We start from the raw sequence: 143,632 nt of genomic DNA, 5'->3' as shown, positions 1-143,632 counted from the left end.
GAAACAGTGTTTAAGGTGAATACAAAGCTGTTTCATAGTGTGAAAAAGGTAAAGAACAGAGTTTCAAAGTAAAGATTCTTCTTAGAATGCATTCCCTTTTAGTCTAAAACACAATCTCTTACCCTGAAACAGTGTTTAAGGTGAATACAAAGCTGTTTCATAGTGTGAAAAAGGTAAAGAACAGTTTCAAAGTAAAGATTCTTCTTATAATGCATTCCCTTTTAGTCTAAAACACAATCTCTTGCCCTGAAACAGTGTTTAAGGTGAATACAAAGCTGTTTCATAGTGTGAAAAAGGTAAAGAACAGAGTTTCAAAGTAAAGATTCTTCTTACAATGCATTCCCTTTTAGTCTAAACATGATCTCTTGCCCTGCAACAGTGTTTAAGGTGAATACAAAGCTGTTTCATTGTGTGGAAAAGGTAAAGAACAGAGTTTCAAAGTAAAGATTCTTCTTATAATGCATTCCCTTTTAGTCTAAACATGATCTCTTGCCCTGCAACAGTGTTTAAGGTGAATACAAAGCTGTTTCATTGTGTGAAAAAGGTAAAGAACAGAGTTTCAAAGTAAATATTCTTCTTATAATGCATTCCCTTTTAGTCTAAAACACAATCTCTTGCCCTGAAACAGTGTTTAAGGTGAATACAAAGCTGTTTCATAGTGTGAAAAAGGTAAAGAACAGAGTTTCAAAGTAAAGATTCTTCTTATAATGCATTCCCTTTTAGTTTAAACATGATCTCTTGCCCTGCAACAGTGTTCAAGGTGAATACAAAGCTGTTTCATAGTGTGAAAAAGGTAAAGAACAGAGTTTCAAAGTAAAGATTCTTCTTATAATGCATTCCCTTTTAGTCTAAACATGATCTCTTGCCCTGCAACAGTGTTTAAGGTGAATACAAAGCTGTTTCATAGTGTGAAAAAGGTAAAGAACAGAGTTTCAAAGTAAAGATTCTTCTTATAATGCATTCCCTTTTAGTCTAAAACACAATCTCTTGCCCTGAAACAGTGATTAAGGTGAATACAAAGCTGTTTCATAGTGTGAAAAAGGTAAAGAACAGAGTTTCAAAGTAAAGATTCTTCTTATAATGCATTCCCTTTTTGTCTAAACATGATCTCTTGCCCTGCAACAGTGTTTAAGGTGAATACAAAGCTGTTTCATAGTGTGAAAAAGGTAAAGAACAGAGTTTCAAAGTAAAGATTCTTCTTATAATGCATTCCCTTTTAGTCTAAACATGATCTCTTGCCCTGCAACAGTGTTTAAGGTGAATACAAAGCTGTTTCATAGTGTGAAAAAGGTAAAGAACAGAGTTTCAAAGTAAAGATTCTTCTTATAATGCATTCCCTTTTAGTCTAAAACACAATCTCTTGCCCTGAAACAGTGTTTAAGGTGAATACAAAGCTGTTTCATAGTGTGAAAAAGGTAAAGAACAGAGTTTCAAAGTAAAGATTCTTCTTATAATGCATTCCCTTTTAGTCTAAACATGATCTCTTGCCCTGCAACAGTGTTTAAGGTGAATACAAAGCTGTTTCATTGTGTGAAAAAGGTAAAGAACAGAGTTTCAAAGTAAAGATTCTTCTTATAATGCATTCCCTTTTAGTCTAAAACACAATCTCTTGCCCTGAAACAGTGTTTAAGGTGAATACAAAGCTGTTTCATAGTGTGAAAAAGGTAAAGAACAGAGTTTCAAAGTAAAGATTCTTCTTATAATGCATTCCCTTTTAGTCTAAAACACAATCTCTTGCCCTGAAACAGTGTTTAAGGTGAATACAAAGCTGTTTCATAGTGTGAAAAAGGTAAAGAACAGAGTTTCAAAGTAAAGATTCTTCTTATAATGCATTCCCTTTTAGTCTAAACATGATCTCTTGCCCTGCAACAATGTTTAAGGTGAATACAAAGCTGTTTCATTGTGTGAAAAAGGTAAAGAACAGAGTTTCAAAGTAAAGATTCTTCTTATAATGCATTCCCTTTTAGTCTAAAACACAATCTCTTGCCCTGAAACAGTGTTTAAGGTGAATACAAAGCTGTTTCATAGTGTGAAAAAGGTAAAGAACAGAGTTTCAAAGTAAAGATTCTTCTTATAATGCATTCCCTTTTAGTCTAAACATGATCTCTTGCCCTGCAACAGTGTTTAAGGTGAATACAAAGCTGTTTCATAGTGTGAAAAAGGTAAAGAACAGTTTCAAAGTAAAGATTCTTCTTATAATGCATTCCCTTTTAGTCTAAACATGATCTCTTGCCCTGCAACAGTGTTTAAGGTGAATACAAAGCTGTTTCATAGTGTGAAAAAGGTAAAGAACAGAGTTTCAAAGTAAAGATTCTTCTTATAATGCATTCCCTTTTAGTCTAAAACACAATCTCTTGCCCTGAAACAGTGTTTAAGGTGAATACAAAGCTGTTTCATAGTGTGAAAAAGGTAAAGAACAGAGTTTCAAAGTAAAGATTCTTCTTATAATGCATTCCCTTTTAGTCTAAACATGATCTCTTGCCCTGCAACAGTGTTTAAGGTGAATACAAAGCTGTTTCATTGTGTGAAAAAGGTAAAGAACAGAGTTTCAAAGTAAAGATTCTTCTTATAATGCATTCCCTTTTAGTCTAAAACACAATCTCTTGCCCTGAAACAGTGTTTAAGGTGAATACAAAGCTGTTTCATAGTGTGAAAAAGGTAAAGAACAGAGTTTCAAAGTAAAGATTCTTCTTATAATGCATTCCCTTTTAGTTTAAACATGATCTCTTGCCCTGCAACAGTGTTCAAGGTGAATACAAAGCTGTTTCATAGTGTGAAAAAGGTAAAGAACAGAGTTTCAAAGTAAAGATTCTTCTTATAATGCATTCCCTTTTAGTCTAAACATGATCTCTTGCCCTGCAACAGTGTTTAAGGTGAATACAAAGCTGTTTCATAGTGTGAAAAAGGTAAAGAACAGAGTTTCAAAGTAAAGATTCTTCTTATAATGCATTCCCTTTTAGTCTAAAACACAATCTCTTGCCCTGAAACAGTGTTTAAGGTGAATACAAAGCTGTTTCATAGTGTGAAAAAGGTAAAGAACAGAGTTTCAAAGTAAAGATTCTTCTTATAATGCATTCCCTTTTAGTCTAAAACACAATCTCTTGCCCTGAAACAGTGTTTAAGGTGAATACAAAGCTGTTTCATAGTGTGAAAAAGGTAAAGAACAGAGTTTCAAAGTAAAGATTCTTCTTATAATGCATTCCCTTTTTGTCTAAACATGATCTCTTGCCCTGCAACAGTGTTTAAGGTGAATACAAAGCTGTTTCATAGTGTTAAAAAGGTAAAGAACAGAGTTTCAAAGTAAAGATTCTTCTTATAATGCATTCCCTTTTAGTCTAAAACACAATCTCTTGCCCTGAAACAGTGTTCAAGGTGAATACAAAGCTGTTTCATAGTGTGAAAAAGGTAAAGAACAGAGTTTCAAAGTAAAGATTCTTCTTATAATGCATTCCCTTTTAGTCTAAACATGATCTCTTGCCCTGCAACAGTGTTTAAGGTGAATACAAAGCTGTTTCATAGTGTGAAAAAGGTAAAGAACAGAGTTTCAAAGTAAAGATTCTTCTTATAATGCATTCCCTTTTAGTCTAAAACACAATCTCTTGCCCTGAAACAGTGATTAAGGTGAATACAAAGCTGTTTCATAGTGTGAAAAAGGTAAAGAACAGAGTTTCAAAGTAAAGATTCTTCTTATAATGCATTCCCTTTTTGTCTAAACATGATCTCTTGCCCTGCAACAGTGTTTAAGGTGAATACAAAGCTGTTTCATAGTGTGAAAAAGGTAAAGAACAGAGTTTCAAAGTAAAGATTCTTCTTATAATGCATTCCCTTTTAGTCTAAACATGATCTCTTGCCCTGCTACAGTGTTTAAGGTGAATACAAAGCTGTTTCATAGTGTGAAAAAGGTAAAGAACAGAGTTTCAAAGTAAAGATTCTTCTTATAATGCATTCCCTTTTAGTCTAAAACACAATCTCTTGCCCTGAAACAGTGTTTAAGGTGAATACAAAGCTGTTTCATAGTGTGAAAAAGGTAAAGAACAGAGTTTCAAAGTAAAGATTCTTCTTATAATGCATTCCCTTTTAGTCTAAACATGATCTCTTGCCCTGCAACAGTGTTTAAGGTGAATACAAAGCTGTTTCATTGTGTGAAAAAGGTAAAGAACAGAGTTTCAAAGTAAAGATTCTTCTTATAATGCATTCCCTTTTAGTCTAAAACACAATCTCTTGCCCTGAAACAGTGTTTAAGGTGAATACAAAGCTGTTTCATAGTGTGAAAAAGGTAAAGAACAGAGTTTCAAAGTAAAGATTCTTCTTATAATGCATACCCTTTTAGTCTAAACATGATCTCTTGCCCTGCAACAGTGTTTAAGCTGAATACAAAGCTGTTTCATAGTGTGAAAAAGGTAAAGAACAGAGTTTCAAAGTAAAGATTCTTCTTATAATGCATTCCCTTTTAGTCTAAAACACGATCTCTTGCCCTGAAACAGTGTTTAAGGTGAATACAAAGCTGTTTCATAGTGTGAAAAAGGTAAAGAACAGTTTCAAAGTAAAGATTCTTCTTATAATGCATACCCTTTTAGTCTAAACATGATCTCTTGCCCTGCAACAGTGTTTAAGCTGAATACAAAGCTGTTTCATAGTGTGAAAAAGGTAAAGAACAGAGTTTCAAAGTAAAGATTCTTCTTATAATGCATTCCCTTTTAGTCTAAAACACGATCTCTTGCCCTGAAACAGTGTTTAAGGTGAATACAAAGCTGTTTCATAGTGTGAAAAAGGTAAAGAACAGTTTCAAAGTAAAGATTCTTCTTATAATGCATTCCCTTTTAGTCTAAAACACAATCTCTTGCCCTGAAACAGTGTTTAAGGTGAATACAAAGCTGTTTCATAGTGTGAAAAAGGTAAAGAACAGAGTTTCAAAGTAAAGATTCTTCTTCTAATGCATTCCCTTTTAGTCTAAACATGATCTCTTGCCCTGCAACAGTGTTTAAGGTGAATACAAAGCTGTTTCATAGTGTGAAAAAGGTAAAGAACAGAGTTTCAAAGTAAAGATTCTTCTTATAATGCATTCCCTTTTAGTCTAAAACACAATCTCTTGCCCTGAAACAGTGTTTAAGGTGAATACAAAGCTGTTTCATAGTGTGAAAAAGGTAAAGAACAGAGTTTCAAAGTAAAGATTCTTCTTATAATGCATTCCCTTTTAGTCTAAAACACAATCTCTTGCCCTGAAACAGTGTTTAAGGTGAATACAAAGCTGTTTCATAGTGTGAAAAAGGTAAAGAACAGAGTTTCAAAGTAAAGATTCTTCTTATAATGCATTCCCTTTTAGTCTAAACATGATCTCTTGCCCTGCAACAATGTTTAAGGTGAATACAAAGCTGTTTCATTGTGTGAAAAAGGTAAAGAACAGAGTTTCAAAGTAAAGATTCTTCTTATAATGCATTCCCTTTTAGTCTAAAACACAATCTCTTGCCCTGAAACAGTGTTTAAGGTGAATACAAAGCTGTTTCATAGTGTGAAAAAGGTAAAGAACAGAGTTTCAAAGTAAAGATTCTTCTTATAATGCATTCCCTTTTAGTCTAAACATGATCTCTTGCCCTGCAACAGTGTTTAAGGTGAATACAAAGCTGTTTCATAGTGTGAAAAAGGTAAAGAACAGTTTCAAAGTAAAGATTCTTCTTATAATGCATTCCCTTTTAGTCTAAACATGATCTCTTGCCCTGCAACAGTGTTTAAGGTGAATACAAAGCTGTTTCATAGTGTGAAAAAGGTAAAGAACAGAGTTTCAAAGTAAAGATTCTTCTTATAATGCATTCCCTTTTAGTCTAAAACACAATCTCTTGCCCTGAAACAGTGTTTAAGGTGAATACAAAGCTGTTTCATAGTGTGAAAAAGGTAAAGAACAGAGTTTCAAAGTAAAGATTCTTCTTATAATGCATTCCCTTTTAGTCTAAACATGATCTCTTGCCCTGCAACAGTGTTTAAGGTGAATACAAAGCTGTTTCATTGTGTGAAAAAGGTAAAGAACAGAGTTTCAAAGTAAAGATTCTTCTTATAATGCATTCCCTTTTAGTCTAAAACACAATCTCTTGCCCTGAAACAGTGTTTAAGGTGAATACAAAGCTGTTTCATAGTGTGAAAAAGGTAAAGAACAGAGTTTCAAAGTAAAGATTCTTCTTATAATGCATACCCTTTTAGTCTAAACATGATCTCTTGCCCTGCAACAGTGTTTAAGCTGAATACAAAGCTGTTTCATAGTGTGAAAAAGGTAAAGAACAGAGTTTCAAAGTAAAGATTCTTCTTATAATGCATTCCCTTTTAGTCTAAAACACGATCTCTTGCCCTGAAACAGTGTTTAAGGTGAATACAAAGCTGTTTCATAGTGTGAAAAAGGTAAAGAACAGTTTCAAAGTAAAGATTCTTCTTATAATGCATACCCTTTTAGTCTAAACATGATCTCTTGCCCTGCAACAGTGTTTAAGCTGAATACAAAGCTGTTTCATAGTGTGAAAAAGGTAAAGAACAGAGTTTCAAAGTAAAGATTCTTCTTATAATGCATTCCCTTTTAGTCTAAAACACGATCTCTTGCCCTGAAACAGTGTTTAAGGTGAATACAAAGCTGTTTCATAGTGTGAAAAAGGTAAAGAACAGTTTCAAAGTAAAGATTCTTCTTATAATGCATTCCCTTTTAGTCTAAAACACAATCTCTTGCCCTGAAACAGTGTTTAAGGTGAATACAAAGCTGTTTCATAGTGTGAAAAAGGTAAAGAACAGAGTTTCAAAGTAAAGATTCTTCTTCTAATGCATTCCCTTTTAGTCTAAACATGATCTCTTGCCCTGCAACAGTGTTTAAGGTGAATACAAAGCTGTTTCATAGTGTGAAAAAGGTAAAGAACAGAGTTTCAAAGTAAAGATTCTTCTTATAATGCATTCCCTTTTAGTCTAAAACACAATCTCTTGCCCTGAAACAGTGTTTAAGGTGAATACAAAGCTGTTTCATAGTGTGAAAAAGGTAAAGAACAGAGTTTCAAAGTAAAGATTCTTCTTATAATGCATTCCCTTTTAGTCTAAAACACAATCTCTTGCCCTGAAACAGTGTTTAAGGTGAATACAAAGCTGTTTCATAGTGTGAAAAAGGTAAAGAACAGAGTTTCAAAGTAAAGATTCTTCTTATAATGCATTCCCTTTTAGTCTAAACATGATCTCTTGCCCTGCAACAATGTTTAAGGTGAATACAAAGCTGTTTCATTGTGTGAAAAAGGTAAAGAACAGAGTTTCAAAGTAAAGATTCTTCTTATAATGCATTCCCTTTTAGTCTAAAACACAATCTCTTGCCCTGAAACAGTGTTTAAGGTGAATACAAAGCTGTTTCATAGTGTGAAAAAGGTAAAGAACAGAGTTTCAAAGTAAAGATTCTTCTTATAATGCATTCCCTTTTAGTCTAAACATGATCTCTTGCCCTGCAACAGTGTTTAAGGTGAATACAAAGCTGTTTCATAGTGTGAAAAAGGTAAAGAACAGAGTTTCAAAGTAAAGATTCTTCTTATAATGCATTCCCTTTTAGTCTAAACATGATCTCTTGCCCTGCAACAGTGTTTAAGGTGAATACAAAGCTGTTTCATTGTGTGAAAAAGGTAAAGAACAGAGTTTCAAAGTAAAGATTCTTCTTATAATGCATTCCCTTTTAGTCTAAAACACAATCTCTTGCCCTGAAACAGTGTTTAAGGTGAATACAAAGCTGTTTCATAGTGTGAAAAAGGTAAAGAACAGAGTTTCAAAGTAAAGATTCTTCTTATAATGCATTCCCTTTTAGTCTAAAACACAATCTCTTGCCCTGAAACAGTGTTTAAGGTGAATACAAAGCTGTTTCATAGTGTGAAAAAGGTAAAGAACAGAGTTTCAAAGTAAAGATTCTTCTTATAATGCATTCCCTTTTAGTCTAAACATGATCTCTTGCCCTGCAACAGTGTTTAAGGTGAATACAAAGCTGTTTCATAGTGTGAAAAAGGTAAAGAACAGAGTTTCAAAGTAAAGATTCTTCTTATAATGCATTCCCTTTTAGTCTAATCATGATCTCTTGCCCTGCAACAGTGTTTAAGGTGAATACAAAGCTGTTTCATTGTGTGAAAAAGGTAAAGAACAGAGTTTCAAAGTAAAGATTCTTCTTATAATGCATTCCCTTTTAGTCTAAACACAATCTCTTGCCCTGAAACAGTGTTTAAGTTGTTCAATTTGGTTAAAAACAATATTTCTTGCTCTGAAACTATGTATAAGCCAATTATAATGCGTGGAAACGTTGCCTCCTTGTGGTTAGAGGTGTAAAAACAGAGTTGCAATTACTTTCAAGGGTCACATTAGAACCATGTTAAAACAACTTGTTTCTCCCCTGTATAAACTCTTTTCACTTGAAATATGTGTTTTCTTAGGATATTGTAAGTTGTTCAGTTTGGTTAAAAACAATATTTCTTGCTCTGAAACGCTGTATAAGCCGATTACAATGCATAGAAACCCTGTTTCGTTGTGGTGAAACGTGTTCAAACAGAGTTGCAATTACTTTAATTGGTCATATTACAAACAACTTGATGTCCCCTTGTTATAAACTCTTTTCATTTGAAATATGTGTTTTCTTAACATATTGTAAGTTATTCAGTTTGGTTAAAAATAAGATGTCTAGCTCTGAAACAGTGTTTAAGGTGAATACAAAGCTGTTTCATAGTGTGAAAAAGGTAAAGAACAGAGTTTCAAAGTAAAGATTCTTCTTATAATGCATTCCCTTTTAGTCTAAACATGATCTCTTGCCCTGCAACAGTGTTTAAGGTGAATACAAAGCTGTTTCATAGTGTGAAAAAGGTAAAGAACAGAGTTTCAAAGTAAAGATTCTTCTTATAATGCATTCCCTTTTAGTCTAAACATGATCTCTTGCCCTGCAACAGTGTTTAAGGTGAATACAAAGCTGTTTCATAGTGTGAAAAAGGTAAAGAACAGAGTTTCAAAGTAAAGATTCTTCTTATAATGCATTCCCTTTTAGTCTAAAACACAATCTCTTGCCCTGAAACAGTGTTTAAGTTGTTCAATTTGGTTAAAAACAATATTTCTTGCTCTGAAACTATGTATAAGCCAATTATAATGCGTGGAAACGTTGCCTCCTTGTGGTTAGAGGTGTAAAAACAGAGTTACAATTACTTTCAAGGGTCACATTAGAACCATGTTAAAACAACTTGTTTCTCCCCTGTATAAACTCTTTTCACTTGAAATATGTGTTTTCTTAGGATATTGTAAGTTGTTCAGTTTGGTTAAAAACAATATTTCTTGCTCTGAAACGCTGTATAAGCCGATTACAATGCATAGAAACCCTGTTTCGTTGTGGTGAAACGTGTTCAAACAGAGTTGCAATTACTTTAATTGGTCATATTACAAACAACTTGATGTCCCCTTGTTATAAACTCTTTTCATTTGAAATATGTGTTTTCTTAACATATTGTAAGTTATTCAGTTTGGTTAATAACAAGATGTCTAGCTCTGAAACAGTGTTTAAGATGAATACAAAGCTGTTTCATAGTGTGAAAAAGGTAAAGAACAGAGTTTCTAAGTAAAGATTCTTCTTATAATGCATTCCCTTTTAGTCTAAAACACAATCTCTTACCCTGAAACAGTGTTTAAGGTGAATACAAAGCTGTTTCATAGTGTGAAAAAGGTAAAGAACAGAGTTTCAAAGTAAAGATTCTTCTTATAATGCATTCCCTTTTAGTCTAAACATGGTCTCTTGCCCTGCAACAGTGTTTAAGGTGAATACAAAGCTGTTTCATAATGTGAAAAAGGTAAAGAACAGAGTTTCAAAGTAAAGATTCTTCTTATAATGCATTCCCTTTTAGTCTAAAACACAATCTCTTGCCCTGAAACAGTGTTTAAGGTGAATACAAAGCTGTTTCATAGTGTGAAAAAGGTAAAGAACAGAGTTTCAAAGTAAAGATTCTTCTTATAATGCATTCCCTTTTAGTCTAAACATGATCTCTTGCCCTGCAACAGTGTTTAAGGTGAATACAAAGCTGTTTCATAGTGTGAAAAAGGTAAAGAACAGAGTTTCAAAGTAAAGATTCTTCTTATAATGCATTCCCTTTTAGTCTAAACATGATCTCTTGCCCTGCAACAGTGTTTAAGGTGAATACAAAGCTGTTTCATAGTGTAAAAAAGGTAAAGAACAGAGTTTCAAAGTAAAGATTCTTCTTATAATGCATTCCCTTTTAGTCTAAACATGATCTCTTGCCCTGCAACAGTGTTTAAGGTGAATACAAAGCTGTTTCATAGTGTGAAAAAGGTAAAGAACAGAGTTTCAAAGTAAAGATTCTTCTTATAATGCATTCCCTTTTAGTCTAAACATGATCTCTTGCCCTGCAACAGTGTTACAAAGTGAATACAAAGCTGTTTCATAGTGTGAAAAAGGTAAAGAACAGAGTTTCAAAGTAAAGATTCTTCTTATAATGCATTCCCTTTTAGTCTAAACATGATCTCTTGCCCTGCAACAGTGTTTAAGGTGAATACAAAGCTGTTTCATAGTGTGAAAAAGGTAAAGAACAGAGTTTCAAAGTAAAGATTCTTCTTATAATGCATTCCCTTTTAGTCTAAACATGATCTCTTGCCCTGCAACAGTGTTTAAGGTTAATACAAAGCTGTTTCATAGTGTGAAAAAGGTAAAGAACAGAGTTTCAAAGTAAAGATTCTTCTTATAATGCATTCCCTTTTAGTCTAAACACAATCTCTTGCCCTGAAACAGTGTTTAAGTTGTTCAATTTGGTTAAAAACAATATTTCTTGCTCTGAAACTATGTATAAGCCAATTATAATGCGTGGAAACGTTGCCTCCTTGTGGTTAGAGGTGTAAAAACAGAGTTGCAATTACTTTCAAGGGTCACATTAGAACCATGTTAAAACAACTTGTTTCTCCCCTGTATAAACTCTTTTCACTTGAAATATGTGTTTTCTTAGGATATTGTAAGTTGTTCAGTTTGGTTAAAAACAATATTTCTTGCTCTGAAACGCTGTATAAGCCGATTACAATGCATAGAAACCCTGTTTCGTTGTGGTGAAACGTGTTCAAACAGAGTTGCAATTACTTTAATTGGTCATATTACAAACAACTTGATGTCCCCTTGTTATAAACTCTTTTCATTTGAAATATGTGTTTTCTTAACATATTGTAAGTTATTCAGTTTGGTTAAAAATAAGATGTCTAGCTCTGAAACAGTGTTTAAGGTGAATACAAAGCTGTTTCATAGTGTGAAAAAGGTAAAGAACAGAGTTTCAAAGTAAAGATTCTTCTTATAATGCATTCCCTTTTACTCTAAACATGATCTCTTGCCCGGCAACAGTGTTTAAGGTGAATACAAAGCTGTTTCATAGTGTGAAATAGGTAAAGAACAGAGTTTCAAAGTAAAGATTCTTCTTATAATGCATTCCCTTTTAGTCTAAACATGATCTCTTGCCCTGCAACAGTGTTTAAGGTGAATACAAAGCTGTTTCATTGTGTGAAAAAGGTAAAGAACAGAGTTTCAAAGTAAAGATTCTTCTTATAATGCATTCCCTTTTAGTCTAAACACAATCTCTTGCCCTGAAACAGTGTTTAAGTTGTTCAATTTGGTTAAAAACAATATTTCTTGCTCTGAAACTATGTATAAGCCAATTATAATGCGTGGAAACGTTGCCTCCTTGTGGTTAGAGGTGTAAAAACAGAGTTGCAATTACTTTCAAGGGTCACATTAGAACCATGTTAAAACAACTTGTTTCTCCCCTGTATAAACTCTTTTCACTTGAAATATGTGTTTTCTTAGGATATTGTAAGTTGTTCAGTTTGGTTAAAAACAATATTTCTTGCTCTGAAACGCTGTATAAGCCGATTACAATGCATAGAAACCCTGTTTCGTTGTGGTGAAACGTGTTCAAACAGAGTTGCAATTACTTTAATTGGTCATATTACAAACAACTTGATGTCCCCTTGTTATAAACTCTTTTCATTTGAAATATGTGTTTTCTTAACATATTGTAAGTTATTCAGTTTGGTTAAAAACAAGATGTCTAGCTCTGAAACAGTGTTTAAGGTGAATACAAAGCTGTTTCATAGTGTGAAAAAGGTAAAGAACAGAGTTTCAAAGTAAAGATTCTTCTTATAATGCATTCCCTTTTAGTCTAAAACACATTCTCTTGCCCTGAAACAGTGTTTAAGGTGAATACAAAGCTGTTTCATAGTGTGAAAAAGGTAAAGAACAGAGTTTCAAAGTAAAGATTCTTCTTATAATGCATTCCCTTTTAGTCTAAACATGATCTCTTGCCCTGCAACAGTGTTTAAGGTGAATACAAAGCTGTTTCATAGTGTGAAAAAGGTAAAGAACAGAGTTTCAAAGTAAAGATTCTTCTTATAATGCATTCCCTTTTAGTCTAAACATGATCTCTTGCCCTGCAACAGTGTTTAAGGTGAATACAAAGCTGTTTCATTGTGTGAAAAAGGTAAAGAACAGAGTTTCAAAGTAAAGATTCTTCTTATAATGCATTCCCTTTTAGTCTAAACATGATCTCTTGCCCTGCAACAGTGTTTAAGGTGAATACAAAGCTGTTTCATAGTGTGAAAAAGGTAAAGAACAGAGTTTCAAAGTAAAGATTCTTCTTATAATGCATTCCCTTTTAGTCTAAACACAATCTCTTGCCCTGAAACAGTGTTTAAGTTGTTCAATTTGGTTAAAAACAATATTTCTTGCTCTGAAACTATGTATAAGCCAATTATAATGCGTGGAAACGTTGCCTCCTTGTGGTTAGAGGTGTAAAAACAGAGTTGCAATTACTTTCAAGGGTCACATTAGAACCATGTTAAAACAACTTGTTTCTCCCCTGTATAAACTCTTTTCACTTGAAATATGTGTTTTCTTAGGATATTGTAAGTTGTTCAGTTTGGTTAAAAACAATATTTCTTGCTCTGAAACGCTGTATAAGCCGATTACAATGCATAGAAACCCTGTTTCGTTGTGGTGAAACGTGTTCAAACAGAGTTGCAATTACTTTAATTGGTCATATTACAAACAACTTGATGTCCCCTTGTTATAAACTCTTTTCATTTGAAATATGTGTTTTCTTAACATATTGTAAGTTATTCAGTTTGGTTAATAACAAGATGTCTAGCTCTGAAACAGTGTTTAAGATGAATACAAAGCTGTTTCATAGTGTGAAAAAGGTAAAGAACAGAGTTTCTAAGTAAAGATTCTTCTTATAATGCATTCCCTTTTAGTCTAAAACACAATCTCTTACCCTGAAACAGTGTTTAAGGTGAATACAAAGCTGTTTCATAGTGTGAAAAAGGTAAAGAACAGAGTTTCAAAGTAAAGATTCTTCTTATAATGCATTCCCTTTTAGTCTAAACATGGTCTCTTGCCCTGCAACAGTGTTTAAGGTGAATACAAAGCTGTTTCATAATGTGAAAAAGGTAAAGAACAGAGTTTCAAAGTAAAGATTCTTCTTATAATGCATTCCCTTTTAGTCTAAACATGATCTCTTGCCCTGCAACAGTGTTTAAGGTGAATACAAAGCTGTTTCATTGTGTGAAAAAGGTAAAGAACAGAGTTTCAAAGTAAAGATTCTTCTTATAATGCATTCCCTTTTAGTCTAAAACACAATCTCTTGCCCTGAAACAGTGTTTAAGGTGAATACAAAGCTGTTTCATAGTGTGAAAAAGGTAAAGAACAGAGTTTCAAAGTAAAGATTCTTCTTATAATGCATTCCCTTTTAGTCTAAACATGATCTCTTGCCCTGCAACAGTGTTTAAGGTGAATACAAAGCTGTTTCATAGTGTGAAAAAGGTAAAGAACAGAGTTTCAAAGTAAAGATTCTTCTTATAATGCATTCCCTTTTAGTCTAAAACACAATCTCTTGCCCTGAAACAGTGATTAAGGTGAATACAAAGCTGTTTCATAGTGTGAAAAAGGTAAAGAACAGAGTTTCAAAGTAAAGATTCTTCTTATAATGCATTCCCTTTTAGTCTAAACATGATCTCTTGCCCTGCAACAGTGTTTAAGGTGAATACAAAGCTGTTTCATAGTGTAAAAAAGGTAAAGAACAGAGTTTCAAAGTAAAGATTCTTCTTATAATGCATTCCCTTTTAGTCTAAACATGATCTCTTGCCCTGCAACAGTGTTTAAGGTGAATACAAAGCTGTTTCATAGTGTGAAAAAGGTAAAGAACAGAGTTTCAAAGTAAAGATTCTTCTTATAATGCATTCCCTTTTAGTCTAAACATGATCTCTTGCCCTGCAACAGTGTTACAAAGTGAATACAAAGCTGTTTCATAGTGTGAAAAAGGTAAAGAACAGAGTTTCAAAGTAAAGATTCTTCTTATAATGCATTCCCTTTTAGTCTAAACATGATCTCTTGCCCTGCAACAGTGTTTAAGGTGAATACAAAGCTGTTTCATAGTGTGAAAAAGGTAAAGAACAGAGTTTCAAAGTAAAGATTCTTCTTATAATGCATTCCCTTTTAGTCTAAACATGATCTCTTGCCCTGCAACAGTGTTTAAGGTTAATACAAAGCTGTTTCATAGTGTGAAAAAGGTAAAGAACAGAGTTTCAAAGTAAAGATTCTTCTTATAATGCATTCCCTTTTAGTCTAAACACAATCTCTTGCCCTGAAACAGTGTTTAAGTTGTTCAATTTGGTTAAAAACAATATTTCTTGCTCTGAAACTATGTATAAGCCAATTATAATGCGTGGAAACGTTGCCTCCTTGTGGTTAGAGGTGTAAAAACAGAGTTGCAATTACTTTCAAGGGTCACATTAGAACCATGTTAAAACAACTTGTTTCTCCCCTGTATAAACTCTTTTCACTTGAAATATGTGTTTTCTTAGGATATTGTAAGTTGTTCAGTTTGGTTAAAAACAATATTTCTTGCTCTGAAACGCTGTATAAGCCGATTACAATGCATAGAAACCCTGTTTCGTTGTGGTGAAACGTGTTCAAACAGAGTTGCAATTACTTTAATTGGTCATATTACAAACAACTTGATGTCCCCTTGTTATAAACTCTTTTCATTTGAAATATGTGTTTTCTTAACATATTGTAAGTTATTCAGTTTGGTTAAAAATAAGATGTCTAGCTCTGAAACAGTGTTTAAGGTGAATACAAAGCTGTTTCATAGTGTGAAAAAGGTAAAGAACAGAGTTTCAAAGTAAAGATTCTTCTTATAATGCATTCCCTTTTACTCTAAACATGATCTCTTGCCCGGCAACAGTGTTTAAGGTGAATACAAAGCTGTTTCATAGTGTGAAATAGGTAAAGAACAGAGTTTCAAAGTAAAGATTCTTCTTATAATGCATTCCCTTTTAGTCTAAACATGATCTCTTGCCCTGCAACAGTGTTTAAGGTGAATACAAAGCTGTTTCATTGTGTGAAAAAGGTAAAGAACAGAGTTTCAAAGTAAAGATTCTTCTTATAATGCATTCCCTTTTAGTCTAAACACAATCTCTTGCCCTGAAACAGTGTTTAAGTTGTTCAATTTGGTTAAAAACAATATTTCTTGCTCTGAAACTATGTATAAGCCAATTATAATGCGTGGAAACGTTGCCTCCTTGTGGTTAGAGGTGTAAAAACAGAGTTGCAATTACTTTCAAGGGTCACATTAGAACCATGTTAAAACAACTTGTTTCTCCCCTGTATAAACTCTTTTCACTTGAAATATGTGTTTTCTTAGGATATTGTAAGTTGTTCAGTTTGGTTAAAAACAATATTTCTTGCTCTGAAACGCTGTATAAGCCGATTACAATGCATAGAAACCCTGTTTCGTTGTGGTGAAACGTGTTCAAACAGAGTTGCAATTACTTTAATTGGTCATATTACAAACAACTTGATGTCCCCTTGTTATAAACTCTTTTCATTTGAAATATGTGTTTTCTTAACATATTGTAAGTTATTCAGTTTGGTTAAAAACAAGATGTCTAGCTCTGAAACAGTGTTTAAGGTGAATACAAAGCTGTTTCATAGTGTGAAAAAGGTAAAGAACAGAGTTTCAAAGTAAAGATTCTTCTTATAATGCATTCCCTTTTAGTCTAAAACACATTCTCTTGCCCTGAAACAGTGTTTAAGGTGAATACAAAGCTGTTTCATAGTGTGAAAAAGGTAAAGAACAGAGTTTCAAAGTAAAGATTCTTCTTATAATGCATTCCCTTTTAGTCTAAACATGATCTCTTGCCCTGCAACAGTGTTTAAGGTGAATACAAAGCTGTTTCATAGTGTGAAAAAGGTAAAGAACAGAGTTTCAAAGTAAAGATTCTTCTTATAATGCATTCCCTTTTAGTCTAAACATGATCTCTTGCCCTGCAACAGTGTTTAAGGTGAATACAAAGCTGTTTCATTGTGTGAAAAAGGTAAAGAACAGAGTTTCAAAGTAAAGATTCTTCTTATAATGCATTCCCTTTTAGTCTAAACATGATCTCTTGCCCTGCAACAGTGTTTAAGGTGAATACAAAGCTGTTTCATAGTGTGAAAAAGGTAAAGAACAGAGTTTCAAAGTAAAGATTCTTCTTATAATGCATTCCCTTTTAGTCTAAACACAATCTCTTGCCCTGAAACAGTGTTTAAGTTGTTCAATTTGGTTAAAAACAATATTTCTTGCTCTGAAACTATGTATAAGCCAATTATAATGCGTGGAAACGTTGCCTCCTTGTGGTTAGAGGTGTAAAAACAGAGTTGCAATTACTTTCAAGGGTCACATTAGAACCATGTTAAAACAACTTGTTTCTCCCCTGTATAAACTCTTTTCACTTGAAATATGTGTTTTCTTAGGATATTGTAAGTTGTTCAGTTTGGTTAAAAACAATATTTCTTGCTCTGAAACGCTGTATAAGCCGATTACAATGCATAGAAACCCTGTTTCGTTGTGGTGAAACGTGTTCAAACAGAGTTGCAATTACTTTAATTGGTCATATTACAAACAACTTGATGTCCCCTTGTTATAAACTCTTTTCATTTGAAATATGTGTTTTCTTAACATATTGTAAGTTATTCAGTTTGGTTAATAACAAGATGTCTAGCTCTGAAACAGTGTTTAAGATGAATACAAAGCTGTTTCATAGTGTGAAAAAGGTAAAGAACAGAGTTTCTAAGTAAAGATTCTTCTTATAATGCATTCCCTTTTAGTCTAAAACACAATCTCTTACCCTGAAACAGTGTTTAAGGTGAATACAAAGCTGTTTCATAGTGTGAAAAAGGTAAAGAACAGAGTTTCAAAGTAAAGATTCTTCTTATAATGCATTCCCTTTTAGTCTAAACATGGTCTCTTGCCCTGCAACAGTGTTTAAGGTGAATACAAAGCTGTTTCATAATGTGAAAAAGGTAAAGAACAGAGTTTCAAAGTAAAGATTCTTCTTATAATGCATTCCCTTTTAGTCTAAACATGATCTCTTGCCCTGCAACAGTGTTTAAGGTGAATACAAAGCTGTTTCATTGTGTGAAAAAGGTAAAGAACAGAGTTTCAAAGTAAAGATTCTTCTTATAATGCATTCCCTTTTAGTCTAAAACACAATCTCTTGCCCTGAAACAGTGTTTAAGGTGAATACAAAGCTGTTTCATAGTGTGAAAAAGGTAAAGAACAGAGTTTCAAAGTAAAGATTCTTCTTATAATGCATTCCCTTTTAGTCTAAACATGATCTCTTGCCCTGCAACAGTGTTTAAGGTGAATACAAAGCTGTTTCATAGTGTGAAAAAGGTAAAGAACAGAGTTTCAAAGTAAAGATTCTTCTTATAATGCATTCCCTTTTAGTCTAAAACACAATCTCTTGCCCTGAAACAGTGATTAAGGTGAATACAAAGCTGTTTCATAGTGTGAAAAAGGTAAAGAACAGAGTTTCAAAGTAAAGATTCTTCTTATAATGCATTCCCTTTTTGTCTAAACATGATCTCTTGCCCTGCAACAGTGTTTAAGGTGAATACAAAGCTGTTTCATAGTGTGAAAAAGGTAAAGAACAGAGTTTCAAAGTAAAGATTCTTCTTATAATGCATTCCCTTTTTGTCTAAACATGATCTCTTGCCCTGCAACAGTGTTTAAGGTGAATACAAAGCTGTTTCATAGTGTGAAAAAGGTAAAGAACAGAGTTTCAAAGTAAAGATTCTTCTTATAATGCATTCCCTTTTAGTCTAAAACACAATCTCTTGCCCTGAAACAGTGTTTAAGGTGAATACAAAGCTGTTTCATAGTGTGAAAAAGGTAAAGAACAGAGTTTCAAAGTAAAGATTCTTCTTATAATGCATTCCCTTTTAGTCTAAACATGATCTCTTGCCCTGCAACAGTGTTTAAGGTGAATACAAAGCTGTTTCATAGTGTGAAAAAGGTAAAGAACAGAGTTTCAAAGTAAAGATTCTTCTTATAATGCATTCCCTTTTAGTCTAAACATGATCTCTTGCCCTGCAACAGTGTTTAAGGTGAATACAAAGCTATTTCATTGTGAAAAAGGTAAAGAACAGAGTTTCAAAGTAAAGATTCTTCTTATAATGCATTCCCTTTTAGTCTAAAACACAATCTCTTGCCCTGAAACAGTGTTTAAGGTGAATACAAAGCTGTTTCATAGTGTGAAAAAGGTAAAGAACAGAGTTTCAAAGTAAAGATTCTTCTTATAATGCATTCCCTTTTAGTCTAAACATGATCTCTTGCCCTGCAACAGTGTTTAAGGTGAATACAAAGCTGTTTCATAGTGTGAAAAAGGTAAAGAACAGAGTTTCAAAGTAAAGATTCTTCTTATAATGCATTCCCTTTTAGTCTAAAACACGATCTCTTGCCCTGAAACAGTGTTTAAGGTGAATACAAAGCTGTTTCATAGTGTGAAAAAGGTAAAGAACAGTTTCAAAGTAAAGATTCTTCTTATAATGCATTCCCTTTTAGTCTAAAACACAATCTCTTGCCCTGAAACAGTGTTTAAGGTGAATACAAAGCTGTTTCATAGTGTGAAAAAGGTAAAGAACAGAGTTTCAAAGTAAAGATTCTTCTTATAATGCATTCCCTTTTAGTCTAAACATGATCTCTTGCCCTGCAACAGTGTTCAAGGTGAATACAAAGCTGTTTCATAGTGTGAAAAAGGTAAAGAACAGAGTTTCAAAGTAAAGATTCTTCTTATAATGCATTCCCTTTTAGTCTAAACATGATCTCTTGCCCTGCAACAGTGTTTAAGGTGAATACAAAGCTGTTTCATAGTGTGAAAAAGGTAAAGAACAGAGTTTCAAAGTAAAGATTCTTCTTATAATGCATTCCCTTTTAGTCTAAAACACAATCTCTTGCCCTGAAACAGTGTTTAAGGTGAATACAAAGCTGTTTCATAGTGTGAAAAAGGTAAAGAACAGAGTTTCAAAGTAAAGATTCTTCTTATAATGCATTCCCTTTTAGTCTAAACATGATCTCTTGCCCTGCAACAGTGTTTAAGGTGAATACAAAGCTGTTTCATTGTGTGAAAAAGGTAAAGAACAGAGTTTCAAAGTAAAGATTCTTCTTATAATGCATTCCCTTTTAGTCTAAAACACAATCTCTTGCCCTGAAACAGTGTTTAAGGTGAATACAAAGCTGTTTCATAGTGTGAAAAAGGTAAAGAACAGAGTTTCAAAGTAAAGATTCTTCTTATAATGCATACCCTTTTAGTCTAAACATGATCTCTTGCCCTGCAACAGTGTTTAAGCTGAATACAAAGCTGTTTCATAGTGTGAAAAAGGTAAAGAACAGAGTTTCAAAGTAAAGATTCTTCTTATAATGCATTCCCTTTTAGTCTAAAACACGATCTCTTGCCCTGAAACAGTGTTTAAGGTGAATACAAAGCTGTTTCATAGTGTGAAAAAGGTAAAGAACAGTTTCAAAGTAAAGATTCTTCTTATAATGCATACCCTTTTAGTCTAAACATGATCTCTTGCCCTGCAACAGTGTTTAAGCTGAATACAAAGCTGTTTCATAGTGTGAAAAAGGTAAAGAACAGAGTTTCAAAGTAAAGATTCTTCTTATAATGCATTCCCTTTTAGTCTAAAACACGATCTCTTGCCCTGAAACAGTGTTTAAGGTGAATACAAAGCTGTTTCATAGTGTGAAAAAGGTAAAGAACAGTTTCAAAGTAAAGATTCTTCTTATAATGCATTCCCTTTTAGTCTAAAACACAATCTCTTGCCCTGAAACAGTGTTTAAGGTGAATACAAAGCTGTTTCATAGTGTGAAAAAGGTAAAGAACAGAGTTTCAAAGTAAAGATTCTTCTTCTAATGCATTCCCTTTTAGTCTAAACATGATCTCTTGCCCTGCAACAGTGTTTAAGGTGAATACAAAGCTGTTTCATAGTGTGAAAAAGGTAAAGAACAGAGTTTCAAAGTAAAGATTCTTCTTATAATGCATTCCCTTTTAGTCTAAAACACAATCTCTTGCCCTGAAACAGTGTTTAAGGTGAATACAAAGCTGTTTCATAGTGTGAAAAAGGTAAAGAACAGAGTTTCAAAGTAAAGATTCTTCTTATAATGCATTCCCTTTTAGTCTAAAACACAATCTCTTGCCCTGAAACAGTGTTTAAGGTGAATACAAAGCTGTTTCATAGTGTGAAAAAGGTAAAGAACAGAGTTTCAAAGTAAAGATTCTTCTTATAATGCATTCCCTTTTAGTCTAAACATGATCTCTTGCCCTGCAACAATGTTTAAGGTGAATACAAAGCTGTTTCATTGTGTGAAAAAGGTAAAGAACAGAGTTTCAAAGTAAAGATTCTTCTTATAATGCATTCCCTTTTAGTCTAAAACACAATCTCTTGCCCTGAAACAGTGTTTAAGGTGAATACAAAGCTGTTTCATAGTGTGAAAAAGGTAAAGAACAGAGTTTCAAAGTAAAGATTCTTCTTATAATGCATTCCCTTTTAGTCTAAACATGATCTCTTGCCCTGCAACAGTGTTTAAGGTGAATACAAAGCTGTTTCATAGTGTGAAAAAGGTAAAGAACAGTTTCAAAGTAAAGATTCTTCTTATAATGCATTCCCTTTTAGTCTAAAACACAATCTCTTGCCCTGAAACAGTGTTTAAGGTGAATACAAAGCTGTTTCATAGTGTGAAAAAGGTAAAGAACAGAGTTTCAAAGTAAAGATTCTTCTTATAATGCATACCCTTTTAGTCTAAACATGATCTCTTGCCCTGCAACAGTGTTTAAGCTGAATACAAAGCTGTTTCATAGTGTGAAAAAGGTAAAGAACAGAGTTTCAAAGTAAAGATTCTTCTTATAATGCATTCCCTTTTAGTCTAAAACACGATCTCTTGCCCTGAAACAGTGTTTAAGGTGAATACAAAGCTGTTTCATAGTGTGAAAAAGGTAAAGAACAGTTTCAAAGTAAAGATTCTTCTTATAATGCATACCCTTTTAGTCTAAACATGATCTCTTGCCCTGCAACAGTGTTTAAGCTGAATACAAAGCTGTTTCATAGTGTGAAAAAGGTAAAGAACAGAGTTTCAAAGTAAAGATTCTTCTTATAATGCATTCCCTTTTAGTCTAAAACACGATCTCTTGCCCTGAAACAGTGTTTAAGGTGAATACAAAGCTGTTTCATAGTGTGAAAAAGGTAAAGAACAGTTTCAAAGTAAAGATTCTTCTTATAATGCATTCCCTTTTAGTCTAAAACACAATCTCTTGCCCTGAAACAGTGTTTAAGGTGAATACAAAGCTGTTTCATAGTGTGAAAAAGGTAAAGAACAGAGTTTCAAAGTAAAGATTCTTCTTCTAATGCATTCCCTTTTAGTCTAAACATGATCTCTTGCCCTGCAACAGTGTTTAAGGTGAATACAAAGCTGTTTCATAGTGTGAAAAAGGTAAAGAACAGAGTTTCAAAGTAAAGATTCTTCTTATAATGCATTCCCTTTTAGTCTAAAACACAATCTCTTGCCCTGAAACAGTGTTTAAGGTGAATACAAAGCTGTTTCATAGTGTGAAAAAGGTAAAGAACAGAGTTTCAAAGTAAAGATTCTTCTTATAATGCATTCCCTTTTAGTCTAAACATGATCTCTTGCCCTGCAACAATGTTTAAGGTGAATACAAAGCTGTTTCATTGTGTGAAAAAGGTAAAGAACAGAGTTTCAAAGTAAAGATTCTTCTTATAATGCATTCCCTTTTAGTCTAAAACACAATCTCTTGCCCTGAAACAGTGTTTAAGGTGAATACAAAGCTGTTTCATAGTGTGAAAAAGGTAAAGAACAGAGTTTCAAAGTAAAGATTCTTCTTATAATGCATTCCCTTTTAGTCTAAACATGATCTCTTGCCCTGCAACAGTGTTTAAGGTGAATACAAAGCTGTTTCATAGTGTGAAAAAGGTAAAGAACAGAGTTTCAAAGTAAAGATTCTTCTTATAATGCATTCCCTTTTAGTCTAAAACACAATCTCTTGCCCTGAAACAGTGTTTAAGGTGAATACAAAGCTGTTTCATAGTGTGAAAAAGGTAAAGAACAGAGTTTCAAAGTAAAGATTCTTCTTATAATGCATTCCATTTTAGTCTAAACATGATCTCTTGCCCTGCAACAGTGTTTAAGGTGAATACAAAGCTGTTTCATTGTGTGAAAAAGGTAAAGAACAGAGTTTCAAAGTAAAGATTCTTCTTATAATGCATTCCCTTTTAGTCTAAAACACAATCTCTTGCCCTGAAACAGTGTTTAAGGTGAATACAAAGCTGTTTCATAGTGTGAAAAAGGTAAAGAACAGAGTTTCAAAGTAAAGATTCTTCTTATAATGCATTCCCTTTTAGTCTAAAACACGATCTCTTGCCCTGAAACAGTGTTTAAGGTGAATACAAAGCTGTTTCATAGTGTGAAAAAGGTAAAGAACAGTTTCAAAGTAAAGATTCTTCTTATAATGCATACCCTTTTAGTCTAAACATGATCTCTTGCCCTGCAACAGTGTTTAAGCTGAATACAAAGCTGTTTCATAGTGTGAAAAAGGTAAAGAACAGAGTTTCAAAGTAAAGATTCTTCTTATAATGCATTCCCTTTTAGTCTAAAACACGATCTCTTGCCCTGAAACAGTGTTTAAGGTGAATACAAAGCTGTTTCATAGTGTGAAAAAGGTAAAGAACAGAGTTTCAAAGTAAAGATTCTTCTTCTAATGCATTCCCTTTTAGTCTAAACATGATCTCTTGCCCTGCAACAGTGTTTAAGGTGAATACAAAGCTGTTTCATAGTGTGAAAAAGGTAAAGAACAGAGTTTCAAAGTAAAGATTCTTCTTATAATGCATTCCCTTTTAGTCTAAAACACAATCTCTTGCCCTGAAACAGTGTTTAAGGTGAATACAAAGCTGTTTCATAGTGTGAAAAAGGTAAAGAACAGAGTTTCAAAGTAAAGATTCTTCTTATAATGCATTCCCTTTTAGTCTAAAACACAATCTCTTGCCCTGAAACAGTGTTTAAGGTGAATACAAAGCTGTTTCATAGTGTGAAAAAGGTAAAGAACAGAGTTTCAAAGTAAAGATTCTTCTTATAATGCATTCCCTTTTAGTCTAAACATGATCTCTTGCCCTGCAACAATGTTTAAGGTGAATACAAAGCTGTTTCATTGTGTGAAAAAGGTAAAGAACAGAGTTTCAAAGTAAAGATTCTTCTTATAATGCATTCCCTTTTAGTCTAAAACACAATCTCTTGCCCTGAAACAGTGTTTAAGGTGAATACAAAGCTGTTTCATAGTGTGAAAAAGGTAAAGAACAGAGTTTCAAAGTAAAGATTCTTCTTATAATGCATTCCCTTTTAGTCTAAACATGATCTCTTGCCCTGCAACAGTGTTTAAGGTGAATACAAAGCTGTTTCATAGTGTGAAAAAGGTAAAGAACAGTTTCAAAGTAAAGATTCTTCTTATAATGCATTCCCTTTTAGTCTAAACATGATCTCTTGCCCTGCAACAGTGTTTAAGGTGAATACAAAGCTGTTTCATAGTGTGAAAAAGGTAAAGAACAGAGTTTCAAAGTAAAGATTCTTCTTATAATGCATTCCCTTTTAGTCTAAAACACAATCTCTTGCCCTGAAACAGTGTTTAAGGTGAATACAAAGCTGTTTCATAGTGTGAAAAAGGTAAAGAACAGAGTTTCAAAGTAAAGATTCTTCTTATAATGCATTCCCTTTTAGTCTAAACATGATCTCTTGCCCTGCAACTGTGTTTAAGGTGAATACAAAGCTGTTTCATAGTGTGAAAAAGGTAAAGAACAGAGTTTCAAAGTAAAGATTCTTCTTATAATGCATTCCCTTTTAGTCTAAAACACAATCTCTTGCCCTGAAACAGTGTTTAAGGTGAATACAAAGCTGTTTCATAGTGTGAAAAAGGTAAAGAACAGAGTTTCAAAGTAAAGATTCTTCTTATAATGCATACCCTTTTAGTCTAAACATGATCTCTTGCCCTGCAACAGTGTTTAAGCTGAATACAAAGCTGTTTCATAGTGTGAAAAAGGTAAATAACAGAGTTTCAAAGTAAAGATTCTTCTTATAATGCATTCCCTTTTAGTCTAAAACACGATCTCTTGCCCTGAAACAGTGTTTAAGGTGAATACAAAGCTGTTTCATAGTGTGAAAAAGGTAAAGAACAGTTTCAAAGTAAAGATTCTTCTTATAATGCATACCCTTTTAGTCTAAACATGATCTCTTGCCCTGCAACAGTGTTTAAGCTGAATACAAAGCTGTTTCATAGTGTGAAAAAGGTAAAGAACAGAGTTTCAAAGTAAAGATTCTTCTTATAATGCATTCCCTTTTAGTCTAAAACACGATCTCTTGCCCTGAAACAGTGTTTAAGGTGAATACAAAGCTGTTTCATAGTGTGAAAAAGGTAAAGATCAGTTTCAAAGTAAAGATTCTTCTTATAATGCATTCCCTTTTAGTCTAAAACACAATCTCTTGCCCTGAAACAGTGTTTAAGGTGAATACAAAGCTGTTTCATAGTGTGAAAAAGGTAAAGAACAGAGTTTCAAAGTAAAGATTCTTCTTCTAATGCATTCCCTTTTAGTCTAAACATGATCTCTTGCCCTGCAACAGTGTTTAAGGTGAATACAAAGCTGTTTCATAGTGTGAAAAAGGTAAAGAACAGAGTTTCAAAGTAAAGATTCTTCTTATAATGCATTCCCTTTTAGTCTAAAACACAATCTCTTGCCCTGAAACAGTGTTTAAGGTGAATACAAAGCTGTTTCATAGTGTGAAAAAGGTAAAGAACAGAGTTTCAAAGTAAAGATTCTTCTTATAATGCATTCCCTTTTAGTCTAAAACACAATCTCTTGCCCTGAAACAGTGTTTAAGGTGAATACAAAGCTGTTTCATAGTGTGAAAAAGGTAAAGAACAGAGTTTCAAAGTAAAGATTCTTCTTATAATGCATTCCCTTTTAGTCTAAACATGATCTCTTGCCCTGCAACAATGTTTAAGGTGAATACAAAGCTGTTTCATTGTGTGAAAAAGGTAAAGAACAGAGTTTCAAAGTAAAGATTCTTCTTATAATGCATTCCCTTTTAGTCTAAAACACAATCTCTTGCCCTGAAACAGTGTTTAAGGTGAATACAAAGCTGTTTCATAGTGTGAAAAAGGTAAAGAACAGAGTTTCAAAGTAAAGATTCTTCTTATAATGCATTCCCTTTTAGTCTAAACATGATCTCTTGCCCTGCAACAGTGTTTAAGGTGAATACAAAGCTGTTTCATAGTGTGAAAAAGGTAAAGAACAGAGTTTCAAAGTAAAGATTCTTCTTATAATGCATTCCCTTTTAGTCTAAACATGATCTCTTGCCCTGCAACAGTGTTTAAGGTGAATACAAAGCTGTTTCATTGTGTGAAAAAGGTAAAGAACAGAGTTTCAAAGTAAAGATTCTTCTTATAATGCATTCCCTTTTAGTCTAAAACACAATCTCTTGCCCTGAAACAGTGTTTAAGGTGAATACAAAGCTGTTTCATAGTGTGAAAAAGGTAAAGAACAGAGTTTCAAAGTAAAGATTCTTCTTATAATGCATTCCCTTTTAGTCTAAAACACAATCTCTTGCCCTGAAACAGTGTTTAAGGTGAATACAAAGCTGTTTCATAGTGTGAAAAAGGTAAAGAACAGAGTTTCAAAGTAAAGATTCTTCTTATAATGCATTCCCTTTTAGTCTAAACATGATCTCTTGCCCTGCAACAGTGTTTAAGGTGAATACAAAGCTGTTTCATAGTGTGAAAAAGGTAAAGAACAGAGTTTCAAAGTAAAGATTCTTCTTATAATGCATTCCCTTTTAGTCTAAACATGATCTCTTGCCCTGCAACAGTGTTACAAAGTGAATACAAAGCTGTTTCATTGTGTGAAAAAGGTAAAGAACAGAATTTCAAAGTAAAGATTCTTCTTATAATGCATTCCCTTTTAGTCTAAAACACAATCTCTTGCCCTGAAACAGTGTTTAAGGTGAATACAAAGCTGTTTCATAGTGTGAAAAAGGTAAAGAACAGAGTTTCAAAGTAAAGATTCTTCTTATAATGCATTCCCTTTTAGTCTAAACATGATCTCTTGCCCTGCAACAGTGTTTAAGGTGAATACAAAGCTGTTTCATTGTGTGAAAAAGGTAAAGAACAGAGTTTCAAAGTAAAGATTCTTCTTATAATGCATTCCCTTTTAGTCTAAACATGATCTCTTGCCCTGCAACAGTGTTTAAGGTGAATACAAAGCTGTTTCATAGTGTGAAAAAGGTAAAGAACAGAGTTTCAAAGTAAAGATTCTTCTTATAATGCATACCCTTTTAGTCTAAACATGATCTCTTGCCCTGCAACAGTGTTTAAGGTGAATACAAAGCTGTTTCATTGTGTGAAAAAGGTAAAGAACAGAGTTTCAAAGTAAAGATTCTTCTTATAATGCATTCCCTTTTAGTCTAAAACACAATCTCTTGCCCTGAAACAGTGTTTAAGGTGAATACAAAGCTGTTTCATAGTGTGAAAAAGGTAAAGAACAGAGTTTCAAAGTAAAGATTCTTCTTATAATGCATACCCTTTTAGTCTAAACATGATCTCTTGCCCTGCAACAGTGTTTAAGCTGAATACAAAGCTGTTTCATAGTGTGAAAAAGGTAAAGAACAGAGTTTCAAAGTAAAGATTCTTCTTATAATGCATTCCCTTTTAGTCTAAAACACGATCTCTTGCCCTGAAACAGTGTTTAAGGTGAATACAAAGCTGTTTCATAGTGTGAAAAAGGTAAAGAACAGTTTCAAAGTAAAGATTCTTCTTATAATGCATACCCTTTTAGTCTAAACATGATCTCTTGCCCTGCAACAGTGTTTAAGCTGAATACAAAGCTGTTTCATAGTGTGAAAAAGGTAAAGAACAGAGTTTCAAAGTAAAGATTCTTCTTATAATGCATTCCCTTTTAGTCTAAAACACGATCTCTTGCCCTGAAACAGTGTTTAAGGTGAATACAAAGCTGTTTCATAGTGTGAAAAAGGTAAAGAACAGTTTCAAAGTAAAGATTCTTCTTATAATGCATTCCCTTTTAGTCTAAAACACAATCTCTTGCCCTGAAACAGTGTTTAAGGTGAATACAAAGCTGTTTCATAGTGTGAAAAAGGTAAAGAACAGAGTTTCAAAGTAAAGATTCTTCTTCTAATGCATTCCCTTTTAGTCTAAACATGATCTCTTGCCCTGCAACAGTGTTTAAGGTGAATACAAAGCTGTTTCATAGTGTGAAAAAGGTAAAGAACAGAGTTTCAAAGTAAAGATTCTTCTTATAATGCATTCCCTTTTAGTCTAAAACACAATCTCTTGCCCTGAAACAGTGTTTAAGGTGAATACAAAGCTGTTTCATAGTGTGAAAAAGGTAAAGAACAGAGTTTCAAAGTAAAGATTCTTCTTATAATGCATTCCCTTTTAGTCTAAACATGATCTCTTGCCCTGCAACAGTGTTTAAGGTGAATACAAAGCTGTTTCATAGTGTGAAAAAGGTAAAGAACAGAGTTTCAAAGTAAAGATTCTTCTTATAATGCATTCCCTTTTAGTCTAAAACACAATCTCTTGCCCTGAAACAGTGATTAAGGTGAATACAAAGCTGTTTCATAGTGTGAAAAAGGTAAAGAACAGAGTTTCAAAGTAAAGATTCTTCTTATAATGCATTCCCTTTTAGTCTAAAACACAATCTCTTGCCCTGAAACAGTGTTTAAGGTGAATACAAAGCTGTTTCATAGTGTGAAAAAGGTAAAGAACAGAGTTTCAAAGTAAAGATTCTTCTTATAATGCATTCCCTTTTAGTCTAAAACACAATCTCTTGCCCTGAAACAGTGTTTAAGTTGTTCAATTTGGTTAAAAACAATATTTCTTGCTCTGAAACTATGTATAAACCAATTATAATGCGTGGAAACGTTGCCTCCTTGTGGTTAGAGGTGTAAAAACAGAGTTGCAATTACTTTCAAGGGTCACATTAGAACCATGTTAAAACAACTTGTTTCTCCCCTGTATAAACTCTTTTCACTTGAAATATGTGTTTTCTTAGGATATTGTAAGTTGTTCAGTTTGGTTAAAAACAATATTTCTTGCTCTGAAACGCTGTATAAGCCGATTACAATGCATAGAAACCCTGTTTCGTTGTGGTGAAACGTGTTCAAACAGAGTTGCAATTACTTTAATTGGTCATATTACAAACAACTTGATGTCCCCTTGTTATAAACTCTTTTCATTTGAAATATGTGTTTTCTTAACATATTGTAAGTTATTCAGTTTGGTTAAAAACAAGATGTCTAGCTCTGAAACAGTGTTTAAGGTGAATACAAAGCTGTTTCATAATGTGAAAAAGGTAAAGAACAGAGTTTCAAAGTAAAGATTCTTCTTAGAATGCATTCCCTTTTAGTCTAAAACACAATCTCTTACCCTGAAACAGTGTTTAAGGTGAATACAAAGCTGTTTCATAGTGTGAAAAAGGTAAAGAACAGTTTCAAAGTAAAGATTCTTCTTATAATGCATTCCCTTTTAGTCTAAAACACAATCTCTTGCCCTGAAACAGTGTTTAAGGTGAATACAAAGCTGTTTCATAGTGTGAAAAAGGTAAAGAACAGAGTTTCAAAGTAAAGATTCTTCTTACAATGCATTCCCTTTTAGTCTAAACATGATCTCTTGCCCTGCAACAGTGTTTAAGGTGAATACAAAGCTGTTTCATTGTGTGGAAAAGGTAAAGAACAGAGTTTCAAAGTAAAGATTCTTCTTATAATGCATTCCCTTTTAGTCTAAACATGATCTCTTGCCCTGCAACAGTGTTTAAGGTGAATACAAAGCTGTTTCATTGTGTGAAAAAGGTAAAGAACAGAGTTTCAAAGTAAATATTCTTCTTATAATGCATTCCCTTTTAGTCTAAAACACAATCTCTTGCCCTGAAACAGTGTTTAAGGTGAATACAAAGCTGTTTCATAGTGTGAAAAAGGTAAAGAACAGAGTTTCAAAGTAAAGATTCTTCTTATAATGCATTCCCTTTTAGTTTAAACATGATCTCTTGCCCTGCAACAGTGTTTAAGGTGAATACAAAGCTGTTTCATAGTGTGAAAAAGGTAAAGAACAGAGTTTCAAAGTAAAGATTCTTCTTATAATGCATTCCCTTTTAGTTTAAACATGATCTCTTGCCCTGCAACAGTGTTCAAGGTGAATACAAAGCTGTTTCATAGTGTGAAAAAGGTAAAGAACAGAGTTTCAAAGTAAAGATTCTTCTTATAATGCATTCCCTTTTAGTCTAAACATGATCTCTTGCCCTGCAACAGTGTTTAAGGTGAATACAAAGCTGTTTCATAGTGTTAAAAAGGTAAAGAACAGAGTTTCAAAGTAAAGATTCTTCTTATAATGCATTCCCTTTTAGTCTAAAACACAATCTCTTGCCCTGAAACAGTGTTCAAGGTGAATACAAAGCTGTTTCATAGTGTGAAAAAGGTAAAGAACAGAGTTTCAAAGTAAAGATTCTTCTTATAATGCATTCCCTTTTAGTCTAAACATGATCTCTTGCCCTGCAACAGTGTTTAAGGTGAATACAAAGCTGTTTCATAGTGTGAAAAAGGTAAAGAACAGAGTTTCAAAGTAAAGATTCTTCTTATAATGCATTCCCTTTTAGTCTAAAACACAATCTCTTGCCCTGAAACAGTGATTAAGGTGAATACAAAGCTGTTTCATAGTGTGAAAAAGGTAAAGAACAGAGTTTCAAAGTAAAGATTCTTCTTATAATGCATTCCCTTTTTGTCTAAACATGATCTCTTGCCCTGCAACAGTGTTTAAGGTGAATACAAAGCTGTTTCATAGTGTGAAAAAGGTAAAGAACAGAGTTTCAAAGTAAAGATTCTTCTTATAATGCATTCCCTTTTAGTCTAAACATGATCTCTTGCCCTGCAACAGTGTTTAAGGTGAATACAAAGCTGTTTCATTGTGTGAAAAAGGTAAAGAACAGAGTTTCAAAGTAAAGATTCTTCTTATAATGCATTCCCTTTTAGTCTAAAACACAATCTCTTGCCCTGAAACAGTGTTTAAGGTGAATACAAAGCTGTTTCATAGTGTGAAAAAGGTAAAGAACAGAGTTTCAAAGTAAAGATTCTTCTTATAATGCATTCCCTTTTAGTCTAAACATGATCTCTTGCCCTGCAACAGTGTTTAAGCTGAATACAAAGCTGTTTCATAGTGTGAAAAAGGTAAAGAACAGAGTTTCAAAGTAAAGATTCTTCTTATAATGCATTCCCTTTTAGTCTAAAACACGATCTCTTGCCCTGAAACAGTGTTTAAGGTGAATACAAAGCTGTTTCATAGTGTGAAAAAGGTAAAGAACAGTTTCAAAGTAAAGATTCTTCTTATAATGCATACCCTTTTAGTCTAAACATGATCTCTTGCCCTGCAACAGTGTTTAAGCTGAATACAAAGCTGTTTCATAGTGTGAAAAAGGTATAGAACAGAGTTTCAAAGTAAAGATTCTTCTTATAATGCATTCCCTTTTAGTCTAAAACACGATCTCTTGCCCTGAAACAGTGTTTAAGGTGAATACAAAGCTGTTTCATAGTGTGAAAAAGGTAAAGAACAGTTTCAAAGTAAAGATTCTTCTTATAATGCATTCCCTTTTAGTCTAAACATGATCTCTTGCCCTGCAACAGTGTTTAAGGTGAATACAAAGCTGTTTCATAGTGTGAAAAAGGTAAAGAACAGAGTTTCAAAGTAAAGATTCTTCTTATAATGCATTCCCTTTTAGTCTAAAACACAATCTCTTGCCCTGAAACAGTGTTTAAGGTGAATACAAAGCTGTTTCATAGTGTGAAAAAGGTAAAGAACAGAGTTTCAAAGTAAAGATTCTTCTTATAATGCATTCCCTTTTAGTCTAAACATGATCTCTTGCCCTGCAACAGTGTTTAAGGTGAATACAAAGCTGTTTCATTGTGTGAAAAAGGTAAAGAATAGAGTTTCAAAGCAAAGATTCTTCTTATAATGCATTCCCTTTTAGTCTAAACATGATCTCTTGCCCTGCAACAGTGTTTAAGGTGAATACAAAGCTGTTTAATTGTGTGAAAAAGGTAAAGAACAGAGTTTCAAAGTAAAGATTCTTCTTATAATGCATTCCCTTTTAGTCTAAAACACAATCTCTTGCCCTGAAACAGTGTTTAAGGTGAATACAAAGCTGTTTCATAGTGTGAAAAAGGTAAAGAACAGAGTTTCAAAGTAAAGATTCTTCTTATAATGCATTCCCTTTTAGTCTAAAACACAATCTCTTGCCCTGAAACAGTGTTTAAGGTGAATACAAAGCTGTTTCATAGTGTGAAAAAGGTAAAGAACAGAGTTTCAAAGTAAAGATTCTTCTTATAATGCATTCCCTTTTAGTCTAAAACACAATCTCTTGCCCTGAAACAGTGTTTAAGGTGAATACAAAGCTGTTTCATAGTGTGAAAAAGGTAAAGAACAGAGTTTCAAAGTAAAGATTCTTCTTATAATGCATTCCCTTTTAGTCTAAAACACAATCTCTTGCCCTGAAACAGTGTTTAAGGTGAATACAAAGCTGTTTCATAGTGTGAAAAAGGTAAAGAACAGAGTTTCAAAGTAAAGATTCTTCTTATAATGCATTCCCTTTTAGTCTAAACATGATCTCTTGCCCTGCAACAGTGTTTAAGGTGAATACAAAGCTGTTTCATTGTGTGAAAAAGGTAAAGAACAGAGTTTCAAAGTAAAGATTCTTCTTATAATGCATTCCCTTTTAGTCTAAAACACAATCTCTTGCCCTGAAACAGTGTTTAAGGTGAATACAAAGCTGTTTCATAGTGTGAAAAAGGTAAAGAACAGAGTTTCAAAGTAAAGATTCTTCTTATAATGCATACCCTTTTAGTCTAAACATGATCTCTTGCCCTGCAACAGTGTTTAAGCTGAATACAAAGCTGTTTCATAGTGTGAAAAAGGTAAAGAACAGAGTTTCAAAGTAAAGATTCTTCTTATAATGCATTCCCTTTTAGTCTAAAACACGATCTCTTGCCCTGAAACAGTGTTTAAGGTGAATACAAAGCTGTTTCATAGTGTGAAAAAGGTAAAGAACAGTTTCAAAGTAAAGATTCTTCTTATAATGCATTCCCTTTTAGTCTAAAACACAATCTCTTGCCCTGAAACAGTGTTTAAGGTGAATACAAAGCTGTTTCATAGTGTGAAAAAGGTAAAGAACAGAGTTTCAAAGTAAAGATTCTTCTTATAATGCATTCCCTTTTAGTCTAAACATGATCTCTTGCCCTGCAACAGTGTTTAAGGTGAATACAAAGCTGTTTCATAGTGTGAAAAAGGTAAAGAACAGAGTTTCAAAGTAAAGATTCTTCTTATAATGCATTCCCTTTTAGTCTAAAACACAATCTCTTGCCCTGAAACAGTGTTTAAGGTGAATACAAAGCTGTTTCATAGTGTGAAAAAGGTAAAGAACAGAGTTTCAAAGTAAAGATTCTTCTTATAATGCATTCCCTTTTAGTCTAAAACACAATCTCTTGCCCTGAAACAGTGTTTAAGGTGAATACAAAGCTGTTTCATAGTGTGAAAAAGGTAAAGAACAGAGTTTCAAAGTAAAGATTCTTCTTATAATGCATTCCCTTTTAGTCTAAACATGATCTCTTGCCCTGCAATAGTGTTTAAGGTGAATACAAAGCTGTTTCATAGTGTGAAAAATGTAAAGAACAGAGTTTCAAAGTAAAGATTCTTCTTATAATGCATTCCCTTTTAGTCTAAACATGATCTCTTGCCCTGCAACAATGTTTAAGGTGAATACAAAGCTGTTTCATTGTGTGAAAAAGGTAAAGAACAGAGTTTCAAAGTAAAGATTCTTCTTATAATGCATTCCCTTTTAGTCTAAAACACAATCTTTTGCCCTGAAACAGTGTTTAAGGTGAATACACAGCTGTTTCATAGTGTGAAAAAGGTAAAGAACAGAGTTTCAAAGTAAAGATTCTTCTTATAATGCATTCCCTTTTAGTCTAAAACACAATCTCTTGCCCTGAAACAGTGTTTAAGGTGAATACAAAGCTGTTTCATAGTGTGAAAAAGGTAAAGAACAGAGTTTCAAAGTAAAGATTCTTCTTCTAATGCATTCCCTTTTAGTCTAAACATGATCTCTTGCCCTGCAACAGTGTTTAAGGTGAATACAAAGCTGTTTCATAGTGTGAAAAAGGTAAAGAACAGAGTTTCAAAGTAAAGATTCTTCTTATAATGCATTCCCTTTTAGTCTAAAACACAATCTCTTGCCCTGAAACAGTGTTTAAGGTGAATACAAAGCTGTTTCATAGTGTGAAAAAGGTAAAGAACAGAGTTTCAAAGTAAAGATTCTTCTTATAATGCATTCCCTTTTAGTCTAAAACACAATCTCTTGCCCTGAAACAGTGTTTAAGGTGAATACAAAGCTGTTTCATAGTGTGAAAAAGGTAAAGAACAGAGTTTCAAAGTAAAGATTCTTCTTATAATGCATTCCCTTTTAGTCTAAACATGATCTCTTGCCCTGCAACAATGTTTAAGGTGAATACAAAGCTGTTTCATTGTGTGAAAAAGGTAAAGAACAGAGTTTCAAAGTAAAGATTCTTCTTATAATGCATTCCCTTTTAGTCTAAAACACAATCTCTTGCCCTGAAACAGTGTTTAAGGTGAATACAAAGCTGTTTCATAGTGTGAAAAAGGTAAAGAACAGAGTTTCAAAGTAAAGATTCTTCTTATAATGCATTCCCTTTTAGTCTAAACATGATCTCTTGCCCTGCAACAGTGTTTAAGGTGAATACAAAGCTGTTTCATAGTGTGAAAAAGGTAAAGAACAGAGTTTCAAAGTAAAGATTCTTCTTATAATGCATTCCCTTTTAGTCTAAACATGATCTCTTGCCCTGCAACAGTGTTACAAAGTGAATACAAAGCTGTTTCATAGTGTGAAAAAGGTAAAGAACAGAGTTTCAAAGTAAAGATTCTTCTTATAATGCATTCCCTTTTAGTCTAAAACACATTCTCTTGCCCTGAAACAGTGTTTAAGGTGAATACAAAGCTGTTTCATAGTGTGAAAAAGGTAAAGAACAGAGTTTCAAAGTAAAGATTCTTCTTATAATGCATTCCCTTTTAGTCTAAAACACAATCTCTTGCCCTGAAACAGTGTTTAAGGTGAATACAAAGCTGTTTCATAGTGTGAAAAAGGTAAAGAACAGAGTTTCAAAGTAAAGATTCTTCTTATAATGCATTCCCTTTTAGTCTAAACATGATCTCTTGCCCTGCAACAATGTTTAAGGGTGAATACAAAGCTGTTTCATTGTGTGAAAAAGGTAAAGAACAGAGTTTCAAAGTAAAGATTCTTCTTATAATGCATTCCCTTTTAGTCTAAAACACAATCTCTTGCCCTGAAATAGTGTTTAAGGTGAATACAAAGCTGTTTCATAGTGTGAAAAAGGTAAAGAACAGAGTTTCAAAGTAAAGATTCTTCTTATAATGCATTCCCTTTTAGTCTAAACATGATCTCTTGCCCTGCAACAGTGTTTAAGGTGAATACAAAGCTGTTTCATAGTGTGAAAAAGGTAAAGAACAGTTTCAAAGTAAAGATTCTTCTTATAATGCATTCCCTTTTAGTCTAAACATGATCTCTTGCCCTGCAACAGTGTTACAAAGTGAATACAAAGCTGTTTCATTGTGTGAAAAAGGTAAAGAACAGAGTTTCAAAGTAAAGATTCTTCTTATAATGCATTCCCTTTTAGTCTAAAACACAATTTCTTGCCCTGAAACAGTGTTTAAGGTGAATACAAAGCTGTTTCATAGTGTGAAAAAGGTAAAGAACAGAGTTTCAAAGTAAAGATTCTTCTTATAATGCATTCCCTTTTAGTCTAAACATGATCTCTTGCCCTGCAACAGTGTTTAAGGTGAATACAAAGCTGTTTCATTGTGTGAAAAAGGTAAAGAATAGAGTTTCAAAGCAAAGATTCTTCTTATAATGCATTCCCTTTTAGTCTAAACATGATCTCTTGCCCTGCAACAGTGTTTAAGGTGAATACAAAGCTGTTTAATTGTGTGAAAAAGGTAAAGAACAGAGTTTCAAAGTAAAGATTCTTCTTATAATGCATTCCCTTTTAGTCTAAAACACAATCTCTTGCCCTGAAACAGTGTTTAAGGTGAATACAAAGCTGTTTCATAGTGTGAAAAAGGTAAAGAACAGAGTTTCAAAGTAAAGATTCTTCTTATAATGCATTCCCTTTTAGTCTAAAACACAATCTCTTGCCCTGAAACAGTGTTTAAGGTGAATACAAAGCTGTTTCATAGTGTGAAAAAGGTAAAGAACAGAGTTTCAAAGTAAAGATTCTTCTTATAATGCATTCCCTTTTAGTCTAAACATGATCTCTTGCCCTGCAACAGTGTTTAAGGGTGAATACAAAGCTGTTTCATTGTGTGAAAAAGGTAAAGAACAGAGTTTCAAAGTAAAGATTCTTCTTATAATGCATTCCCTTTTAGTCTAAAACACAATCTCTTGCCCTGAAATAGTGTTTAAGGTGAATACAAAGCTGTTTCATAGTGTGAAAAAGGTAAAGAACAGAGTTTCAAAGTAAAGATTCTTCTTATAATGCATTCCCTTTTAGTCTAAACATGATCTCTTGCCCTGCAACAGTGTTTAAGGTGAATACAAAGCTGTTTCATAGTGTGAAAAAGGTAAAGAACAGTTTCAAAGTAAAGATTCTTCTTATAATGCATTCCCTTTTAGTCTAAACATGATCTCTTGCCCTGCAACAGTGTTACAAAGTGAATACAAAGCTGTTTCATTGTGTGAAAAAGGTAAAGAACAGAGTTTCAAAGTAAAGATTCTTCTTATAATGCATTCCCTTTTAGTCTAAAACACAATTTCTTGCCCTGAAACAGTGTTTAAGGTGAATACAAAGCTGTTTCATAGTGTGAAAAAGGTAAAGAACAGAGTTTCAAAGTAAAGATTCTTCTTATAATGCATTCCCTTTTAGTCTAAACATGATCTCTTGCCCTGCAACAGTGTTTAAGGTGAATACAAAGCTGTTTCATTGTGTGAAAAAGGTAAAGAATAGAGTTTCAAAGCAAAGATTCTTCTTATAATGCATTCCCTTTTAGTCTAAACATGATCTCTTGCCCTGCAACAGTGTTTAAGGTGAATACAAAGCTGTTTAATTGTGTGAAAAAGGTAAAGAACAGAGTTTCAAAGTAAAGATTCTTCTTATAATGCATTCCCTTTTAGTCTAAAACACAATCTCTTGCCCTGAAACAGTGTTTAAGGTGAATACAAAGCTGTTTCATAGTGTGAAAAAGGTAAAGAACAGAGTTTCAAAGTAAAGATTCTTCTTATAATGCATTCCCTTTTAGTCTAAAACACAATCTCTTGCCCTGAAACAGTGTTTAAGGTGAATACAAAGCTGTTTCATAGTGTGAAAAAGGTAAAGAACAGAGTTTCAAAGTAAAGATTCTTCTTATAATGCATTCCCTTTTAGTCTAAACATGATCTCTTGCCCTGCAACAGTGTTTAAGGTGAATACAAAGCTGTTTCATAGTGTGAAAAAGGTAAAGAACAGAGTTTCAAAGTAAAGATTCTTCTTATAATGCATTCCCTTTTAGTCTAAACATGATCTCTTGCCCTGCAACAGTGTTACAAAGTGAATACAAAGCTGTTTCATTGTGTGAAAAAGGTAAAGAACAGAGTTTCAAAGTAAAGATTCTTCTTATAATGCATTCCCTTTTAGTCTAAAACACAATCTCTTGCCCTGAAACAGTGTTTAAGGTGAATACAAAGCTGTTTCATAGTGTGAAAAAGGTAAAGAACAGAGTTTCAAAGTAAAGATTCTTCTTATAATGCATTCCCTTTTAGTCTAAACATGATCTCTTGCCCTGCAACAGTGTTTAAGGTGAATACAAAGCTGTTTCATTGTGTGAAAAAGGTAAAGAACAGAGTTTCAAAGTAAAGATTCTTCTTATAATGCATTCCCTTTTAGTCTAAAACACAATCTCTTGCCCTGAAACAGTGTTTAAGGTGAATACAAAGCTGTTTCATAGTGTGAAAAAGGTAAAGAACAGAGTTTCAAAGTAAAGATTCTTCTTATAATGCATACCCTTTTAGTCTAAACATGATCTCTTGCCCTGCAACAGTGTTTAAGCTGAATACAAAGCTGTTTCATAGTGTGAAAAAGGTAAAGAACAGAGTTTCAAAGTAAAGATTCTTCTTATAATGCATTCCCTTTTAGTCTAAAACACGATCTCTTGCCCTGAAACAGTGTTTAAGGTGAATACAAAGCTGTTTCATAGTGTGAAAAAGGTAAAGAACAGTTTCAAAGTAAAGATTCTTCTTATAATGCATTCCCTTTTAGTCTAAAACACAATCTCTTGCCCTGAAACAGTGTTTAAGGTGAATACAAAGCTGTTTCATAGTGTGAAAAAGGTAAAGAACAGAGTTTCAAAGTAAAGATTCTTCTTATAATGCATTCCCTTTTAGTCTAAACATGATCTCTTGCCCTGCAACAGTGTTTAAGGTGAATACAAAGCTGTTTCATTGTGTGAAAAAGGTAAAGAACAGAGTTTCAAAGTAAAGATTCTTCTTATAATGCATTCCCTTTTAGTCTAAACATGATCTCTTGCCCTGCAACAGTCTTTAAGGTGAATACAAAGCTGTTTCATAGTGTGAAAAAGGTAAAGAACAGAGTTTCAAAGTAAAGATTCTTCTTATAATGCATTCCCTTTTAGTCTAAAACACAATCTCTTGCCCTGAAACAGTGTTTAAGGTGAATACAAAGCTGTTTCATAGTGTGAAAAAGGTAAAGAACAGAGTTTCAAAGTAAAGATTCTTCTTATAATGCATTCCCTTTTAGTCTAAAACACAATCTCTTGCCCTGAAACAGTGTTTAAGGTGAATACAAAGCTGTTTCATAGTGTGAAAAAGGTAAAGAACAGAGTTTCAAAGTAAAGATTCTTCTTATAATGCATTCCCTTTTAGTCTAAAACACAATCTTTTGCCCTGAAACAGTGTTTAAGGTGAATACAAAGCTGTTTCATAGTGTGAAAAAGGTAAAGAACAGAGTTTCAAAGTATAGATTCTTCTTATAATGCATTCCCTTTTAGTCTAAAACACAATCTCTTGCCCTGAAACAGTGTTTAAGGTGAATACAAAGCTGTTTCATAGTGTGAAAAAGGTAAAGAACAGAGTTTCAAAGTAAAGATTCTTCTTATAATGCATTCCCTTTTAGTCTAAACATGATCTCTTGCCCTGCAACAGTGTTTAAGGTGAATACAAAGCTGTTTCATAGTGTGAAAAAGGTAAAGAACAGAGTTTCAAAGTAAAGATTCTTCTTATAATGCATTCCCTTTTAGTCTAAACATGATCTCTTGCCCTGCAACAGTGTTACAAAGTGAATACAAAGCTGTTTCATTGTGTGAAAAAGGTAAAGAACAGAGTTTCAAAGTAAAGATTCTTCTTATAATACATTCCCTTTTAGTCTAAAACACAATCTCTTGCCCTGAAACAGTGTTTAAGGTGAATACAAAGCTGTTTCATAGTGTGAAAAAGGTAAAGAACAGAGTTTCAAAGTAAAGATTCTTCTTATAATGCATTCCCTTTTAGTCTAAACATGATCTCTTGCCCTGCAACAGTGTTTAAGGTGAATACAAAGCTGTTTCATAGTGTGAAAAAGGTAAAGAACAGAGTTTCAAAGTAAAGATTCTTCTTATAATGCATTCCCTTTTAGTCTAAAACACAATCTCTTGCCCTGAAACAGTGTTTAAGTTGTTCAATTTGGTTAAAAACAATATTTCTTGCTCTGAAACTATGTATAAGCCAATTATAATGCGTGGAAACGTTGCCTCCTTGTGGTTAGAGGTGTAAAAACAGAGTTGCAATTACTTTAATTGGTCATATTACAAACAACTTGATGTCCCCTTGTTATAAACTCTTTTCATTTGAAATATGTGTTTTCTTAACATATTGTAAGTTATTCAGTTTGGTTAAAAATAAGATGTCTAGCTCTGAAACAGTGTTTAAGGTGAATACAAAGCTGTTTCATAGTGTGAAAAAGGTAAAGAACAGAGTTTCAAAGTAAAGATTCTTCTTATAATGCATTCCCTTTTAGTCTAAAACACAATCTCTTGCCCTGCAACAGTGTTTAAGGTGAATACAAAGCTGTTTCATAGTGTGAAAAAGGTAAAGAACAGAGTTTCAAAGTAAAGATTCTTCTTATAATGCATTCCCTTTTAGTCTAAAACACAATCTCTTGCCCTGAAACAGTGTTTAAGGTGAATACAAAGCTGTTTCATAGTGTGAAAAAGGTAAAGAACAGAGTTTCAAAGTAAAGATTCTTCTTATAATGCATACCCTTTTAGTCTAAACATGATCTCTTGCCCTGCAACAGTGTTTAAGCTGAATACAAAGCTGTTTCATAGTGTGAAAAAGGTAAAGAACAGAGTTTCAAAGTAAAGATTCTTCTTATAATGCATTCCCTTTTAGTCTAAAACACGATCTCTTGCCCTGAAACAGTGTTTAAGGTGAATACAAAGCTGTTTCATAGTGTGAAAAAGGTAAAGAACAGTTTCAAAGTAAAGATTCTTCTTATAATGCATACCCTTTTAGTCTAAACATGATCTCTTGCCCTGCAACAGTGTTTAAGCTGAATACAAAGCTGTTTCATAGTGTGAAAAAGGTAAAGAACAGAGTTTCAAAGTAAAGATTCTTCTTATAATGCATTCCCTTTTAGTCTAAAACACGATCTCTTGCCCTGAAACAGTGTTTAAGGTGAATACAAAGCTGTTTCATAGTGTGAAAAAGGTAAAGAACAGTTTCAAAGTAAAGATTCTTCTTATAATGCATTCCCTTTTAGTCTAAAACACAATCTCTTGCCCTGAAACAGTGTTTAAGGTGAATACAAAGCTGTTTCATAGTGTGAAAAAGGTAAAGAACAGAGTTTCAAAGTAAAGATTCTTCTTCTAATGCATTCCCTTTTAGTCTAAAACACAATCTCTTGCCCTGAAACAGTGTTTAAGGTGAATACAAAGCTGTTTCATAGTGTGAAAAAGGTAAAGAACAGAGTTTCAAAGTAAAGATTCTTCTTATAATGCATTCCCTTTTAGTCTAAACATGATCTCTTGCCCTGCAACAGTGTTTAAGGTGAATACAAAGCTGTTTCATAGTGTGAAAAAGGTAAAGAACAGAGTTTCAAAGTAAAGATTCTTCTTATAATGCATTCCCTTTTAGTCTAAAACACAATCTCTTGCCCTGAAACAGTGATTAAGGTGAATACAAAGCTGTTTCATAGTGTGAAAAAGGTAAAGAACAGAGTTTCAAAGTAAAGATTCTTCTTATAATGCATTCCCTTTTAGTCTAAAACACAATCTCTTGCCCTGAAACAGTGTTTAAGGTGAATACAAAGCTGTTTCATAGTGTGAAAAAGGTAAAGAACAGAGTTTCAAAGTAAAGATTCTTCTTATAATGCATTCCCTTTTAGTCTAAAACACAATCTCTTGCCCTGAAACAGTGATTAAGGTGAATACAAAGCTGTTTCATAGTGTGAAAAAGGTAAAGAACAGAGTTTCAAAGTAAAGATTCTTCTTATAATGCATTCCCTTTTTGTCTAAACATGATCTCTTGCCCTGCAACAGTGTTTAAGGTGAATACAAAGCTGTTTCATAGTGTGAAAAAGGTAAAGAACAGAGTTTCAAAGTAAAGATTCTTCTTATAATGCATTCCCTTTTAGTCTAAACATGATCTCTTGCCCTGCAACAGTGTTTAAGGTGAATACAAAGCTGTTTCATTGTGTGAAAAAGGTAAAGAACAGAGTTTCAAAGTAAAGATTCTTCTTATAATGCATTCCCTTTTAGTCTAAAACACAATCTCTTGCCCTGAAACAGTGTTTAAGGTGAATACAAAGCTGTTTCATAGTGTGAAAAAGGTAAAGAACAGAGTTTCAAAGTAAAGATTCTTCTTATAATGCATTCCCTTTTAGTCTAAACATGATCTCTTGCCCTGCAACAGTGTTTAAGCTGAATACAAAGCTGTTTCATAGTGTGAAAAAGGTAAAGAACAGAGTTTCAAAGTAAAGATTCTTCTTATAATGCATTCCCTTTTAGTCTAAAACACGATCTCTTGCCCTGAAACAGTGTTTAAGGTGAATACAAAGCTGTTTCATAGTGTGAAAAAGGTAAAGAACAGTTTCAAAGTAAAGATTCTTCTTATAATGCATACCCTTTTAGTCTAAACATGATCTCTTGCCCTGCAACAGTGTTTAAGCTGAATACAAAGCTGTTTCATAGTGTGAAAAAGGTAAAGAACAGAGTTTCAAAGTAAAGATTCTTCTTATAATGCATTCCCTTTTAGTCTAAAACACGATCTCTTGCCCTGAAACAGTGTTTAAGGTGAATACAAAGCTGTTTCATAGTGTGAAAAAGGTAAAGAACAGTTTCAAAGTAAAGATTCTTCTTATAATGCATTCCCTTTTAGTCTAAAACACAATCTCTTGCCCTGAAACAGTGTTTAAGGTGAATACAAAGCTGTTTCATAGTGTGAAAAAGGTAAAGAACAGAGTTTCAAAGTAAAGATTCTTCTTCTAATGCATTCCCTTTTAGTCTAAAACACAATCTCTTGCCCTGAAACAGTGTTTAAGGTGAATACAAAGCTGTTTCATAGTGTGAAAAAGGTAAAGAACAGAGTTTCAAAGTAAAGATTCTTCTTATAATGCATTCCCTTTTAGTCTAAACATGATCTCTTGCCCTGCAACAGTGTTTAAGGTGAATACAAAGCTGTTTCATAGTGTGAAAAAGGTAAAGAACAGAGTTTCAAAGTAAAGATTCTTCTTATAATGCATTCCCTTTTAGTCTAAAACACAATCTCTTGCCCTGAAACAGTGATTAAGGTGAATACAAAGCTGTTTCATAGTGTGAAAAAGGTAAAGAACAGAGTTTCAAAGTAAAGATTCTTCTTATAATGCATTCCCTTTTAGTCTAAAACACAATCTCTTGCCCTGAAACAGTGTTTAAGGTGAATACAAAGCTGTTTCATAGTGTGAAAAAGGTAAAGAACAGAGTTTCAAAGTAAAGATTCTTCTTATAATGCATTCCCTTTTAGTCTAAAACACAATCTCTTGCCCTGAAACAGTGATTAAGGTGAATACAAAGCTGTTTCATAGTGTGAAAAAGGTAAAGAACAGAGTTTCAAAGTAAAGATTCTTCTTATAATGCATTCCCTTTTTGTCTAAACATGATCTCTTGCCCTGCAACAGTGTTTAAGGTGAATACAAAGCTGTTTCATAGTGTGAAAAAGGTAAAGAACAGAGTTTCAAAGTAAAGATTCTTCTTATAATGCATTCCCTTTTAGTCTAAACATGATCTCTTGCCCTGCAACAGTGTTTAAGGTGAATACAAAGCTGTTTCATTGTGTGAAAAAGGTAAAGAACAGAGTTTCAAAGTAAAGATTCTTCTTATAATGCATTCCCTTTTAGTCTAAAACACAATCTCTTGCCCTGAAACAGTGTTTAAGGTGAATACAAAGCTGTTTCATAGTGTGAAAAAGGTAAAGAACAGAGTTTCAAAGTAAAGATTCTTCTTATAATGCATTCCCTTTTAGTCTAAACATGATCTCTTGCCCTGCAACAGTGTTTAAGCTGAATACAAAGCTGTTTCATAGTGTGAAAAAGGTAAAGAACAGAGTTTCAAAGTAAAGATTCTTCTTATAATGCATTCCCTTTTAGTCTAAAACACGATCTCTTGCCCTGAAACAGTGTTTAAGGTGAATACAAAGCTGTTTCATAGTGTGAAAAAGGTAAAGAACAGTTTCAAAGTAAAGATTCTTCTTATAATGCATACCCTTTTAGTCTAAACATGATCTCTTGCCCTGCAACAGTGTTTAAGCTGAATACAAAGCTGTTTCATAGTGTGAAAAAGGTATAGAACAGAGTTTCAAAGTAAAGATTCTTCTTATAATGCATTCCCTTTTAGTCTAAAACACGATCTCTTGCCCTGAAACAGTGTTTAAGGTGAATACAAAGCTGTTTCATAGTGTGAAAAAGGTAAAGAACAGTTTCAAAGTAAAGATTCTTCTTATAATGCATTCCCTTTTAGTCTAAACATGATCTCTTGCCCTGCAACAGTGTTTAAGGTGAATACAAAGCTGTTTCATAGTGTGAAAAAGGTAAAGAACAGAGTTTCAAAGTAAAGATTCTTCTTATAATGCATTCCCTTTTAGTCTAAAACACAATCTCTTGCCCTGAAACAGTGTTTAAGGTGAATACAAAGCTGTTTCATAGTGTGAAAAAGGTAAAGAACAGAGTTTCAAAGTAAAGATTCTTCTTATAATGCATTCCCTTTTAGTCTAAACATGATCTCTTGCCCTGCAACAGTGTTTAAGGTGAATACAAAGCTGTTTCATTGTGTGAAAAAGGTAAAGAATAGAGTTTCAAAGCAAAGATTCTTCTTATAATGCATTCCCTTTTAGTCTAAACATGATCTCTTGCCCTGCAACAGTGTTTAAGGTGAATACAAAGCTGTTTAATTGTGTGAAAAAGGTAAAGAACAGAGTTTCAAAGTAAAGATTCTTCTTATAATGCATTCCCTTTTAGTCTAAAACACAATCTCTTGCCCTGAAACAGTGTTTAAGGTGAATACAAAGCTGTTTCATAGTGTGAAAAAGGTAAAGAACAGAGTTTCAAAGTAAAGATTCTTCTTATAATGCATTCCCTTTTAGTCTAAAACACAATCTCTTGCCCTGAAACAGTGTTTAAGGTGAATACAAAGCTGTTTCATAGTGTGAAAAAGGTAAAGAACAGAGTTTCAAAGTAAAGATTCTTCTTATAATGCATTCCCTTTTAGTCTAAAACACAATCTCTTGCCCTGAAACAGTGTTTAAGGTGAATACAAAGCTGTTTCATAGTGTGAAAAAGGTAAAGAACAGAGTTTCAAAGTAAAGATTCTTCTTATAATGCATTCCCTTTTAGTCTAAAACACAATCTCTTGCCCTGAAACAGTGTTTAAGGTGAATACAAAGCTGTTTCATAGTGTGAAAAAGGTAAAGAACAGAGTTTCAAAGTAAAGATTCTTCTTATAATGCATTCCCTTTTAGTCTAAACATGATCTCTTGCCCTGCAACAGTGTTTAAGGTGAATACAAAGCTGTTTCATTGTGTGAAAAAGGTAAAGAACAGAGTTTCAAAGTAAAGATTCTTCTTATAATGCATTCCCTTTTAGTCTAAAACACAATCTCTTGCCCTGAAACAGTGTTTAAGGTGAATACAAAGCTGTTTCATAGTGTGAAAAAGGTAAAGAACAGAGTTTCAAAGTAAAGATTCTTCTTATAATGCATACCCTTTTAGTCTAAACATGATCTCTTGCCCTGCAACAGTGTTTAAGCTGAATACAAAGCTGTTTCATAGTGTGAAAAAGGTAAAGAACAGAGTTTCAAAGTAAAGATTCTTCTTATAATGCATTCCCTTTTAGTCTAAAACACGATCTCTTGCCCTGAAACAGTGTTTAAGGTGAATACAAAGCTGTTTCATAGTGTGAAAAAGGTAAAGAACAGTTTCAAAGTAAAGATTCTTCTTATAATGCATTCCCTTTTAGTCTAAAACACAATCTCTTGCCCTGAAACAGTGTTTAAGGTGAATACAAAGCTGTTTCATAGTGTGAAAAAGGTAAAGAACAGAGTTTCAAAGTAAAGATTCTTCTTATAATGCATTCCCTTTTAGTCTAAACATGATCTCTTGCCCTGCAACAGTGTTTAAGGTGAATACAAAGCTGTTTCATAGTGTGAAAAAGGTAAAGAACAGAGTTTCAAAGTAAAGATTCTTCTTATAATGCATTCCCTTTTAGTCTAAAACACAATCTCTTGCCCTGAAACAGTGTTTAAGGTGAATACAAAGCTGTTTCATAGTGTGAAAAAGGTAAAGAACAGAGTTTCAAAGTAAAGATTCTTCTTATAATGCATTCCCTTTTAGTCTAAAACACAATCTCTTGCCCTGAAACAGTGTTTAAGGTGAATACAAAGCTGTTTCATAGTGTGAAAAAGGTAAAGAACAGAGTTTCAAAGTAAAGATTCTTCTTATAATGCATTCCCTTTTAGTCTAAACATGATCTCTTGCCCTGCAATAGTGTTTAAGGTGAATACAAAGCTGTTTCATAGTGTGAAAAAGGTAAAGAACAGAGTTTCAAAGTAAAGATTCTTCTTATAATGCATTCCCTTTTAGTCTAAACATGATCTCTTGCCCTGCAACAATGTTTAAGGTGAATACAAAGCTGTTTCATTGTGTGAAAAAGGTAAAGAACAGAGTTTCAAAGTAAAGATTCTTCTTATAATGCATTCCCTTTTAGTCTAAAACACAATCTTTTGCCCTGAAACAGTGTTTAAGGTGAATACACAGCTGTTTCATAGTGTGAAAAAGGTAAAGAACAGAGTTTCAAAGTAAAGATTCTTCTTATAATGCATTCCCTTTTAGTCTAAAACACAATCTCTTGCCCTGAAACAGTGTTTAAGGTGAATACAAAGCTGTTTCATAGTGTGAAAAAGGTAAAGAACAGAGTTTCAAAGTAAAGATTCTTCTTCTAATGCATTCCCTTTTAGTCTAAACATGATCTCTTGCCCTGCAACAGTGTTTAAGGTGAATACAAAGCTGTTTCATAGTGTGAAAAAGGTAAAGAACAGAGTTTCAAAGTAAAGATTCTTCTTATAATGCATTCCCTTTTAGTCTAAAACACAATCTCTTGCCCTGAAACAGTGTTTAAGGTGAATACAAAGCTGTTTCATAGTGTGAAAAAGGTAAAGAACAGAGTTTCAAAGTAAAGATTCTTCTTATAATGCATTCCCTTTTAGTCTAAAACACAATCTCTTGCCCTGAAACAGTGTTTAAGGTGAATACAAAGCTGTTTCATAGTGTGAAAAAGGTAAAGAACAGAGTTTCAAAGTAAAGATTCTTCTTATAATGCATTCCCTTTTAGTCTAAACATGATCTCTTGCCCTGCAACAATGTTTAAGGTGAATACAAAGCTGTTTCATTGTGTGAAAAAGGTAAAGAACAGAGTTTCAAAGTAAAGATTCTTCTTATAATGCATTCCCTTTTAGTCTAAAACACAATCTCTTGCCCTGAAACAGTGTTTAAGGTGAATACAAAGCTGTTTCATAGTGTGAAAAAGGTAAAGAACAGAGTTTCAAAGTAAAGATTCTTCTTATAATGCATTCCCTTTTAGTCTAAACATGATCTCTTGCCCTGCAACAGTGTTTAAGGTGAATACAAAGCTGTTTCATAGTGTGAAAAAGGTAAAGAACAGAGTTTCAAAGTAAAGATTCTTCTTATAATGCATTCCCTTTTAGTCTAAACATGATCTCTTGCCCTGCAACAGTGTTACAAAGTGAATACAAAGCTGTTTCATAGTGTGAAAAAGGTAAAGAACAGAGTTTCAAAGTAAAGATTCTTCTTATAATGCATTCCCTTTTAGTCTAAAACACATTCTCTTGCCCTGAAACAGTGTTTAAGGTGAATACAAAGCTGTTTCATAGTGTGAAAAAGGTAAAGAACAGAGTTTCAAAGTAAAGATTCTTCTTATAATGCATTCCCTTTTAGTCTAAAACACAATCTCTTGCCCTGAAACAGTGTTTAAGGTGAATACAAAGCTGTTTCATAGTGTGAAAAAGGTAAAGAACAGAGTTTCAAAGTAAAGATTCTTCTTATAATGCATTCCCTTTTAGTCTAAACATGATCTCTTGCCCTGCAACAATGTTTAAGGGTGAATACAAAGCTGTTTCATTGTGTGAAAAAGGTAAAGAACAGAGTTTCAAAGTAAAGATTCTTCTTATAATGCATTCCCTTTTAGTCTAAAACACAATCTCTTGCCCTGAAATAGTGTTTAAGGTGAATACAAAGCTGTTTCATAGTGTGAAAAAGGTAAAGAACAGAGTTTCAAAGTAAAGATTCTTCTTATAATGCATTCCCTTTTAGTCTAAACATGATCTCTTGCCCTGCAACAGTGTTTAAGGTGAATACAAAGCTGTTTCATAGTGTGAAAAAGGTAAAGAACAGTTTCAAAGTAAAGATTCTTCTTATAATGCATTCCCTTTTAGTCTAAACATGATCTCTTGCCCTGCAACAGTGTTACAAAGTGAATACAAAGCTGTTTCATTGTGTGAAAAAGGTAAAGAACAGAGTTTCAAAGTAAAGATTCTTCTTATAATGCATTCCCTTTTAGTCTAAAACACAATTTCTTGCCCTGAAACAGTGTTTAAGGTGAATACAAAGCTGTTTCATAGTGTGAAAAAGGTAAAGAACAGAGTTTCAAAGTAAAGATTCTTCTTATAATGCATTCCCTTTTAGTCTAAACATGATCTCTTGCCCTGCAACAGTGTTTAAGGTGAATACAAAGCTGTTTCATTGTGTGAAAAAGGTAAAGAATAGAGTTTCAAAGCAAAGATTCTTCTTATAATGCATTCCCTTTTAGTCTAAACATGATCTCTTGCCCTGCAACAGTGTTTAAGGTGAATACAAAGCTGTTTAATTGTGTGAAAAAGGTAAAGAACAGAGTTTCAAAGTAAAGATTCTTCTTATAATGCATTCCCTTTTAGTCTAAAACACAATCTCTTGCCCTGAAACAGTGTTTAAGGTGAATACAAAGCTGTTTCATAGTGTGAAAAAGGTAAAGAACAGAGTTTCAAAGTAAAGATTCTTCTTATAATGCATTCCCTTTTAGTCTAAAACACAATCTCTTGCCCTGAAACAGTGTTTAAGGTGAATACAAAGCTGTTTCATAGTGTGAAAAAGGTAAAGAACAGAGTTTCAAAGTAAAGATTCTTCTTATAATGCATTCCCTTTTAGTCTAAACATGATCTCTTGCCCTGCAACAGTGTTTAAGGTGAATACAAAGCTGTTTCATAGTGTGAAAAAGGTAAAGAACAGAGTTTCAAAGTAAAGATTCTTCTTATAATGCATTCCCTTTTAGTCTAAACATGATCTCTTGCCCTGCAACAGTGTTACAAAGTGAATACAAAGCTGTTTCATTGTGTGAAAAAGGTAAAGAACAGAGTTTCAAAGTAAAGATTCTTCTTATAATGCATTCCCTTTTAGTCTAAAACACAATCTCTTGCCCTGAAACAGTGTTTAAGGTGAATACAAAGCTGTTTCATAGTGTGAAAAAGGTAAAGAACAGAGTTTCAAAGTAAAGATTCTTCTTATAATGCATTCCCTTTTAGTCTAAACATGATCTCTTGCCCTGCAACAGTGTTTAAGGTGAATACAAAGCTGTTTCATTGTGTGAAAAAGGTAAAGAACAGAGTTTCAAAGTAAAGATTCTTCTTATAATGCATTCCCTTTTAGTCTAAAACACAATCTCTTGCCCTGAAACAGTGTTTAAGGTGAATACAAAGCTGTTTCATAGTGTGAAAAAGGTAAAGAACAGAGTTTCAAAGTAAAGATTCTTCTTATAATGCATACCCTTTTAGTCTAAACATGATCTCTTGCCCTGCAACAGTGTTTAAGCTGAATACAAAGCTGTTTCATAGTGTGAAAAAGGTAAAGAACAGAGTTTCAAAGTAAAGATTCTTCTTATAATGCATTCCCTTTTAGTCTAAAACACGATCTCTTGCCCTGAAACAGTGTTTAAGGTGAATACAAAGCTGTTTCATAGTGTGAAAAAGGTAAAGAACAGTTTCAAAGTAAAGATTCTTCTTATAATGCATTCCCTTTTAGTCTAAAACACAATCTCTTGCCCTGAAACAGTGTTTAAGGTGAATACAAAGCTGTTTCATAGTGTGAAAAAGGTAAAGAACAGAGTTTCAAAGTAAAGATTCTTCTTATAATGCATTCCCTTTTAGTCTAAACATGATCTCTTGCCCTGCAACAGTGTTTAAGGTGAATACAAAGCTGTTTCATTGTGTGAAAAAGGTAAAGAACAGAGTTTCAAAGTAAAGATTCTTCTTATAATGCATTCCCTTTTAGTCTAAACATGATCTCTTGCCCTGCAACAGTCTTTAAGGTGAATACAAAGCTGTTTCATAGTGTGAAAAAGGTAAAGAACAGAGTTTCAAAGTAAAGATTCTTCTTATAATGCATTCCCTTTTAGTCTAAAACACAATCTCTTGCCCTGAAACAGTGTTTAAGGTGAATACAAAGCTGTTTCATAGTGTGAAAAAGGTAAAGAACAGAGTTTCAAAGTAAAGATTCTTCTTATAATGCATTCCCTTTTAGTCTAAAACACAATCTCTTGCCCTGAAACAGTGTTTAAGGTGAATACAAAGCTGTTTCATAGTGTGAAAAAGGTAAAGAACAGAGTTTCAAAGTAAAGATTCTTCTTATAATGCATTCCCTTTTAGTCTAAAACACAATCTTTTGCCCTGAAACAGTGTTTAAGGTGAATACAAAGCTGTTTCATAGTGTGAAAAAGGTAAAGAACAGAGTTTCAAAGTATAGATTCTTCTTATAATGCATTCCCTTTTAGTCTAAAACACAATCTCTTGCCCTGAAACAGTGTTTAAGGTGAATACAAAGCTGTTTCATAGTGTGAAAAAGGTAAAGAACAGAGTTTCAAAGTAAAGATTCTTCTTATAATGCATTCCCTTTTAGTCTAAACATGATCTCTTGCCCTGCAACAGTGTTTAAGGTGAATACAAAGCTGTTTCATAGTGTGAAAAAGGTAAAGAACAGAGTTTCAAAGTAAAGATTCTTCTTATAATGCATTCCCTTTTAGTCTAAACATGATCTCTTGCCCTGCAACAGTGTTACAAAGTGAATACAAAGCTGTTTCATTGTGTGAAAAAGGTAAAGAACAGAGTTTCAAAGTAAAGATTCTTCTTATAATACATTCCCTTTTAGTCTAAAACACAATCTCTTGCCCTGAAACAGTGTTTAAGGTGAATACAAAGCTGTTTCATAGTGTGAAAAAGGTAAAGAACAGAGTTTCAAAGTAAAGATTCTTCTTATAATGCATTCCCTTTTAGTCTAAACATGATCTCTTGCCCTGCAACAGTGTTTAAGGTGAATACAAAGCTGTTTCATAGTGTGAAAAAGGTAAAGAACAGAGTTTCAAAGTAAAGATTCTTCTTATAATGCATTCCCTTTTAGTCTAAAACACAATCTCTTGCCCTGAAACAGTGTTTAAGTTGTTCAATTTGGTTAAAAACAATATTTCTTGCTCTGAAACTATGTATAAGCCAATTATAATGCGTGGAAACGTTGCCTCCTTGTGGTTAGAGGTGTAAAAACAGAGTTGCAATTACTTTAATTGGTCATATTACAAACAACTTGATGTCCCCTTGTTATAAACTCTTTTCATTTGAAATATGTGTTTTCTTAACATATTGTAAGTTATTCAGTTTGGTTAAAAATAAGATGTCTAGCTCTGAAACAGTGTTTAAGGTGAATACAAAGCTGTTTCATAGTGTGAAAAAGGTAAAGAACAGAGTTTCAAAGTAAAGATTCTTCTTATAATGCATTCCCTTTTAGTCTAAAACACAATCTCTTGCCCTGCAACAGTGTTTAAGGTGAATACAAAGCTGTTTCATAGTGTGAAAAAGGTAAAGAACAGAGTTTCAAAGTAAAGATTCTTCTTATAATGCATTCCCTTTTAGTCTAAAACACAATCTCTTGCCCTGAAACAGTGTTTAAGGTGAATACAAAGCTGTTTCATAGTGTGAAAAAGGTAAAGAACAGAGTTTCAAAGTAAAGATTCTTCTTATAATGCATACCCTTTTAGTCTAAACATGATCTCTTGCCCTGCAACAGTGTTTAAGCTGAATACAAAGCTGTTTCATAGTGTGAAAAAGGTAAAGAACAGAGTTTCAAAGTAAAGATTCTTCTTATAATGCATTCCCTTTTAGTCTAAAACACGATCTCTTGCCCTGAAACAGTGTTTAAGGTGAATACAAAGCTGTTTCATAGTGTGAAAAAGGTAAAGAACAGTTTCAAAGTAAAGATTCTTCTTATAATGCATACCCTTTTAGTCTAAACATGATCTCTTGCCCTGCAACAGTGTTTAAGCTGAATACAAAGCTGTTTCATAGTGTGAAAAAGGTAAAGAACAGAGTTTCAAAGTAAAGATTCTTCTTATAATGCATTCCCTTTTAGTCTAAAACACGATCTCTTGCCCTGAAACAGTGTTTAAGGTGAATACAAAGCTGTTTCATAGTGTGAAAAAGGTAAAGAACAGTTTCAAAGTAAAGATTCTTCTTATAATGCATTCCCTTTTAGTCTAAAACACAATCTCTTGCCCTGAAACAGTGTTTAAGGTGAATACAAAGCTGTTTCATAGTGTGAAAAAGGTAAAGAACAGAGTTTCAAAGTAAAGATTCTTCTTCTAATGCATTCCCTTTTAGTCTAAAACACAATCTCTTGCCCTGAAACAGTGTTTAAGGTGAATACAAAGCTGTTTCATAGTGTGAAAAAGGTAAAGAACAGAGTTTCAAAGTAAAGATTCTTCTTATAATGCATTCCCTTTTAGTCTAAACATGATCTCTTGCCCTGCAACAGTGTTTAAGGTGAATACAAAGCTGTTTCATAGTGTGAAAAAGGTAAAGAACAGAGTTTCAAAGTAAAGATTCTTCTTATAATGCATTCCCTTTTAGTCTAAAACACAATCTCTTGCCCTGAAACAGTGATTAAGGTGAATACAAAGCTGTTTCATAGTGTGAAAAAGGTAAAGAACAGAGTTTCAAAGTAAAGATTCTTCTTATAATGCATTCCCTTTTAGTCTAAAACACAATCTCTTGCCCTGAAACAGTGTTTAAGGTGAATACAAAGCTGTTTCATAGTGTGAAAAAGGTAAAGAACAGAGTTTCAAAGTAAAGATTCTTCTTATAATGCATTCCCTTTTAGTCTAAAACACAATCTCTTGCCCTGAAACAGTGTTTAAGTTGTTCAATTTGGTTAAAAACAATATTTCTTGCTCTGAAACTATGTATAAACCAATTATAATGCGTGGAAACGTTGCCTCCTTGTGGTTAGAGGTGTAAAAACAGAGTTGCAATTACTTTCAAGGGTCACATTAGAACCATGTTAAAACAACTTGTTTCTCCCCTGTATAAACTCTTTTCACTTGAAATATGTGTTTTCTTAGGATATTGTAAGTTGTTCAGTTTGGTTAAAAACAATATTTCTTGCTCTGAAACGCTGTATAAGCCGATTACAATGCATAGAAACCCTGTTTCGTTGTGGTGAAACGTGTTCAAACAGAGTTGCAATTACTTTAATTGGTCATATTACAAACAACTTGATGTCCCCTTGTTATAAACTCTTTTCATTTGAAATATGTGTTTTCTTAACATATTGTAAGTTATTCAGTTTGGTTAAAAACAAGATGTCTAGCTCTGAAACAGTGTTTAAGGTGAATACAAAGCTGTTTCATAATGTGAAAAAGGTAAAGAACAGAGTTTCAAAGTAAAGATTCTTCTTAGAATGCATTCCCTTTTAGTCTAAAACACAATCTCTTACCCTGAAACAGTGTTTAAGGTGAATACAAAGCTGTTTCATAGTGTGAAAAAGGTAAAGAACAGTTTCAAAGTAAAGATTCTTCTTATAATGCATTCCCTTTTAGTCTAAAACACAATCTCTTGCCCTGAAACAGTGTTTAAGGTGAATACAAAGCTGTTTCATAGTGTGAAAAAGGTAAAGAACAGAGTTTCAAAGTAAAGATTCTTCTTACAATGCATTCCCTTTTAGTCTAAACATGATCTCTTGCCCTGCAACAGTGTTTAAGGTGAATACAAAGCTGTTTCATTGTGTGGAAAAGGTAAAGAACAGAGTTTCAAAGTAAAGATTCTTCTTATAATGCATTCCCTTTTAGTCTAAACATGATCTCTTGCCCTGCAACAGTGTTTAAGGTGAATACAAAGCTGTTTCATTGTGTGAAAAAGGTAAAGAACAGAGTTTCAAAGTAAATATTCTTCTTATAATGCATTCCCTTTTAGTCTAAAACACAATCTCTTGCCCTGAAACAGTGTTTAAGGTGAATACAAAGCTGTTTCATAGTGTGAAAAAGGTAAAGAACAGAGTTTCAAAGTAAAGATTCTTCTTATAATGCATTCCCTTTTAGTTTAAACATGATCTCTTGCCCTGCAACAGTGTTTAAGGTGAATACAAAGCTGTTTCATAGTGTGAAAAAGGTAAAGAACAGAGTTTCAAAGTAAAGATTCTTCTTATAATGCATTCCCTTTTAGTTTAAACATGATCTCTTGCCCTGCAACAGTGTTCAAGGTGAATACAAAGCTGTTTCATAGTGTGAAAAAGGTAAAGAACAGAGTTTCAAAGTAAAGATTCTTCTTATAATGCATTCCCTTTTAGTCTAAACATGATCTCTTGCCCTGCAACAGTGTTTAAGGTGAATACAAAGCTGTTTCATAGTGTTAAAAAGGTAAAGAACAGAGTTTCAAAGTAAAGATTCTTCTTATAATGCATTCCCTTTTAGTCTAAAACACAATCTCTTGCCCTGAAACAGTGTTCAAGGTGAATACAAAGCTGTTTCATAGTGTGAAAAAGGTAAAGAACAGAGTTTCAAAGTAAAGATTCTTCTTATAATGCATTCCCTTTTAGTCTAAACATGATCTCTTGCCCTGCAACAGTGTTTAAGGTGAATACAAAGCTGTTTCATAGTGTGAAAAAGGTAAAGAACAGAGTTTCAAAGTAAAGATTCTTCTTATAATGCATTCCCTTTTAGTCTAAAACACAATCTCTTGCCCTGAAACAGTGATTAAGGTGAATACAAAGCTGTTTCATAGTGTGAAAAAGGTAAAGAACAGAGTTTCAAAGTAAAGATTCTTCTTATAATGCATTCCCTTTTTGTCTAAACATGATCTCTTGCCCTGCAACAGTGTTTAAGGTGAATACAAAGCTGTTTCATAGTGTGAAAAAGGTAAAGAACAGAGTTTCAAAGTAAAGATTCTTCTTATAATGCATTCCCTTTTAGTCTAAACATGATCTCTTGCCCTGCAACAGTGTTTAAGGTGAATACAAAGCTGTTTCATTGTGTGAAAAAGGTAAAGAACAGAGTTTCAAAGTAAAGATTCTTCTTATAATGCATTCCCTTTTAGTCTAAAACACAATCTCTTGCCCTGAAACAGTGTTTAAGGTGAATACAAAGCTGTTTCATAGTGTGAAAAAGGTAAAGAACAGAGTTTCAAAGTAAAGATTCTTCTTATAATGCATTCCCTTTTAGTCTAAACATGATCTCTTGCCCTGCAACAGTGTTTAAGCTGAATACAAAGCTGTTTCATAGTGTGAAAAAGGTAAAGAACAGAGTTTCAAAGTAAAGATTCTTCTTATAATGCATTCCCTTTTAGTCTAAAACACGATCTCTTGCCCTGAAACAGTGTTTAAGGTGAATACAAAGCTGTTTCATAGTGTGAAAAAGGTAAAGAACAGTTTCAAAGTAAAGATTCTTCTTATAATGCATACCCTTTTAGTCTAAACATGATCTCTTGCCCTGCAACAGTGTTTAAGCTGAATACAAAGCTGTTTCATAGTGTGAAAAAGGTATAGAACAGAGTTTCAAAGTAAAGATTCTTCTTATAATGCATTCCCTTTTAGTCTAAAACACGATCTCTTGCCCTGAAACAGTGTTTAAGGTGAATACAAAGCTGTTTCATAGTGTGAAAAAGGTAAAGAACAGTTTCAAAGTAAAGATTCTTCTTATAATGCATTCCCTTTTAGTCTAAACATGATCTCTTGCCCTGCAACAGTGTTTAAGGTGAATACAAAGCTGTTTCATAGTGTGAAAAAGGTAAAGAACAGAGTTTCAAAGTAAAGATTCTTCTTATAATGCATTCCCTTTTAGTCTAAAACACAATCTCTTGCCCTGAAACAGTGTTTAAGGTGAATACAAAGCTGTTTCATAGTGTGAAAAAGGTAAAGAACAGAGTTTCAAAGTAAAGATTCTTCTTATAATGCATTCCCTTTTAGTCTAAACATGATCTCTTGCCCTGCAACAGTGTTTAAGGTGAATACAAAGCTGTTTCATTGTGTGAAAAAGGTAAAGAATAGAGTTTCAAAGCAAAGATTCTTCTTATAATGCATTCCCTTTTAGTCTAAACATGATCTCTTGCCCTGCGTTTAAGGTGAATACAAAGCTGTTTAATTGTGTGAAAAAGGTAAAGAACAGAGTTTCAAAGTAAAGATTCTTCTTATAATGCATTCCCTTTTAGTCTAAAACACAATCTCTTGCCCTGAAACAGTGTTTAAGGTGAATACAAAGCTGTTTCATAGTGTGAAAAAGGTAAAGAACAGAGTTTCAAAGTAAAGATTCTTCTTATAATGCATTCCCTTTTAGTCTAAAACACAATCTCTTGCCCTGAAACAGTGTTTAAGGTGAATACAAAGCTGTTTCATAGTGTGAAAAAGGTAAAGAACAGAGTTTCAAAGTAAAGATTCTTCTTATAATGCATTCCCTTTTAGTCTAAAACACAATCTCTTGCCCTGAAACAGTGTTTAAGGTGAATACAAAGCTGTTTCATAGTGTGAAAAAGGTAAAGAACAGAGTTTCAAAGTAAAGATTCTTCTTATAATGCATTCCCTTTTACTCTAAACATGATCTCTTGCCCTGCAACAGTGTTTAAGGTGAATACAAAGCTGTTTCATAGTGTGAAAAAGGTAAAGAACAGAGTTTCAAAGTAAAGATTCTTCTTATAATGCATTCCCTTTTAGTCTAAACATGATCTCTTGCCCTGCAACAGTGTTACAAAGTGAATACAAAGCTGTTTCATTGTGTGAAAAAGGTAAAGAACAGAGTTTCAAAGTAAAGATTCTTCTTATAATGCATTCCCTTTTAGTCTAAAACACAATCTCTTGCCCTGAAACAGTGTTTAAGGTGAATACAAAGCTGTTTCATAGTGTGAAAAAGGTAAAGAACAGAGTTTCAAAGTAAAGATTCTTCTTACAATGCATTCCCTTTTAGTCTAAACATGATCTCTTGCCCTGCAACAGTGTTTAAGGTGAATACAAAGCTGTTTCATTGTGTGGAAAAGGTAAAGAACAGAGTTTCAAAGTAAAGATTCTTCTTATAATGCATTCCCTTTTAGTCTAAACATGATCTCTTGCCCTGCAACAGTGTTTAAGGTGAATACAAAGCTGTTTCATTGTGTGAAAAAGGTAAAGAACAGAGTTTCAAAGTAAATATTCTTCTTATAATGCATTCCCTTTTAGTCTAAAACACAATCTCTTGCCCTGAAACAGTGTTTAAGGTGAATACAAAGCTGTTTCATAGTGTGAAAAAGGTAAAGAACAGAGTTTCAAAGTAAAGATTCTTCTTATAATGCATTCCCTTTTAGTTTAAACATGATCTCTTGCCCTGCAACAGTGTTTAAGGTGAATACAAAGCTGTTTCATAGTGTGAAAAAGGTAAAGAACAGAGTTTCAAAGTAAAGATTCTTCTTATAATGCATTCCCTTTTAGTTTAAACATGATCTCTTGCCCTGCAACAGTGTTCAAGGTGAATACAAAGCTGTTTCATAGTGTGAAAAAGGTAAAGAACAGAGTTTCAAAGTAAAGATTCTTCTTATAATGCATTCCCTTTTAGTCTAAACATGATCTCTTGCCCTGCAACAGTGTTTAAGGTGAATACAAAGCTGTTTCATAGTGTTAAAAAGGTAAAGAACAGAGTTTCAAAGTAAAGATTCTTCTTATAATGCATTCCCTTTTAGTCTAAAACACAATCTCTTGCCCTGAAACAGTGTTCAAGGTGAATACAAAGCTGTTTCATAGTGTGAAAAAGGTAAAGAACAGAGTTTCAAAGTAAAGATTCTTCTTATAATGCATTCCCTTTTAGTCTAAACATGATCTCTTGCCCTGCAACAGTGTTTAAGGTGAATACAAAGCTGTTTCATAGTGTGAAAAAGGTAAAGAACAGAGTTTCAAAGTAAAGATTCTTCTTATAATGCATTCCCTTTTAGTCTAAAACACAATCTCTTGCCCTGAAACAGTGATTAAGGTGAATACAAAGCTGTTTCATAGTGTGAAAAAGGTAAAGAACAGAGTTTCAAAGTAAAGATTCTTCTTATAATGCATTCCCTTTTTGTCTAAACATGATCTCTTGCCCTGCAACAGTGTTTAAGGTGAATACAAAGCTGTTTCATAGTGTGAAAAAGGTAAAGAACAGAGTTTCAAAGTAAAGATTCTTCTTATAATGCATTCCCTTTTAGTCTAAACATGATCTCTTGCCCTGCAACAGTGTTTAAGGTGAATACAAAGCTGTTTCATTGTGTGAAAAAGGTAAAGAACAGAGTTTCAAAGTAAAGATTCTTCTTATAATGCATTCCCTTTTAGTCTAAAACACAATCTCTTGCCCTGAAACAGTGTTTAAGGTGAATACAAAGCTGTTTCATAGTGTGAAAAAGGTAAAGAACAGAGTTTCAAAGTAAAGATTCTTCTTATAATGCATTCCCTTTTAGTCTAAACATGATCTCTTGCCCTGCAACTGTGTTTAAGCTGAATACAAAGCTGTTTCATAGTGTGAAAAAGGTAAAGAACAGAGTTTCAAAGTAAAGATTCTTCTTATAATGCATTCCCTTTTAGTCTAAAACACGATCTCTTGCCCTGAAACAGTGTTTAAGGTGAATACAAAGCTGTTTCATAGTGTGAAAAAGGTAAAGAACAGTTTCAAAGTAAAGATTCTTCTTATAATGCATACCCTTTTAGTCTAAACATGATCTCTTGCCCTGCAACAGTGTTTAAGCTGAATACAAAGCTGTTTCATAGTGTGAAAAAGGTATAGAACAGAGTTTCAAAGTAAAGATTCTTCTTATAATGCATTCCCTTTTAGTCTAAAACACGATCTCTTGCCCTGAAACAGTGTTTAAGGTGAATACAAAGCTGTTTCATAGTGTGAAAAAGGTAAAGAACAGTTTCAAAGTAAAGATTCTTCTTATAATGCATTCCCTTTTAGTCTAAACATGATCTCTTGCCCTGCAACAGTGTTTAAGGTGAATACAAAGCTGTTTCATAGTGTGAAAAAGGTAAAGAACAGAGTTTCAAAGTAAAGATTCTTCTTATAATGCATTCCCTTTTAGTCTAAAACACAATCTCTTGCCCTGAAACAGTGTTTAAGGTGAATACAAAGCTGTTTCATAGTGTGAAAAAGGTAAAGAACAGAGTTTCAAAGTAAAGATTCTTCTTATAATGCATTCCCTTTTAGTCTAAACATGATCTCTTGCCCTGCAACAGTGTTTAAGGTGAATACAAAGCTGTTTCATTGTGTGAAAAAGGTAAAGAATAGAGTTTCAAAGCAAAGATTCTTCTTATAATGCATTCCCTTTTAGTCTAAACATGATCTCTTGCCCTGCAACAGTGTTTAAGGTGAATACAAAGCTGTTTAATTGTGTGAAAAAGGTAAAGAACAGAGTTTCAAAGTAAAGATTCTTCTTATAATGCATTCCCTTTTAGTCTAAAACACAATCTCTTGCCCTGAAACAGTGTTTAAGGTGAATACAAAGCTGTTTCATAGTGTGAAAAAGGTAAAGAACAGAGTTTCAAAGTAAAGATTCTTCTTATAATGCATTCCCTTTTAGTCTAAAACACAATCTCTTGCCCTGAAACAGTGTTTAAGGTGAATACAAAGCTGTTTCATAGTGTGAAAAAGGTAAAGAACAGAGTTTCAAAGTAAAGATTCTTCTTATAATGCATTCCCTTTTAGTCTAAAACACAATCTCTTGCCCTGAAACAGTGTTTAAGGTGAATACAAAGCTGTTTCATAGTGTGAAAAAGGTAAAGAACAGAGTTTCAAAGTAAAGATTCTTCTTATAATGCATTCCCTTTTAGTCTAAACATGATCTCTTGCCCTGCAACAGTGTTTAAGGTGAATACAAAGCTGTTTCATAGTGTGAAAAAGGTAAAGAACAGAGTTTCAAAGTAAAGATTCTTCTTATAATGCATTCCCTTTTAGTCTAAACATGATCTCTTGCCCTGCAACAGTGTTACAAAGTGAATACAAAGCTGTTTCATTGTGTGAAAAAGGTAAAGAACAGAGTTTCAAAGTAAAGATTCTTCTTACAATGCATTCCCTTTTAGTCTAAAACACAATCTCTTGCCCTGAAACAGTGTTTAAGGTGAATACAAAGCTGTTTCATAGTGTGAAAAAGGTAAAGAACAGAGTTTCAAAGTAAAGATTCTTCTTATAATGCATTCCCTTTTAGTCTAAACATGATCTCTTGCCCTGCAACAGTGTTTAAGGTGAATACAAAGCTGTTTCATTGTGTGAAAAAGGTAAAGAACAGAGTTTCAAAGTAAAGATTCTTCTTATAATGCATTCCCTTTTAGTCTAAAACACAATCTCTTGCCCTGAAACAGTGTTTAAGGTGAATACAAAGCTGTTTCATAGTGTGAAAAAGGTAAAGAACAGTTTCAAAGTAAAGATTCTTCTTATAATGCATACCCTTTTAGTCTAAACATGATCTCTTGCCCTGCAACAGTGTTTAAGCTGAATACAAAGCTGTTTCATAGTGTGAAAAAGGTATAGAACAGAGTTTCAAAGTAAAGATTCTTCTTATAATGCATACCCTTTTAGTCTAAACATGATCTCTTGCCCTGCAACAGTGTTTAAGCTGAATACAAAGCTGTTTCATAGTGTGAAAAAGGTAAAGAACAGAGTTTCAAAGTAAAGATTCTTCTTATAATGCATTCCCTTTTAGTCTAAAACACGATCTCTTGCCCTGAAACAGTGTTTAAGGTGAATACAAAGCTGTTTCATAGTGTGAAAAAGGTAAAGAACAGTTTCAAAGTAAAGATTCTTCTTATAATGCATTCCCTTTTAGTCTAAACATGATCTCTTGCCCTGCAACAGTGTTTAAGGTGAATACAAAGCTGTTTCATAGTGTGAAAAAGGTAAAGAACAGAGTTTCAAAGTAAAGATTCTTCTTATAATGCATTCCCTTTTAGTCTAAAACACAATCTCTTGCCCTGAAACAGTGTTTAAGGTGAATACAAAGCTGTTTCATAGTGTGAAAAAGGTAAAGAACAGAGTTTCAAAGTAAAGATTCTTCTTATAATGCATTCCCTTTTAGTCTAAAACACAATCTCTTGCCCTGAAACAGTGTTTAAGGTGAATACAAAGCTGTTTCATAGTGTGAAAAAGGTAAAGAACAGAGTTTCAAAGTAAAGATTCTTCTTATAATGCATTCCCTTTTAGTCTAAACATGATCTCTTGCCCTGCAATAGTGTTTAAGGTGAATACAAAGCTGTTTCATAGTGTGAAAAAGGTAAAGAACAGTTTCAAAGTAAAGATTCTTCTTATAATGCATACCCTTTTAGTCTAAACATGATCTCTTGCCCTGCAACAGTGTTTAAGCTGAATACAAAGCTGTTTCATAGTGTGAAAAAGGTATAGAACAGAGTTTCAAAGTAAAGATTCTTCTTATAATGCATTCCCTTTTAGTCTAAAACACGATCTCTTGCCCTGAAACAGTGTTTAAGGTGAATACAAAGCTGTTTCATAGTGTGAAAAAGGTAAAGAACAGTTTCAAAGTAAAGATTCTTCTTATAATGCATTCCCTTTTAGTCTAAACATGATCTCTTGCCCTGCAACAGTGTTTAAGGTGAATACAAAGCTGTTTCATAGTGTGAAAAAGGTAAAGAACAGAGTTTCAAAGTAAAGATTCTTCTTATAATGCATTCCCTTTTAGTCTAAAACACAATCTCTTGCCCTGAAACAGTGTTTAAGGTGAATACAAAGCTGTTTCATAGTGTGAAAAAGGTAAAGAACAGAGTTTCAAAGTAAAGATTCTTCTTATAATGCATTCCCTTTTAGTCTAAACATGATCTCTTGCCCTGCAACAGTGTTTAAGGTGAATACAAAGCTGTTTCATTGTGTGAAAAAGGTAAAGATTAGAGTTTCAAAGCAAAGATTCTTCTTATAATGCATTCCCTTTTAGTCTAAACATGATCTCTTGCCCTGCAACAGTGTTTAAGGTGAATACAAAGCTGTTTAATTGTGTGAAAAAGGTAAAGAACAGAGTTTCAAAGTAAAGATTCTTCTTATAATGCATTCCCTTTTAGTCTAAAACACAATCTCTTGCCCTGAAACAGTGTTTAAGGTGAATACAAAGCTGTTTCATAGTGTGAAAAAGGTAAAGAACAGAGTTTCAAAGTAAAGATTCTTCTTATAATGCATTCCCTTTTAGTCTAAAACACAATCTCTTGCCCTGAAACAGTGTTTAAGGTGAATACAAAGCTGTTTCATAGTGTGAAAAAGGTAAAGAACAGAGTTTCAAAGTAAAGATTCTTCTTATAATGCATTCCCTTTTAGTCTAAAACACAATCTCTTGCCCTGAAACAGTGTTTAAGGTGAATACAAAGCTGTTTCATAGTGTGAAAAAGGTAAAGAACAGAGTTTCAAAGTAAAGATTCTTCTTATAATGCATTCCCTTTTAGTCTAAAACACAATCTCTTGCCCTGAAACAGTGTTTAAGGTGAATACAAAGCTGTTTCATAGTGTGAAAAAGGTAAAGAACAGAGTTTCAAAGTAAAGATTCTTCTTATAATGCATTCCCTTTTAGTCTAAACATGATCTCTTGCCCTGCAACAGTGTTTAAGGTGAATACAAAGCTGTTTCATTGTGTGAAAAAGGTAAAGAATAGAGTTTCAAAGCAAAGATTCTTCTTATAATGCATTCCCTTTTAGTCTAAACATGATCTCTTGCCCTGCAACAGTGTTTAAGGTGAATACAAAGCTGTTTAATTGTGTGAAAAAGGTAAAGAACAGAGTTTCAAAGTAAAGATTCTTCTTATAATGCATTCCCTTTTAGTCTAAAACACAATCTCTTGCCCTGAAACAGTGTTTAAGGTGAATACAAAGCTGTTTCATAGTGTGAAAAAGGTAAAGAACAGAGTTTCAAAGTAAAGATTCTTCTTATAATGCATTCCCTTTTAGTCTAAAACACAATCTCTTGCCCTGAAACAGTGTTTAAGGTGAATACAAAGCTGTTTCATAGTGTGAAAAAGGTAAAGAACAGAGTTTCAAAGTAAAGATTCTTCTTATAATGCATTCCCTTTTAGTCTAAAACACAATCTCTTGCCCTGAAACAGTGTTTAAGGTGAATACAAAGCTGTTTCATAGTGTGAAAAAGGTAAAGAACAGAGTTTCAAAGTAAAGATTCTTCTTATAATGCATTCCCTTTTAGTCTAAAACACAATCTCTTGCCCTGAAACAGTGTTTAAGGTGAATACAAAGCTGTTTCATAGTGTGAAAAAGGTAAAGAACAGAGTTTCAAAGTAAAGATTCTTCTTATAATGCATTCCCTTTTAGTCTAAACATGATCTCTTGCCCTGCAACAGTGTTTAAGGTGAATACAAAGCTGTTTCATTGTGTGAAAAAGGTAAAGAACAGAGTTTCAAAGTAAAGATTCTTCTTATAATGCATTCCCTTTTAGTCTAAAACACAATCTCTTGCCCTGAAACAGTGTTTAAGGTGAATACAAAGCTGTTTCATAGTGTGAAAAAGGTAAAGAACAGAGTTTCAAAGTAAAGATTCTTCTTATAATGCATACCCTTTTAGTCTAAACATGATCTCTTGCCCTGCAACAGTGTTTAAGCTGAATACAAAGCTGTTTCATAGTGTGAAAAAGGTAAAGAACAGAGTTTCAAAGTAAAGATTCTTCTTATAATGCATTCCCTTTTAGTCTAAAACACGATCTCTTGCCCTGAAACAGTGTTTAAGGTGAATACAAAGCTGTTTCATAGTGTGAAAAAGGTAAAGAACAGTTTCAAAGTAAAGATTCTTCTTATAATGCATTCCCTTTTAGTCTAAAACACAATCTCTTGCCCTGAAACAGTGTTTAAGGTGAATACAAAGCTGTTTCATAGTGTGAAAAAGGTAAAGAACAGAGTTTCAAAGTAAAGATTCTTCTTATAATGCATTCCCTTTTAGTCTAAACATGATCTCTTGCCCTGCAACAGTGTTTAAGGTGAATACAAAGCTGTTTCATAGTGTGAAAAAGGTAAAGAACAGAGTTTCAAAGTAAAGATTCTTCTTATAATGCATTCCCTTTTAGTCTAAAACACAATCTCTTGCCCTGAAACAGTGTTTAAGGTGAATACAAAGCTGTTTCATAGTGTGAAAAAGGTAAAGAACAGAGTTTCAAAGTAAAGATTCTTCTTATAATGCATTCCCTTTTAGTCTAAAACACAATCTCTTGCCCTGAAACAGTGTTTAAGGTGAATACAAAGCTGTTTCATAGTGTGAAAAAGGTAAAGAACAGAGTTTCAAAGTAAAGATTCTTCTTATAATGCATTCCCTTTTAGTCTAAACATGATCTCTTGCCCTGCAATAGTGTTTAAGGTGAATACAAAGCTGTTTCATAGTGTGAAAAAGGTAAAGAACAGAGTTTCAAAGTAAAGATTCTTCTTATAATGCATTCCCTTTTAGTCTAAACATGATCTCTTGCCCTGCAACAATGTTTAAGGTGAATACACAGCTGTTTCATAGTGTGAAAAAGGTAAAGAACAGAGTTTCAAAGTAAAGATTCTTCTTATAAGGCATTCCCTTTTAGTCTAAAACACAATCTCTTGCCCTGAAACAGTGTTTAAGGTGAATACAAAGCTGTTTCATAGTGTGAAAAAGGTAAAGAACAGAGTTTCAAAGTAAAGATTCTTCTTCTAATGCATTCCCTTTTAGTCTAAACATGATCTCTTGCCCTGCAACAGTGTTTAAGGTGAATACAAAGCTGTTTCATAGTGTGAAAAAGGTAAAGAACAGAGTTTCAAAGTAAAGATTCTTCTTATAATGCATTCCCTTTTAGTCTAAAACACAATCTCTTGCCCTGAAACAGTGTTTAAGGTGAATACAAAGCTGTTTCATAGTGTGAAAAAGGTAAAGAACAGAGTTTCAAAGTAAAGATTCTTCTTATAATGCATTCCCTTTTAGTCTAAAACACAATCTCTTGCCCTGAAACAGTGTTTAAGGTGAATACAAAGCTGTTTCATAGTGTGAAAAAGGTAAAGAACAGAGTTTCAAAGTAAAGATTCTTCTTATAATGCATTCCCTTTTAGTCTAAACATGATCTCTTGCCCTGCAACAATGTTTAAGGTGAATACAAAGCTGTTTCATTGTGTGAAAAAGGTAAAGAACAGAGTTTCAAAGTAAAGATTCTTCTTATAATGCATTCCCTTTTAGTCTAAAACACAATCTCTTGCCCTGAAACAGTGTTTAAGGTGAATACAAAGCTGTTTCATAGTGTGAAAAAGGTAAAGAACAGAGTTTCAAAGTAAAGATTCTTCTTATAATGCATTCCCTTTTAGTCTAAACATGATCTCTTGCCCTGCAACAGTGTTTAAGGTGAATACAAAGCTGTTTCATAGTGTGAAAAAGGTAAAGAACAGAGTTTCAAAGTAAAGATTCTTCTTATAATGCATTCCCTTTTAGTCTAAACATGATCTCTTGCCCTGCAACAGTGTTACAAAGTGAATACAAAGCTGTTTCATAGTGTGAAAAAGGTAAAGAACAGAGTTTCAAAGTAAAGATTCTTCTTATAATGCATTCCCTTTTAGTCTAAAACACATTCTCTTGCCCTGAAACAGTGTTTAAGGTGAATACAAAGCTGTTTCATAGTGTGAAAAAGGTAAAGAACAGAGTTTCAAAGTAAAGATTCTTCTTATAATGCATTCCCTTTTAGTCTAAAACACAATCTCTTGCCCTGAAACAGTGTTTAAGGTGAATACAAAGCTGTTTCATAGTGTGAAAAAGGTAAAGAACAGAGTTTCAAAGTAAAGATTCTTCTTATAATGCATTCCCTTTTAGTCTAAACATGATCTCTTGCCCTGCAACAATGTTTAAGGTGAATACAAAGCTGTTTCATTGTGTGAAAAAGGTAAAGAACAGAGTTTCAAAGTAAAGATTCTTCTTATAATGCATTCCCTTTTAGTCTAAAACACAATCTCTTGCCCTGAAACAGTGTTTAAGGTGAATACAAAGCTGTTTCATAGTGTGAAAAAGGTAAAGAACAGAGTTTCAAAGTAAAGATTCTTCTTATAATGCATTCCCTTTTAGTCTAAACATGATCTCTTGCCCTGCAACAGTGTTTAAGGTGAATACAAAGCTGTTTCATAGTGTGAAAAAGGTAAAGAACAGTTTCAAAGTAAAGATTCTTCTTATAATGCATTCCCTTTTAGTCTAAACATGATCTCTTGCCCTGCAACAGTGTTACAAAGTGAATACAAAGCTGTTTCATTGTGTGAAAAAGGTAAAGAACAGAGTTTCAAAGTAAAGATTCTTCTTATAATGCATTCCCTTTTAGTCTAAAACACAATTTCTTGCCCTGAAACAGTGTTTAAGGTGAATACAAAGCTGTTTCATAGTGTGAAAAAGGTAAAGAACAGAGTTTCAAAGTAAAGATTCTTCTTATAATGCATTCCCTTTTAGTCTAAACATGATCTCTTGCCCTGCAACAGTGTTTAAGGTGAATACAAAGCTGTTTCATTGTGTGAAAAAGGTAAAGAATAGAGTTTCAAAGCAAAGATTCTTCTTATAATGCATTCCCTTTTAGTCTAAACATGATCTCTTGCCCTGCAACAGTGTTTAAGGTGAATACAAAGCTGTTTAATTGTGTGAAAAAGGTAAAGAACAGAGTTTCAAAGTAAAGATTCTTCTTATAATGCATTCCCTTTTAGTCTAAAACACAATCTCTTGCCCTGAAACAGTGTTTAAGGTGAATACAAAGCTGTTTCATAGTGTGAAAAAGGTAAAGAACAGAGTTTCAAAGTAAAGATTCTTCTTATAATGCATTCCCTTTTAGTCTAAAACACAATCTCTTGCCCTGAAACAGTGTTTAAGGTGAATACAAAGCTGTTTCATAGTGTGAAAAAGGTAAAGAACAGAGTTTCAAAGTAAAGATTCTTCTTATAATGCATTCCCTTTTAGTCTAAACATGATCTCTTGCCCTGCAACAGTGTTTAAGGTGAATACAAAGCTGTTTCATAGTGTGAAAAAGGTAAAGAACAGAGTTTCAAAGTAAAGATTCTTCTTATAATGCATTCCCTTTTAGTCTAAACATGATCTCTTGCCCTGCAACAGTGTTACAAAGTGAATACAAAGCTGTTTCATTGTGTGAAAAAGGTAAAGAACAGAGTTTCAAAGTAAAGATTCTTCTCATAATGCATTCCCTTTTAGTCTAAAACACAATCTCTTGCCCTGAAACAGTGTTTAAGGTGAATACAAAGCTGTTTCATAGTGTGAAAAAGGTAAAGAACAGAGTTTCAAAGTAAAGATTCTTCTTATAATGCATTCCCTTTTAGTCTAAACATGATCTCTTGCCCTGCAACAGTGTTTAAGGTGAATACAAAGCTGTTTCATTGTGTGAAAAAGGTAAAGAACAGAGTTTCAAAGTAAAGATTCTTCTTATAATGCATTCCCTTTTAGTCTAAAACACAATCTCTTGCCCTGAAACAGTGTTTAAGGTGAATACAAAGCTGTTTCATAGTGTGAAAAAGGTAAAGAACAGAGTTTCAAAGTAAAGATTCTTCTTATAATGCATACCCTTTTAGTCTAAACATGATCTCTTGCCCTGCAACAGTGTTTAAGCTGAATACAAAGCTGTTTCATAGTGTGAAAAAGGTAAAGAACAGAGTTTCAAAGTAAAGATTCTTCTTATAATGCATTCCCTTTTAGTCTAAAACACGATCTCTTGCCCTGAAACAGTGTTTAAGGTGAATACAAAGCTGTTTCATAGTGTGAAAAAGGTAAAGAACAGTTTCAAAGTAAAGATTCTTCTTATAATGCATTCCCTTTTAGTCTAAAACACAATCTCTTGCCCTGAAACAGTGTTTAAGGTGAATACAAAGCTGTTTCATAGTGTGAAAAAGGTAAAGAACAGAGTTTCAAAGTAAAGATTCTTCTTATAATGCATTCCCTTTTAGTCTAAACATGATCTCTTGCCCTGCAACAGTGTTTAAGGTGAATACAAAGCTGTTTCATTGTGTGAAAAAGGTAAAGAACAGAGTTTCAAAGTAAAGATTCTTCTTATAATGCATTCCCTTTTAGTCTAAACATGATCTCTTGCCCTGCAACAGTGTTTAAGGTGAATACAAAGCTGTTTCATAGTGTGAAAAAGGTAAAGAACAGAGTTTCAAAGTAAAGATTCTTCTTATAATGCATTCCCTTTTAGTCTAAAACACAATCTCTTGCCCTGAAACAGTGTTTAAGGTGAATACAAAGCTGTTTCATAGTGTGAAAAAGGTAAAGAACAGAGTTTCAAAGTAAAGATTCTTCTTATAATGCATTCCCTTTTAGTCTAAAACACAATCTCTTGCCCTGAAACAGTGTTTAAGGTGAATACAAAGCTGTTTCATAGTGTGAAAAAGGTAAAGAACAGAGTTTCAAAGTAAAGATTCTTCTTATAATGCATTCCCTTTTAGTCTAAAACACAATCTTTTGCCCTGAAACAGTGTTTAAGGTGAATACAAAGCTGTTTCATAGTGTGAAAAAGGTAAAGAACAGTTTCAAAGTATAGATTCTTCTTATAATGCATTCCCTTTTAGTCTAAAACACAATCTCTTGCCCTGAAACAGTGTTTAAGGTGAATACAAAGCTGTTTCATAGTGTGAAAAAGGTAAAGAACAGAGTTTCAAAGTAAAGATTCTTCTTATAATGCATTCCCTTTTAGTCTAAACATGATCTCTTGCCCTGCAACAGTGTTTAAGGTGAATACAAAGCTGTTTCATAGTGTGAAAAAGGTAAAGAACAGAGTTTCAAAGTAAAGATTCTTCTTATAATGCATTCCCTTTTAGTCTAAACATGATCTCTTGCCCTGCAACAGTGTTACAAAGTGAATACAAAGCTGTTTCATTGTGTGAAAAAGGTAAAGAACAGAGTTTCAAAGTAAAGATTCTTCTTATAATACATTCCCTTTTAGTCTAAAACACAATCTCTTGCCCTGAAACAGTGTTTAAGGTGAATACAAAGCTGTTTCATAGTGTGAAAAAGGTAAAGAACAGAGTTTCAAAGTAAAGATTCTTCTTATAATGCATTCCCTTTTAGTCTAAACATGATCTCTTGCCCTGCAACAGTGTTTAAGGTGAATACAAAGCTGTTTCATAGTGTGAAAAAGGTAAAGAACAGAGTTTCAAAGTAAAGATTCTTCTTATAATGCATTCCCTTTTAGTCTAAAACACAATCTCTTGCCCTGAAACAGTGTTTAAGTTGTTCAATTTGGTTAAAAACAATATTTCTTGCTCTGAAACTATGTATAAGCCAATTATAATGCGTGGAAACGTTGCCTCCTTGTGGTTAGAGGTGTAAAAACAGAGTTGCAATTACTTTAATTGGTCATATTACAAACAACTTGATGTCCCCTTGTTATAAACTCTTTTCATTTGAAATATGTGTTTTCTTAACATATTGTAAGTTATTCAGTTTGGTTAAAAATAAGATGTCTAGCTCTGAAACAGTGTTTAAGGTGAATACAAAGCTGTTTCATAGTGTGAAAAAGGTAAAGAACAGAGTTTCAAAGTAAAGATTCTTCTTATAATGCATTCCCTTTTAGTCTAAAACACAATCTCTTGCCCTGCAACAGTGTTTAAGGTGAATACAAAGCTGTTTCATAGTGTGAAAAAGGTAAAGAACAGAGTTTCAAAGTAAAGATTCTTCTTATAATGCATTCCCTTTTAGTCTAAAACACAATCTCTTGCCCTGAAACAGTGTTTAAGGTGAATACAAAGCTGTTTCATAGTGTGAAAAAGGTAAAGAACAGAGTTTCAAAGTAAAGATTCTTCTTATAATGCATACCCTTTTAGTCTAAACATGATCTCTTGCCCTGCAACAGTGTTTAAGCTGAATACAAAGCTGTTTCATAGTGTGAAAAAGGTAAAGAACAGAGTTTCAAAGTAAAGATTCTTCTTATAATGCATTCCCTTTTAGTCTAAAACACGATCTCTTGCCCTGAAACAGTGTTTAAGGTGAATACAAAGCTGTTTCATAGTGTGAAAAAGGTAAAGAACAGTTTCAAAGTAAAGATTCTTCTTATAATGCATACCCTTTTAGTCTAAACATGATCTCTTGCCCTGCAACAGTGTTTAAGCTGAATACAAAGCTGTTTCATAGTGTGAAAAAGGTAAAGAACAGAGTTTCAAAGTAAAGATTCTTCTTATAATGCATTCCCTTTTAGTCTAAAACACGATCTCTTGCCCTGAAACAGTGTTTAAGGTGAATACAAAGCTGTTTCATAGTGTGAAAAAGGTAAAGAACAGTTTCAAAGTAAAGATTCTTCTTATAATGCATTCCCTTTTAGTCTAAAACACAATCTCTTGCCCTGAAACAGTGTTTAAGGTGAATACAAAGCTGTTTCATAGTGTGAAAAAGGTAAAGAACAGTTTCAAAGTATAGATTCTCCTTATAATGCATTCCCTTTTAGTCTAAAACACAATCTCTTGCCCTGAAACAGTGTTTAAGGTGAATACAAAGCTGTTTCATAGTGTGAAAAAGGTAAAGAACAGAGTTTCAAAGTAAAGATTCTTCTTATAATGCATTCCCTTTTAGTCTAAACATGATCTCTTGCCCTGCAACAGTGTTTAAGGTGAATACAAAGCTGTTTCATAGTGTGAAAAAGGTAAAGAACAGAGTTTCAAAGTAAAGATTCTTCTTATAATGCATTCCCTTTTAGTCTAAACATGATCTCTTGCCCTGCAACAGTGTTACAAAGTGAATACAAAGCTGTTTCATTGTGTGAAAAAGGTAAAGAACAGAGTTTCAAAGTAAAGATTCTTCTTATAATACATTCCCTTTTAGTCTAAAACACAATCTCTTGCCCTGAAACAGTGTTTAAGGTGAATACAAAGCTGTTTCATAGTGTGAAAAAGGTAAAGAACAGAGTTTCAAAGTAAAGATTCTTCTTATAATGCATTCCCTTTTAGTCTAAACATGATCTCTTGCCCTGCAACAGTGTTTAAGGTGAATACAAAGCTGTTTCATAGTGTGAAAAAGGTAAAGAACAGAGTTTCAAAGTAAAGATTCTTCTTATAATGCATTCCCTTTTAGTCTAAAACACAATCTCTTGCCCTGAAACAGTGTTTAAGTTGTTCAATTTGGTTAAAAACAATATTTCTTGCTCTGAAACTATGTATAAGCCAATTATAATGCGTGGAAACGTTGCCTCCTTGTGGTTAGAGGTGTAAAAACAGAGTTGCAATTACTTTAATTGGTCATATTACAAACAACTTGATGTCCCCTTGTTATAAACTCTTTTCATTTGAAATATGTGTTTTCTTAACATATTGTAAGTTATTCAGTTTGGTTAAAAATAAGATGTCTAGCTCTGAAACAGTGTTTAAGGTGAATACAAAGCTGTTTCATAGTGTGAAAAAGGTAAAGAACAGAGTTTCAAAGTAAAGATTCTTCTTATAATGCATTCCCTTTTAGTCTAAAACACAATCTCTTGCCCTGCAACAGTGTTTAAGGTGAATACAAAGCTGTTTCATAGTGTGAAAAAGGTAAAGAACAGAGTTTCAAAGTAAAGATTCTTCTTATAATGCATTCCCTTTTAGTCTAAAACACAATCTCTTGCCCTGAAACAGTGTTTAAGGTGAATACAAAGCTGTTTCATAGTGTGAAAAAGGTAAAGAACAGAGTTTCAAAGTAAAGATTCTTCTTATAATGCATACCCTTTTAGTCTAAACATGATCTCTTGCCCTGCAACAGTGTTTAAGCTGAATACAAAGCTGTTTCATAGTGTGAAAAAGGTAAAGAACAGAGTTTCAAAGTAAAGATTCTTCTTATAATGCATTCCCTTTTAGTCTAAAACACGATCTCTTGCCCTGAAACAGTGTTTAAGGTGAATACAAAGCTGTTTCATAGTGTGAAAAAGGTAAAGAACAGTTTCAAAGTAAAGATTCTTCTTATAATGCATACCCTTTTAGTCTAAACATGATCTCTTGCCCTGCAACAGTGTTTAAGCTGAATACAAAGCTGTTTCATAGTGTGAAAAAGGTAAAGAACAGAGTTTCAAAGTAAAGATTCTTCTTATAATGCATTCCCTTTTAGTCTAAAACACGATCTCTTGCCCTGAAACAGTGTTTAAGGTGAATACAAAGCTGTTTCATAGTGTGAAAAAGGTAAAGAACAGTTTCAAAGTAAAGATTCTTCTTATAATGCATTCCCTTTTAGTCTAAAACACAATCTCTTGCCCTGAAACAGTGTTTAAGGTGAATACAAAGCTGTTTCATAGTGTGAAAAAGGTAAAGAACAGAGTTTCAAAGTAAAGATTCTTCTTCTAATGCATTCCCTTTTAGTCTAAACATGATCTCTTGCCCTGCAACAGTGTTTAAGGTGAATACAAAGCTGTTTCATAGTGTGAAAAAGGTAAAGAACAGAGTTTCAAAGTAAAGATTCTTCTTATAATGCATTCCCTTTTAGTCTAAAACACAATCTCTTGCCCTGAAACAGTGTTTAAGGTGAATACAAAGCTGTTTCATAGTGTGAAAAAGGTAAAGAACAGAGTTTCAAAGTAAAGATTCTTCTTATAATGCATTCCCTTTTAGTCTAAACATGATCTCTTGCCCTGCAACAGTGTTTAAGGTGAATACAAAGCTGTTTCATAGTGTGAAAAAGGTAAAGAACAGAGTTTCAAAGTAAAGATTCTTCTTATAATGCATTCCCTTTTAGTCTAAAACACAATCTCTTGCCCTGAAACAGTGATTAAGGTGAATACAAAGCTGTTTCATAGTGTGAAAAAGGTAAAGAACAGAGTTTCAAAGTAAAGATTCTTCTTATAATGCATTCCCTTTTAGTCTAAAACACAATCTCTTGCCCTGAAACAGTGTTTAAGGTGAATACAAAGCTGTTTCATAGTGTGAAAAAGGTAAAGAACAGAGTTTCAAAGTAAAGATTCTTCTTATAATGCATTCCCTTTTAGTCTAAAACACAATCTCTTGCCCTGAAACAGTGTTTAAGTTGTTCAATTTGGTTAAAAACAATATTTCTTGCTCTGAAACTATGTATAAACCAATTATAATGCGTGGAAACGTTGCCTCCTTGTGGTTAGAGGTGTAAAAACAGAGTTGCAATTACTTTCAAGGGTCACATTAGAACCATGTTAAAACAACTTGTTTCTCCCCTGTATAAACTCTTTTCACTTGAAATATGTGTTTTCTTAGGATATTGTAAGTTGTTCAGTTTGGTTAAAAACAATATTTCTTGCTCTGAAACGCTGTATAAGCCGATTACAATGCATAGAAACCCTGTTTCGTTGTGGTGAAACGTGTTCAAACAGAGTTGCAATTACTTTAATTGGTCATATTACAAACAACTTGATGTCCCCTTGTTATAAACTCTTTTCATTTGAAATATGTGTTTTCTTAACATATTGTAAGTTATTCAGTTTGGTTAAAAACAAGATGTCTAGCTCTGAAACAGTGTTTAAGGTGAATACAAAGCTGTTTCATAATGTGAAAAAGGTAAAGAACAGAGTTTCAAAGTAAAGATTCTTCTTAGAATGCATTCCCTTTTAGTCTAAAACACAATCTCTTACCCTGAAACAGTGTTTAAGGTGAATACAAAGCTGTTTCATAGTGTGAAAAAGGTAAAGAACAGTTTCAAAGTAAAGATTCTTCTTATAATGCATTCCCTTTTAGTCTAAAACACAATCTCTTGCCCTGAAACAGTGTTTAAGGTGAATACAAAGCTGTTTCATAGTGTGAAAAAGGTAAAGAACAGAGTTTCAAAGTAAAGATTCTTCTTACAATGCATTCCCTTTTAGTCTAAACATGATCTCTTGCCCTGCAACAGTGTTTAAGGTGAATACAAAGCTGTTTCATTGTGTGGAAAAGGTAAAGAACAGAGTTTCAAAGTAAAGATTCTTCTTATAATGCATTCCCTTTTAGTCTAAACATGATCTCTTGCCCTGCAACAGTGTTTAAGGTGAATACAAAGCTGTTTCATTGTGTGAAAAAGGTAAAGAACAGAGTTTCAAAGTAAATATTCTTCTTATAATGCATTCCCTTTTAGTCTAAAACACAATCTCTTGCCCTGAAACAGTGTTTAAGGTGAATACAAAGCTGTTTCATAGTGTGAAAAAGGTAAAGAACAGAGTTTCAAAGTAAAGATTCTTCTTATAATGCATTCCCTTTTAGTTTAAACATGATCTCTTGCCCTGCAACAGTGTTTAAGGTGAATACAAAGCTGTTTCATAGTGTGAAAAAGGTAAAGAACAGAGTTTCAAAGTAAAGATTCTTCTTATAATGCATTCCCTTTTAGTTTAAACATGATCTCTTGCCCTGCAACAGTGTTCAAGGTGAATACAAAGCTGTTTCATAGTGTGAAAAAGGTAAAGAACAGAGTTTCAAAGTAAAGATTCTTCTTATAATGCATTCCCTTTTAGTCTAAACATGATCTCTTGCCCTGCAACAGTGTTTAAGGTGAATACAAAGCTGTTTCATAGTGTTAAAAAGGTAAAGAACAGAGTTTCAAAGTAAAGATTCTTCTTATAATGCATTCCCTTTTAGTCTAAAACACAATCTCTTGCCCTGAAACAGTGTTCAAGGTGAATACAAAGCTGTTTCATAGTGTGAAAAAGGTAAAGAACAGAGTTTCAAAGTAAAGATTCTTCTTATAATGCATTCCCTTTTAGTCTAAACATGATCTCTTGCCCTGCAACAGTGTTTAAGGTGAATACAAAGCTGTTTCATAGTGTGAAAAAGGTAAAGAACAGAGTTTCAAAGTAAAGATTCTTCTTATAATGCATTCCCTTTTAGTCTAAAACACAATCTCTTGCCCTGAAACAGTGATTAAGGTGAATACAAAGCTGTTTCATAGTGTGAAAAAGGTAAAGAACAGAGTTTCAAAGTAAAGATTCTTCTTATAATGCATTCCCTTTTTGTCTAAACATGATCTCTTGCCCTGCAACAGTGTTTAAGGTGAATACAAAGCTGTTTCATAGTGTGAAAAAGGTAAAGAACAGAGTTTCAAAGTAAAGATTCTTCTTATAATGCATTCCCTTTTAGTCTAAACATGATCTCTTGCCCTGCAACAGTGTTTAAGGTGAATACAAAGCTGTTTCATTGTGTGAAAAAGGTAAAGAACAGAGTTTCAAAGTAAAGATTCTTCTTATAATGCATTCCCTTTTAGTCTAAAACACAATCTCTTGCCCTGAAACAGTGTTTAAGGTGAATACAAAGCTGTTTCATAGTGTGAAAAAGGTAAAGAACAGAGTTTCAAAGTAAAGATTCTTCTTATAATGCATTCCCTTTTAGTCTAAACATGATCTCTTGCCCTGCAACAGTGTTTAAGCTGAATACAAAGCTGTTTCATAGTGTGAAAAAGGTAAAGAACAGAGTTTCAAAGTAAAGATTCTTCTTATAATGCATTCCCTTTTAGTCTAAAACACGATCTCTTGCCCTGAAACAGTGTTTAAGGTGAATACAAAGCTGTTTCATAGTGTGAAAAAGGTAAAGAACAGTTTCAAAGTAAAGATTCTTCTTATAATGCATACCCTTTTAGTCTAAACATGATCTCTTGCCCTGCAACAGTGTTTAAGCTGAATACAAAGCTGTTTCATAGTGTGAAAAAGGTATAGAACAGAGTTTCAAAGTAAAGATTCTTCTTATAATGCATTCCCTTTTAGTCTAAAACACGATCTCTTGCCCTGAAACAGTGTTTAAGGTGAATACAAAGCTGTTTCATAGTGTGAAAAAGGTAAAGAACAGTTTCAAAGTAAAGATTCTTCTTATAATGCATTCCCTTTTAGTCTAAACATGATCTCTTGCCCTGCAACAGTGTTTAAGGTGAATACAAAGCTGTTTCATAGTGTGAAAAAGGTAAAGAACAGAGTTTCAAAGTAAAGATTCTTCTTATAATGCATTCCCTTTTAGTCTAAAACACAATCTCTTGCCCTGAAACAGTGTTTAAGGTGAATACAAAGCTGTTTCATAGTGTGAAAAAGGTAAAGAACAGAGTTTCAAAGTAAAGATTCTTCTTATAATGCATTCCCTTTTAGTCTAAACATGATCTCTTGCCCTGCAACAGTGTTTAAGGTGAATACAAAGCTGTTTCATTGTGTGAAAAAGGTAAAGAATAGAGTTTCAAAGCAAAGATTCTTCTTATAATGCATTCCCTTTTAGTCTAAACATGATCTCTTGCCCTGCAACAGTGTTTAAGGTGAATACAAAGCTGTTTAATTGTGTGAAAAAGGTAAAGAACAGAGTTTCAAAGTAAAGATTCTTCTTATAATGCATTCCCTTTTAGTCTAAAACACAATCTCTTGCCCTGAAACAGTGTTTAAGGTGAATACAAAGCTGTTTCATAGTGTGAAAAAGGTAAAGAACAGAGTTTCAAAGTAAAGATTCTTCTTATAATGCATTCCCTTTTAGTCTAAAACACAATCTCTTGCCCTGAAACAGTGTTTAAGGTGAATACAAAGCTGTTTCATAGTGTGAAAAAGGTAAAGAACAGAGTTTCAAAGTAAAGATTCTTCTTATAATGCATTCCCTTTTAGTCTAAAACACAATCTCTTGCCCTGAAACAGTGTTTAAGGTGAATACAAAGCTGTTTCATAGTGTGAAAAAGGTAAAGAACAGAGTTTCAAAGTAAAGATTCTTCTTATAATGCATTCCCTTTTACTCTAAACATGATCTCTTGCCCTGCAACAGTGTTTAAGGTGAATACAAAGCTGTTTCATAGTGTGAAAAAGGTAAAGAACAGAGTTTCAAAGTAAAGATTCTTCTTATAATGCATTCCCTTTTAGTCTAAACATGATCTCTTGCCCTGCAACAGTGTTACAAAGTGAATACAAAGCTGTTTCATTGTGTGAAAAAGGTAAAGAACAGAGTTTCAAAGTAAAGATTCTTCTTATAATGCATTCCCTTTTAGTCTAAAACACAATCTCTTGCCCTGAAACAGTGTTTAAGGTGAATACAAAGCTGTTTCATAGTGTGAAAAAGGTAAAGAACAGAGTTTCAAAGTAAAGATTCTTCTTACAATGCATTCCCTTTTAGTCTAAACATGATCTCTTGCCCTGCAACAGTGTTTAAGGTGAATACAAAGCTGTTTCATTGTGTGGAAAAGGTAAAGAACAGAGTTTCAAAGTAAAGATTCTTCTTATAATGCATTCCCTTTTAGTCTAAACATGATCTCTTGCCCTGCAACAGTGTTTAAGGTGAATACAAAGCTGTTTCATTGTGTGAAAAAGGTAAAGAACAGAGTTTCAAAGTAAATATTCTTCTTATAATGCATTCCCTTTTAGTCTAAAACACAATCTCTTGCCCTGAAACAGTGTTTAAGGTGAATACAAAGCTGTTTCATAGTGTGAAAAAGGTAAAGAACAGAGTTTCAAAGTAAAGATTCTTCTTATAATGCATTCCCTTTTAGTTTAAACATGATCTCTTGCCCTGCAACAGTGTTTAAGGTGAATACAAAGCTGTTTCATAGTGTGAAAAAGGTAAAGAACAGAGTTTCAAAGTAAAGATTCTTCTTATAATGCATTCCATTTTAGTTTAAACATGATCTCTTGCCCTGCAACAGTGTTCAAGGTGAATACAAAGCTGTTTCATAGTGTGAAAAAGGTAAAGAACAGAGTTTCAAAGTAAAGATTCTTCTTATAATGCATTCCCTTTTAGTCTAAACATGATCTCTTGCCCTGCAACAGTGTTTAAGGTGAATACAAAGCTGTTTCATAGTGTTAAAAAGGTAAAGAACAGAGTTTCAAAGTAAAGATTCTTCTTATAATGCATTCCCTTTTAGTCTAAAACACAATCTCTTGCCCTGAAACAGTGTTCAAGGTGAATACAAAGCTGTTTCATAGTGTGAAAAAGGTAAAGAACAGAGTTTCAAAGTAAAGATTCTTCTTATAATGCATTCCCTTTTAGTCTAAACATGATCTCTTGCCCTGCAACAGTGTTTAAGGTGAATACAAAGCTGTTTCATAGTGTGAAAAAGGTAAAGAACAGAGTTTCAAAGTAAAGATTCTTCTTATAATGCATTCCCTTTTAGTCTAAAACACAATCTCTTGCCCTGAAACAGTGATTAAGGTGAATACAAAGCTGTTTCATAGTGTGAAAAAGGTAAAGAACAGAGTTTCAAAGTAAAGATTCTTCTTATAATGCATTCCCTTTTTGTCTAAACATGATCTCTTGCCCTGCAACAGTGTTTAAGGTGAATACAAAGCTGTTTCATAGTGTGAAAAAGGTAAAGAACAGAGTTTCAAAGTAAAGATTCTTCTTATAATGCATTCCCTTTTAGTCTAAACATGATCTCTTGCCCTGCAACAGTGTTTAAGGTGAATACAAAGCTGTTTCATTGTGTGAAAAAGGTAAAGAACAGAGTTTCAAAGTAAAGATTCTTCTTATAATGCATTCCCTTTTAGTCTAAAACACAATCTCTTGCCCTGAAACAGTGTTTAAGGTGAATACAAAGCTGTTTCATAGTGTGAAAAAGGTAAAGAACAGAGTTTCAAAGTAAAGATTCTTCTTATAATGCATTCCCTTTTAGTCTAAACATGATCTCTTGCCCTGCAACAGTGTTTAAGCTGAATACAAAGCTGTTTCATAGTGTGAAAAAGGTAAAGAACAGAGTTTCAAAGTAAAGATTCTTCTTATAATGCATTCCCTTTTAGTCTAAAACACGATCTCTTGCCCTGAAACAGTGTTTAAGGTGAATACAAAGCTGTTTCATAGTGTGAAAAAGGTAAAGAACAGTTTCAAAGTAAAGATTCTTCTTATAATGCATACCCTTTTAGTCTAAACATGATCTCTTGCCCTGCAACAGTGTTTAAGCTGAATACAAAGCTGTTTCATAGTGTGAAAAAGGTATAGAACAGAGTTTCAAAGTAAAGATTCTTCTTATAATGCATTCCCTTTTAGTCTAAAACACGATCTCTTGCCCTGAAACAGTGTTTAAGGTGAATACAAAGCTGTTTCATAGTGTGAAAAAGGTAAAGAACAGTTTCGAAGTAAAGATTCTTCTTATAATGCATTCCCTTTTAGTCTAAACATGATCTCTTGCCCTGCAACAGTGTTTAAGGTGAATACAAAGCTGTTTCATAGTGTGAAAAAGGTAAAGAACAGAGTTTCAAAGTAAAGATTCTTCTTATAATGCATTCCCTTTTAGTCTAAAACACAATCTCTTGCCCTGAAACAGTGTTTAAGGTGAATACAAAGCTGTTTCATAGTGTGAAAAAGGTAAAGAACAGAGTTTCAAAGTAAAGATTCTTCTTATAATGCATTCCCTTTTAGTCTAAACATGATCTCTTGCCCTGCAACAGTGTTTAAGGTGAATACAAAGCTGTTTCATTGTGTGAAAAAGGTAAAGAATAGAGTTTCAAAGCAAAGATTCTTCTTATAATGCATTCCCTTTTAGTCTAAACATGATCTCTTGCCCTGCAACAGTGTTTAAGGTGAATACAAAGCTGTTTAATTGTGTGAAAAAGGTAAAGAACAGAGTTTCAAAGTAAAGATTCTTCTTATAATGCATTCCCTTTTAGTCTAAAACACAATCTCTTGCCCTGAAACAGTGTTTAAGGTGAATACAAAGCTGTTTCATAGTGTGAAAAAGGTAAAGAACAGAGTTTCAAAGTAAAGATTCTTCTTATAATGCATTCCCTTTTAGTCTAAAACACAATCTCTTGCCCTGAAACAGTGTTTAAGGTGAATACAAAGCTGTTTCATAGTGTGAAAAAGGTAAAGAACAGAGTTTCAAAGTAAAGATTCTTCTTATAATGCATTCCCTTTTAGTCTAAAACACAATCTCTTGCCCTGAAACAGTGTTTAAGGTGAATACAAAGCTGTTTCATAGTGTGAAAAAGGTAAAGAACAGAGTTTCAAAGTAAAGATTCTTCTTATAATGCATTCCCTTTTAGTCTAAACATGATCTCTTGCCCTGCAACAGTGTTTAAGGTGAATACAAAGCTGTTTCATAGTGTGAAAAAGGTAAAGAACAGAGTTTCAAAGTAAAGATTCTTCTTATAATGCATTCCCTTTTAGTCTAAACATGATCTCTTGCCCTGCAACAGTGTTACAAAGTGAATACAAAGCTGTTTCATTGTGTGAAAAAGGTAAAGAACAGAGTTTCAAAGTAAAGATTCTTCTTATAATGCATTCCCTTTTAGTCTAAAACACAATCTCTTGCCCTGAAACAGTGTTTAAGGTGAATACAAAGCTGTTTCATAGTGTGAAAAAGGTAAAGAACAGAGTTTCAAAGTAAAGATTCTTCTTATAATGCATTCCCTTTTAGTCTAAACATGATCTCTTGCCCTGCAACAGTGTTTAAGGTGAATACAAAGCTGTTTCATTGTGTGAAAAAGGTAAAGAACAGAGTTTCAAAGTAAAGATTCTTCTTATAATGCATTCCCTTTTAGTCTAAAACACAATCTCTTGCCCTGAAACAGTGTTTAAGGTGAATACAAAGCTGTTTCATAGTGTGAAAAAGGTAAAGAACAGAGTTTCAAAGTAAAGATTCTTCTTATAATGCATACCCTTTTAGTCTAAACATGATCTCTTGCCCTGCAACAGTGTTTAAGCTGAATACAAAGCTGTTTCATAGTGTGAAAAAGGTAAAGAACAGAGTTTCAAAGTAAAGATTCTTCTTATAATGCATTCCCTTTTAGTCTAAAACACGATCTCTTGCCCTGAAACAGTGTTTAAGGTGAATACAAAGCTGTTTCATAGTGTGAAAAAGGTAAAGAACAGTTTCAAAGTAAAGATTCTTCTTATAATGCATTCCCTTTTAGTCTAAACATGATCTCTTGCCCTGCAACAGTGTTTAAGGTGAATACAAAGCTGTTTCATAGTGTGAAAAAGGTAAAGAACAGAGTTTCAAAGTAAAGATTCTTCTTATAATGCATTCCCTTTTAGTCTAAAACACAATCTCTTGCCCTGAAACAGTGTTTAAGGTGAATACAAAGCTGTTTCATAGTGTGAAAAAGGTAAAGAACAGAGTTTCAAAGTAAAGATTCTTCTTATAATGCATTCCCTTTTAGTCTAAAACACAATCTCTTGCCCTGAAACAGTGTTTAAGGTGAATACAAAGCTGTTTCATAGTGTGAAAAAGGTAAAGAACAGAGTTTCAAAGTAAAGATTCTTCTTATAATGCATTCCCTTTTAGTCTAAACATGATCTCTTGCCCTGCAATAGTGTTTAAGGTGAATACAAAGCTGTTTCATAGTGTGAAAAAGGTAAAGAACAGAGTTTCAAAGTAAAGATTCTTCTTCTAATGCATTCCCTTTTAGTCTAAACATGATCTCTTGCCCTGCAACAATGTTTAAGGTGAATACAAAGCTGTTTCATTGTGTGAAAAAGGTAAAGAACAGAGTTTCAAAGTAAAGATTCTTCTTATAATGCATTCCCTTTTAGTCTAAAACACAATCTTTTGCCCTGAAACAGTGTTTAAGGTGAATACACAGCTGTTTCATAGTGTGAAAAAGGTAAAGAACAGAGTTTCAAAGTAAAGATTCTTCTTATAATGCATTCCCTTTTAGTCTAAAACACAATCTCTTGCCCTGAAACAGTGTTTAAGGTGAATACAAAGCTGTTTCATAGTGTGAAAAAGGTAAAGAACAGAGTTTCAAAGTAAAGATTCTTCTTCTAATGCATTCCCTTTTAGTCTAAACATGATCTCTTGCCCTGCAACAGTGTTTAAGGTGAATACAAAGCTGTTTCATAGTGTGAAAAAGGTAAAGAACAGAGTTTCAAAGTAAAGATTCTTCTTATAATGCATTCCCTTTTAGTCTAAAACACAATCTCTTGCCCTGAAACAGTGTTTAAGGTGAATACAAAGCTGTTTCATAGTGTGAAAAAGGTAAAGAACAGAGTTTCAAAGTAAAGATTCTTCTTATAATGCATTCCCTTTTAGTCTAAAACACAATCTCTTGCCCTGAAACAGTGTTTAAGGTGAATACAAAGCTGTTTCATAGTGTGAAAAAGGTAAAGAACAGAGTTTCAAAGTAAAGATTCTTCTTATAATGCATTCCCTTTTAGTCTAAACATGATCTCTTGCCCTGCAACAATGTTTAAGGTGAATACAAAGCTGTTTCATTGTGTGAAAAAGGTAAAGAACAGAGTTTCAAAGTAAAGATTCTTCTTATAATGCATTCCCTTTTAGTCTAAAACACAATCTCTTGCCCTGAAACAGTGTTTAAGGTGAATACAAAGCTGTTTCATAGTGTGAAAAAGGTAAAGAACAGAGTTTCAAAGTAAAGATTCTTCTTATAATGCATTCCCTTTTAGTCTAAACATGATCTCTTGCCCTGCAACAGTGTTTAAGGTGAATACAAAGCTGTTTCATAGTGTGAAAAAGGTAAAGAACAGAGTTTCAAAGTAAAGATTCTTCTTATAATGCATTCCCTTTTAGTCTAAACATGATCTCTTGCCCTGCAACAGTGTTACAAAGTGAATACAAAGCTGTTTCATAGTGTGAAAAAGGTAAAGAACAGAGTTTCAAAGTAAAGATTCTTCTTATAATGCATTCCCTTTTAGTCTAAAACACATTCTCTTGCCCTGAAACAGTGTTTAAGGTGAATACAAAGCTGTTTCATAGTGTGAAAAAGGTAAAGAACAGAGTTTCAAAGTAAAGATTCTTCTTATAATGCATTCCCTTTTAGTCTAAAACACAATCTCTTGCCCTGAAACAGTGTTTAAGGTGAATACAAAGCTGTTTCATAGTGTGAAAAAGGTAAAGAACAGAGTTTCAAAGTAAAGATTCTTCTTATAATGCATTCCCTTTTAGTCTAAACATGATCTCTTGCCCTGCAACAATGTTTAAGGTGAATACAAAGCTGTTTCATTGTGTGAAAAAGGTAAAGAACAGAGTTTCAAAGTAAAGATTCTTCTTATAATGCATTCCCTTTTAGTCTAAAACACAATCTCTTGCCCTGAAACAGTGTTTAAGGTGAATACAAAGCTGTTTCATAGTGTGAAAAAGGTAAAGAACAGAGTTTCAAAGTAAAGATTCTTCTTATAATGCATTCCCTTTTAGTCTAAACATGATCTCTTGCCCTGCAACAGTGTTTAAGGTGAATACAAAGCTGTTTCATAGTGTGAAAAAGGTAAAGAACAGTTTCAAAGTAAAGATTCTTCTTATAATGCATTCCCTTTTAGTCTAAACATGATCTCTTGCCCTGCAACAGTGTTACAAAGTGAATACAAAGCTGTTTCATTGTGTGAAAAAGGTAAAGAACAGAGTTTCAAAGTAAAGATTCTTCTTATAATGCATTCCCTTTTAGTCTAAAACACAATCTCTTGCCCTGAAACAGTGTTTAAGGTGAATACAAAGCTGTTTCATAGTGTGAAAAAGGTAAAGAACACAGTTTCAAAGTAAAGATTCTTCTTATAATGCATTCCCTTTTAGTCTAAACATGATCTCTTGCCCTGCAACAGTGTTTAAGGTGAATACAAAGCTGTTTCATTGTGTGAAAAAGGTAAAGAATAGAGTTTCAAAGCAAAGATTCTTCTTATAATGCATTCCCTTTTAGTCTAAACATGATCTCTTGCCCTGCAACAGTGTTTAAGGTGAATACAAAGCTGTTTAATTGTGTGAAAAAGGTAAAGAACAGAGTTTCAAAGTAAAGATTCTTCTTATAATGCATTCCCTTTTAGTCTAAAACACAATCTCTTGCCCTGAAACAGTGTTTAAGGTGAATACAAAGCTGTTTCATAGTGTGAAAAAGGTAAAGAACAGAGTTTCAAAGTAAAGATTCTTCTTATAATGCATTCCCTTTTAGTCTAAAACACAATCTCTTGCCCTGAAACAGTGTTTAAGGTGAATACAAAGCTGTTTCATAGTGTGAAAAAGGTAAAGAACAGAGTTTCAAAGTAAAGATTCTTCTTATAATGCATTCCCTTTTAGTCTAAACATGATCTCTTGCCCTGCAACAGTGTTTAAGGTGAATACAAAGCTGTTTCATAGTGTGAAAAAGGTAAAGAACAGAGTTTCAAAGTAAAGATTCTTCTTATAATGCATTCCCTTTTAGTCTAAACATGATCTCTTGCCCTGCAACAGTGTTACAAAGTGAATACAAAGCTGTTTCATTGTGTGAAAAAGGTAAAGAACAGAGTTTCAAAGTAAAGATTCTTCTTATAATGCATTCCCTTTTAGTCTAAAACACAATCTCTTGCCCTGAAACAGTGTTTAAGGTGAATACAAAGCTGTTTCATAGTGTGAAAAAGGTAAAGAACAGAGTTTCAAAGTAAAGATTCTTCTTATAATGCATTCCCTTTTAGTCTAAACATGATCTCTTGCCCTGCAACAGTGTTACAAAGTGAATACAAAGCTGTTTCATAGTGTGAAAAAGGTAAAGAACAGAGTTTCAAAGTAAAGATTCTTCTTATAATGCATTCCCTTTTAGTCTAAAACACATTCTCTTGCCCTGAAACAGTGTTTAAGGTGAATACAAAGCTGTTTCATAGTGTGAAAAAGGTAAAGAACAGAGTTTCAAAGTAAAGATTCTTCTTATAATGCATTCCCTTTTAGTCTAAAACACAATCTCTTGCCCTGAAACAGTGTTTAAGGTGAATACAAAGCTGTTTCATAGTGTGAAAAAGGTAAAGAACAGAGTTTCAAAGTAAAGATTCTTCTTATAATGCATTCCCTTTTAGTCTAAACATGATCTCTTGCCCTGCAACAATGTTTAAGGTGAATACAAAGCTGTTTCATTGTGTGAAAAAGGTAAAGAACAGTTTCAAAGTAAAGATTCTTCTTATAATGCATTCCCTTTTAGTCTAAAACACAATCTCTAGCCCTGAAACAGTGTTTAAGGTGAATACAAAGCTGTTTCATAGTGTGAAAAAGGTAAAGAACAGAGTTTCAAAGTAAAGATTCTTCTTATAATGCATTCCCTTTTAGTCTAAACATGATCTCTTGCCCTGCAACAGTGTTTAAGGTGAATACAAAGCTGTTTCATAGTGTGAAAAAGGTAAAGAACAGTTTCAAAGTAAAGATTCTTCTTATAATGCATTCCCTTTTAGTCTAAACATTATCTCTTGCCCTGCAACACTGTTACAAAGTGAATACAAAGCTGTTTCATTGTGTGAAAAAGGTAAAGAACAGAGTTTCAAAGTAAAGATTCTTCTTATAATGCATTCCCTTTTAGTCTAAAACACAATCTCTTGCCCTGAAACAGTGTTTAAGGTGAATACAAAGCTGTTTCATAGTGTGAAAAAGGTAAAGAACAGAGTTTCAAAGTAAAGATTCTTCTTATAATGCATTCCCTTTTAGTCTAAACATGATCTCTTGCCCTGCAACAGTGTTTAAGGTGAATACAAAGCTGTTTCATTGTGTGAAAAAGGTAAAGAACAGAGTTTCAAAGTAAAGATTCTTCTTATAATGCATTCCCTTTTAGTCTAAACATGATCTCTTGCCCTGCAACAGTGTTACAAAGTGAATACAAAGCTGTTTCATTGTGTGAAAAAGGTAAAGAACAGAGTTTCAAAGTAAAGATTCTTCTTATAATGCATTCCCTTTTAGTCTAAAACACATTCTCTTGCCCTGAAACAGTGTTTAAGGTGAATACAAAGCTGTTTCATAGTGTGAAAAAGGTAAAGAACAGAGTTTCAAAGTAAAGATTCTTCTTATAATGCATTCCCTTTTAGTCTAAAACACAATCTCTTGCCCTGAAACAGTGTTTAAGGTGAATACAAAGCTGTTTCATAGTGTGAAAAAGGTAAAGAACAGAGTTTCAAAGTAAAGATTCTTCTTATAATGCATTCCCTTTTAGTCTAAACATGATCTCTTGCCCTGCAACAATGTTTAAGGTGAATACAAAGCTGTTTCATTGTGTGAAAAAGGTAAAGAACAGAGTTTCAAAGTAAAGATTCTTCTTATAATGCATTCCCTTTTAGTCTAAAACACAATCTCTTGCCCTGAAACAGTGTTTAAGGTGAATACAAAGCTGTTTCATAGTGTGAAAAAGGTAAAGAACAGAGTTTCAAAGTAAAGATTCTTCTTATAATGCATTCCCTTTTAGTCTAAACATGATCTCTTGCCCTGCAACAGTGTTTAAGGTGAATACAAAGCTGTTTCATAGTGTGAAAAAGGTAAAGAACAGAGTTTCAAAGTAAAGATTCTTCTTATAATGCATTCCCTTTTAGTCTAAACATGATCTCTTGCCCTGCAACAGTGTTACAAAGTGAATACAAAGCTGTTTCATTGTGTGAAAAAGGTAAAGAACAGAGTTTCAAAGTAAAGATTCTTCTTATAATGCATTCCCTTTTAGTCTAAAACACAATCTCTTGCCCTGAAACAGTGTTTAAGGTGAATACAAAGCTGTTTCATAGTGTGAAAAAGGTAAAGAACAGAGTTTCAAAGTAAAGATTCTTCTTATAATGCATTCCCTTTTAGTCTAAACATGATCTCTTGCCCTGCAACAGTGTTACAAAGTGAATACAAAGCTGTTTCATTGTGTGAAAAAGGTAAAGAACAGAGTTTCAAAGTAAAGATTCTTCTTATAATGCATTCCCTTTTAGTCTAAAACACAATCTCTTGCCCTGAAACAGTGTTTAAGGTGAATACAAAGCTGTTTCAGAGTGTGAAAAAGGTAAAGAACAGAGTTTCAAAGTAAAGATTCTTCGTATAATGCATTCCCTTTTAGTCTAAACATGATCTCTTGCCCTGCAACAGTGTTTAAGGTGAATACAAAGCTGTTTCATTGTGTGAAAAAGGTAAAGAACAGAGTTTCAAAGTAAAGATTCTTCTTATAATGCATTCCCTTTTAGTCTAAAACACAATCTCTTGCCCTGAAACAGTGTTTAAGGTGAATACAAAGCTGTTTCATAGTGTGAAAAAGGTAAAGAACAGAGTTTCAAAGTAAAGATTCTTCTTATAATGCATACCCTTTTAGTCTAAACATGATCTCTTGCCCTGCAACAGTGTTTAAGCTGAATACAAAGCTGTTTCATAGTGTGAAAAAGGTAAAGAACAGAGTTTCAAAGTAAAGATTCTTCTTATAATGCATTCCCTTTTAGTCTAAAACACGATCTCTTGCCCTGAAACAGTGTTTAAGGTGAATACAAAGCTGTTTCATAGTGTGAAAAAGGTAAAGAACAGTTTCAAAGTAAAGATTCTTCTTATAATGCATTCCCTTTTAGTCTAAAACACAATCTCTTGCCCTGAAACAGTGTTTAAGGTGAATACAAAGCTGTTTCATAGTGTGAAAAAGGTAAAGAACAGAGTTTCAAAGTAAAGATTCTTCTTATAATGCATTCCCTTTTAGTCTAAACATGATCTCTTGCCCTGCAACAGTGTTTAAGGTGAATACAAAGCTGTTTCATTGTGTGAAAAAGGTAAAGAACAGAGTTTCAAAGTAAAGATTCTTCTTATAATGCATTCCCTTTTAGTCTAAACATGATCTCTTGCCCTGCAACAGTGTTTAAGGTGAATACAAAGCTGTTTCATAGTGTGAAAAAGGTAAAGAACAGAGTTTCAAAGTAAAGATTCTTCTTATAATGCATTCCCTTTTAGTCTAAAACACAATCTCTTGCCCTGAAACAGTGTTTAAGGTGAATACAAAGCTGTTTCATAGTGTGAAAAAGGTAAAGAACAGAGTTTCAAAGTAAAGATTCTTCTTATAATGCATTCCCTTTTAGTCTAAAACACAATCTCTTGCCCTGAAACAGTGTTTAAGGTGAATAGAAAGCTGTTTCATAGTGTGAAAAAGGTAAAGAACAGAGTTTCAAAGTAAAGATTCTTCTTATAATGCATTCCCTTTTAGTCTAAACATGATCTCTTGCCCTGCAACAGTGTTTAAGGTGAATACAAAGCTGTTTCATAGTGTGAAAAAGGTAAAGAACAGAGTTTCAAAGTAAAGATTCTTCTTATAATGCATTCCCTTTTAGTCTAAACATGATCTCTTGCCCTGCAACAGTGTTTAAGCTGAATACAAAGCTGTTTCATAGTGTGAAAAAGGTAAAGAACAGAGTTTCAAAGTAAAGATTCTTCTTATAATGCATTCCCTTTTAGTCTAAAACACGATCTCTTGCCCTGAAACAGTGTTTAAGGTGAATACAAAGCTGTTTCATAGTGTGAAAAAGGTAAAGAACAGTTTCAAAGTAAAGATTCTTCTTATAATGCATTCCCTTTTAGTCTAAAACACAATCTCTTGCCCTGAAACAGTGTTTAAGGTGAATACAAAGCTGTTTCATAGTGTGAAAAAGGTAAAGAACAGAGTTTCAAAGTAAAGATTCTTCTTATAATGCATTCCCTTTTAGTCTAAACATGATCTCTTGCCCTGCAACAGTGTTTAAGGTGAATACAAAGCTGTTTCATAGTGTGAAAAAGGTAAAGAACAGAGTTTCAAAGTAAAGATTCTTCTTATAATGCATTCCCTTTTAGTCTAAAACACAATCTCTTGCCCTGAAACAGTGTTTAAGGTGAATACAAAGCTGTTTCATAGTGTGAAAAAGGTAAAGAACAGAGTTTCAAAGTAAAGATTCTTCTTATAATGCATTCCCTTTTAGTCTAAAACACAATCTCTTGCCCTGAAACAGTGTTTAAGGTGAATACAAAGCTGTTTCATAGTGTGAAAAAGGTAAAGAACAGAGTTTCAAAGTAAAGATTCTTCTTATAATGCATTCCCTTTTAGTCTAAACATGATCTCTTGCCCTGCAATAGTGTTTAAGGTGAATACAAAGCTGTTTCATAGTGTGAAAAAGGTAAAGAACAGAGTTTCAAAGTAAAGATTCTTCTTATAATGCATTCCCTTTTAGTCTAAACATGATCTCTTGCCCTGCAACAATGTTTAAGGTGAATACAAAGCTGTTTCATTGTGTGAAAAAGGTAAAGAACAGAGTTTCAAAGTAAAGATTCTTCTTATAATGCATTCCCTTTTAGTCTAAAACACAATCTTTTGCCCTGAAACAGTGTTTAAGGTGAATACAAAGCTGTTTCATAGTGTGAAAAAGGTAAAGAACAGAGTTTCAAAGTAAAGATTCTTCTTATAATGCATTCCCTTTTAGTCTAAAACACAATCTCTTGCCCTGAAACAGTGTTTAAGGTGAATACAAAGCTGTTTCATAGTGTGAAAAAGGTAAAGAACAGAGTTTCAAAGTAAAGATTCTTCTTATAATGCATTCCCTTTTAGTCTAAAACACAATCTCTTGCCCTGAAACAGTGTTTAAGTTGTTCAATTTGGTTAAAAACAATATTTCTTGCTCTGAAACTATGTATAAGCCAATTATAATGCGTGGAAACGTTGCCTCCTTGTGGTTAGAGGTGTAAAAACAGAGTTGCAATTACTTTAATTGGTCATATTACAAACAACTTGATGTCCCCTTGTTATAAACTCTTTTCATTTGAAATATGTGTTTTCTTAACATATTGTAAGTTATTCAGTTTGGTTAAAAACAAGATGTCTAGCTCTGAAACAGTGTTTAAGGTGAATACAAAGCTGTTTCATAGTGTGAAAAAGGTAAAGAACAGAGTTTCTAAGTAAAGATTCTTCTTATAATGCATTCCCTTTTAGTCTAAAACACAATCTCTTACCCTGAAACAGTGTTTAAGGTGAATACAAAGCTGTTTCATTGTGTGAAAAAGGTAAAGAACAGAGTTTCAAAGTAAAGATTCTTCTTATAATGCATTCCCTTTTAGTCTAAACATGATCTCTTGCCCTGAAACAGTGTTTAAGGTGAATACAAAGCTGTTTCATAGTGTGAAAAAGGTAAAGAACAGAGTTTCAAAGTAAAGATTCTTCTTATAATGCATTCCCTTTTAGTCTAAACATGATCTCTTGCCCTGCAACAGTGTTTAAGGTGAATACAAAGCTGTTTCATAGTGTGAAAAAGGTAAAGAACAGAGTTTCAAAGTAAAGATTCTTCTTATAATGCATACCCTTTTAGTCTAAACATGATCTCTTGCCCTGCAACAGTGTTTAAGCTGAATACAAAGCTGTTTCATAGTGTGAAAAAGGTAAAGAACAGAGTTTCAAAGTAAAGATTCTTCTTATAATGCATTCCCTTTTAGTCTAAAACACGATCTCTTGCCCTGAAACAGTGTTTAAGGTGAATACAAAGCTGTTTCATAGTGTGAAAAAGGTAAAGAACAGTTTCAAAGTAAAGATTCTTCTTATAATGCATACCCTTTTAGTCTAAACATGATCTCTTGCCCTGCAACAGTGTTTAAGCTGAATACAAAGCTGTTTCATAGTGTGAAAAAGGTAAAGAACAGAGTTTCAAAGTAAAGATTCTTCTTATAATGCATTCCCTTTTAGTCTAAAACACGATCTCTTGCCCTGAAACAGTGTTTAAGGTGAATACAAAGCTGTTTCATAGTGTGAAAAAGGTAAAGAACAGTTTCAAAGTAAAGATTCTTCTTATAATGCATTCCCTTTTAGTCTAAAACACAATCTCTTGCCCTGAAACAGTGTTTAAGGTGAACACAAAGCTGTTTCATAGTGTGAAAAAGGTAAAGAACAGAGTTTCAAAGTAAAGATTCTTCTTCTAATGCATTCCCTTTTAGTCTAAACATGATCTCTTGCCCTGCAACAGTGTTTAAGGTGAATACAAAGCTGTTTCATAGTGTGAAAAAGGTAAAGAACAGAGTTTCAAAGTAAAGATTCTTCTTATAATGCATTCCCTTTTAGTCTAAAACACAATCTCTTGCCCTGAAACAGTGTTTAAGGTGAATACAAAGCTGTTTCATAGTGTGAAAAAGGTAAAGAACAGAGTTTCAAAGTAAAGATTCTTCTTATAATGCATTCCCTTTTAGTCTAAAACACAATCTCTTGCCCTGAAACAGTGTTTAAGGTGAATACAAAGCTGTTTCATAGTGTGAAAAAGGTAAAGAACAGAGTTTCAAAGTAAAGATTCTTCTTATAATGCATTCCCTTTTAGTCTAAACATGATCTCTTGCCCTGCAACAATGTTTAAGGTGAATACAAAGCTGTTTCATTGTGTGAAAAAGGTAAAGAACAGAGTTTCAAAGTAAAGATTCTTCTTATAATGCATTCCCTTTTAGTCTAAAACACAATCTCTTGCCCTGAAACAGTGTTTAAGGTGAATACAAAGCTGTTTCATAGTGTGAAAAAGGTAAAGAACAGAGTTTCAAAGTAAAGATTCTTCTTATAATGCATTCCCTTTTAGTCTAAACATGATCTCTTGCCCTGCAACAGTGTTTAAGGTGAATACAAAGCTGTTTCATTGTGTGACAAAGGTAAAGAACAGAGTTTCAAAGTAAAGATTCTTCTTATAATGCATTCCCTTTTAGTCTAAAACACAATCTCTTGCCCTGAAACAGTGTTTAAGGTGAATACAAAGCTGTTTCATAGTGTGAAAAAGGTAAAGAACAGAGTTTCAAAGTAAAGATTCTTCTTATAATGCATACCCTTTTAGTCTAAACATGATCTCTTGCCCTGCAACAGTGTTTAAGCTGAATACAAAGCTGTTTCATAGTGTGAAAAAGGTAAAGAACAGAGTTTCAAAGTAAAGATTCTTCTTATAATGCATTCCCTTTTAGTCTAAAACACGATCTCTTGCCCTGAAACAGTGTTTAAGGTGAATACAAAGCTGTTTCATAGTGTGAAAAAGGTAAAGAACAGTTTCAAAGTAAAGATTCTTCTTATAATGCATACCCTTTTAGTCTAAACATGATCTCTTGCCCTGCAACAGTGTTTAAGCTGAATACAAAGCTGTTTCATTGTGTGAAAAAGGTAAAGAACAGAGTTTCAAAGTAAAGATTCTTCTTATAATGCATTCCCTTTTAGTCTAAAACACAATCTCTTGCCCTGAAACAGTGTTTAAGGTGAATACAAAGCTGTTTCATAGTGTGAAAAAGGTAAAGAACAGAGTTTCAAAGTAAAGATTCTTCTTATAATGCATTCCCTTTTAGTCTAAACATGATCTCTTGCCCTGCAACAGTGTTTAAGGTGAATACAAAGCTGTTTCATAGTGTGAAAAAGGTAAAGAACAGAGTTTCAAAGTAAAGATTCTTCTTATAATGCATTCCCTTTTAGTCTAAACATGATCTCTTGCCCTGCAACAGTGTTACAAAGTGAATACAAAGCTGTTTCATAGTGTGAAAAAGGTAAAGAACAGAGTTTCAAAGTAAAGATTCTTCTTATAATGCATTCCCTTTTAGTCTAAAACACATTCTCTTGCCCTGAAACAGTGTTTAAGGTGAATACAAAGCTGTTTCATAGTGTGAAAAAGGTAAAGAACAGAGTTTCAAAGTAAAGATTCTTCTTATAATGCATTCCCTTTTAGTCTAAAACACAATCTCTTGCCCTGAAACAGTGTTTAAGGTGAATACAAAGCTGTTTCATAGTGTGAAAAAGGTAAAGAACAGAGTTTCAAAGTAAAGATTCTTCTTATAATGCATTCCCTTTTAGTCTAAAACACAATCTCTTGCCCTGAAACAGTGTTTAAGGTGAATACAAAGCTGTTTCATAGTGTGAAAAAGGTAAAGAACAGAGTTTCAAAGTAAAGATTCTTCTTATAATGCATTCCCTTTTAGTCTAAACATGATCTCTTGCCCTGCAACAATGTTTAAGGTGAATACAAAGCTGTTTCATTGTGTGAAAAAGGTAAAGAACAGAGTTTCAAAGTAAAGATTCTTCTTATAATGCATTCCCTTTTAGTCTAAAACACAATCTCTTGCCCTGAAACAGTGTTTAAGGTGAATACAAAGCTGTTTCATAGTGTGAAAAAGGTAAAGAACAGAGTTTCAAAGTAAAGATTCTTCTTATAATGCATTCCCTTTTAGTCTAAACATGATCTCTTGCCCTGCAACAGTGTTTAAGGTGAATACAAAGCTGTTTCATAGTGTGAAAAAGGTAAAGAACAGAGTTTCAAAGTAAAGATTCTTCTTATAATGCATTCCCTTTTAGTCTAAACATGATCTCTTGCCCTGCAACAGTGTTACAAAGTGAATACAAAGCTGTTTCATAGTGTGAAAAAGGTAAAGAACAGAGTTTCAAAGTAAAGATTCTTCTTATAATGCATTCCCTTTTAGTCTAAAACACATTCTCTTGCCCTGAAACAGTGTTTAAGGTGAATACAAAGCTGTTTCATAGTGTGAAAAAGGTAAAGAACAGAGTTTCAAAGTAAAGATTCTTCTTATAATGCATTCCCTTTTAGTCTAAAACACAATCTCTTGCCCTGAAACAGTGTTTAAGGTGAATACAAAGCTGTTTCATAGTGTGAAAAAGGTAAAGAACAGAGTTTCAAAGTAAAGATTCTTCTTATAATGCATTCCCTTTTAGTCTAAACATGATCTCTTGCCCTGCAACAATGTTTAAGGTGAATACAAAGCTGTTTCATTGTGTGAAAAAGGTAAAGAACAGAGTTTCAAAGTAAAGATTCTTCTTATAATGCATTCCCTTTTAGTCTAAAACACAATCTCTTGCCCTGAAACAGTGTTTAAGGTGAATACAAAGCTGTTTCATAGTGTGAAAAAGGTAAAGAACAGAGTTTCAAAGTAAAGATTCTTCTTATAATGCATTCCCTTTTAGTCTAAACATGATCTCTTGCCCTGCAACAGTGTTTAAGGTGAATACAAAGCTGTTTCATAGTGTGAAAAAGGTAAAGAACAGTTTCAAAGTAAAGATTCTTCTTATAATGCATTCCCTTTTAGTCTAAACATGATCTCTTGCCCTGCAACAGTGTTACAAAGTGAATACAAAGCTGTTTCATTGTGTGAAAAAGGTAAAGAACAGAGTTTCAAAGTAAAGATTCTTCTTATAATGCATTCCCTTTTAGTCTAAAACACAATCTCTTGCCCTGAAACAGTGTTTAAGGTGAATACAAAGCTGTTTCATAGTGTGAAAAAGGTAAAGAACAGAGTTTCAAAGTAAAGATTCTTCTTATAATGCATTCCCTTTTAGTCTAAACATGATCTCTTGCCCTGCAACAGTGTTTAAGGTGAATACAAAGCTGTTTCATTGTGTGAAAAAGGTAAAGAATAGAGTTTCAAAGCAAAGATTCTTCTTATAATGCATTCCCTTTTAGTCTAAACATGATCTCTTGCCCTGCAACAGTGTTTAAGGTGAATACAAAGCTGTTTAATTGTGTGAAAAAGGTAAAGAACAGAGTTTCAAAGTAAAGATTCTTCTTATAATGCATTCCCTTTTAGTCTAAAACACAATCTCTTGCCCTGAAACAGTGTTTAAGGTGAATACAAAGCTGTTTCATAGTGTGAAAAAGGTAAAGAACAGAGTTTCAAAGTAAAGATTCTTCTTATAATGCATTCCCTTTTAGTCTAAAACACAATCTCTTGCCCTGAAACAGTGTTTAAGGTGAATACAAAGCTGTTTCATAGTGTGAAAAAGGTAAAGAACAGAGTTTCAAAGTAAAGATTCTTCTTATAATGCATTCCCTTTTAGTCTAAACATGATCTCTTGCCCTGCAACAGTGTTTAAGGTGAATACAAAGCTGTTTCATAGTGTGAAAAAGGTAAAGAACAGAGTTTCAAAGTAAAGATTCTTCTTATAATGCATTCCCTTTTAGTCTAAACATGATCTCTTGCCCTGCAACAGTGTTACAAAGTGAATACAAAGCTGTTTCATTGTGTGAAAAAGGTAAAGAACAGAGTTTCAAAGTAAAGATTCTTCATATAATGCATTCCCTTTTAGTCTAAAACACAATCTCTTGCCCTGAAACAGTGTTTAAGGTGAATACAAAGCTGTTTCATAGTGTGAAAAAGGTAAAGAACAGAGTTTCAAAGTAAAGATTCTTCTTATAATGCATTCCCTTTTAGTCTAAACATGATCTCTTGCCCTGCAACAGTGTTTAAGGTGAATACAAAGCTGTTTCATTGTGTGAAAAAGGTAAAGAACAGAGTTTCAAAGTAAAGATTCTTCTTATAATGCATTCCCTTTTAGTCTAAAACACAATCTCTTGCCCTGAAACAGTGTTTAAGGTGAATACAAAGCTGTTTCATAGTGTGAAAAAGGTAAAGAACAGAGTTTCAAAGTAAAGATTCTTCTTATAATGCATACCCTTTTAGTCTAAACATGATCTCTTGCCCTGCAACAGTGTTTAAGCTGAATACAAAGCTGTTTCATAGTGTGAAAAAGGTAAAGAACAGAGTTTCAAAGTAAAGATTCTTCTTATAATGCATTCCCTTTTAGTCTAAAACACGATCTCTTGCCCTGAAACAGTGTTTAAGGTGAATACAAAGCTGTTTCATAGTGTGAAAAAGGTAAAGAACAGTTTCAAAGTAAAGATTCTTCTTATAATGCATTCCCTTTTAGTCTAAAACACAATCTCTTGCCCTGAAACAGTGTTTAAGGTGAATACAAAGCTGTTTCATAGTGTGAAAAAGGTAAAGAACAGAGTTTCAAAGTAAAGATTCTTCTTATAATGCATTCCCTTTTAGTCTAAACATGATCTCTTGCCCTGCAACAGTGTTTAAGGTGAATACAAAGCTGTTTCATTGTGTGAAAAAGGTAAAGAACAGAGTTTCAAAGTAAAGATTCTTCTTATAATGCATTCCCTTTTAGTCTAAACATGATCTCTTGCCCTGCAACAGTGTTTAAGGTGAATACAAAGCTGTTTCATAGTGTGAAAAAGGTAAAGAACAGAGTTTCAAAGTAAAGATTCTTCTTATAATGCATTCCCTTTTAGTCTAAAACACAATCTCTTGCCCTGAAACAGTGTTTAAGGTGAATACAAAGCTGTTTCATAGTGTGAAAAAGGTAAAGAACAGAGTTTCAAAGTAAAGATTCTTCTTATAATGCATTCCCTTTTAGTCTAAAACACAATCTTTTGCCCTGAAACAGTGTTTAAGGTGAATACAAAGCTGTTTCATAGTGTGAAAAAGGTAAAGAACAGAGTTTCAAAGTATAGATTCTTCTTATAATGCATTCCCTTTTAGTCTAAAACACAATCTCTTGCCCTGAAACAGTGTTTAAGGTGAATACAAAGCTGTTTCATAGTGTGAAAAAGGTAAAGAACAGAGTTTCAAAGTAAAGATTCTTCTTATAATGCATTCCCTTTTAGTCTAAACATGATCTCTTGCCCTGCAACAGTGTTTAAGGTGAATACAAAGCTGTTTCATAGTGTGAAAAAGGTAAAGAACAGAGTTTCAAAGTAAAGATTCTTCTTATAATGCATTCCCTTTTAGTCTAAACATGATCTCTTGCCCTGCAACAGTGTTACAAAGTGAATACAAAGCTGTTTCATTGTGTGAAAAAGGTAAAGAACAGAGTTTCAAAGTAAAGATTCTTCTTATAATACATTCCCTTTTAGTCTAAAACACAATCTCTTGCCCTGAAACAGTGTTTAAGGTGAATACAAAGCTGTTTCATAGTGTGAAAAAGGTAAAGAACAGAGTTTCAAAGTAAAGATTCTTCTTATAATGCATTCCCTTTTAGTCTAAACATGATCTCTTGCCCTGCAACAGTGTTTAAGGTGAATACAAAGCTGTTTCATAGTGTGAAAAAGGTAAAGAACAGAGTTTCAAAGTAAAGATTCTTCTTATAATGCATTCCCTTTTAGTCTAAAACACAATCTCTTGCCCTGAAACAGTGTTTAAGTTGTTCAATTTGGTTAAAAACAATATTTCTTGCTCTGAAACTATGTATAAGCCAATTATAATGCGTGGAAACGTTGCCTCCTTGTGGTTAGAGGTGTAAAAACAGAGTTGCAATTACTTTAATTGGTCATATTACAAACAACTTGATGTCCCCTTGTTATAAACTCTTTTCATTTGAAATATGTGTTTTCTTAACATATTGTAAGTTATTCAGTTTGGTTAAAAATAAGATGTCTAGCTCTGAAACAGTGTTTAAGGTGAATACAAAGCTGTTTCATTGTGTGAAAAAGGTAAAGAATAGAGTTTCAAAGCAAAGATTCTTCTTATAATGCATTCCCTTTTAGTCTAAACATGATCTCTTGCCCTGCAACAGTGTTTAAGGTGAATACAAAGCTGTTTAATTGTGTGAAAAAGGTAAAGAACAGTTTCAAAGTAAAGATTCTTCTTATAATGCATTCCCTTTTAGTCTAAAACACAATCTCTTGCCCTGAAACAGTGTTTAAGGTGAATACAAAGCTGTTTCATAGTGTGAAAAAGGTAAAGAACAGAGTTTCAAAGTAAAGATTCTTCTTATAATGCATTCCCTTTTAGTCTAAAACACAATCTCTTGCCCTGAAACAGTGTTTAAGGTGAATACAAAGCTGTTTCATAGTGTGAAAAAGGTAAAGAACAGAGTTTCAAAGTAAAGATTCTTCTTATAATGCATTCCCTTTTAGTCTAAACATGATCTCTTGCCCTGCAACAGTGTTTAAGGTGAATACAAAGCTGTTTCATAGTGTGAAAAAGGTAAAGAACAGAGTTTCAAAGTAAAGATTCTTCTTATAATGCATTCCCTTTTAGTCTAAACATGATCTCTTGCCCTGCAACAGTGTTACAAAGTGAATACAAAGCTGTTTCATTGTGTGAAAAAGGTAAAGAACAGAGTTTCAAAGTAAAGATTCTTCTTATAATGCATTCCCTTTTAGTCTAAAACACAATCTCTTGCCCTGAAACAGTGTTTAAGGTGAATACAAAGCTGTTTCATAGTGTGAAAAAGGTAAAGAACAGAGTTTCAAAGTAAAGATTCTTCTTATAATGCATTCCCTTTTAGTCTAAACATGATCTCTTGCCCTGCAACAGTGTTTAAGGTGAATACAAAGCTGTTTCATTGTGTGAAAAAGGTAAAGAACAGAGTTTCAAAGTAAAGATTCTTCTTATAATGCATTCCCTTTTAGTCTAAAACACAATCTCTTGCCCTGAAACAGTGTTTAAGGTGAATACAAAGCTGTTTCATAGTGTGAAAAAGGTAAAGAACAGAGTTTCAAAGTAAAGATTCTTCTTATAATGCATACCCTTTTAGTCTAAACATGATCTCTTGCCCTGCAACAGTGTTTAAGCTGAATACAAAGCTGTTTCATAGTGTGAAAAAGGTAAAGAACAGAGTTTCAAAGTAAAGATTCTTCTTATAATGCATTCCCTTTTAGTCTAAAACACGATCTCTTGCCCTGAAACAGTGTTTAAGGTGAATACAAAGCTGTTTCATAGTGTGAAAAAGGTAAAGAACAGTTTCAAAGTAAAGATTCTTCTTATAATGCATTCCCTTTTAGTCTAAACATGATCTCTTGCCCTGCAACAGTGTTACAAAGTGAATACAAAGCTGTTTCATTGTGTGAAAAAGGTAAAGAACAGAGTTTCAAAGTAAAGATTCTTCTTATAATGCATTCCCTTTTAGTCTAAAACACAATCTCTTGCCCTGAAACAGTGTTTAAGGTGAATACAAAGCTGTTTCATAGTGTGAAAAAGGTAAAGAACAGAGTTTCAAAGTAAAGATTCTTCTTATAATGCATTCCCTTTTAGTCTAAACATGATCTCTTGCCCTGCAACAGTGTTACAAAGTGAATACAAAGCTGTTTCATTGTGTGAAAAAGGTAAAGAACAGAGTTTCAAAGTAAAGATTCTTCTTATAATGCATTCCCTTTTAGTCTAAAACACAATCTCTTGCCCTGAAACAGTGTTTAAGGTGAATACAAAGCTGTTTCATAGTGTGAAAAAGGTAAAGAACAGAGTTTCAAAGTAAAGATTCTTCTTATAATGCATTCCCTTTTAGTCTAAACATGATCTCTTGCCCTGCAACAGTGTTTAAGGTGAATACAAAGCTGTTTCATTGTGTGAAAAAGGTAAAGAACAGAGTTTCAAAGTAAAGATTCTTCTTATAATGCATTCCCTTTTAGTCTAAAACACAATCTCTTGCCCTGAAACAGTGTTTAAGGTGAATACAAAGCTGTTTCATAGTGTGAAAAAGGTAAAGAACAGAGTTTCAAAGTAAAGATTCTTCTTATAATGCATACCCTTTTAGTCTAAACATGATCTCTTGCCCTGCAACAGTGTTTAAGCTGAATACAAAGCTGTTTCATAGTGTGAAAAAGGTAAAGAACAGAGTTTCAAAGTAAAGATTCTTCTTATAATGCATTCCCTTTTAGTCTAAAACACGATCTCTTGCCCTGAAACAGTGTTTAAGGTGAATACAAAGCTGTTTCATAGTGTGAAAAAGGTAAAGAACAGTTTCAAAGTAAAGATTCTTCTTATAATGCATTCCCTTTTAGTCTAAAACACAATCTCTTGCCCTGAAACAGTGTTTAAGGTGAATACAAAGCTGTTTCATAGTGTGAAAAAGGTAAAGAACAGAGTTTCAAAGTAAAGATTCTTCTTATAATGCATTCCCTTTTAGTCTAAACATGATCTCTTGCCCTGCAACAGTGTTTAAGGTGAATACAAAGCTGTTTCATTGTGTGAAAAAGGTAAAGAACAGAGTTTCAAAGTAAAGATTCTTCTTATAATGCATTCCCTTTTAGTCTAAACATGATCTCTTGCCCTGCAACAGTGTTTAAGGTGAATACAAAGCTGTTTCATAGTGTGAAAAAGGTAAAGAACAGAGTTTCAAAGTAAAGATTCTTCTTATAATGCATTCCCTTTTAGTCTAAAACACAATCTCTTGCCCTGAAACAGTGTTTAAGGTGAATACAAAGCTGTTTCATAGTGTGAAAAAGGTAAAGAACAGAGTTTCAAAGTAAAGATTCTTCTTATAATGCATTCCCTTTTAGTCTAAAACACAATCTCTTGCCCTGAAACAGTGTTTAAGGTGAATACAAAGCTGTTTCATAGTGTGAAAAAGGTAAAGAACAGAGTTTCAAAGTAAAGATTCTTCTTATAATGCATTCCCTTTTAGTCTAAACATGATCTCTTGCCCTGCAACAGTGTTTAAGGTGAATACAAAGCTGTTTCATAGTGTGAAAAAGGTAAAGAACAGAGTTTCAAAGTAAAGATTCTTCTTATAATGCATTCCCTTTTAGTCTAAACATGATCTCTTGCCCTGCAACAGTGTTTAAGCTGAATACAAAGCTGTTTCATAGTGTGAAAAAGGTAAAGAACAGAGTTTCAAAGTAAAGATTCTTCTTATAATGCATTCCCTTTTAGTCTAAAACACGATCTCTTGCCCTGAAACAGTGTTTAAGGTGAATACAAAGCTGTTTCATAGTGTGAAAAAGGTAAAGAACAGTTTCAAAGTAAAGATTCTTCTTATAATGCATTCCCTTTTAGTCTAAAACACAATCTCTTGCCCTGAAACAGTGTTTAAGGTGAATACAAAGCTGTTTCATAGTGTGAAAAAGGTAAAGAACAGAGTTTCAAAGTAAAGATTCTTCTTATAATGCATTCCCTTTTAGTCTAAACATGATCTCTTGCCCTGCAACAGTGTTTAAGGTGAATACAAAGCTGTTTCATAGTGTGAAAAAGGTAAAGAACAGAGTTTCAAAGTAAAGATTCTTCTTATAATGCATTCCCTTTTAGTCTAAAACACAATCTCTTGCCCTGAAACAGTGTTTAAGGTGAATACAAAGCTGTTTCATAGTGTGAAAAAGGTAAAGAACAGAGTTTCAAAGTAAAGATTCTTCTTATAATGCATTCCCTTTTAGTCTAAAACACAATCTCTTGCCCTGAAACAGTGTTTAAGGTGAATACAAAGCTGTTTCATAGTGTGAAAAAGGTAAAGAACAGAGTTTCAAAGTAAAGATTCTTCTTATAATGCATTCCCTTTTAGTCTAAACATGATCTCTTGCCCTGCAATAGTGTTTAAGGTGAATACAAAGCTGTTTCATAGTGTGAAAAAGGTAAAGAACAGAGTTTCAAAGTAAAGATTCTTCTTATAATGCATTCCCTTTTAGTCTAAACATGATCTCTTGCCCTGCAACAATGTTTAAGGTGAATACAAAGCTGTTTCATTGTGTGAAAAAGGTAAAGAACAGAGTTTCAAAGTAAAGATTCTTCTTATAATGCATTCCCTTTTAGTCTAAAACACAATCTTTTGCCCTGAAACAGTGTTTAAGGTGAATACAAAGCTGTTTCATAGTGTGAAAAAGGTAAAGAACAGAGTTTCAAAGTAAAGATTCTTCTTATAATGCATTCCCTTTTAGTCTAAAACACAATCTCTTGCCCTGAAACAGTGTTTAAGGTGAATACAAAGCTGTTTCATAGTGTGAAAAAGGTAAAGAACAGAGTTTCAAAGTAAAGATTCTTCTTATAATGCATTCCCTTTTAGTCTAAAACACAATCTCTTGCCCTGAAACAGTGTTTAAGTTGTTCAATTTGGTTAAAAACAATATTTCTTGCTCTGAAACTATGTATAAGCCAATTATAATGCGTGGAAACGTTGCCTCCTTGTGGTTAGAGGTGTAAAAACAGAGTTGCAATTACTTTAATTGGTCATATTACAAACAACTTGATGTCCCCTTGTTATAAACTCTTTTCATTTGAAATATGTGTTTTCTTAACATATTGTAAGTTATTCAGTTTGGTTAAAAACAAGATGTCTAGCTCTGAAACAGTGTTTAAGGTGAATACAAAGCTGTTTCATAGTGTGAAAAAGGTAAAGAACAGAGTTTCTAAGTAAAGATTCTTCTTATAATGCATTCCCTTTTAGTCTAAAACACAATCTCTTACCCTGAAACAGTGTTTAAGGTGAATACAAAGCTGTTTCATTGTGTGAAAAAGGTAAAGAACAGAGTTTCAAAGTAAAGATTCTTCTTATAATGCATTCCCTTTTAGTCTAAACATGATCTCTTGCCCTGAAACAGTGTTTAAGGTGAATACAAAGCTGTTTCATAGTGTGAAAAAGGTAAAGAACAGAGTTTCAAAGTAAAGATTCTTCTTATAATGCATTCCCTTTTAGTCTAAACATGATCTCTTGCCCTGCAACAGTGTTTAAGGTGAATACAAAGCTGTTTCATAGTGTGAAAAAGGTAAAGAACAGAGTTTCAAAGTAAAGATTCTTCTTATAATGCATACCCTTTTAGTCTAAACATGATCTCTTGCCCTGCAACAGTGTTTAAGCTGAATACAAAGCTGTTTCATAGTGTGAAAAAGGTAAAGAACAGAGTTTCAAAGTAAAGATTCTTCTTATAATGCATTCCCTTTTAGTCTAAAACACGATCTCTTGCCCTGAAACAGTGTTTAAGGTGAATACAAAGCTGTTTCATAGTGTGAAAAAGGTAAAGAACAGTTTCAAAGTAAAGATTCTTCTTATAATGCATACCCTTTTAGTCTAAACATGATCTCTTGCCCTGCAACAGTGTTTAAGCTGAATACAAAGCTGTTTCATAGTGTGAAAAAGGTAAAGAACAGAGTTTCAAAGTAAAGATTCTTCTTATAATGCATTCCCTTTTAGTCTAAAACACGATCTCTTGCCCTGAAACAGTGTTTAAGGTGAATACAAAGCTGTTTCATAGTGTGAAAAAGGTAAAGAACAGTTTCAAAGTAAAGATTCTTCTTATAATGCATTCCCTTTTAGTCTAAAACACAATCTCTTGCCCTGAAACAGTGTTTAAGGTGAACACAAAGCTGTTTCATAGTGTGAAAAAGGTAAAGAACAGAGTTTCAAAGTAAAGATTCTTCTTCTAATGCATTCCCTTTTAGTCTAAACATGATCTCTTGCCCTGCAACAGTGTTTAAGGTGAATACAAAGCTGTTTCATAGTGTGAAAAAGGTAAAGAACAGAGTTTCAAAGTAAAGATTCTTCTTATAATGCATTCCCTTTTAGTCTAAAACACAATCTCTTGCCCTGAAACAGTGTTTAAGGTGAATACAAAGCTGTTTCATAGTGTGAAAAAGGTAAAGAACAGAGTTTCAAAGTAAAGATTCTTCTTATAATGCATTCCCTTTTAGTCTAAAACACAATCTCTTGCCCTGAAACAGTGTTTAAGGTGAATACAAAGCTGTTTCATAGTGTGAAAAAGGTAAAGAACAGAGTTTCAAAGTAAAGATTCTTCTTATAATGCATTCCCTTTTAGTCTAAACATGATCTCTTGCCCTGCAACAATGTTTAAGGTGAATACAAAGCTGTTTCATTGTGTGAAAAAGGTAAAGAACAGAGTTTCAAAGTAAAGATTCTTCTTATAATGCATTCCCTTTTAGTCTAAAACACAATCTCTTGCCCTGAAACAGTGTTTAAGGTGAATACAAAGCTGTTTCATAGTGTGAAAAAGGTAAAGAACAGAGTTTCAAAGTAAAGATTCTTCTTATAATGCATTCCCTTTTAGTCTAAACATGATCTCTTGCCCTGCAACAGTGTTTAAGGTGAATACAAAGCTGTTTCATTGTGTGACAAAGGTAAAGAACAGAGTTTCAAAGTAAAGATTCTTCTTATAATGCATTCCCTTTTAGTCTAAAACACAATCTCTTGCCCTGAAACAGTGTTTAAGGTGAATACAAAGCTGTTTCATAGTGTGAAAAAGGTAAAGAACAGAGTTTCAAAGTAAAGATTCTTCTTATAATGCATACCCTTTTAGTCTAAACATGATCTCTTGCCCTGCAACAGTGTTTAAGCTGAATACAAAGCTGTTTCATAGTGTGAAAAAGGTAAAGAACAGAGTTTCAAAGTAAAGATTCTTCTTATAATGCATTCCCTTTTAGTCTAAAACACGATCTCTTGCCCTGAAACAGTGTTTAAGGTGAATACAAAGCTGTTTCATAGTGTGAAAAAGGTAAAGAACAGTTTCAAAGTAAAGATTCTTCTTATAATGCATACCCTTTTAGTCTAAACATGATCTCTTGCCCTGCAACAGTGTTTAAGCTGAATACAAAGCTGTTTCATTGTGTGAAAAAGGTAAAGAACAGAGTTTCAAAGTAAAGATTCTTCTTATAATGCATTCCCTTTTAGTCTAAAACACAATCTCTTGCCCTGAAACAGTGTTTAAGGTGAATACAAAGCTGTTTCATAGTGTGAAAAAGGTAAAGAACAGAGTTTCAAAGTAAAGATTCTTCTTATAATGCATTCCCTTTTAGTCTAAACATGATCTCTTGCCCTGCAACAGTGTTTAAGGTGAATACAAAGCTGTTTCATAGTGTGAAAAAGGTAAAGAACAGAGTTTCAAAGTAAAGATTCTTCTTATAATGCATTCCCTTTTAGTCTAAACATGATCTCTTGCCCTGCAACAGTGTTACAAAGTGAATACAAAGCTGTTTCATAGTGTGAAAAAGGTAAAGAACAGAGTTTCAAAGTAAAGATTCTTCTTATAATGCATTCCCTTTTAGTCTAAAACACATTCCCTTGCCCTGAAACAGTGTTTAAGGTGAATACAAAGCTGTTTCATAGTGTGAAAAAGGTAAAGAACAGAGTTTCAAAGTAAAGATTCTTCTTATAATGCATTCCCTTTTAGTCTAAAACACAATCTCTTGCCCTGAAACAGTGTTTAAGGTGAATACAAAGCTGTTTCATAGTGTGAAAAAGGTAAAGAACAGAGTTTCAAAGTAAAGATTCTTCTTATAATGCATTCCCTTTTAGTCTAAAACACAATCTCTTGCCCTGAAACAGTGTTTAAGGTGAATACAAAGCTGTTTCATAGTGTGAAAAAGGTAAAGAACAGAGTTTCAAAGTAAAGATTCTTCTTATAATGCATTCCCTTTTAGTCTAAACATGATCTCTTGCCCTGCAACAATGTTTAAGGTGAATACAAAGCTGTTTCATTGTGTGAAAAAGGTAAAGAACAGAGTTTCAAAGTAAAGATTCTTCTTATAATGCATACCCTTTTAGTCTAAACATGATCTCTTGCCCTGCAACAGTGTTTAAGCTGAATACAAAGCTGTTTCATAGTGTGAAAAAGGTAAAGAACAGAGTTTCAAAGTAAAGATTCTTCTTATAATGCATTCCCTTTTAGTCTAAAACACGATCTCTTGCCCTGAAACAGTGTTTAAGGTGAATACAAAGCTGTTTCATAGTGTGAAAAAGGTAAAGAACAGTTTCAAAGTAAAGATTCTTCTTATAATGCATACCCTTTTAGTCTAAACATGATCTCTTGCCCTGCAACAGTGTTTAAGCTGAATACAAAGCTGTTTCATTGTGTGAAAAAGGTAAAGAACAGAGTTTCAAAGTAAAGATTCTTCTTATAATGCATTCCCTTTTAGTCTAAAACACAATCTCTTGCCCTGAAACAGTGTTTAAGGTGAATACAAAGCTGTTTCATAGTGTGAAAAAGGTAAAGAACAGAGTTTCAAAGTAAAGATTCTTCTTATAATGCATTCCCTTTTAGTCTAAACATGATCTCTTGCCCTGCAACAGTGTTTAAGGTGAATACAAAGCTGTTTCATAGTGTGAAAAAGGTAAAGAACAGAGTTTCAAAGTAAAGATTCTTCTTATAATGCATTCCCTTTTAGTCTAAACATGATCTCTTGCCCTGCAACAGTGTTACAAAGTGAATACAAAGCTGTTTCATAGTGTGAAAAAGGTAAAGAACAGAGTTTCAAAGTAAAGATTCTTCTTATAATGCATTCCCTTTTAGTCTAAAACACATTCTCTTGCCCTGAAACAGTGTTTAAGGTGAATACAAAGCTGTTTCATAGTGTGAAAAAGGTAAAGAACAGAGTTTCAAAGTAAAGATTCTTCTTATAATGCATTCCCTTTTAGTCTAAAACACAATCTCTTGCCCTGAAACAGTGTTTAAGGTGAATACAAAGCTGTTTCATAGTGTGAAAAAGGTAAAGAACAGAGTTTCAAAGTAAAGATTCTTCTTATAATGCATTCCCTTTTAGTCTAAAACACAATCTCTTGCCCTGAAACAGTGTTTAAGGTGAATACAAAGCTGTTTCATAGTGTGAAAAAGGTAAAGAACAGAGTTTCAAAGTAAAGATTCTTCTTATAATGCATTCCCTTTTAGTCTAAACATGATCTCTTGCCCTGCAACAATGTTTAAGGTGAATACAAAGCTGTTTCATTGTGTGAAAAAGGTAAAGAACAGAGTTTCAAAGTAAAGATTCTTCTTATAATGCATTCCCTTTTAGTCTAAAACACAATCTCTTGCCCTGAAACAGTGTTTAAGGTGAATACAAAGCTGTTTCATAGTGTGAAAAAGGTAAAGAACAGAGTTTCAAAGTAAAGATTCTTCTTATAATGCATTCCCTTTTAGTCTAAACATGATCTCTTGCCCTGCAACAGTGTTTAAGGTGAATACAAAGCTGTTTCATAGTGTGAAAAAGGTAAAGAACAGAGTTTCAAAGTAAAGATTCTTCTTATAATGCATTCCCTTTTAGTCTAAACATGATCTCTTGCCCTGCAACAGTGTTACAAAGTGAATACAAAGCTGTTTCATAGTGTGAAAAAGGTAAAGAACAGAGTTTCAAAGTAAAGATTCTTCTTATAATGCATTCCCTTTTAGTCTAAAACACATTCTCTTGCCCTGAAACAGTGTTTAAGGTGAATACAAAGCTGTTTCATAGTGTGAAAAAGGTAAAGAACAGAGTTTCAAAGTAAAGATTCTTCTTATAATGCATTCCCTTTTAGTCTAAAACACAATCTCTTGCCCTGAAACAGTGTTTAAGGTGAATACAAAGCTGTTTCATAGTGTGAAAAAGGTAAAGAACAGAGTTTCAAAGTAAAGATTCTTCTTATAATGCATTCCCTTTTAGTCTAAACATGATCTCTTGCCCTGCAACAATGTTTAAGGTGAATACAAAGCTGTTTCATTGTGTGAAAAAGGTAAAGAACAGAGTTTCAAAGTAAAGATTCTTCTTATAATGCATTCCCTTTTAGTCTAAAACACAATCTCTTGCCCTGAAACAGTGTTTAAGGTGAATACAAAGCTGTTTCATAGTGTGAAAAAGGTAAAGAACAGAGTTTCAAAGTAAAGATTCTTCTTATAATGCATTCCCTTTTAGTCTAAACATGATCTCTTGCCCTGCAACAGTGTTTAAGGTGAATACAAAGCTGTTTCATAGTGTGAAAAAGGTAAAGAACAGTTTCAAAGTAAAGATTCTTCTTATAATGCATTCCCTTTTAGTCTAAACATGATCTCTTGCCCTGCAACAGTGTTACAAAGTGAATACAAAGCTGTTTCATTGTGTGAAAAAGGTAAAGAACAGAGTTTCAAAGTAAAGATTCTTCTTATAATGCATTCCCTTTTAGTCTAAAACACAATCTCTTGCCCTGAAACAGTGTTTAAGGTGAATACAAAGCTGTTTCATAGTGTGAAAAAGGTAAAGAACAGAGTTTCAAAGTAAAGATTCTTCTTATAATGCATTCCCTTTTAGTCTAAACATGATCTCTTGCCCTGCAACAGTGTTTAAGGTGAATACAAAGCTGTTTCATTGTGTGAAAAAGGTAAAGAATAGAGTTTCAAAGCAAAGATTCTTCTTATAATGCATTCCCTTTTAGTCTAAACATGATCTCTTGCCCTGCAACAGTGTTTAAGGTGAATACAAAGCTGTTTAATTGTGTGAAAAAGGTAAAGAACAGAGTTTCAAAGTAAAGATTCTTCTTATAATGCATTCCCTTTTAGTCTAAAACACAATCTCTTGCCCTGAAACAGTGTTTAAGGTGAATACAAAGCTGTTTCATAGTGTGAAAAAGGTAAAGAACAGAGTTTCAAAGTAAAGATTCTTCTTATAATGCATTCCCTTTTAGTCTAAAACACAATCTCTTGCCCTGAAACAGTGTTTAAGGTGAATACAAAGCTGTTTCATAGTGTGAAAAAGGTAAAGAACAGAGTTTCAAAGTAAAGATTCTTCTTATAATGCATTCCCTTTTAGTCTAAACATGATCTCTTGCCCTGCAACAGTGTTTAAGGTGAATACAAAGCTGTTTCATAGTGTGAAAAAGGTAAAGAACAGAGTTTCAAAGTAAAGATTCTTCTTATAATGCATTCCCTTTTAGTCTAAACATGATCTCTTGCCCTGCAACAGTGTTACAAAGTGAATACAAAGCTGTTTCATTGTGTGAAAAAGGTAAAGAACAGAGTTTCAAAGTAAAGATTCTTCTTATAATGCATTCCCTTTTAGTCTAAAACACAATCTCTTGCCCTGAAACAGTGTTTAAGGTGAATACAAAGCTGTTTCATAGTGTGAAAAAGGTAAAGAACAGAGTTTCAAAGTAAAGATTCTTCTTATAATGCATTCCCTTTTAGTCTAAACATGATCTCTTGCCCTGCAACAGTGTTTAAGGTGAATACAAAGCTGTTTCATTGTGTGAAAAAGGTAAAGAACAGAGTTTCAAAGTAAAGATTCTTCTTATAATGCATTCCCTTTTAGTCTAAAACACAATCTCTTGCCCTGAAACAGTGTTTAAGGTGAATACAAAGCTGTTTCATAGTGTGAAAAAGGTAAAGAACAGAGTTTCAAAGTAAAGATTCTTCTTATAATGCATACCCTTTTAGTCTAAACATGATCTCTTGCCCTGCAACAGTGTTTAAGCTGAATACAAAGCTGTTTCATAGTGTGAAAAAGGTAAAGAACAGAGTTTCAAAGTAAAGATTCTTCTTATAATGCATTCCCTTTTAGTCTAAAACACGATCTCTTGCCCTGAAACAGTGTTTAAGGTGAATACAAAGCTGTTTCATAGTGTGAAAAAGGTAAAGAACAGTTTCAAAGTAAAGATTCTTCTTATAATGCATTCCCTTTTAGTCTAAAACACAATCTCTTGCCCTGAAACAGTGTTTAAGGTGAATACAAAGCTGTTTCATAGTGTGAAAAAGGTAAAGAACAGAGTTTCAAAGTAAAGATTCTTCTTATAATGCATTCCCTTTTAGTCTAAACATGATCTCTTGCCCTGCAACAGTGTTTAAGGTGAATACAAAGCTGTTTCATTGTGTGAAAAAGGTAAAGAACAGAGTTTCAAAGTAAAGATTCTTCTTATAATGCATTCCCTTTTAGTCTAAACATGATCTCTTGCCCTGCAACAGTGTTTAAGGTGAATACAAAGCTGTTTCATAGTGTGAAAAAGGTAAAGAACAGAGTTTCAAAGTAAAGATTCTTCTTATAATGCATTCCCTTTTAGTCTAAAACACAATCTCTTGCCCTGAAACAGTGTTTAAGGTGAATACAAAGCTGTTTCATAGTGTGAAAAAGGTAAAGAACAGAGTTTCAAAGTAAAGATTCTTCTTATAATGCATTCCCTTTTAGTCTAAAACACAATCTTTTGCCCTGAAACAGTGTTTAAGGTGAATACAAAGCTGTTTCATAGTGTGAAAAAGGTAAAGAACAGAGTTTCAAAGTATAGATTCTTCTTATAATGCATTCCCTTTTAGTCTAAAACACAATCTCTTGCCCTGAAACAGTGTTTAAGGTGAATACAAAGCTGTTTCATAGTGTGAAAAAGGTAAAGAACAGAGTTTCAAAGTAAAGATTCTTCTTATAATGCATTCCCTTTTAGTCTAAACATGATCTCTTGCCCTGCAACAGTGTTTAAGGTGAATACAAAGCTGTTTCATAGTGTGAAAAAGGTAAAGAACAGAGTTTCAAAGTAAAGATTCTTCTTATAATGCATTCCCTTTTAGTCTAAACATGATCTCTTGCCCTGCAACAGTGTTACAAAGTGAATACAAAGCTGTTTCATTGTGTGAAAAAGGTAAAGAACAGAGTTTCAAAGTAAAGATTCTTCTTATAATACATTCCCTTTTAGTCTAAAACACAATCTCTTGCCCTGAAACAGTGTTTAAGGTGAATACAAAGCTGTTTCATAGTGTGAAAAAGGTAAAGAACAGAGTTTCAAAGTAAAGATTCTTCTTATAATGCATTCCCTTTTAGTCTAAACATGATCTCTTGCCCTGCAACAGTGTTTAAGGTGAATACAAAGCTGTTTCATAGTGTGAAAAAGGTAAAGAACAGAGTTTCAAAGTAAAGATTCTTCTTATAATGCATTCCCTTTTAGTCTAAAACACAATCTCTTGCCCTGAAACAGTGTTTAAGTTGTTCAATTTGGTTAAAAACAATATTTCTTGCTCTGAAACTATGTATAAGCCAATTATAATGCGTGGAAACGTTGCCTCCTTGTGGTTAGAGGTGTAAAAACAGAGTTGCAATTACTTTAATTGGTCATATTACAAACAACTTGATGTCCCCTTGTTATAAACTCTTTTCATTTGAAATATGTGTTTTCTTAACATATTGTAAGTTATTCAGTTTGGTTAAAAATAAGATGTCTAGCTCTGAAACAGTGTTTAAGGTGAATACAAAGCTGTTTCATTGTGTGAAAAAGGTAAAGAATAGAGTTTCAAAGCAAAGATTCTTCTTATAATGCATTCCCTTTTAGTCTAAACATGATCTCTTGCCCTGCAACAGTGTTTAAGGTGAATACAAAGCTGTTTAATTGTGTGAAAAAGGTAAAGAACAGTTTCAAAGTAAAGATTCTTCTTATAATGCATTCCCTTTTAGTCTAAAACACAATCTCTTGCCCTGAAACAGTGTTTAAGGTGAATACAAAGCTGTTTCATAGTGTGAAAAAGGTAAAGAACAGAGTTTCAAAGTAAAGATTCTTCTTATAATGCATTCCCTTTTAGTCTAAAACACAATCTCTTGCCCTGAAACAGTGTTTAAGGTGAATACAAAGCTGTTTCATAGTGTGAAAAAGGTAAAGAACAGAGTTTCAAAGTAAAGATTCTTCTTATAATGCATTCCCTTTTAGTCTAAACATGATCTCTTGCCCTGCAACAGTGTTTAAGGTGAATACAAAGCTGTTTCATAGTGTGAAAAAGGTAAAGAACAGAGTTTCAAAGTAAAGATTCTTCTTATAATGCATTCCCTTTTAGTCTAAACATGATCTCTTGCCCTGCAACAGTGTTACAAAGTGAATACAAAGCTGTTTCATTGTGTGAAAAAGGTAAAGAACAGAGTTTCAAAGTAAAGATTCTTCTTATAATGCATTCCCTTTTAGTCTAAAACACAATCTCTTGCCCTGAAACAGTGTTTAAGGTGAATACAAAGCTGTTTCATAGTGTGAAAAAGGTAAAGAACAGAGTTTCAAAGTAAAGATTCTTCTTATAATGCATTCCCTTTTAGTCTAAACATGATCTCTTGCCCTGCAACAGTGTTTAAGGTGAATACAAAGCTGTTTCATTGTGTGAAAAAGGTAAAGAACAGAGTTTCAAAGTAAAGATTCTTCTTATAATGCATTCCCTTTTAGTCTAAAACACAATCTCTTGCCCTGAAACAGTGTTTAAGGTGAATACAAAGCTGTTTCATAGTGTGAAAAAGGTAAAGAACAGAGTTTCAAAGTAAAGATTCTTCTTATAATGCATACCCTTTTAGTCTAAACATGATCTCTTGCCCTGCAACAGTGTTTAAGCTGAATACAAAGCTGTTTCATAGTGTGAAAAAGGTAAAGAACAGAGTTTCAAAGTAAAGATTCTTCTTATAATGCATTCCCTTTTAGTCTAAAACACGATCTCTTGCCCTGAAACAGTGTTTAAGGTGAATACAAAGCTGTTTCATAGTGTGAAAAAGGTAAAGAACAGTTTCAAAGTAAAGATTCTTCTTATAATGCATTCCCTTTTAGTCTAAAACACAATCTCTTGCCCTGAAACAGTGTTTAAGGTGAATACAAAGCTGTTTCATAGTGTGAAAAAGGTAAAGAACAGAGTTTCAAAGTAAAGATTCTTCTTATAATGCATTCCCTTTTAGTCTAAACATGATCTCTTGCCCTGCAACAGTGTTTAAGGTGAATACAAAGCTGTTTCATTGTGTGAAAAAGGTAAAGAACAGAGTTTCAAAGTAAAGATTCTTCTTATAATGCATTCCCTTTTAGTCTAAACATGATCTCTTGCCCTGCAACAGTGTTTAAGGTGAATACAAAGCTGTTTCATAGTGTGAAAAAGGTAAAGAACAGAGTTTCAAAGTAAAGATTCTTCTTATAATGCATTCCCTTTTAGTCTAAAACACAATCTCTTGCCCTGAAACAGTGTTTAAGGTGAATACAAAGCTGTTTCATAGTGTGAAAAAGGTAAAGAACAGAGTTTCAAAGTAAAGATTCTTCTTATAATGCATTCCCTTTTAGTCTAAAACACAATCTCTTGCCCTGAAACAGTGTTTAAGGTGAATACAAAGCTGTTTCATAGTGTGAAAAAGGTAAAGAACAGAGTTTCAAAGTAAAGATTCTTCTTATAATGCATTCCCTTTTAGTCTAAAACACAATCTTTTGCCCTGAAACAGTGTTTAAGGTGAATACAAAGCTGTTTCATAGTGTGAAAAAGGTAAAGAACAGAGTTTCAAAGTATAGATTCTTCTTATAATGCATTCCCTTTTAGTCTAAAACACAATCTCTTGCCCTGAAACAGTGTTTAAGGTGAATACAAAGCTGTTTCATAGTGTGAAAAAGGTAAAGAACAGAGTTTCAAAGTAAAGATTCTTCTTATAATGCATTCCCTTTTAGTCTAAACATGATCTCTTGCCCTGCAACAGTGTTTAAGGTGAATACAAAGCTGTTTCATAGTGTGAAAAAGGTAAAGAACAGAGTTTCAAAGTAAAGATTCTTCTTATAATGCATTCCCTTTTAGTCTAAACATGATCTCTTGCCCTGCAACAGTGTTACAAAGTGAATACAAAGCTGTTTCATTGTGTGAAAAAGGTAAAGAACAGAGTTTCAAAGTAAAGATTCTTCTTATAATACATTCCCTTTTAGTCTAAAACATGATCTCTTGCCCTGCAACAGTGTTTAAGGTGAATACAAAGCTGTTTCATAGTGTGAAAAAGGTAAAGAACAGAGTTTCAAAGTAAAGATTCTTCTTATAATGCATTCCCTTTTAGTCTAAAACACAATCTCTTGCCCTGAAACAGTGTTTAAGTTGTTCAATTTGGTTAAAAACAATATTTCTTGCTCTGAAACTATGTATAAGCCAATTATAATGCGTGGAAACGTTGCCTCCTTGTGGTTAGAGGTGTAAAAACAGAGTTGCAATTACTTTAATTGGTCATATTACAAACAACTTGATGTCCCCTTGTTATAAACTCTTTTCATTTGAAATATGTGTTTTCTTAACATATTGTAAGTTATTCAGTTTGGTTAAAAATAAGATGTCTAGCTCTGAAACAGTGTTTAAGGTGAATACAAAGCTGTTTCATAGTGTGAAAAAGGTAAAGAACAGAGTTTCAAAGTAAAGATTCTTCTTATAATGCATTCCCTTTTAGTCTAAAACACAATCTCTTGCCCTGCAACAGTGTTTAAGGTGAATACAAAGCTGTTTCATAGTGTGAAAAAGGTAAAGAACAGAGTTTCAAAGTAAAGATTCTTCTTATAATGCATTCCCTTTTAGTCTAAAACACAATCTCTTGCCCTGAAACAGTGTTTAAGGTGAATACAAAGCTGTTTCATAGTGTGAAAAAGGTAAAGAACAGAGTTTCAAAGTAAAGATTCTTCTTATAATGCATACCCTTTTAGTCTAAACATGATCTCTTGCCCTGCAACAGTGTTTAAGCTGAATACAAAGCTGTTTCATAGTGTGAAAAAGGTAAAGAACAGAGTTTCAAAGTAAAGATTCTTCTTATAATGCATTCCCTTTTAGTCTAAAACACGATCTCTTGCCCTGAAACAGTGTTTAAGGTGAATACAAAGCTGTTTCATAGTGTGAAAAAGGTAAAGAACAGTTTCAAAGTAAAGATTCTTCTTATAATGCATACCCTTTTAGTCTAAACATGATCTCTTGCCCTGCAACAGTGTTTAAGCTGAATACAAAGCTGTTTCATAGTGTGAAAAAGGTAAAGAACAGAGTTTCAAAGTAAAGATTCTTCTTATAATGCATTCCCTTTTAGTCTAAAACACGATCTCTTGCCCTGAAACAGTGTTTAAGGTGAATACAAAGCTGTTTCATAGTGTGAAAAAGGTAAAGAACAGTTTCAAAGTAAAGATTCTTCTTATAATGCATTCCCTTTTAGTCTAAAACACAATCTCTTGCCCTGAAACAGTGTTTAAGGTGAATACAAAGCTGTTTCATAGTGTGAAAAAGGTAAAGAACAGAGTTTCAAAGTAAAGATTCTTCTTCTAATGCATTCCCTTTTAGTCTAAACATGATCTCTTGCCCTGCAACAGTGTTTAAGGTGAATACAAAGCTGTTTCATAGTGTGAAAAAGGTAAAGAACAGAGTTTCAAAGTAAAGATTCTTCTTATAATGCATTCCCTTTTAGTCTAAAACACAATCTCTTGCCCTGAAACAGTGTTTAAGGTGAATACAAAGCTGTTTCATAGTGTGAAAAAGGTAAAGAACAGAGTTTCAAAGTAAAGATTCTTCTTATAATGCATTCCCTTTTAGTCTAAACATGATCTCTTGCCCTGCAACAGTGTTTAAGGTGAATACAAAGCTGTTTCATAGTGTGAAAAAGGTAAAGAACAGAGTTTCAAAGTAAAGATTCTTCTTATAATGCATTCCCTTTTAGTCTAAAACACAATCTCTTGCCCTGAAACAGTGATTAAGGTGAATACAAAGCTGTTTCATAGTGTGAAAAAGGTAAAGAACAGAGTTTCAAAGTAAAGATTCTTCTTATAATGCATTCCCTTTTAGTCTAAAACACAATCTCTTGCCCTGAAACAGTGTTTAAGGTGAATACAAAGCTGTTTCATAGTGTGAAAAAGGTAAAGAACAGAGTTTCAAAGTAAAGATTCTTCTTATAATGCATTCCCTTTTAGTCTAAAACACAATCTCTTGCCCTGAAACAGTGTTTAAGTTGTTCAATTTGGTTAAAAACAATATTTCTTGCTCTGAAACTATGTATAAACCAATTATAATGCGTGGAAACGTTGCCTCCTTGTGGTTAGAGGTGTAAAAACAGAGTTGCAATTACTTTCAAGGGTCACATTAGAACCATGTTAAAACAACTTGTTTCTCCCCTGTATAAACTCTTTTCACTTGAAATATGTGTTTTCTTAGGATATTGTAAGTTGTTCAGTTTGGTTAAAAACAATATTTCTTGCTCTGAAACGCTGTATAAGCCGATTACAATGCATAGAAACCCTGTTTCGTTGTGGTGAAACGTGTTCAAACAGAGTTGCAATTACTTTAATTGGTCATATTACAAACAACTTGATGTCCCCTTGTTATAAACTCTTTTCATTTGAAATATGTGTTTTCTTAACATATTGTAAGTTATTCAGTTTGGTTAAAAACAAGATGTCTAGCTCTGAAACAGTGTTTAAGGTGAATACAAAGCTGTTTCATAATGTGAAAAAGGTAAAGAACAGAGTTTCAAAGTAAAGATTCTTCTTAGAATGCATTCCCTTTTAGTCTAAAACACAATCTCTTACCCTGAAACAGTGTTTAAGGTGAATACAAAGCTGTTTCATAGTGTGAAAAAGGTAAAGAACAGTTTCAAAGTAAAGATTCTTCTTATAATGCATTCCCTTTTAGTCTAAAACACAATCTCTTGCCCTGAAACAGTGTTTAAGGTGAATACAAAGCTGTTTCATAGTGTGAAAAAGGTAAAGAACAGAGTTTCAAAGTAAAGATTCTTCTTACAATGCATTCCCTTTTAGTCTAAACATGATCTCTTGCCCTGCAACAGTGTTTAAGGTGAATACAAAGCTGTTTCATTGTGTGGAAAAGGTAAAGAACAGAGTTTCAAAGTAAAGATTCTTCTTATAATGCATTCCCTTTTAGTCTAAACATGATCTCTTGCCCTGCAACAGTGTTTAAGGTGAATACAAAGCTGTTTCATTGTGTGAAAAAGGTAAAGAACAGAGTTTCAAAGTAAATATTCTTCTTATAATGCATTCCCTTTTAGTCTAAAACACAATCTCTTGCCCTGAAACAGTGTTTAAGGTGAATACAAAGCTGTTTCATAGTGTGAAAAAGGTAAAGAACAGAGTTTCAAAGTAAAGATTCTTCTTATAATGCATTCCCTTTTAGTTTAAACATGATCTCTTGCCCTGCAACAGTGTTTAAGGTGAATACAAAGCTGTTTCATAGTGTGAAAAAGGTAAAGAACAGAGTTTCAAAGTAAAGATTCTTCTTATAATGCATTCCCTTTTAGTTTAAACATGATCTCTTGCCCTGCAACAGTGTTCAAGGTGAATACAAAGCTGTTTCATAGTGTGAAAAAGGTAAAGAACAGAGTTTCAAAGTAAAGATTCTTCTTATAATGCATTCCCTTTTAGTCTAAACATGATCTCTTGCCCTGCAACAGTGTTTAAGGTGAATACAAAGCTGTTTCATAGTGTTAAAAAGGTAAAGAACAGAGTTTCAAAGTAAAGATTCTTCTTATAATGCATTCCCTTTTAGTCTAAAACACAATCTCTTGCCCTGAAACAGTGTTCAAGGTGAATACAAAGCTGTTTCATAGTGTGAAAAAGGTAAAGAACAGAGTTTCAAAGTAAAGATTCTTCTTATAATGCATTCCCTTTTAGTCTAAACATGATCTCTTGCCCTGCAACAGTGTTTAAGGTGAATACAAAGCTGTTTCATAGTGTGAAAAAGGTAAAGAACAGAGTTTCAAAGTAAAGATTCTTCTTATAATGCATTCCCTTTTAGTCTAAAACACAATCTCTTGCCCTGAAACAGTGATTAAGGTGAATACAAAGCTGTTTCATAGTGTGAAAAAGGTAAAGAACAGAGTTTCAAAGTAAAGATTCTTCTTATAATGCATTCCCTTTTTGTCTAAACATGATCTCTTGCCCTGCAACAGTGTTTAAGGTGAATACAAAGCTGTTTCATAGTGTGAAAAAGGTAAAGAACAGCGTTTCAAAGTAAAGATTCTTCTTATAATGCATTCCCTTTTAGTCTAAACATGATCTCTTGCCCTGCAACAGTGTTTAAGGTGAATACAAAGCTGTTTCATTGTGTGAAAAAGGTAAAGAACAGAGTTTCAAAGTAAAGATTCTTCTTATAATGCATTCCCTTTTAGTCTAAAACACAATCTCTTGCCCTGAAACAGTGTTTAAGGTGAATACAAAGCTGTTTCATAGTGTGAAAAAGGTAAAGAACAGAGTTTCAAAGTAAAGATTCTTCTTATAATGCATTCCCTTTTAGTCTAAACATGATCTCTTGCCCTGCAACAGTGTTTAAGCTGAATACAAAGCTGTTTCATAGTGTGAAAAAGGTAAAGAACAGAGTTTCAAAGTAAAGATTCTTCTTATAATGCATTCCCTTTTAGTCTAAAACACGATCTCTTGCCCTGAAACAGTGTTTAAGGTGAATACAAAGCTGTTTCATAGTGTGAAAAAGGTAAAGAACAGTTTCAAAGTAAAGATTCTTCTTATAATGCATACCCTTTTAGTCTAAACATGATCTCTTGCCCTGCAACAGTGTTTAAGCTGAATACAAAGCTGTTTCATAGTGTGAAAAAGGTATAGAACAGAGTTTCAAAGTAAAGATTCTTCTTATAATGCATTCCCTTTTAGTCTAAAACACGATCTCTTGCCCTGAAACAGTGTTTAAGGTGAATACAAAGCTGTTTCATAGTGTGAAAAAGGTAAAGAACAGTTTCAAAGTAAAGATTCTTCTTATAATGCATTCCCTTTTAGTCTAAACATGATCTCTTGCCCTGCAACAGTGTTTAAGGTGAATACAAAGCTGTTTCATAGTGTGAAAAAGGTAAAGAACAGAGTTTCAAAGTAAAGATTCTTCTTATAATGCATTCCCTTTTAGTCTAAAACACAATCTCTTGCCCTGAAACAGTGTTTAAGGTGAATACAAAGCTGTTTCATAGTGTGAAAAAGGTAAAGAACAGAGTTTCAAAGTAAAGATTCTTCTTATAATGCATTCCCTTTTAGTCTAAACATGATCTCTTGCCCTGCAACAGTGTTTAAGGTGAATACAAAGCTGTTTCATTGTGTGAAAAAGGTAAAGAATAGAGTTTCAAAGCAAAGATTCTTCTTATAATGCATTCCCTTTTAGTCTAAACATGATCTCTTGCCCTGCAACAGTGTTTAAGGTGAATACAAAGCTGTTTAATTGTGTGAAAAAGGTAAAGAACAGAGTTTCAAAGTAAAGATTCTTCTTATAATGCATTCCCTTTTAGTCTAAAACACAATCTCTTGCCCTGAAACAGTGTTTAAGGTGAATACAAAGCTGTTTCATAGTGTGAAAAAGGTAAAGAACAGAGTTTCAAAGTAAAGATTCTTCTTATAATGCATTCCCTTTTAGTCTAAAACACAATCTCTTGCCCTGAAACAGTGTTTAAGGTGAATACAAAGCTGTTTCATAGTGTGAAAAAGGTAAAGAACAGAGTTTCAAAGTAAAGATTCTTCTTATAATGCATTCCCTTTTAGTCTAAAACACAATCTCTTGCCCTGAAACAGTGTTTAAGGTGAATACAAAGCTGTTTCATAGTGTGAAAAAGGTAAAGAACAGAGTTTCAAAGTAAAGATTCTTCTTATAATGCATTCCCTTTTACTCTAAACATGATCTCTTGCCCTGCAACAGTGTTTAAGGTGAATACAAAGCTGTTTCATAGTGTGAAAAAGGTAAAGAACAGAGTTTCAAAGTAAAGATTCTTCTTATAATGCATTCCCTTTTAGTCTAAACATGATCTCTTGCCCTGCAACAGTGTTTAAGGTGAATACAAAGCTGTTTCATTGTGTGAAAAAGGTAAAGAACAGAGTTTCAAAGTAAATATTCTTCTTATAATGCATTCCCTTTTAGTCTAAAACACAATCTCTTGCCCTGAAACAGTGTTTAAGGTGAATACAAAGCTGTTTCATAGTGTGAAAAAGGTAAAGAACAGAGTTTCAAAGTAAAGATTCTTCTTATAATGCATTCCCTTTTAGTTTAAACATGATCTCTTGCCCTGCAACAGTGTTTAAGGTGAATACAAAGCTGTTTCATAGTGTGAAAAAGGTAAAGAACAGAGTTTCAAAGTAAAGATTCTTCTTATAATGCATTCCCTTTTAGTTTAAACATGATCTCTTGCCCTGCAACAGTGTTCAAGGTGAATACAAAGCTGTTTCATAGTGTGAAAAAGGTAAAGAACAGAGTTTCAAAGTAAAGATTCTTCTTATAATGCATTCCCTTTTAGTCTAAACATGATCTCTTGCCCTGCAACAGTGTTTAAGGTGAATACAAAGCTGTTTCATAGTGTTAAAAAGGTAAAGAACAGAGTTTCAAAGTAAAGATTCTTCTTATAATGCATTCCCTTTTAGTCTAAAACACAATCTCTTGCCCTGAAACAGTGTTCAAGGTGAATACAAAGCTGTTTCATAGTGTGAAAAAGGTAAAGAACAGAGTTTCAAAGTAAAGATTCTTCTTATAATGCATTCCCTTTTAGTCTAAACATGATCTCTTGCCCTGCAACAGTGTTTAAGGTGAATACAAAGCTGTTTCATAGTGTGAAAAAGGTAAAGAACAGAGTTTCAAAGTAAAGATTCTTCTTATAATGCATTCCCTTTTAGTCTAAAACACAATCTCTTGCCCTGAAACAGTGATTAAGGTGAATACAAAGCTGTTTCATAGTGTGAAAAAGGTAAAGAACAGAGTTTCAAAGTAAAGATTCTTCTTATAATGCATTCCCTTTTTGTCTAAACATGATCTCTTGCCCTGCAACAGTGTTTAAGGTGAATACAAAGCTGTTTCATAGTGTGAAAAAGGTAAAGAACAGAGTTTCAAAGTAAAGATTCTTCTTATAATGCATTCCCTTTTAGTCTAAACATGATCTCTTGCCCTGCAACAGTGTTTAAGGTGAATACAAAGCTGTTTCATTGTGTGAAAAAGGTAAAGAACAGAGTTTCAAAGTAAAGATTCTTCTTATAATGCATTCCCTTTTAGTCTAAAACACAATCTCTTGCCCTGAAACAGTGTTTAAGGTGAATACAAAGCTGTTTCATAGTGTGAAAAAGGTAAAGAACAGAGTTTCAAAGTAAAGATTCTTCTTATAATGCATTCCCTTTTAGTCTAAACATGATCTCTTGCCCTGCAACAGTGTTTAAGCTGAATACAAAGCTGTTTCATAGTGTGAAAAAGGTAAAGAACAGAGTTTCAAAGTAAAGATTCTTCTTATAATGCATTCCCTTTTAGTCTAAAACACGATCTCTTGCCCTGAAACAGTGTTTAAGGTGAATACAAAGCTGTTTCATAGTGTGAAAAAGGTAAAGAACAGTTTCAAAGTAAAGATTCTTCTTATAATGCATACCCTTTTAGTCTAAACATGATCTCTTGCCCTGCAACAGTGTTTAAGCTGAATACAAAGCTGTTTCATAGTGTGAAAAAGGTATAGAACAGAGTTTCAAAGTAAAGATTCTTCTTATAATGCATTCCCTTTTAGTCTAAAACACGATCTCTTGCCCTGAAACAGTGTTTAAGGTGAATACAAAGCTGTTTCATAGTGTGAAAAAGGTAAAGAACAGTTTCAAAGTAAAGATTCTTCTTATAATGCATTCCCTTTTAGTCTAAACATGATCTCTTGCCCTGCAACAGTGTTTAAGGTGAATACAAAGCTGTTTCATAGTGTGAAAAAGGTAAAGAACAGAGTTTCAAAGTAAAGATTCTTCTTATAATGCATTCCCTTTTAGTCTAAAACACAATCTCTTGCCCTGAAACAGTGTTTAAGGTGAATACAAAGCTGTTTCATAGTGTGAAAAAGGTAAAGAACAGAGTTTCAAAGTAAAGATTCTTCTTATAATGCATTCCCTTTTAGTCTAAACATGATCTCTTGCCCTGCAACAGTGTTTAAGGTGAATACAAAGCTGTTTCATTGTGTGAAAAAGGTAAAGAATAGAGTTTCAAAGCAAAGATTCTTCTTATAATGCATTCCCTTTTAGTCTAAAACACAATCTCTTGCCCTGAAACAGTGTTTAAGGTGAATACAAAGCTGTTTCATAGTGTGAAAAAGGTAAAGAACAGAGTTTCAAAGTAAAGATTCTTCTTATAATGCATTCCCTTTTAGTCTAAAACACAATCTCTTGCCCTGAAACAGTGTTTAAGGTGAATACAAAGCTGTTTCATAGTGTGAAAAAGGTAAAGAACAGAGTTTCAAAGTAAAGATTCTTCTTATAATGCATTCCCTTTTAGTCTAAAACACAATCTCTTGCCCTGAAACAGTGTTTAAGGTGAATACAAAGCTGTTTCATAGTGTGAAAAAGGTAAAGAACAGAGTTTCAAAGTAAAGATTCTTCTTATAATGCATTCCCTTTTAGTCTAAACATGATCTCTTGCCCTGCAACAGTGTTTAAGGTGAATACAAAGCTGTTTCATAGTGTGAAAAAGGTAAAGAACAGAGTTTCAAAGTAAAGATTCTTCTTATAATGCATTCCCTTTTAGTCTAAACATGATCTCTTGCCCTGCAACAGTGTTACAAAGTGAATACAAAGCTGTTTCATTGTGTGAAAAAGGTAAAGAACAGAGTTTCAAAGTAAAGATTCTTCTTATAATGCATTCCCTTTTAGTCTAAAACACAATCTCTTGCCCTGAAACAGTGTTTAAGGTGAATACAAAGCTGTTTCATAGTGTGAAAAAGGTAAAGAACAGAGTTTCAAAGTAAAGATTCTTCTTATAATGCATTCCCTTTTAGTCTAAACATGATCTCTTGCCCTGCAACAGTGTTTAAGGTGAATACAAAGCTGTTTCATTGTGTGAAAAAGGTAAAGAACAGAGTTTCAAAGTAAAGATTCTTCTTATAATGCATTCCCTTTTAGTCTAAAACACAATCTCTTGCCCTGAAACAGTGTTTAAGGTGAATACAAAGCTGTTTCATAGTGTGAAAAAGGTAAAGAACAGAGTTTCAAAGTAAAGATTCTTCTTATAATGCATACCCTTTTAGTCTAAAATACAATCTCTTGCCCTGCAACAGTGTTTAAGCTGAATACAAAGCTGTTTCATAGTGTGAAAAAGGTAAAGAACAGAGTTTCAAAGTAAAGATTCTTCTTATAATGCATTCCCTTTTAGTCTAAAACACGATCTCTTGCCCTGAAACAGTGTTTAAGGTGAATACAAAGCTGTTTCATAGTGTGAAAAAGGTAAAGAACAGTTTCAAAGTAAAGATTCTTCTTATAATGCATTCCCTTTTAGTCTAAACATGATCTCTTGCCCTGCAACAGTGTTTAAGGTGAATACAAAGCTGTTTCATAGTGTGAAAAAGGTAAAGAACAGAGTTTCAAAGTAAAGATTCTTCTTATAATGCATTCCCTTTTAGTCTAAAACACAATCTCTTGCCCTGAAACAGTGTTTAAGGTGAATACAAAGCTGTTTCATAGTGTGAAAAAGGTAAAGAACAGAGTTTCAAAGTAAAGATTCTTCTTATAATGCATTCCCTTTTAGTCTAAAACACAATCTCTTGCCCTGAAACAGTGTTTAAGGTGAATACAAAGCTGTTTCATAGTGTGAAAAAGGTAAAGAACAGAGTTTCAAAGTAAAGATTCTTCTTATAATGCATTCCCTTTTAGTCTAAACATGATCTCTTGCCCTGCAATAGTGTTTAAGGTGAATACAAAGCTGTTTCATAGTGTGAAAAAGGTAAAGAACAGAGTTTCAAAGTAAAGATTCTTCTTATAATGCATTCCCTTTTAGTCTAAAACACAATCTCTTGCCCTGAAACAGTGTTTAAGGTGAATACAAAGCTGTTTCATAGTGTGAAAAAGGTAAAGAACAGAGTTTCAAAGTAAAGATTCTTCTTATAATGCATTCCCTTTTAGTCTAAACATGATCTCTTGCCCTGCAACAGTGTTTAAGGTGAATACAAAGCTGTTTCATTGTGTGAAAAAGGTAAAGAATAGAGTTTCAAAGCAAAGATTCTTCTTATAATGCATTCCCTTTTAGTCTAAAACACAATCTCTTGCCCTGAAACAGTGTTTAAGGTGAATACAAAGCTGTTTCATAGTGTGAAAAAGGTAAAGAACAGAGTTTCAAAGTAAAGATTCTTCTTATAATGCATTCCCTTTTAGTCTAAAACACAATCTCTTGCCCTGAAACAGTGTTTAAGGTGAATACAAAGCTGTTTCATAGTGTGAAAAAGGTAAAGAACAGAGTTTCAAAGTAAAGATTCTTCTTATAATGCATTCCCTTTTAGTCTAAAACACAATCTCTTGCCCTGAAACAGTGTTTAAGGTGAATACAAAGCTGTTTCATAGTGTGAAAAAGGTAAAGAACAGAGTTTCAAAGTAAAGATTCTTCTTATAATGCATTCCCTTTTAGTCTAAAACACAATCTCTTGCCCTGAAACAGTGTTTAAGGTGAATACAAAGCTGTTTCATAGTGTGAAAAAGGTAAAGAACAGAGTTTCAAAGTAAAGATTCTTCTTATAATGCATTCCCTTTTAGTCTAAACATGATCTCTTGCCCTGCAACAATGTTTAAGGTGAATACAAAGCTGTTTCATTGTGTGAAAAAGGTAAAGAACAGAGTTTCAAAGTAAAGATTCTTCTTATAATGCATTCCCTTTTAGTCTAAAACACAATCTCTTGCCCTGAAACAGTGTTTAAGGTGAATACAAAGCTGTTTCATAGTGTGAAAAAGGTAAAGAACAGAGTTTCAAAGTAAAGATTCTTCTTATAATGCATTCCCTTTTAGTCTAAACATGATCTCTTGCCCTGCAACAGTGTTTAAGGTGAATACAAAGCTGTTTCATAGTGTGAAAAAGGTAAAGAACAGAGTTTCAAAGTAAAGATTCTTCTTATAATGCATTCCCTTTTAGTCTAAACATGATCTCTTGCCCTGCAACAGTGTTACAAAGTGAATACAAAGCTGTTTCATAGTGTGAAAAAGGTAAAGAACAGAGTTTCAAAGTAAAGATTCTTCTTATAATGCATTCCCTTTTAGTCTAAAACACATTCTCTTGCCCTGAAACAGTGTTTAAGGTGAATACAAAGCTGTTTCATAGTGTGAAAAAGGTAAAGAACAGAGTTTCAAAGTAAAGATTCTTCTTATAATGCATTCCCTTTTAGTCTAAAACACAATCTCTTGCCCTGAAACAGTGTTTAAGGTGAATACAAAGCTGTTTCATAGTGTGAAAAAGGTAAAGAACAGAGTTTCAAAGTAAAGATTCTTCTTATAATGCATTCCCTTTTAGTCTAAACATGATCTCTTGCCCTGCAACAATGTTTAAGGTGAATACAAAGCTGTTTCATTGTGTGAAAAAGGTAAAGAACAGAGTTTCAAAGTAAAGATTCTTCTTATAATGCATTCCCTTTTAGTCTAAAACACAATCTCTTGCCCTGAAACAGTGTTTAAGGTGAATACAAAGCTGTTTCATAGTGTGAAAAAGGTAAAGAACAGAGTTTCAAAGTAAAGATTCTTCTTATAATGCATTCCCTTTTAGTCTAAACATGATCTCTTGCCCTGCAACAGTGTTTAAGGTGAATACAAAGCTGTTTCATAGTGTGAAAAAGGTAAAGAACAGTTTCAAAGTAAAGATTCTTCTTATAATGCATTCCCTTTTAGTCTAAACATGATCTCTTGCCCTGCAACAGTGTTACAAAGTGAATACAAAGCTGTTTCATTGTGTGAAAAAGGTAAAGAACAGAGTTTCAAAGTACAGATTCTTCTTATAATGCATTCCCTTTTAGTCTAAAACACAATCTCTTGCCCTGAAACAGTGTTTAAGGTGAATACAAAGCTGTTTCATAGTGTGAAAAAGGTAAAGAACACAGTTTCAAAGTAAAGATTCTTCTTATAATGCATTCCCTTTTAGTCTAAACATGATCTCTTGCCCTGCAACAGTGTTTAAGGTGAATACAAAGCTGTTTCATTGTGTGAAAAAGGTAAAGAATAGAGTTTCAAAGCAAAGATTCTTCTTATAATGCATTCCCTTTTAGTCTAAACATGATCTCTTGCCCTGCAACAGTGTTTAAGGTGAATACAAAGCTGTTTCATTGTGTGAAAAAGGTAAAGAACAGAGTTTCAAAGTAAAGATTCTTCTTATAATGCATTCCCTTTTAGTCTAAAACACAATCTCTTGCCCTGAAACAGTGTTTAAGGTGAATACAAAGCTGTTTCATAGTGTGAAAAAGGTAAAGAACAGAGTTTCAAAGTAAAGATTCTTCTTATAATGCATTCCCTTTTAGTCTAAACATGATCTCTTGCCCTGCAACAGTGTTTAAGCTGAATACAAAGCTGTTTCATAGTGTGAAAAAGGTAAAGAACAGAGTTTCAAAGTAAAGATTCTTCTTATAATGCATTCCCTTTTAGTCTAAAACACGATCTCTTGCCCTGAAACAGTGTTTAAGGTGAATACAAAGCTGTTTCATAGTGTGAAAAAGGTAAAGAACAGTTTCAAAGTAAAGATTCTTCTTATAATGCATACCCTTTTAGTCTAAACATGATCTCTTGCCCTGCAACAGTGTTTAAGCTGAATACAAAGCTGTTTCATAGTGTGAAAAAGGTATAGAACAGAGTTTCAAAGTAAAGATTCTTCTTATAATGCATTCCCTTTTAGTCTAAAACACGATCTCTTGCCCTGAAACAGTGTTTAAGGTGAATACAAAGCTGTTTCATAGTGTGAAAAAGGTAAAGAACAGTTTCAAAGTAAAGATTCTTCTTATAATGCATTCCCTTTTAGTCTAAACATGATCTCTTGCCCTGCAACAGTGTTTAAGGTGAATACAAAGCTGTTTCATAGTGTGAAAAAGGTAAAGAACAGAGTTTCAAAGTAAAGATTCTTCTTATAATGCATTCCCTTTTAGTCTAAAACACAATCTCTTGCCCTGAAACAGTGTTTAAGGTGAATACAAAGCTGTTTCATAGTGTGAAAAAGGTAAAGAACAGAGTTTCAAAGTAAAGATTCTTCTTATAATGCATTCCCTTTTAGTCTAAACATGATCTCTTGCCCTGCAACAGTGTTTAAGGTGAATACAAAGCTGTTTCATTGTGTGAAAAAGGTAAAGAATAGAGTTTCAAAGCAAAGATTCTTCTTATAATGCATTCCCTTTTAGTCTAAACATGATCTCTTGCCCTGCAACAGTGTTTAAGGTGAATACAAAGCTGTTTAATTGTGTGAAAAAGGTAAAGAACAGAGTTTCAAAGTAAAGATTCTTCTTATAATGCATTCCCTTTTAGTCTAAAACACAATCTCTTGCCCTGAAACAGTGTTTAAGGTGAATACAAAGCTGTTTCATAGTGTGAAAAAGGTAAAGAACAGAGTTTCAAAGTAAAGATTCTTCTTATAATGCATTCCCTTTTAGTCTAAAACACAATCTCTTGCCCTGAAACAGTGTTTAAGGTGAATACAAAGCTGTTTCATAGTGTGAAAAAGGTAAAGAACAGAGTTTCAAAGTAAAGATTCTTCTTATAATGCATTCCCTTTTAGTCTAAAACACAATCTCTTGCCCTGAAACAGTGTTTAAGGTGAATACAAAGCTGTTTCATAGTGTGAAAAAGGTAAAGAACAGAGTTTCAAAGTAAAGATTCTTCTTATAATGCATTCCCTTTTACTCTAAACATGATCTCTTGCCCTGCAACAGTGTTTAAGGTGAATACAAAGCTGTTTCATAGTGTGAAAAAGGTAAAGAACAGAGTTTCAAAGTAAAGATTCTTCTTATAATGCATTCCCTTTTAGTCTAAACATGATCTCTTGCCCTGCAACAGTGTTTAAGGTGAATACAAAGCTGTTTCATTGTGTGAAAAAGGTAAAGAACAGAGTTTCAAAGTAAATATTCTTCTTATAATGCATTCCCTTTTAGTCTAAAACACAATCTCTTGCCCTGAAACAGTGTTTAAGGTGAATACAAAGCTGTTTCATAGTGTGAAAAAGGTAAAGAACAGAGTTTCAAAGTAAAGATTCTTCTTATAATGCATTCCCTTTTAGTTTAAACATGATCTCTTGCCCTGCAACAGTGTTTAAGGTGAATACAAAGCTGTTTCATAGTGTGAAAAAGGTAAAGAACAGAGTTTCAAAGTAAAGATTCTTCTTATAATGCATTCCCTTTTAGTTTAAACATGATCTCTTGCCCTGCAACAGTGTTCAAGGTGAATACAAAGCTGTTTCATAGTGTGAAAAAGGTAAAGAACAGAGTTTCAAAGTAAAGATTCTTCTTATAATGCATTCCCTTTTAGTCTAAACATGATCTCTTGCCCTGCAACAGTGTTTAAGGTGAATACAAAGCTGTTTCATAGTGTTAAAAAGGTAAAGAACAGAGTTTCAAAGTAAAGATTCTTCTTATAATGCATTCCCTTTTAGTCTAAAACACAATCTCTTGCCCTGAAACAGTGTTCAAGGTGAATACAAAGCTGTTTCATAGTGTGAAAAAGGTAAAGAACAGAGTTTCAAAGTAAAGATTCTTCTTATAATGCATTCCCTTTTAGTCTAAACATGATCTCTTGCCCTGCAACAGTGTTTAAGGTGAATACAAAGCTGTTTCATAGTGTGAAAAAGGTAAAGAACAGAGTTTCAAAGTAAAGATTCTTCTTATAATGCATTCCCTTTTAGTCTAAAACACAATCTCTTGCCCTGAAACAGTGATTAAGGTGAATACAAAGCTGTTTCATAGTGTGAAAAAGGTAAAGAACAGAGTTTCAAAGTAAAGATTCTTCTTATAATGCATTCCCTTTTTGTCTAAACATGATCTCTTGCCCTGCAACAGTGTTTAAGGTGAATACAAAGCTGTTTCATAGTGTGAAAAAGGTAAAGAACAGAGTTTCAAAGTAAAGATTCTTCTTATAATGCATTCCCTTTTAGTCTAAACATGATCTCTTGCCCTGCAACAGTGTTTAAGGTGAATACAAAGCTGTTTCATTGTGTGAAAAAGGTAAAGAACAGAGTTTCAAAGTAAAGATTCTTCTTATAATGCATTCCCTTTTAGTCTAAAACACAATCTCTTGCCCTGAAACAGTGTTTAAGGTGAATACAAAGCTGTTTCATAGTGTGAAAAAGGTAAAGAACAGAGTTTCAAAGTAAAGATTCTTCTTATAATGCATTCCCTTTTAGTCTAAACATGATCTCTTGCCCTGCAACAGTGTTTAAGCTGAATACAAAGCTGTTTCATAGTGTGAAAAAGGTAAAGAACAGAGTTTCAAAGTAAAGATTCTTCTTATAATGCATTCCCTTTTAGTCTAAAACACGATCTCTTGCCCTGAAACAGTGTTTAAGGTGAATACAAAGCTGTTTCATAGTGTGAAAAAGGTAAAGAACAGTTTCAAAGTAAAGATTCTTCTTATAATGCATACCCTTTTAGTCTAAACATGATCTCTTGCCCTGCAACAGTGTTTAAGCTGAATACAAAGCTGTTTCATAGTGTGAAAAAGGTATAGAACAGAGTTTCAAAGTAAAGATTCTTCTTATAATGCATTCCCTTTTAGTCTAAAACACGATCTCTTGCCCTGAAACAGTGTTTAAGGTGAATACAAAGCTGTTTCATAGTGTGAAAAAGGTAAAGAACAGTTTCAAAGTAAAGATTCTTCTTATAATGCATTCCCTTTTAGTCTAAACATGATCTCTTGCCCTGCAACAGTGTTTAAGGTGAATACAAAGCTGTTTCATAGTGTGAAAAAGGTAAAGAACAGAGTTTCAAAGTAAAGATTCTTCTTATAATGCATTCCCTTTTAGTCTAAAACACAATCTCTTGCCCTGAAACAGTGTTTAAGGTGAATACAAAGCTGTTTCATAGTGTGAAAAAGGTAAAGAACAGAGTTTCAAAGTAAAGATTCTTCTTATAATGCATTCCCTTTTAGTCTAAACATGATCTCTTGCCCTGCAACAGTGTTTAAGGTGAATACAAAGCTGTTTCATTGTGTGAAAAAGGTAAAGAATAGAGTTTCAAAGCAAAGATTCTTCTTATAATGCATTCCCTTTTAGTCTAAAACACAATCTCTTGCCCTGAAACAGTGTTTAAGGTGAATACAAAGCTGTTTCATAGTGTGAAAAAGGTAAAGAACAGAGTTTCAAAGTAAAGATTCTTCTTATAATGCATTCCCTTTTAGTCTAAAACACAATCTCTTGCCCTGAAACAGTGTTTAAGGTGAATACAAAGCTGTTTCATAGTGTGAAAAAGGTAAAGAACAGAGTTTCAAAGTAAAGATTCTTCTTATAATGCATTCCCTTTTAGTCTAAAACACAATCTCTTGCCCTGAAACAGTGTTTAAGGTGAATACAAAGCTGTTTCATAGTGTGAAAAAGGTAAAGAACAGAGTTTCAAAGTAAAGATTCTTCTTATAATGCATTCCCTTTTAGTCTAAACATGATCTCTTGCCCTGCAACAGTGTTTAAGGTGAATACAAAGCTGTTTCATAGTGTGAAAAAGGTAAAGAACAGAGTTTCAAAGTAAAGATTCTTCTTATAATGCATTCCCTTTTAGTCTAAACATGATCTCTTGCCCTGCAACAGTGTTACAAAGTGAATACAAAGCTGTTTCATTGTGTGAAAAAGGTAAAGAACAGAGTTTCAAAGTAAAGATTCTTCTTATAATGCATTCCCTTTTAGTCTAAAACACAATCTCTTGCCCTGAAACAGTGTTTAAGGTGAATACAAAGCTGTTTCATAGTGTGAAAAAGGTAAAGAACAGAGTTTCAAAGTAAAGATTCTTCTTATAATGCATTCCCTTTTAGTCTAAACATGATCTCTTGCCCTGCAACAGTGTTTAAGGTGAATACAAAGCTGTTTCATTGTGTGAAAAAGGTAAAGAACAGAGTTTCAAAGTAAAGATTCTTCTTATAATGCATTCCCTTTTAGTCTAAAACACAATCTCTTGCCCTGAAACAGTGTTTAAGGTGAATACAAAGCTGTTTCATAGTGTGAAAAAGGTAAAGAACAGAGTTTCAAAGTAAAGATTCTTCTTATAATGCATACCCTTTTAGTCTAAAATACAATCTCTTGCCCTGCAACAGTGTTTAAGCTGAATACAAAGCTGTTTCATAGTGTGAAAAAGGTAAAGAACAGAGTTTCAAAGTAAAGATTCTTCTTATAATGCATTCCCTTTTAGTCTAAAACACGATCTCTTGCCCTGAAACAGTGTTTAAGGTGAATACAAAGCTGTTTCATAGTGTGAAAAAGGTAAAGAACAGTTTCAAAGTAAAGATTCTTCTTATAATGCATTCCCTTTTAGTCTAAACATGATCTCTTGCCCTGCAACAGTGTTTAAGGTGAATACAAAGCTGTTTCATAGTGTGAAAAAGGTAAAGAACAGAGTTTCAAAGTAAAGATTCTTCTTATAATGCATTCCCTTTTAGTCTAAAACACAATCTCTTGCCCTGAAACAGTGTTTAAGGTGAATACAAAGCTGTTTCATAGTGTGAAAAAGGTAAAGAACAGAGTTTCAAAGTAAAGATTCTTCTTATAATGCATTCCCTTTTAGTCTAAAACACAATCTCTTGCCCTGAAACAGTGTTTAAGGTGAATACAAAGCTGTTTCATAGTGTGAAAAAGGTAAAGAACAGAGTTTCAAAGTAAAGATTCTTCTTATAATGCATTCCCTTTTAGTCTAAACATGATCTCTTGCCCTGCAATAGTGTTTAAGGTGAATACAAAGCTGTTTCATAGTGTGAAAAAGGTAAAGAACAGAGTTTCAAAGTAAAGATTCTTCTTATAATGCATTCCCTTTTAGTCTAAAACACAATCTCTTGCCCTGAAACAGTGTTTAAGGTGAATACAAAGCTGTTTCATAGTGTGAAAAAGGTAAAGAACAGAGTTTCAAAGTACAGATTCTTCTTATAATGCATTCCCTTTTAGTCTAAAACACAATCTCTTGCCCTGAAACAGTGTTTAAGGTGAATACAAAGCTGTTTCATAGTGTGAAAAAGGTAAAGAACACAGTTTCAAAGTAAAGATTCTTCTTATAATGCATTCCCTTTTAGTCTAAACATGATCTCTTGCCCTGCAACAGTGTTTAAGGTGAATACAAAGCTGTTTCATTGTGTGAAAAAGGTAAAGAATAGAGTTTCAAAGCAAAGATTCTTCTTATAATGCATTCCCTTTTAGTCTAAACATGATCTCTTGCCCTGCAACAGTGTTTAAGGTGAATACAAAGCTGTTTCATTGTGTGAAAAAGGTAAAGAACAGAGTTTCAAAGTAAAGATTCTTCTTATAATGCATTCCCTTTTAGTCTAAAACACAATCTCTTGCCCTGAAACAGTGTTTAAGGTGAATACAAAGCTGTTTCATAGTGTGAAAAAGGTAAAGAACAGAGTTTCAAAGTAAAGATTCTTCTTATAATGCATTCCCTTTTAGTCTAAACATGATCTCTTGCCCTGCAACAGTGTTTAAGCTGAATACAAAGCTGTTTCATAGTGTGAAAAAGGTAAAGAACAGAGTTTCAAAGTAAAGATTCTTCTTATAATGCATTCCCTTTTAGTCTAAAACACGATCTCTTGCCCTGAAACAGTGTTTAAGGTGAATACAAAGCTGTTTCATAGTGTGAAAAAGGTAAAGAACAGTTTCAAAGTAAAGATTCTTCTTATAATGCATACCCTTTTAGTCTAAACATGATCTCTTGCCCTGCAACAGTGTTTAAGCTGAATACAAAGCTGTTTCATAGTGTGAAAAAGGTATAGAACAGAGTTTCAAAGTAAAGATTCTTCTTATAATGCATTCCCTTTTAGTCTAAAACACGATCTCTTGCCCTGAAACAGTGTTTAAGGTGAATACAAAGCTGTTTCATAGTGTGAAAAAGGTAAAGAACAGTTTCAAAGTAAAGATTCTTCTTATAATGCATTCCCTTTTAGTCTAAACATGATCTCTTGCCCTGCAACAGTGTTTAAGGTGAATACAAAGCTGTTTCATAGTGTGAAAAAGGTAAAGAACAGAGTTTCAAAGTAAAGATTCTTCTTATAATGCATTCCCTTTTAGTCTAAAACACAATCTCTTGCCCTGAAACAGTGTTTAAGGTGAATACAAAGCTGTTTCATAGTGTGAAAAAGGTAAAGAACAGAGTTTCAAAGTAAAGATTCTTCTTATAATGCATTCCCTTTTAGTCTAAACATGATCTCTTGCCCTGCAACAGTGTTTAAGGTGAATACAAAGCTGTTTCATTGTGTGAAAAAGGTAAAGAATAGAGTTTCAAAGCAAAGATTCTTCTTATAATGCATTCCCTTTTAGTCTAAACATGATCTCTTGCCCTGCAACAGTGTTTAAGGTGAATACAAAGCTGTTTAATTGTGTGAAAAAGGTAAAGAACAGAGTTTCAAAGTAAAGATTCTTCTTATAATGCATTCCCTTTTAGTCTAAAACACAATCTCTTGCCCTGAAACAGTGTTTAAGGTGAATACAAAGCTGTTTCATAGTGTGAAAAAGGTAAAGAACAGAGTTTCAAAGTAAAGATTCTTCTTATAATGCATTCCCTTTTAGTCTAAAACACAATCTCTTGCCCTGAAACAGTGTTTAAGGTGAATACAAAGCTGTTTCATAGTGTGAAAAAGGTAAAGAACAGAGTTTCAAAGTAAAGATTCTTCTTATAATGCATTCCCTTTTAGTCTAAAACACAATCTCTTGCCCTGAAACAGTGTTTAAGGTGAATACAAAGCTGTTTCATAGTGTGAAAAAGGTAAAGAACAGAGTTTCAAAGTAAAGATTCTTCTTATAATGCATTCCCTTTTACTCTAAACATGATCTCTTGCCCTGCAACAGTGTTTAAGGTGAATACAAAGCTGTTTCATAGTGTGAAAAAGGTAAAGAACAGAGTTTCAAAGTAAAGATTCTTCTTATAATGCATTCCCTTTTAGTCTAAACATGATCTCTTGCCCTGCAACAGTGTTTAAGGTGAATACAAAGCTGTTTCATTGTGTGAAAAAGGTAAAGAACAGAGTTTCAAAGTAAATATTCTTCTTATAATGCATTCCCTTTTAGTCTAAAACACAATCTCTTGCCCTGAAACAGTGTTTAAGGTGAATACAAAGCTGTTTCATAGTGTGAAAAAGGTAAAGAACAGAGTTTCAAAGTAAAGATTCTTCTTATAATGCATTCCCTTTTAGTTTAAACATGATCTCTTGCCCTGCAACAGTGTTTAAGGTGAATACAAAGCTGTTTCATAGTGTGAAAAAGGTAAAGAACAGAGTTTCAAAGTAAAGATTCTTCTTATAATGCATTCCCTTTTAGTTTAAACATGATCTCTTGCCCTGCAACAGTGTTCAAGGTGAATACAAAGCTGTTTCATAGTGTGAAAAAGGTAAAGAACAGAGTTTCAAAGTAAAGATTCTTCTTATAATGCATTCCCTTTTAGTCTAAACATGATCTCTTGCCCTGCAACAGTGTTTAAGGTGAATACAAAGCTGTTTCATAGTGTTAAAAAGGTAAAGAACAGAGTTTCAAAGTAAAGATTCTTCTTATAATGCATTCCCTTTTAGTCTAAAACACAATCTCTTGCCCTGAAACAGTGTTCAAGGTGAATACAAAGCTGTTTCATAGTGTGAAAAAGGTAAAGAACAGAGTTTCAAAGTAAAGATTCTTCTTATAATGCATTCCCTTTTAGTCTAAACATGATCTCTTGCCCTGCAACAGTGTTTAAGGTGAATACAAAGCTGTTTCATAGTGTGAAAAAGGTAAAGAACAGAGTTTCAAAGTAAAGATTCTTCTTATAATGCATTCCCTTTTAGTCTAAAACACAATCTCTTGCCCTGAAACAGTGATTAAGGTGAATACAAAGCTGTTTCATAGTGTGAAAAAGGTAAAGAACAGAGTTTCAAAGTAAAGATTCTTCTTATAATGCATTCCCTTTTTGTCTAAACATGATCTCTTGCCCTGCAACAGTGTTTAAGGTGAATACAAAGCTGTTTCATAGTGTGAAAAAGGTAAAGAACAGAGTTTCAAAGTAAAGATTCTTCTTATAATGCATTCCCTTTTAGTCTAAACATGATCTCTTGCCCTGCAACAGTGTTTAAGGTGAATACAAAGCTGTTTCATTGTGTGAAAAAGGTAAAGAACAGAGTTTCAAAGTAAAGATTCTTCTTATAATGCATTCCCTTTTAGTCTAAAACACAATCTCTTGCCCTGAAACAGTGTTTAAGGTGAATACAAAGCTGTTTCATAGTGTGAAAAAGGTAAAGAACAGAGTTTCAAAGTAAAGATTCTTCTTATAATGCATTCCCTTTTAGTCTAAACATGATCTCTTGCCCTGCAACAGTGTTTAAGCTGAATACAAAGCTGTTTCATAGTGTGAAAAAGGTAAAGAACAGAGTTTCAAAGTAAAGATTCTTCTTATAATGCATTCCCTTTTAGTCTAAAACACGATCTCTTGCCCTGAAACAGTGTTTAAGGTGAATACAAAGCTGTTTCATAGTGTGAAAAAGGTAAAGAACAGTTTCAAAGTAAAGATTCTTCTTATAATGCATACCCTTTTAGTCTAAACATGATCTCTTGCCCTGCAACAGTGTTTAAGCTGAATACAAAGCTGTTTCATAGTGTGAAAAAGGTATAGAACAGAGTTTCAAAGTAAAGATTCTTCTTATAATGCATTCCCTTTTAGTCTAAAACACGATCTCTTGCCCTGAAACAGTGTTTAAGGTGAATACAAAGCTGTTTCATAGTGTGAAAAAGGTAAAGAACAGTTTCAAAGTAAAGATTCTTCTTATAATGCATTCCCTTTTAGTCTAAACATGATCTCTTGCCCTGCAACAGTGTTTAAGGTGAATACAAAGCTGTTTCATAGTGTGAAAAAGGTAAAGAACAGAGTTTCAAAGTAAAGATTCTTCTTATAATGCATTCCCTTTTAGTCTAAAACACAATCTCTTGCCCTGAAACAGTGTTTAAGGTGAATACAAAGCTGTTTCATAGTGTGAAAAAGGTAAAGAACAGAGTTTCAAAGTAAAGATTCTTCTTATAATGCATTCCCTTTTAGTCTAAACATGATCTCTTGCCCTGCAACAGTGTTTAAGGTGAATACAAAGCTGTTTCATTGTGTGAAAAAGGTAAAGAATAGAGTTTCAAAGCAAAGATTCTTCTTATAATGCATTCCCTTTTAGTCTAAAACACAATCTCTTGCCCTGAAACAGTGTTTAAGGTGAATACAAAGCTGTTTCATAGTGTGAAAAAGGTAAAGAACAGAGTTTCAAAGTAAAGATTCTTCTTATAATGCATTCCCTTTTAGTCTAAAACACAATCTCTTGCCCTGAAACAGTGTTTAAGGTGAATACAAAGCTGTTTCATAGTGTGAAAAAGGTAAAGAACAGAGTTTCAAAGTAAAGATTCTTCTTATAATGCATTCCCTTTTAGTCTAAAACACAATCTCTTGCCCTGAAACAGTGTTTAAGGTGAATACAAAGCTGTTTCATAGTGTGAAAAAGGTAAAGAACAGAGTTTCAAAGTAAAGATTCTTCTTATAATGCATTCCCTTTTAGTCTAAACATGATCTCTTGCCCTGCAACAGTGTTTAAGGTGAATACAAAGCTGTTTCATAGTGTGAAAAAGGTAAAGAACAGAGTTTCAAAGTAAAGATTCTTCTTATAATGCATTCCCTTTTAGTCTAAACATGATCTCTTGCCCTGCAACAGTGTTACAAAGTGAATACAAAGCTGTTTCATTGTGTGAAAAAGGTAAAGAACAGAGTTTCAAAGTAAAGATTCTTCTTATAATGCATTCCCTTTTAGTCTAAAACACAATCTCTTGCCCTGAAACAGTGTTTAAGGTGAATACAAAGCTGTTTCATAGTGTGAAAAAGGTAAAGAACAGAGTTTCAAAGTAAAGATTCTTCTTATAATGCATTCCCTTTTAGTCTAAACATGATCTCTTGCCCTGCAACAGTGTTTAAGGTGAATACAAAGCTGTTTCATTGTGTGAAAAAGGTAAAGAACAGAGTTTCAAAGTAAAGATTCTTCTTATAATGCATTCCCTTTTAGTCTAAAACACAATCTCTTGCCCTGAAACAGTGTTTAAGGTGAATACAAAGCTGTTTCATAGTGTGAAAAAGGTAAAGAACAGAGTTTCAAAGTAAAGATTCTTCTTATAATGCATACCCTTTTAGTCTAAAATACAATCTCTTGCCCTGCAACAGTGTTTAAGCTGAATACAAAGCTGTTTCATAGTGTGAAAAAGGTAAAGAACAGAGTTTCAAAGTAAAGATTCTTCTTATAATGCATTCCCTTTTAGTCTAAAACACGATCTCTTGCCCTGAAACAGTGTTTAAGGTGAATACAAAGCTGTTTCATAGTGTGAAAAAGGTAAAGAACAGTTTCAAAGTAAAGATTCTTCTTATAATGCATTCCCTTTTAGTCTAAACATGATCTCTTGCCCTGCAACAGTGTTTAAGGTGAATACAAAGCTGTTTCATAGTGTGAAAAAGGTAAAGAACAGAGTTTCAAAGTAAAGATTCTTCTTATAATGCATTCCCTTTTAGTCTAAAACACAATCTCTTGCCCTGAAACAGTGTTTAAGGTGAATACAAAGCTGTTTCATAGTGTGAAAAAGGTAAAGAACAGAGTTTCAAAGTAAAGATTCTTCTTATAATGCATTCCCTTTTAGTCTAAAACACAATCTCTTGCCCTGAAACAGTGTTTAAGGTGAATACAAAGCTGTTTCATAGTGTGAAAAAGGTAAAGAACAGAGTTTCAAAGTAAAGATTCTTCTTATAATGCATTCCCTTTTAGTCTAAACATGATCTCTTGCCCTGCAATAGTGTTTAAGGTGAATACAAAGCTGTTTCATAGTGTGAAAAAGGTAAAGAACAGAGTTTCAAAGTAAAGATTCTTCTTATAATGCATTCCCTTTTAGTCTAAAACACAATCTCTTGCCCTGAAACAGTGTTTAAGGTGAATACAAAGCTGTTTCATAGTGTGAAAAAGGTAAAGAACAGAGTTTCAAAGTAAAGATTCTTCTTATAATGCATTCCCTTTTAGTCTAAACATGATCTCTTGCCCTGCAACAGTGTTTAAGGTGAATACAAAGCTGTTTCATTGTGTGAAAAAGGTAAAGAATAGAGTTTCAAAGCAAAGATTCTTCTTATAATGCATTCCCTTTTAGTCTAAAACACAATCTCTTGCCCTGAAACAGTGTTTAAGGTGAATACAAAGCTGTTTCATAGTGTGAAAAAGGTAAAGAACAGAGTTTCAAAGTAAAGATTCTTCTTATAATGCATTCCCTTTTAGTCTAAAACACAATCTCTTGCCCTGAAACAGTGTTTAAGGTGAATACAAAGCTGTTTCATAGTGTGAAAAAGGTAAAGAACAGAGTTTCAAAGTAAAGATTCTTCTTATAATGCATTCCCTTTTAGTCTAAAACACAATCTCTTGCCCTGAAACAGTGTTTAAGGTGAATACAAAGCTGTTTCATAGTGTGAAAAAGGTAAAGAACAGAGTTTCAAAGTAAAGATTCTTCTTATAATGCATTCCCTTTTAGTCTAAAACACAATCTCTTGCCCTGAAACAGTGTTTAAGGTGAATACAAAGCTGTTTCATAGTGTGAAAAAGGTAAAGAACAGAGTTTCAAAGTAAAGATTCTTCTTATAATGCATTCCCTTTTAGTCTAAACATGATCTCTTGCCCTGCAACAATGTTTAAGGTGAATACAAAGCTGTTTCATTGTGTGAAAAAGGTAAAGAACAGAGTTTCAAAGTAAAGATTCTTCTTATAATGCATTCCCTTTTAGTCTAAAACACAATCTCTTGCCCTGAAACAGTGTTTAAGGTGAATACAAAGCTGTTTCATAGTGTGAAAAAGGTAAAGAACAGAGTTTCAAAGTAAAGATTCTTCTTATAATGCATTCCCTTTTAGTCTAAACATGATCTCTTGCCCTGCAACAGTGTTTAAGGTGAATACAAAGCTGTTTCATAGTGTGAAAAAGGTAAAGAACAGAGTTTCAAAGTAAAGATTCTTCTTATAATGCATTCCCTTTTAGTCTAAACATGATCTCTTGCCCTGCAACAGTGTTACAAAGTGAATACAAAGCTGTTTCATAGTGTGAAAAAGGTAAAGAACAGAGTTTCAAAGTAAAGATTCTTCTTATAATGCATTCCCTTTTAGTCTAAAACACATTCTCTTGCCCTGAAACAGTGTTTAAGGTGAATACAAAGCTGTTTCATAGTGTGAAAAAGGTAAAGAACAGAGTTTCAAAGTAAAGATTCTTCTTATAATGCATTCCCTTTTAGTCTAAAACACAATCTCTTGCCCTGAAACAGTGTTTAAGGTGAATACAAAGCTGTTTCATAGTGTGAAAAAGGTAAAGAACAGAGTTTCAAAGTAAAGATTCTTCTTATAATGCATTCCCTTTTAGTCTAAACATGATCTCTTGCCCTGCAACAATGTTTAAGGTGAATACAAAGCTGTTTCATTGTGTGAAAAAGGTAAAGAACAGAGTTTCAAAGTAAAGATTCTTCTTATAATGCATTCCCTTTTAGTCTAAAACACAATCTCTTGCCCTGAAACAGTGTTTAAGGTGAATACAAAGCTGTTTCATAGTGTGAAAAAGGTAAAGAACAGAGTTTCAAAGTAAAGATTCTTCTTATAATGCATTCCCTTTTAGTCTAAACATGATCTCTTGCCCTGCAACAGTGTTTAAGGTGAATACAAAGCTGTTTCATAGTGTGAAAAAGGTAAAGAACAGTTTCAAAGTAAAGATTCTTCTTATAATGCATTCCCTTTTAGTCTAAACATGATCTCTTGCCCTGCAACAGTGTTACAAAGTGAATACAAAGCTGTTTCATTGTGTGAAAAAGGTAAAGAACAGAGTTTCAAAGTACAGATTCTTCTTATAATGCATTCCCTTTTAGTCTAAAACACAATCTCTTGCCCTGAAACAGTGTTTAAGGTGAATACAAAGCTGTTTCATAGTGTGAAAAAGGTAAAGAACACAGTTTCAAAGTAAAGATTCTTCTTATAATGCATTCCCTTTTAGTCTAAACATGATCTCTTGCCCTGCAACAGTGTTTAAGGTGAATACAAAGCTGTTTCATTGTGTGAAAAAGGTAAAGAATAGAGTTTCAAAGCAAAGATTCTTCTTATAATGCATTCCCTTTTAGTCTAAACATGATCTCTTGCCCTGCAACAGTGTTTAAGGTGAATACAAAGCTGTTTCATTGTGTGAAAAAGGTAAAGAACAGAGTTTCAAAGTAAAGATTCTTCTTATAATGCATTCCCTTTTAGTCTAAAACACAATCTCTTGCCCTGAAACAGTGTTTAAGGTGAATACAAAGCTGTTTCATAGTGTGAAAAAGGTAAAGAACAGAGTTTCAAAGTAAAGATTCTTCTTATAATGCATTCCCTTTTAGTCTAAAACACAATCTCTTGCCCTGAAACAGTGTTTAAGGTGAATACAAAGCTGTTTCATAGTGTGAAAAAGGTAAAGAACAGAGTTTCAAAGTAAAGATTCTTCTTATAATGCATTCCCTTTTAGTCTAAACATGATCTCTTGCCCTGCAACAGTGTTTAAGGTGAATACAAAGCTGTTTCATAGTGTGAAAAAGGTAAAGAACAGAGTTTCAAAGTAAAGATTCTTCTTATAATGCATTCCCTTTTAGTCTAAACATGATCTCTTGCCCTGCAACAGTGTTACAAAGTGAATACAAAGCTGTTTCATTGTGTGAAAAAGGTAAAGAACAGAGTTTCAAAGTAAAGATTCTTCTTATAATGCATTCCCTTTTAGTCTAAAACACAATCTCTTGCCCTGAAACAGTGTTTAAGGTGAATACAAAGCTGTTTCATAGTGTGAAAAAGGTAAAGAACAGAGTTTCAAAGTAAAGATTCTTCTTATAATGCATTCCCTTTTAGTCTAAACATGATCTCTTGCCCTGCAACAGTGTTAGAAAGTGAATACAAAGCTGTTTCATAGTGTGAAAAAGGTAAAGAACAGAGTTTCAAAGTAAAGATTCTTCTTATAATGCATTCCCTTTTAGTCTAAAACACATTCTCTTGCCCTGAAACAGTGTTTAAGGTGAATACAAAGCTGTTTCATAGTGTGAAAAAGGTAAAGAACAGAGTTTCAAAGTAAAGATTCTTCTTATAATGCATTCCCTTTTAGTCTAAAACACAATCTCTTGCCCTGAAACAGTGTTTAAGGTGAATACAAAGCTGTTTCATAGTGTGAAAAAGGTAAAGAACAGAGTTTCAAAGTAAAGATTCTTCTTATAATGCATTCCCTTTTAGTCTAAACATGATCTCTTGCCCTGCAACAATGTTTAAGGTGAATACAAAGCTGTTTCATTGTGTGAAAAAGGTAAAGAACAGTTTCAAACTAAAGATTCTTCTTATAATGCATTCCCTTTTAGTCTAAAACACAATCTCTAGCCCTGAAACAGTGTTTAAGGTGAATACAAAGCTGTTTCATAGTGTGAAAAAGGTAAAGAACAGAGTTTCAAAGTAAAGATTCTTCTTATAATGCATTCCCTTTTAGTCTAAACATGATCTCTTGCCCTGCAACAGTGTTTAAGGTGAATACAAAGCTGTTTCATAGTGTGAAAAAGGTAAAGAACAGTTTCAAAGTAAAGATTCTTCTTATAATGCATTCCCTTTTAGTCTAAACATGATCTCTTGCCCTGCAACAGTGTTACAAAGTGAATACAAAGCTGTTTCATTGTGTGAAAAAGGTAAAGAACAGAGTTTCAAAGTAAAGATTCTTCTTATAATGCATTCCCTTTTAGTCTAAAACACAATCTCTTGCCCTGAAACAGTGTTTAAGGTGAATACAAAGCTGTTTCATAGTGTGAAAAAGGTAAAGAACAGAGTTTCAAAGTAAAGATTCTTCTTATAATGCATTCCCTTTTAGTCTAAACATGATCTCTTGCCCTGCAACAGTGTTTAAGGTGAATACAAAGCTGTTTCATTGTGTGAAAAAGGTAAAGAACAGAGTTTCAAAGTAAAGATTCTTCTTATAATGCATTCCCTTTTAGTCTAAACATGATCTCTTGCCCTGCAACAGTGTTACAAAGTGAATACAAAGCTGTTTCATAGTGTGAAAAAGGTAAAGAACAGAGTTTCAAAGTAAAGATTCTTCTTATAATGCATTCCCTTTTAGTCTAAAACACATTCTCTTGCCCTGAAACAGTGTTTAAGGTGAATACAAAGCTGTTTCATAGTGTGAAAAAGGTAAAGAACAGAGTTTCAAAGTAAAGATTCTTCTTATAATGCATTCCCTTTTAGTCTAAAACACAATCTCTTGCCCTGAAACAGTGTTTAAGGTGAATACAAAGCTGTTTCATAGTGTGAAAAAGGTAAAGAACAGAGTTTCAAAGTAAAGATTCTTCTTATAATGCATTCCCTTTTAGTCTAAACATGATCTCTTGCCCTGCAACAATGTTTAAGGTGAATACAAAGCTGTTTCATTGTGTGAAAAAGGTAAAGAACAGAGTTTCAAAGTAAAGATTCTTCTTATAATGCATTCCCTTTTAGTCTAAAACACAATCTCTTGCCCTGAAACAGTGTTTAAGGTGAATACAAAGCTGTTTCATAGTGTGAAAAAGGTAAAGAACAGAGTTTCAAAGTAAAGATTCTTCTTATAATGCATTCCCTTTTAGTCTAAACATGATCTCTTGCCCTGCAACAGTGTTACAAAGTGAATACAAAGCTGTTTCATTGTGTGAAAAAGGTAAAGAACAGAGTTTCAAAGTAAAGATTCTTCTTATAATGCATTCCCTTTTAGTCTAAAACACAATCTCTTGCCCTGAAACAGTGTTTAAGGTGAATACAAAGCTGTTTCATAGTGTGAAAAAGGTAAAGAACAGAGTTTCAAAGTAAAGATTCTTCTTATAATGCATTCCCTTTTAGTCTAAACATGATCTCTTGCCCTGCAACAGTGTTACAAAGTGAATACAAAGCTGTTTCATTGTGTGAAAAAGGTAAAGAACAGAGTTTCAAAGTAAAGATTCTTCTTATAATGCATTCCCTTTTAGTCTAAAACACAATCTCTTGCCCTGAAACAGTGTTTAAGGTGAATACAAAGCTGTTTCATAGTGTGAAAAAGGTAAAGAACAGAGTTTCAAAGTAAAGATTCTTCTTATAATGCATTCCCTTTTAGTCTAAACATGATCTCTTGCCCTGCAACAGTGTTTAAGGTGAATACAAAGCTGTTTCATTGTGTGAAAAAGGTAAAGAACAGAGTTTCAAAGTAAAGATTCTTCTTATAATGCATTCCCTTTTAGTCTAAAACACAATCTCTTGCCCTGAAACAGTGTTTAAGGTGAATACAAAGCTGTTTCATAGTGTGAAAAAGGTAAAGAACAGAGTTTCAAAGTAAAGATTCTTCTTATAATGCATACCCTTTTAGTCTAAACATGATCTCTTGCCCTGCAACAGTGTTTAAGCTGAATACAAAGCTGTTTCATAGTGTGAAAAAGGTAAAGAACAGAGTTTCAAAGTAAAGATTCTTCTTATAATGCATTCCCTTTTAGTCTAAAACACGATCTCTTGCCCTGAAACAGTGTTTAAGGTGAATACAAAGCTGTTTCATAGTGTGAAAAAGGTAAAGAACAGTTTCAAAGTAAAGATTCTTCTTATAATGCATTCCCTTTTAGTCTAAAACACAATCTCTTGCCCTGAAACAGTGTTTAAGGTGAATACAAAGCTGTTTCATAGTGTGAAAAAGGTAAAGAACAGAGTTTCAAAGTAAAGATTCTTCTTATAATGCATTCCCTTTTAGTCTAAACATGATCTCTTGCCCTGCAACAGTGTTTAAGGTGAATACAAAGCTGTTTCATTGTGTGAAAAAGGTAAAGAACAGAGTTTCAAAGTAAAGATTCTTCTTATAATGCATTCCCTTTTAGTCTAAACATGATCTCTTGCCCTGCAACAGTGTTTAAGGTGAATACAAAGCTGTTTCATAGTGTGAAAAAGGTAAAGAACAGAGTTTCAAAGTAAAGATTCTTCTTATAATGCATTCCCTTTTAGTCTAAAACACAATCTCTTGCCCTGAAACAGTGTTTAAGGTGAATACAAAGCTGTTTCATAGTGTGAAAAAGGTAAAGAACAGAGTTTCAAAGTAAAGATTCTTCTTATAATGCATTCCCTTTTAGTCTAAAACACAATCTCTTGCCCTGAAACAGTGTTTAAGGTGAATACAAAGCTGTTTCATAGTGTGAAAAAGGTAAAGAACAGAGTTTCAAAGTAAAGATTCTTCTTATAATGCATTCCCTTTTAGTCTAAACATGATCTCTTGCCCTGCAATAGTGTTTAAGGTGAATACAAAGCTGTTTCATAGTGTGAAAAAGGTAAAGAACAGAGTTTCAAAGTAAAGATTCTTCTTATAATGCATTCCCTTTTAGTCTAAACATGATCTCTTGCCCTGCAACAATGTTTAAGGTGAATACAAAGCTGTTTCATTGTGTGAAAAAGGTAAAGAACAGAGTTTCAAAGTAAAGATTCTTCTTATAATGCATTCCCTTTTAGTCTAAAACACAATCTTTTGCCCTGAAACAGTGTTTAAGGTGAATACAAAGCTGTTTCATAGTGTGAAAAAGGTAAAGAACAGAGTTTCAAAGTAAAGATTCTTCTTATAATGCATTCCCTTTTAGTCTAAAACACAATCTCTTGCCCTGAAACAGTGTTTAAGGTGAATACAAAGCTGTTTCATAGTGTGAAAAAGGTAAAGAACAGAGTTTCAAAGTAAAGATTCTTCTTATAATGCATTCCCTTTTAGTCTAAAACACAATCTCTTGCCCTGAAACAGTGTTTAAGTTGTTCAATTTGGTTAAAAACAATATTTCTTGCTCTGAAACTATGTATAAGCCAATTATAATGCGTGGAAACGTTGCCTCCTTGTGGTTAGAGGTGTAAAAACAGAGTTGCAATTACTTTAATTGGTCATATTACAAACAACTTGATGTCCCCTTGTTATAAACTCTTTTCATTTGAAATATGTGTTTTCTTAACATATTGTAAGTTATTCAGTTTGGTTAAAAACAAGATGTCTAGCTCTGAAACAGTGTTTAAGGTGAATACAAAGCTGTTTCATAGTGTGAAAAAGGTAAAGAACAGAGTTTCTAAGTAAAGATTCTTCTTATAATGCATTCCCTTTTAGTCTAAAACACAATCTCTTACCCTGAAACAGTGTTTAAGGTGAATACAAAGCTGTTTCATTGTGTGAAAAAGGTAAAGAACAGAGTTTCAAAGTAAAGATTCTTCTTATAATGCATTCCCTTTTAGTCTAAACATGATCTCTTGCCCTGAAACAGTGTTTAAGGTGAATACAAAGCTGTTTCATAGTGTGAAAAAGGTAAAGAACAGAGTTTCAAAGTAAAGATTCTTCTTATAATGCATTCCCTTTTAGTCTAAACATGATCTCTTGCCCTGCAACAGTGTTTAAGGTGAATACAAAGCTGTTTCATAGTGTGAAAAAGGTAAAGAACAGAGTTTCAAAGTAAAGATTCTTCTTATAATGCATACCCTTTTAGTCTAAACATGATCTCTTGCCCTGCAACAGTGTTTAAGCTGAATACAAAGCTGTTTCATAGTGTGAAAAAGGTAAAGAACAGAGTTTCAAAGTAAAGATTCTTCTTATAATGCATTCCCTTTTAGTCTAAAACACGATCTCTTGCCCTGAAACAGTGTTTAAGGTGAATACAAAGCTGTTTCATAGTGTGAAAAAGGTAAAGAACAGTTTCAAAGTAAAGATTCTTCTTATAATGCATACCCTTTTAGTCTAAACATGATCTCTTGCCCTGCAACAGTGTTTAAGCTGAATACAAAGCTGTTTCATAGTGTGAAAAAGGTAAAGAACAGAGTTTCAAAGTAAAGATTCTTCTTATAATGCATTCCCTTTTAGTCTAAAACACGATCTCTTGCCCTGAAACAGTGTTTAAGGTGAATACAAAGCTGTTTCATAGTGTGAAAAAGGTAAAGAACAGTTTCAAAGTAAAGATTCTTCTTATAATGCATTCCCTTTTAGTCTAAAACACAATCTCTTGCCCTGAAAC

Source organism: Electrophorus electricus, chromosome 12, assembly GCF_041902795.1.
Source record: "Electrophorus electricus isolate QZ-2024a chromosome 12, ASM4190279v1, whole genome shotgun sequence".
Taxonomy (NCBI): Eukaryota; Metazoa; Chordata; class Actinopteri; order Gymnotiformes; family Gymnotidae; genus Electrophorus; species Electrophorus electricus.
Note: the sequence above shows the minus strand (reverse complement) of the source record.